This window comes from Platalea leucorodia (assembly GCF_965183815.1).
Source record: "Platalea leucorodia genome assembly, chromosome: 5".
Lineage (NCBI taxonomy): Eukaryota > Metazoa > Chordata > Aves > Pelecaniformes > Threskiornithidae > Platalea > Platalea leucorodia.
In genome coordinates this window covers 24,570,747-24,714,925 of record NC_138827.1, presented here as the reverse complement: position 1 = coordinate 24,714,925, position 144,179 = coordinate 24,570,747, and the positions used below count along the sequence as shown (strand labels likewise).

Genomic DNA, 144,179 nt, shown 5'->3' with positions numbered 1-144,179 from the left:
TTCTGCTGCAAAAAGTGCGTGCCATGCACACACATTGCTCTCGCACAAAAGCAACTTGAACCAGCCCCGCCGAAAACAAAAGTAGGTTTTTCTCTGGGTTTTCACCAGCAGCGCAGTTAAGCCCGGTGTTCCCAAGTGTGGCATCGAGGCAGCCAAACCCCAAACATCCCTGCAGGATCCAGACCAGGTTTTCCTAGAGAGCATCTCTGGGATGGTGGGGATGGGGAGCATCTTAGGGCTCAGCCCAGTTTTACAGCATTTCATTGTGGAGGTAAATCACCAGCAACAGTGGCTGTACTCCAGAAGTCGTCCTGCTTTTTACTGTGCTCTGTAACTTGTTGGTGCAATTATTAAAAGCCAGGTCAGATGCAAAGCTGATTTTTTTTTATGTGATCCTGGCCCCAGTGCAGACAAGATGACATTTAACAACACCAAATGCTCAAGCAGGGGCCCCGTGTCAGCACCCAACAGGTACAAAAAAGCCTGAGAAGTTCTTGGCTGTCGTGAACAGCTTTCTGCTTTGCAAACTATGATAGAAAGAGTGGAAATATGTTTTGTCTGCTTTTCCCTGACTCTGGGACTCCAAAGCAGGAAGATGAGAACATCCTGCACACATGTTAATTAGTCATTCCTTAAAACCAAATGTCACAGCGCTCATATTTAATTCCAAGAACAGACTGATGAATATGTACGTATAGTTATATTTCATTTACATACTCTGGGATTTGTTAAGAGACGCCTAATAAAACCATCTAAAATGAATTAGGTCTTCTCCTACCAACATTTATTTTTAATACACATATATCAGGGGAACACACACAATACTGTAACCGGAGATTTTCGCAGAAACAAAATTCGTATATTACATTTCATAAATGCAGATAGTGAGTTAAAGCAGCCACCCTCTAAATGGGATTTGATTCTTGATGTAGCAAACACACAAAAAAGGAGCTTGAGAGGCAGGGGGGAGGCAGTGATTGAGTTTATAGGAGTCCAAAAAGGCCAAAGCTCGGCACCCAGAAGGCTCTAAGAAAGTGTCCACATAAGAAAGATGTTAAAGGAACTGAATTATCTCCTCAAACCCAGCAGGAAAAGAAAATCCCTTTGAGACTTTTGCATCCTCTTATTTTCAATTTCCCAGTTCTTCATCTAATGCCATTTTTCTAAAAATATATTTTTTCCTTTGCTTGGGGCCCCCACCCCTGGAGCAGGGTGGCATCCAGGTAGCTGCACTCAAAAAAAACCCTTCCAGCCCGAGAGGCCTTTCAGGGATTTTTTTTTTTTTCAAAAAAGTCCAGATTATAGGAAAAACACTGTGGGTTTGGTTTTCTATTTCCACCCCCACCCCCCCACCCCCCCCCCAACTTCCCTGCAACCCACGAGCTCTCGGGGGGCATGAAAGCGTGGCTGCTCATCCTGGCGGGCACATCATCCGTTCGGCAGGTCCTGCCGCGGGAGTTCAGCTCACACTCCCGCTGCTGTGTGAGTCTGGAACAAATCTGGCTCACTCGCCCCGCGTTGGCTGGCCTCTGTAGGCCTAAGAGGAGTGGAAAGCAGTAAAATCTCCTTTCAGTCTATAAAAATCTGCAGAGATATTTGGAATGTGCAGAGGGAGCAGATCTCCCGAGTAAACCAGAACGATGATTAAAATAGTCACTTTTCTGACCATAACCGCAATTTAAATACTGCGGCTTTTGTTTGCAGAATAGCTATGGTTTATATTCTAGTGACAGTCACACAACTCCAGGGGTTGTTTTCAGAGTTAGTGGCAAAAACATGTGGTTTGAATTTAAAGTCTTAAAGTTAGAGGATCAACATTACCCCAGCAAAGATATTGCCAGTGTCTCTGCGAGTCATAATTTTAAATCATCAGGAACCTGAACACTCCTCATTAAATGATTAAAGGGAACAGTAATGAAAAAGCTAAAAGAAAGGATAAATATACAGCCATATAAGCAGGAACATCTATTTTTCAAAGCAGAAAAAAATATTGCCATCCTGACAAAGGGCAATAAACATATCAAACTAACTCACTTTTTTTTCGGCCGAGAATGTAATCTTAATAAAGCAACAAATTTTAGATGGCAGGGTAAGATTACAGCTCTTCTAGACTAGGACTAGAGTTTTCCCATGAACAGGTTATTGCTATGGGTTCCGGTCACAATTAACTCTGTATTTATGTCCCACTTTCTGAGAATGAAATGATCCCTGAGAAGAAGTGCTTTGATGGTGAAGTTTTCCATTGGGGTATCAACGTCGTTTCCTTACTGTGAGCTCCGCATTCACATTTTCCCTAATAACAACAGCCTCAACTCAGCCTTCCCAGACCTGAGCCCATTCCCTTCTCCCTTCCCAAAACAGGCAGTAGGACATGCACTTCAGAGCTGGGCTGGGTTTTGCAGAGCATTGTAAGTATACAAGGGAGAGGAGCAAAGATACCTTCCTTCCCAGCCCTGGTTGCATTGCTTTTGTCACCCGTTTGCTCTCTCTCTGTGTAAGAACATACCTCAGCTGAGCTGCTTTTCCTTCCTCAAAGGCAGACAGGTCATGGGCTGCCCAGTACTCCAGGGCCATTCTGACCAGTTTCAGTAAGTCCTGAAATGGGAAGGATCATGGTTACCAAAGACGTCGCTAGTCAAACCCTTGGTACATTGTGTTTACAGGAATTGCATTGGGTGGGTTGCAGTTTTGGTCTTTCAGTGCCCGTTTGGGAGAAAAAATGTGAAAAAATCAAAATAAACAAATGATAAAAAAATGGGTAAATGTATTGACTGAGGCATTACGTAGTATATATAAATATAAATACATGAGGCTTGCTGCAGGAGGGAGAGACTGACTGTATCGATATATTGGCAAGAATGCAATGGTTATATTTGAAATGTAGAAAATAATCCAGTGAGTCATCTTCCACACGCTTTGGCTTGCGATCCTCTCCCATTTTCGCTTTGACCCAGGAGGGCACAGCACACAGCCTGAAAATAGGCAGCAAGATGATGTGGCGTAGCTGCACCACTCTGCTCCTTGCAGGGAAATGCACCAATCCCTTCCACAGGCATTCATGAGGGATGCTCAGAAAAAGTCTGAAAAATGCTGCTATCAGTCATAGGCATTGTCATGCTTTTCTTTAAAGCATATTCCACCACCTAACAGAAATGAGCAGATTAGAAGAATACCCCCCAAAAGAAGCGATGATAATAATAATAATAATAAAAACACCAATGGCACATAAAACCACAATACCCAAAGCCACTGTGTTTCTAGTCCATGGGTAAAGCAGCTGTGTGTTACCTTGGATTACAAACTGAATCAAGAACAAAATCAGAACAAGAAACTGGAAGCACATGTATTAAATATGGAAATGAAATTTCAGATTGTAACATTTGCAAATGTAAAATAAGATAGTCAGTCTTAGGCTTGGTTACAGATGACCTGTCCATGGCATCTTGTGCAAACTGAATCAGTTACCTCCCCAAAATGGCTTTTTTCTAGCAGACTTCCAGGGCCAGGTCATTGCTTCCAAAACAAGGTTGCTGTGGTCTGCCCTGGAAGTATCTTAATGCAAACAGCCAAGGTGGGCACCTGAAGGCTGGGTCACCAACCTCTCTTCCAGAAGACTTTCTAGGGCTCTGCTCTCCCAGCTGCATTAACAAGCTGTTTTTAGAGGAGACCAGGACTGCCCACAGCATCCTATGGTCACCAAGGGGTGTGGTGGTGATGCACTGCTCCCCAAATCAGGTTCTGGGCACTTAACACCTCTGCAGTGACCCTGTGCAATTTGGCTGGAGACACCCTCCACTCCCCGATGTCCCTACATAGGAAATGCAATCCCCAGGAGAGAGCCTGCACTCGTGTTTTTGTATTAATCTGCTGCCTTCCTGGAGATGGAGTCTGACAGTCTTGATTCACCCTGTTCTGCTCCTCCACTATTGAGCACCAAATCCCTGACTCTCACCAGCACAGGCAACTGGTGGTCAGGTTAAAGGAAATTTGAACTTATATATATATGTACACACATATGCATACACACACACACACACACATGCATGTACATGTAGATACACAAGATTGTAAGCAGAAGTTAGCTAAACCTCTGTGATACTACAAAGCAATTCCTCATCTGGATTTCATATCTAAGCGCCCAAGGCATGACCTAGATAGAGGATTTTAATGAGCACAACACCTGGGCTATATAAGGGTAATTTTCTCTTCATCCCACCAGTCTCCTGTCCTTACCCAAGCTTGACTACCTCATGTAAGCCATAGGGCCCTTCATGAATTACCAACATACTATGTTCCTATTTAGGATATCAATTACACTCACTTTTTATGCAGCTTGTGATCCCCTGTGTGTTACCAGTCCTATAGCATCCATACATGGGGCCTTAAAAACACAGGTGGTTGGCCAGTGTATGTTTGCAAGAGCAAGCTTTCTCCCCCAGCCTGCCATCTCTCATCTTGCCAGCTTTCATTTTGCTTCATGGGTTTTTCCATCAAAAGGAACAAGTGGTTTTTTTAAAAAAGAATTGATTGAAGTCTTAAGACCTATATATTAAGATACTTTTTTTTCTCTTTTGCACATTGGAATGAGTTATCTCAGAGACGTGTCAAATCTGGCTGTTTCTTAATTTATCTTCTCAATCCAACAGCCACTCAGTCACGCATGGGCCACCACAACCAGAGGGCTTGGGCTCAGCCTCAGCTTTACGTAGAAGAACATTCCCTTTTTACTCTGCATCCATACGCACATGAATTATACGCATCGTATAGATGCCTGTTAAACAGTAGCAAGGGCTTCAGCACGTTCACTAAAGAGGTTGTTTATTAATAATTCCTCCCCTTTGGTGTGCTACCACATGCTTCTCTTGGACAATTTGTATTACAGAGAAGCTACGAAGAGGCAATATATTTGGAACTGTTGATTAGAGGAATATTGCTCATATAGGCAAAACACAACATTTTTAATCCCATCTTCATTTCATTTTTAAGAAAAATAAATGATCTCTGTATCTTGGCATGTGCATCATGTTGAAATGGAGCCATTACTCTGGACAGCTTTTTCACAATGGCTCGCATAATATGGTATGAAAATCATGTACAGCTCCTGCATTTGTATCTCAGAAGGAAAATAAAAGGCAGTTAAATTATAATGCAAGACCTAAGCTATGAATGGATGTTGCGTTCAAGGAGTCCAATGCTTAAGAGGGGGAAATGACAAGATTATTTTTTTTTGCCATTCTAGATATTTTATCCTCGCAACTAGCTCAACTGTCAAATGTTTTGAGAGAGGTCAAAACTAGTCTATCTGTCTTTTTTATGCAAGTTTGTGAAAGGAATCTCTCCTCGTGGAGTTGTACAGGAATTGACACGATAAACCTAAATGGCTCCTTTACAACTGTTAGGGTTTTCTGTAAACACATGCTGTCCTGCCAGCCAACCAGCTTCAAAGCCGGGTGCTGAGCACAGCAGATGGTCTATCCTGCCAATACACACGCTACTAATTCATATTTCAATACACAGCTTTGCTGCCTAAATGAAGACACTGCATCTTATAAAGTTTTAAAACTTCCAATAACTGGTGATTTTGTGGGGTTAAATATGATAGCATGGGAAGGCTGCAAAGAGAAGGCGGCCAGCTCTAATAGGAATGGACATTTTGGAGGTGGTTGTTGCACTGTGATGTGTTGTAAACGTGAGTCCTGCCACGCAGTGCCTCCTGCCAAAGGGAAACCATGGCACGGCTGTGCCGTATTAACAGAGGAATAAATTAAAACAGAGAAATCAGCCCTGCACCACCCACAAGCCACTGTCCTGCAAGGTGGGTAGAACAGAAAAGGTAAGTGGTGATGAAAAATAAGGCTACTTGCAGCAATCGCGGTCATAACATTTTGCCATCAGCGTGGCCATGTCAGACAATAAGGATTTTCATGGGGAAAGCAGGTTTTCAGGAGGGATACAGGATAATGCAGTATCTCAAACAGCTGCCTTGACCCTTCCCTGCACCAGCTCTGCTACTGCTGCTGTGTGCAAGAATACATTTTGGCATCAACACTTCATTAGAAAAACCCTTCTCCCTTAGCTAAATCAGATCCCATCCTCATCTCCTGCAGCATCCAGTTATTGCCTAACAGGTTTGGGTAAGATAGCACAGTGCAAGATTATAATTTTTCCACTGGGCTGCCAGAGCAAGATGTGAGGGAGAAATTTTTACTACACCTTGAAAAAGAAAGGAGCACGGGAAAATGAGGCTCTTGGGTTTTTTCTGACTTTATGAAACAGGGAACGCAGGGTAGCAGGCTTATGATGTTGAAGGTACAGTGAATGTCACAGTGCACAGACCCCCAGGCATGTCAGCCCAGGGCTCATGGCTGCGCTTTGCCAAACCTGCCTGGAGCCAGCCGTGCTGTCACCGTGTCCTGTGGCCAGGGCATTTCGGTGTCACCAACGGGTGGCTCCAAGGGTGAAGCCGGGAGCAGCCACTGGTCAGCCCTGGAGTCCTGCTGCGGCTCCTGCTGGAGGAGGACACAGAGACACGCGACTGGCACCCTAAACACCTCCACAAGACCGAGATATATCGTGCATTTCCCCCGAAGTTCCCACACTGCTGTATTAACTTCTCTCCTCCTCCATCACTGACAACTGCTTACACGAGAAACACAAAAAAAAAGAGCTAAAGAACGGAAAGAGTAGCAATCCTCTGCACAAATAACCCCCCTCCTTGCGAGGGGATTGCTTCTTGAATTTCTCTTGTTATGGTTTTATCAAATGTCACGCCTCCTCCACTGAGCCGTGATAAGTTGGGCAACTTCATCAAATTCAACACTAAGTAGGAGCAGAACCTCCTTCTTAAATTCATTAAATCTTTCTCCCAAAGGAGAAATGTGAATTAATATTCACTTTTTCTTTTTATTTCAATTTACTTACTTTCTCTTCCAGAGACTAAGCTACAGAGATATTTCCAAATCCACAGTTTATTTCTCTGGCCATAATAGAGCGTGAACAGTTCTGATAAATTTGTTAAAGGGAAAACAGAACCAAAGTGGCCCTAACAAAGGGAAAGCAGCCCTTGTTTTCATACACCATTTTGGCTTTCCTTGGTTAAAGAGTCTCAGATGTGTAGTTGGGTTTATTCTTTAAAAAAAAAAAAAAAAAAATTGGAGGTCTCGTGTATTATTAAAGGACAGAAAACTAAAATCAGGAATTGCTGCAGAAGTCACTCACAGTGCAGCTAAAGGGAACATAAATCAGCAGAGAGACTTGTAACAGAGTCTTACAACTTAAACACTAATTAAAAAATACTAGTATGCAATTAAGGAGTGTCTTTTGATAAGCATGCTGTAGTACATGAATTAGCTCTACGCAGACACATACACAGCATTGCAATAGTATAGCATTTTTATACCCTAGGCATAAATGCATGGGGTGTGTGTGTGCATATTATATTGATGCAAGGTAATGCACAGGACTCTATGTGTTGCCATTTCAAATGAAAAATCTACTTACTGTAAATCAGATAAATCCATTTCATTTAGATTTAAAACTTCTCCCTAGCACACCTGCTGCCAAGCAGGGGGAGAAAGGCACGGGGAGCATTTCCAGAGGGAAAAGTGGAAGCTAATGAGAAACAGCCACGTATCTGTGCCTTTTCCCTGGCCCCGCTGTCGCAGTGCAGGGCTCTGCAGGATGCCCGGTCCGTGGGATAAGGAAATATTGCAATGGGCAGGGGCATAATTTCTGATGTATCAGGGCATCTTGTCTTTCAGACTTCCTTTTGGTCACCTAATCCACTTTCAAAGTGTTTTAAACAAAACTTATTGTCATGTCACACATCCAATTGCAAACCAAATTCTGCCACTTGCAGCTCAAAAAGCATTTCCCCACATCCAACTGCTTCTCTTCGTGCCTACAACTGAAAGCAGTCATTGGCAAACAAAGCATTATTCACATTTTGGGTTACTGTGGCCACAGTACTCAACACCATGGGTGCCAGGAACCACGTGGCTGAAGAAGACCTAGAGCAGAGCAGGTGAATGATAGTAAGATGGATTGACCAGACAAAAGCTGAACGGCAAAGCAACACAAGCTCACCACACAATTCCTCACAGCTTGTCTCGTTTCTCCTGTAGCCAGGGTGTTTAACACAGGAATATATTTTCTAATTCTAAAATTCTCCTCCTTTCTTACTTTCTGGAAAATCCTTCCAGAAAGTCTTGGCTCCCTGCAAGCCCCGGGTGGGTCTTAGGGTGCTGCTCAGGTGGACACGTGGCTGCGCTCCCGCCTGGAGGCAGAAACCACAGCAGCAAAAAAACAGATTTCAGGGGAAGAGCAGGGGAGGGAGGGAATGAACAAAAAACTGGAAATGTGTTAGTTAACTTCGTGTGGTTGTTCGAGCCACTTCCTGACACCCGAGCGAGTCATCTGAATTTAACACATTTCTCTTTTGCATTTTGCAGCTCACCTTTAAGAGAGCACAAGGCGGAGGAGGTGGGAATATATGGACTTCAGCCCTTCCCATCAGTTTCCCCCTGTTACTTTCAAAGATTTTCTATTTAGAAAGGAAGGCTTTTTTTTTTTTTTCCTGCTGTTCATACATTACACATACTTCCCAGCCAAAATATCTTGCTTGTATATTTTTTTAATTTAGCCTACATTACTCAAAATTGCTCTACGAATAATTAAAGAGAATCACTTTCCTTGTCTCTTTGATTTACCTGACTTTTTATTTCTGAAGAGTGTTTTAAGAAATAACCATTAAAAAAACCCAGAGAGATCAACAATTAAAGAAAAAAATAGCCCCATATCCTCCTCCTTGTCTGAATCTAATGAAAATGTTTAAACTGCATGGATATTTATCCTTATGAAAAACATATGAACAAAACAAAACCCCCAGTATTCTGGTGAGATTCTGTAAACAGGACAAAACGTTAACTGCGGAAATATATCATTTAAGACCTTTATTTCCTTCTAGCTCTTTCCAGGCACCAAACGAGCTTTGCATGCAGATTTCGTTTCAGCTGGGTGGAATCGTTCTCATAACTATTCTCCAAAGCCCGAGGTCAGCCCTGATCCTTCTGCAACGGGATAAATATTAACAAGTGTGACTAACCCATTCCTTGCGCCCTTCTTAAATGTTCCAGAGTGTGTCAGCAAGCATGAAAGCCAGAGATCAAAAAACGCAAGGGTTTTATTGTTGGAACCGGATGGGAAGAAGGATGCAATATAAGCAAAGTCCCAGCACCTCAGAGAAGCTGGTCTATAACACCACCAATAAAAAATGAGGGAATTACTGGACTGCAAGAAAATTACCTTGCCCTCCTGCTCAAAAATGAGTACATTTTCACTTGCCCCCTACAATAACATTTTACAAGTGCTGGACCAGTGCCCCAAGAGCAAACTTGGACTTTCACTGTGGGTCCCAAAGGACCCAGGAGAGGACAGAGGTGGTGAGGAAGGTGTGTAATACAGCTCGGTGCCTCCTGGGCAGAGGCTACGGGGCTGCGATGGCCTCGAGGGCCCATGCTCGGTCCTGTTTTTCTCTTCACAGCTGCTGCTTATGAAGTTTCATGGTGTCATGGATAATCTTCCCATGCAACGCATCCTTCTGTGAACTAAACTGCCCTCCATGCTGGAGTTTGTAAGAAGACCAACACAGGTCTGGTTATATCACCCAGATATTTCTAGGGGGGAAGTCTCAGTCTAACAAATCTGGTATTAAATAAAGCACCTAGAGATGCTTATCACTATTGCAGTTTTATATCTCTCTGTGCAGCAGCAGTGATGCAGAGCCCAGTTTGGAGCGGCATTAGGACACACAAGCCAAGCAGCTTTGTCCATACTCCATCGAGGGATGAGAAAGCTGTAGATTGCATTTCTGGTGAGCAGGGCATTGAGAAGGGAGTGAAAGAAAATAAGGAGAGTTGTGAATATAATAAGCGGCTATCACACAGCTTTCTCAAATTGGACCAGTCCTGTGGACATGGGGAGAGCAAGGGGCCTCCGTACACCCTGCTTGTACCAAAAGTTTGTCAAAACCAGATTATAGCCTTGAGAATATTTCTGTCCAAGGTCAGGTCTAGTCCCAACAAAGCCAAGGAAAATTCAAAGCCAACTGAAAAAAAACCCAGAAATGATGAACAGAAGTATTTAAGCCTGAAAGAGGTTTTACTCATGTGATCAGCCAAAACCTGGGCTCATATGATTCAAAGCTGTTCACTTGTAATGCACAGGCCTCCTTCTTTCCACAATGTGTTTAATTCTCCTACACATTCTCTCAAATGAAAGGTATGCCCCGGATTTCAGCACCTCCATTATGTCTACTCCACTGACCCCACAAGAAATCATCTCACTCAGTTTGTTTCCACACCTGGCTTTCTTCTCCTGCAGGATGTCAAACTGCAGAGCAGAATATACTCAAGAACGTATATTTTTCTCCTTCCATCTTTTGAAGCACTTTAGCTCTAAACCCAGCAAATGGGTGTGCATTTTTTGGGTCACTGGGTTTACAGATTATAAGAGTTGAAAAAGAAGATGCATGAATTGTGGTCCTGACCTGCACAGTTCCTGTTCCGCAGCCTTGTTCTACCCTGGCACAGTGATCATCAGAGCTTCTGAAAGCATGAAGGGAACTTGGGATGAAGAGAAAGGAGGAGGAAGAGGTAGCATTTATTGACCCCTTTGTGGCTTATAGTCTGTGACATCTGCCATGACTTTCCAGACTATGTGAAAAACTCCCTGCCACCTGCACCACAGAGATGGACCTGTTCAGAGATGACACATATGAAAACAAGGCTTGTCCAAAACCCATATCGAAAGCCCTTATGTTTTTCCAGCCTGGGAAACATTTGTATTTGGATTTGGGTTTCTTTACTCTATATCTCCTGATCTCCTAAAAATTCCTATGTGTAAATTCCAGATACCGAGCTGAGTCCACATAGAGTCAAGAAGGAGACACCTGCAAACCAGTGTTAAATGCTCTGCAGAGCTCACCATCTCCATTGCACAGCAGCGAGATTCTCAGCAGCAATGCAAAAGGAGCTGTGTGGGAGAGGCCATAAGGAAAAGTCCCAGGAAACCTCTTGTAACTTGCATAATTTTTAAACTTTGCCCAGTTAAACTGTGGTTCCATTAAACTTTCCTTTGGCTGGCAAAGGACTGGCTGAGTTATTGTGGAGAACAGCCCTGAGCAATTAAAAGCAAGAGCAACATCAGAAGTCTAAGATTTGGTAGACAAAAATCTTTTGCAGAAGACACAGCCCTACAGAGTTATAGCCTACCCCAAATGGGGAGAACCAAATTAAATGAAAAAACATATTGTGTATTATCTTAATTTATATATGAGATTTTAGACAGTTCCAGATTTCTGGATTAAATACAATACCATGTGGCTCCATTAAGCCTCACTGGCCTTTTACAATATTATTGAAAGAAATAATATATAACAGTTTGAAAGGTTTTTGGATGCTTGGTGGCATCATTATGCAATTTATTAATATGTGGGCAGAGTGACTAATGCCTCTGAGGATATATTTTTAGTTTCAAAAAAATAAATATAAAAAAGAAAAGCGTGCTGGGGAGGCCAAGAAGGAAAACCAGCTACTAATGGGTTTGTGCTAGCGGCATGTGATGGCATGCATCATTCTGTCTGTCCCTCCATAAGCCCAGCGCCCAGAATAGAGCACTTCTCCTTTCACTTACAGCATTTCCAAAGGGGCCCAGAGGCCCTAGCAATTACAATTTTGTAGAATTTGGGTATCTAGCTCCTTTTCTGGCATCTTTCCTCCATTTTTAAGGTTGAAAGGGACAATTCAGATCATCTAGTTTAACGCTCAATATAAATCCCCAAGAAAATAATTTCACACATTCACCAGCTAATTGAGCCTACTACTGTATGTTTCACCAAAGTCATCTGGGCTAGCCTCCAGTTCTGATTTCAAGATGCAAAAGGATGACAAATCCCCAGCCCCCTTCAACAGTCTGTCCCAGCAGTCAGCCCCCTCTCCCTTCCCAATGTCTCGATTTTGCCTGTCTTAAATTTCCAGCCATTGCATCTCGTTATGTTTTCCCCCATTAGACTATAAAGCCCTTTTGTACACGGCATTTTTTCCTCCAAAGGCATTTACTGCACAGAGTCAGGTCGCTGCGTGATCTGCTTTTTTGCTAAGTTCACCAAATTGAGCTCCTTAAGCCTCTCTCCACAAGATTTCCTTTTCCAACCCTCAAATCGTCCTTGTAAAACCGAACCATAGGCTGAGAGTTTACAGCCTCTATCATGAATTCAAGTCCCTGAATCTCAGGTTAATAAAGTCTCTATTTTTTAATAAGGCTTCTGTGAAATGACTAGAAATAGTCCCGCAGGATGTGTTATTTGGAGGTAACTATTTCCACATGGGCTGGAGGTACGGCTCTGCGAGCAGAGTGTGGGGAGAGTGGTGGGAGGGCTCTTCCCTCCTCTCCTTACCCTTTTCTGTAGCCTTTTTTAGTGCTCTCCCAAGTTGTATTTCTAAAAACCAGCATTTTTCTTGGAGGGTCCATCCCAGTGGACATTTCCTAGACCTCTAGGAAGAAGCAGCATGATTTCACCTCCCCATGCACATGCAGAAACCAGCTCCCAAGGAAGCTGCCTCCCCCCAGCACAAAACCTGCCCTACGCCCGCCAGGGCCAGGAGCCCCATCTCTGGTGGGAGCAGAGGCACTGACAGGGTCTTGGCATATCTTGCTCAGCAAACCACTCCTTCCCCGGGACCAAAAAGACATCTATAAAATCTTTCAAAGCTCAGCAGAGCGCCTACTTCCTACCAGATTAATAGGATTAAAGACAAACCCCAGGGTTTTTCTTCCCTGTCCTTTTCCAGTGGCAGTGTCCACACTTCAGAGTTGTTTCTTGCCATTATTAATTGGTTTATTTGCTGTTTGTTAAATGACAGTGGAGGTTCACAGGAGGCTTCGCTCTAGATCTTTAAAGAAAACAGCCCGATATTGCCAAAAATTCAGGAAAATGACGTGACATGGTGAGTTCTAGACAGTCTCCTCAGGCGCTGGAGCTACAGTTCACTGCTCCACAGCTTCTGGATGGGTTACTATCCTGCCTTTTCATCGGTCGCATTTGATTTGTTTGTGAGGCTATGTACCAGATGAGGAGTTTAAAAGATATGCCAGCTCTGTTTCCATTCAGCCTGGCCTTTACATACACCCTAGGGACAAACTTGCTGTCCCAAACTGAAACGAAAAATTTCAGAGACAATCGCGACTGATAAAATATTTGAGTGAGTGAGGTCATCGCCAGCCCAACCACTTTTAAACTTTTTTTCCTTGTTTGATTTGTTTGATTTTCTGTTAGTTATCTTTGCTCCCAACATTTGTGATCCAAATCCTTTGAGATACATCATTCACTTCAGGCCACTTTCCATCACCCAAAGATGCCTACACATGTCATGAAACCTTCCTGTAACTTATGAGATCCCCTAACCTATCTTCACTATTTGGCTTCAAAAAAACCTTTTATTTCCCTCTCTGATGAAAGACCACCAGTTCAAAAGCAAGCATGAATAGGTGATAATTACAGTAAAGGACTTAATGAAGTGACCCTCCTTTCTAGCTGTGAGTTGTCCACAAAGAACACATAGAACGTATGGATTAGAAGAACTTGCCATTGGTTAGTGACTCAGCATCCCAGTACTGGCGTTACACCCAAAAGGTAATGTAGACTTGTGTAAGCAGCCTGCAAAGTCTATTTGATGAATAGGAAATTTTGCAGTCAGGTATAAAATGTAAAATTTCCACGTGGCAAGCACAATTGTTCTAGTATTCTTAATAGATATAGATATAGATATTTATCTGTGCTAGGTGAAGCTAAGAGCTTGGTTGTTTGGTGGAAGCAGGCAGGAAAGGGTAAAAAATGCACATACATTTGCATGGAAAGCAGATAAAAATAATCTTTGAAGGGAAAGAATATTAGTGAATGTTTCCTAATGGTCACCATTCACACTGTTCATTCTTTGCACTCCACTTGCCAAAGGCATAAGGTTTTAATTCTGTTCATGGTCAATGTAATGTTAAGAGTTTCATCTACTTGAACGATTCTTCGGGGACTGGCTGCAATAGCTACATTTTGGGTTTAAATTGCATTTTTTTTAAAACTACAACTGAATCTTACCAAGGAGTGAAACTGGAAAGGATAAAATTAGATTCCTGAACCTTCATCCCTTTTTAGAACCAGACATGAAAAAACTGTATCCAGTTTTGTTAAATATTTTTTCCACATCTGGTGTTCAGTCAAAACCATAAGAAAAGTGCTGGAAATCTCACAAGAAGTCTCGTACTCTTGTGATTTCCAGTCCAATTTTTGCAGCCACAGGAGATCTGTATAGTTCAGATAAGAATCTGAAGCAGAAGCCAAACCCAAACTGTGAACCTCCTGAGGCTCACCCCACCCACAACAGCTTATGTCTTTACCCATCATTTGCAGCAGATGTTCTCCCAATCCTCCAGTGAGATAAATTCCATTAAAAGTTTCAGGAGAAAGATTATAAGATACATACAATATACAAAATAAAAGTGTCCAAAGCAGCTCATCATGGCCCATTAAGCTATTGTTAAAGACCTTCACACAGCAGTGTCTATTGATTAGAGCAGTTTGCTTCTCCTTACTACTCATTTTTCCACGCTGGGCTTTGGGGGCTTTTTGATCTAAAGGCCACTGACGTCAATGAGAGTATTTCCATTGTCTTCAGTGGGCTTCGGATCAAGCCCTTGACAAACTGGTTCTCCCATAGGTCAGTCTGCAGAGTGTGGGCTTCTGCCAGTAGATTGTCCCTAGAACATTTCACTGTAGATTTACAGTCTTTATAAAATTTTTAAATGAAGTTCTATAGTTAGATTCATATGGTATATCATAAATTACAGCAGAGTCTGCAAGCTTGGGTTTGAGGGTTGGTTGTTTTTTTTTTCATTTGGCTCTCGGGGAACATATAGTTTTTTTCCATAGGAACTTTTCTCCAAATGCTAATTTTACCCGCTTTCTGCTATTTTGCAACAGAATGTGTGTATTTCTCACGGCCAAAGCTCTCCGAGGAAGGTTGTGCCTGTGGCAGTGGTGGCGATGTGAGCAAGCAGGCACCCACCATCCGCCACCTCGATGTTAGTTGGTAGGGCAGGCTGTGGTTTTGGGCTCTCCTTGGTACTAGTCAGACTAGTGAAAAAGAAAAGCAAGCCAAAAGTTTCAGATTCCTTTTCTTCCTTAAGGTGTAGTTAAAGCTGAAAGTTGATTTTTGCCTATCGGAGGAGCATCTTGTGTCCAACTGCCATCAGACCCTTGAGGGACAAACTCCTGGGGCAAGGGATGATCTTCGTGCAGAGCCTTGCACACACAAACACCAGTCTTCACTGGAACCTCTACAGTCTTGACACTTCCTGTGGTGGCCAGGCAGTGTGACAGCAGGAGACAAGGGACAGCCCTCAGACACCCGAGTCCTAATTCAGATTCCCCATCACCAGAGCCTAAATTTAAGAATTCAAGCAGCATTACCATGCCCATCTGCAAAGTGGGAGCAATAATCCCACAATACCTTCTCAGAAATGCTGTGAGGCCATGAACTCTGTCTACACAGAGTAGTACTGTTCAGTAGTAAATTAGATCTGTTTTCACTTCCAAGGCTATGGCATAAATTACTACAGGCAGAAATCCAGCCTAGCAGGCAATGAACTGGATGGGGCCCACTCAGTTCCTTCCATCTTTAGCTTTGATTTTCATTGTTCTGTTTCATTAACAGAATTTCCATGTCTTTTTTCTCCCCCCACCGCGTTGTAATTTTTCTAAGCTGTTAATTTGCCAGCAGAGAGAATGGCCTCATAATTGTATACCAGCTCCTCCAAAGCACCCACAAGAATCTGAACAGTTTTTAGCAGACTCAGCATTTCCCTCTTTACTTCTCAGCCCTCATATATCTAGAAAAAGAGGCTGAAGAAAGTCTGTTGCTGTCTTCCCACTGGGGGACCATAATCTGGCCACTTGTTTTCTGCTCAAAATGAGCAGATACTGTCCTTAAAATCAGTACGAGTCGCCCCAAGTCAATGGGGCTATGGCAATTGGCACCACTGGTTTTGAAGGACATAAAAATCACCCCAAACCAGGCATTGGCTGAGAACGTCGTGATTCACTCAGTTCTCTCTTTTGTTCTCTTTTTGTTTTTAAGGAAGGATATTGATTCTGCTCGGGACACCTCTGCATGAAGGAGAACGAAGAGATGCTCAGGAAAACCATAAGGGATAGCAATATGGTTCAAGTGATTTTTCCAGCTCTCCCCTTTGCCCTCCCATGTTCCCACTCCCTAAACCCTGCCAGGGACCAGATCCACTCTTGGCCTCTTCCCTGATCACCTGTGTCAGAGGCTGCTTTTATGCTGTGCATGAGCAGACGTTTCACCACTGCTAGCTGCCCCCTCTGAGTCATGATTCATTTGAAAGAAATTAACAGCAATAAATTTGATTCAAATCCTATTTTTTCCCCAGTAGCAGAGTTTGTGAGTGCGTACGAGCGCTCCCACTGGATAGTGAACTGGAAAGATAAAAATAGATGAGATGAATGAGAGATTACAGGATAAAGTGATGGCCACTTACCAGCCAAACAGGATTCACTGCTGAAGGCTGACAAAGTCTCTGCTGACTTTGGGGTTTAGCAGCGCAGAATCTGCTCCATAATTTGTGTTCACCCAAGCTCTCTTGGAAGTAACACCTGGCCATCTAGTATTTCCTTGGGGCCCTGGAAGAGAGGACATTCAATGCCAGCCTCTGCAGGAATGGCACTGTACAAGCTCAACCTGGGCGCTGGGGTCTGTGGGGCTGGATGACCCAGGTTTTAGGGAGTAAGGTGAGAACGGTCACATGGAAACCAGCACCTAATGCATCCCCTGCCTTACCTGCCTCCTCCCAGGCATCACAAAATCCTCCCCCAGGAGGTTCCTGTGGGGAATCAGGAAAGGGTACATAGCAGGACATTATTTGCCCATAGCTGAACATGGGATTCCCACCTCAGTTTGGCTTTGCCTGTCATGAAGACCCTGTTTAATCTCCACTTTTGAGATACAAATACTCAGGCACAGAAAGGTTAAGAAATTATCGCGAATCTCAGAGCCAGAAATAAAGCTCATTAGTCCTTCATCCACAGGGAACCCTTTGCTTCCGTCCCATCTGAACTGCCATATGACAATCGTCGTCAAAGGCATCTCAAAAGAGGAGATCAGTTTTATAGCGGTTTTACTCTTTGAAAGCACAAACAGGCTCTCCATTAGGAACTATAATTTATCTGACTGTGATCACTGATTACAGGTCTATGAAATATATCTAAATGGATTGCACGGAGCCAGAAAAACTCAACCCAAGTATATATGGCACACACATAACAAAGCTCTGCAAATCTGAAAATGCAGAGTATCAGCAAGTGCTCTGGTTTTCCGGACTGATTTGGGAGGTAGGTAGGCTTAGCTGAAGGCTGAGGTTTCTAAATTGGACATGGTTACCTAAAACTATTGGAAATTTGAATTGCATGTCAGATGTCTGGAATAAAAGGACTCGGGAGATGTAAGAAAAAACATGTGGCCCAGTATTTTTCTCTTTTTTAATGTCTTTTGGAAACTGTTTAGATGTCATCTGGGGCTTGTATAGTTTCTTTGTTTAGTAATTCTGAATTGAAATTCTTTATAAAGCTTTGTTAATTAAAAGGTAAAAACTTGATCGTTGCACACGGAGCCCTTCATCCTGAAAGATGCCTGTACACTTTCCAAAAGTATACTCTACTTTCCAAAAAAGTAAATGATCCTTTGAAAACTAGGCAGTGCAGTTATTTTATTTACCTCAAATCAACCAAATTTAAATTCCAAAATGGACCGTTATGGCCTGACCCTGTTTCTGAGTCTGCCAATAGCTGTTGTAGCTGAGCTGTTGCACAGCAAGCGGCGAAGCTTCCTCCTGCGCCCCTGGTGCCAGGCTGACTTGAGGCTACACATCTTTAGCAAGACCATCCAATACAATGATGAAGATTACAAGCAATAAATTTCCTGTGATTTGCAGCCATCTCTGGGGTGAACTATATCACCTTCTCCATGGCACACAGCCGTATTGTCCCACTGTGCAGTAAGACCAAAAAGGATACCCAAAGGCACCTTTCTGTCAGCAGAGTGGCCTAATCTGAACTGAGGCGGCAGGACTTGGGATGAAATAATTTCCACCAAGACATGGTCTTGGCTCTTAAAAGAGAAGAGGGAATTTTCCAGCTTTGCCACATCTTGGAGATGGTACACAGCTTTCTGTGCTCATGTTGGGGTCCCTAACCCCCATCGTCCACAGGCAAGTAGCATTGCCACAACCTTCATCATTTTCTTGGTGAAGTCAACCCAACCAACCAATCAACCAACCTGCTCTTCAGCCACCAGCGGGTTCTTGCCCCACACTCCTTAACTGGTGGATCTTCCCACTTCTGCTGTTCTTTAGGAAGTTCCCAGGACAATGCAGATTTTTTAAAGGTTTTCTACATTTTTTTCCCCGGTGCCTTCTGAGCACTTCTGATGCTTGCTCAGGTGCAGCCTCCTAATTTTAAAGCATAGAGTACAACACATGGTAGGTCATGAGTATGGTTGGAAAAATACCACCCCCTCCTCAATTTTTTTGACCTAATACTCTTCTACAGAGTCCCAGAGACTGGACTAAGAAACCTGATCTCTTTCTTTTCATCTCACAAGGATGCATGCTCAGGCCTAGATTGCTGGAAATGGCATAAGGGCATAGACACCTCTTCCAGATTTTGCATACAGTGGAAAAGGCACAGCATCTTGGTGGGTTGTCCAGGCAAACCCTGCAACTCATCTCAGCAAAAATATATGGTAGTTGGTGCAGCTGAAGTTATATTTTCTAAACCCCCTAAACTATACCAGCTAAAGCAGAGTTAATGGCAGCATATAAATGTCACTGGGAAAAATTATTGCCTTTATATTTGCTTCTTTTGCGGGTATTAAGGAATCTCCATCCTGTCTTTGCTTTTGGAGATATAGGTATATATATAGGTCTGTGCAGACTTGGCAGGGTTAAACTGCGAGGGGTAAGAAAGGACATAAACTCTTGGAAAGATTTCGACACCCCCCTCTTTCCCACTCCTAGCACTCAGGCATGCCAAAACGTTATGGTTTCTTTTAGACCCGCATAATTAAATGAGTGATGAGGAATTTCTCACCAATATAAAACTGAATTATTTGTTGCTTAAAATAGAGCTGTACCCTCTCCAGGTCATCAGCTGGTGTCAATCAGCCTGTTCTGGGACACCAGATTTTGCTCCTTGGGAATAACACCAAGAACATCAGGACTGGATGGTGCAACCCCAAAGGGTCCAGGATTGGGAAGGGGCCATCACGGTAACCAGAAGAGAAGCAGTCCTTATAATAGTCTTTTTTTTTTTTTTTTTGAGGAGTTTTCATGTTCGTGCAGGAATCCTCACCCCGGGGGGTGGCTGGGGGAGCTGCGGAGGACAAGGAGGGCGTGGGGGTGGCGGCGGGGAAACCCACGCAGTTTCTCTCCCGGTTTAACAGACAGCCTGGGTTCATACTTGCCAAATTTTGCGAGCAGCCGGTAGATTTACGAGCCCCGGGAGCGCACCCGGCTCCAGCTGCTGAGCTGCGCGGCGGAGGAGCCGGGGTGAGTCGCGACGGGGAGCGACAGCGGGGGCGCTGCCGGGGCCGGGAGCGGCGGGCCGTCGCTGGGCTGCACGGATGAAACCAAGTATAAAAAGGGGAAAAAGCAAAAAAGAACAAAAGGGGGGACGGGATTTGGGGGCCCTCTCCTCAGCCCCTCACTTTTAAGGGGTTGAGAAACCCTGGTCCCTGCGCACCGCGGGCTTGAAGCGGCAACCCCTGCGCAAGCTGGGTGCTTGAGGAGGGTTGTGCAAGCAAAGTGGGGGCAGGGGGATAAAGCCAGAGGGAGGGAAAAAACAAAACAAAACAAAAAACCAGCAGGGGAGAAATCCTGGAGGAGATACGACAAAGAGTAACTTGTCCACAGGGTGTCACTCTTGACCCACATTTGGGCCAGCACCCAGCCTTGTCTGTGGCCGCAGGAAATTGGAGATTTTTTAGCTCCCCACTCTCCAAAAAGGCAGTAGCCTCCAAAAAAGGCAGGCTGGCTCCTCTGGGTGTGCTGGCCTGGGCACCCACCCGCCCAGCTACTCCCAGCCCTGATTACCCACCCAGCCACCCTCCTCGCCCAGCATTGCACCTTGCCTTGCCCTGTCTGGAGGATGGGGTTTGCACCGGGGTCCTCCTTGGGCCAAGCTTACAGCACACCATGGAAAAAGGGATGGAGAGTGGAAGAAAACACTCTTCCTCAGCAGCCGAACTCTTTCTCACCATTCCGCCCCAAACTTCTGCCACCCCCCCTCAATGTTTCAGAAGTACTTTAGTTTACTGTGAAATTCCCCTATCATCCCATACTGTAAGCCTGCCCCTTCACTCTGGGAAACCTCCTGTTTCCCTGGCAGTGGCTCATGGAAGGTGCTACATGACAGCTTTACAGTGAGTCCTGAACCAGGTTAAATTAGGTGCTGATAATCCTTTGCTTTTGGTAGCTGTTACTCAGCAGAGATTGGAGGGGTTCTTCAGCTAAGGAGAAGCCCTATGAATTACCACCTTGTTTTCTGTGTCAGGCTGTAGGCTTCTGCAGTCAGGAGGGCAAAGCTGGGGTCAAACCAGCTCTGGGTGTATCCTGAAAGCAGAGAGAGTCCTGACCTTTTGTCTGATGCTGTGCTGAGCCCAGGCAAGGCAGGACTGCCTGCCTGCACTGCCTGTGCCAGCCGGAGGGCTAGCTGACACATTAGGCTTCCCAGGATAGGCAGAGGGGGGATGCGGTCAGCCGCCAGGCTCAGAGGGGCCGGTGGGTGACATGGATGCTGGGGTCAGCAGCACAGCAGCCAAGGTACAGGCTGCAACTTTTATAAAGCATCAGCAGAGCATGAATTATGGTGTGTCCTCCTGGCAAGGTTCCTGGAGCAGAGGACACACCGGCAAGAATGCTATCTCCTTTCCCAGGGCTGGTTGGGACAGGATTTGTGTGTAGTGTGTATAGCACATAATTCATCAGGCTATCATTTACATAGCATGAGCTCAGCACTGCAGCACTCTCTGACATTTTGAAATATTCTGCTAGGGGCTCAGGAGCTTACTGGGAGCATCGCACGAGATACATCCCAAAAGGGATGCTGTCTCTTTGCACAACTCAACCCTCCACTTGGAGGAGGTGCTCCCAAAAAGCCTACAACCATCAATCTTACCTGTCTGTGACTCCCTTGTTTCTGCAATGACTTCACTCTTTTGCCCCAGGACAGTGTTTTGAGGTGTGCTCGGTACAATTTTAAACACTTCTTGGTTTTCTTTCAGGCCATCCTCTTAATGTGGCTATCCCAAGCTTTTATGGAAACACCTGCAATATGTAAACGCAAATGTATAAATCTCTGTAATGTGAAAAACTAGCTTCATGAAGCTGTACAAGAATGCAGCCATGTGACTGCAAAACTTCATTTACAAGTATCTAAATATAGATCATAGCAAGCAGCAAACCCAGACTTCAATTTTAAAAGCGAGGGCATAGGGGAGAGTGCAGAGTCAGCACATCTTAAATAAGAAGTTCTTCTTGTACTAATTCATTTTCAGCAGCATCTTCTTTTGACACAGCAAATTTGCATCACCGAATCCTGATCACAGAGACATAAAGATTTTTATGGGAGTCGGAAATAGCCTCCATGCAGGCACTGCTGTGGAAGCACTGCACCACCTCCCACCTCTGCACCCAGACAAGGGCACGCTGCAGCTTGCACTAAGGGAGCTGCGCAGGCTTTACTTCTCTGTGTGCTTTTATCACATCCCGTTACAATTCCCTGGTTCCAGTTTGCCCAAGTTGCTTCCCAGCACCAGCAGCCGTGAGTGCTGCCCATGGTCCTAGGGAGCACAACAGACTGCTAAGCACCATACAAGGGGTGCACAGGCCATGCAGGCTGAGCGGTGAATACTGGATACATCTTCCATTCCACCTGCCTACACCTGCATCTCAGCTTTTTAGGATGCTGGAGATATCCCACGCACCATTGTATGTCTGTCTATTGCCATTTTTCTGGCTGCCATTAGGTATTATATTAAACTTTCTCAAATCATTCTTCTAGCCTCACAGTTTCCATAGAAATACATTTTAAATTTAGGAAAAGTCAACTGTCCTTTGAAAATCACTGAAAACACTGCATAGAGATAGTAGCAAGTGTCCTACCCAACATACTCTGGTCAAATGGTGGAGCAGTTCTTCAGGAATCAGTGATACTCCAGATTTGCACAAGGAGTAAACTCACACTAGGCAGCCACAAACTCACCTGCCAGGGTTTGAGCAGAGAGCAGAAGGGGGGAACCAAGGCTTTGAAAGCCAAAACTCTAACAGCCTGAAATTAGCCTTGTTCTGGGTTTACAGGAACCACCTCCTAAACCATGAGGGCTGTGCCCAACTCACAGCCAAGACTGGATCCAGCTGCAGGGAACAGGAGATGCCTGGGGAAACGACTCCCTCCCCCTGGACATCCATCCCACTGCAGGACAAGTGGTGAGAAAGGCTTGAAACAGACCTAACAGGGAGGCACTTTGCCAACCTGAATCCTCACCTGGGAAAGCACTGCTATTTAGGAACAGGATTTAGGTTTTACAACATCAGCGGGACCTAAGAAGATGCTTGAGTGAATCCCTAAATCTCAACCCACCACAGAGACTGCTCTATGAATTCCTAAACATTTTCCACTGGAATAATCAGAAGATCACACGTTTTCTAAATATTGCATAAGTTGGCTAGTTGCTTGAATTTCAAATTTTGGGGCAAAGATCTATGTTATTATCAACAAAACCCCAAATTATTAAAGAGTATTTTTCACACTCTCATTCTTATTCACTGATTTCCTATTTAATAGACATAAAGAACATTAACGGGCATTTATTTTCAGCCAAATGCTGAAATACTGCTTTTTTTTTTTTTTTTTTTTTTAAACAGAAGAAAAATCAAGTCAAAACTGTTTATGTTTGATAGGACATACAATAGGGCACCATGATGTTCTCAGCTCAGGGCATCCAGCTGAGGCTGCTGGACTTTGGCACATCAGTGTGATCCCAAACCAACCCAGAACACAGCACTGCGTTTTGATTGCCCCCATCAGATTTTCCGGTAGCAAACCTGAGATTTTCATGTGGAAAATATAAGTTTGCACAACAATTTCATTTTCCTTCAATAAAAAAACCAAAATAACAAAAAACAAAAAACCCAAACAATCTGCTCTACTCATCATGCACAAAGCAGAAGAGTCAGCACATGACCAAAGAAGACCCACTGCATCCATTCTGCATTTAGTCTTTAAAAAATACTGCTGTGTTAGCAGCAGTTTTCTGTGCTCATACCTGTCTTCCCTAATGCTGCCTAATGTGTTAAGAGCACTTTCTGCCATGGTGTTTGGCTAAAATCCCTGCAGGACAACCAGAAATGCTTCAGCCACACAGACATGGGGCAGGCAAGAAGCAAAGATGACATCAGATGGGAGGAGGCAACAGACGTGTGCCAAGAACTGCCCAGAGCACCATGGCCAAAAGGCAGGGGACAAAGCAATGCTTTCTCCCAACCAAGAAGGATGAGCAGATGCTCTTACCCCTCCTAAAACACCAGCAATGGAGGAAACTGCAGCTACTTCATGCTCCAAAGCCCAGCTTCTCCCAGCCACCCAGCACACAGCAGCAACATGTTAATCATATATATATATATATCTCTCTCTCCAAGAATGACCTGGTAACTGTAAAAAAAGTCACTACATAATTATACTTTACTACTGCTTTTGTTGGACTCACTCTGTAATTACAAAGTAGTTGCTAAGGAAAACCAACTTATTGGTTTGGCCATGAGCAATTAATGCAGATTACCAACATGCTGGTTATGCAGGGACAATGATAACATTGGCACCCAACCATGTTATTCACCTATCGGCTGTGGCTCCCCAATAATGAGTGCTCTGCCTCACATTACACATCCACAAGCATGAGAAACAAACTGCATCAAAAACTCAGCTGTGCTACTGAAAGGAAAACCCAAGGAACATATACCCATCGTGTGTTACGGTTCCTTTCCCTTGATTTCTGTTTTTGGCAAAGGGGCAGAGGTGGCTCTCCTCTTGCTCCACAGGGCAGGTTTGTGGATGAGTACCTCTGCCACCCATGGGTCTCATGTACACCTCACTTTCCCCATCCCTTGGAATGTTGTTTTCTTATCGCTGCTCCTCTCCAGCCACTACCTGACTGCAGAGCTGCAATGATCCTGCGTGCCACAAGAGCTGGAGCAAGAGTCCACTGGCAATAATAATACCTTTGGTATACATTTTAAGCAGCAGGATTTCATCCATGGCACGTTTACCTTTACACCATAGACCCCAGCTTTAATAACTCTCCATGTCGTTTTTTCATCATTGTGTCTCAAGCCACTGCCCAGCTGGCTACTGGCAGGTTTGGTGCCCCATCCAAATCCCTCTTCATCTAACTCACTTTTGTGGTAGATAGATAGATAAACAGCTGTCTCCATGGGGGCATCTCTTTCTTTGTCATGGGACTGTCTGCCTCAGTGATCTCTTCCATCTGACCCACCCATTTCTGATCTACAGAAAACACAAGCTGTGGTTGTTTACAAGACTAGAAATGATGGGGTAGCTCATGGGTCACTTGGTCCTCATTTGTGGCACAGAAAACACAGTCAAAAGCTCCTTAGTGTTCACATTGGCTCTGCTATTCATGTTAAAAACACCATCAGAAAATCATATTTAACACTGTGTTATTTTCTCAGGCTAGGAGAAGGGCAAAAAATAGTGACAATGGATTTGTGAAATCTAAAACACATTCAAAACAGGGCTAGAAACTACAGCAGGAGGATCAGCCCTTTCCACTCTTTCCCAGCACGTTTGGTGTGGGGATTCACACCTCCTCCCACTGGGGCAATCACCATGGCAAGAAGCACGGTCATGAGGCCAGGACGAAGAGGCAGGTGAATATAGGAGCACCAGGGCCAGCAGTGGTCCCCAGGGAACTGGTTTGGCAGTGGTGAGAAACAGAAATCAGTCTGTAGCCCCAGTCAGCCCAGAGGATAACAAACATTTTTTTTCCAGGAGGTTTCTCTTCCACCCTGCTCAAGGACATAGGAATAGGAGCAATATTTGCATTATATCTCCTATCCTGGGTTATAAAAGCACAGCTAAGGACTCCAAAATTGCAGGCCACTTCTTAAAATTACAGCCTTCATGGTGCCAGTGTTAGGGGTGGTTGTCCATTGTCCTTGCCCGGAAAAGTGGCCGTGCTCCCCTGCCTCTTCTGCTTTCTCCATGCTGGGAGACGCTAACACCTGTCCAGATAGGGATACTTATCCAAAACACTCAGCAAGGCTGGATCCTAATGGGAAACAATGGGTAAAGGCTGGTGCTAGGTCACCTGCACTGTTTTATGGTGGAAGGAACAGGCAACGTGGTCTCATTCCAACATGGGAGCAGCATGGACATATTTCTGCCTTTTCATTCCTCCATGGCTGTGATTGGCATTCGTAATGAGAAGCATCATGGAGGAAGCTCCCCAGGGATCTACAGCCTCAGGAATGTCTGTGGAGAAGAGCCTTCCCCTGGCCCTGTTCGTGCGCAGGGGCAGAGGACGTACAGAACTCTCCTCCAAAATGTATTCAGTATGTGCCTTTTTAAAATGACGGCTGAAAGAGCCATAATGAAACAGAATAAAATCATTGTAGCACCAGGATCCACCTGCACTAAACTGTAGTCCTGCAGGTGAACCTTAGCCAGCTCTAGCTGAAACTTCTTGGCCCTTAAAAACAAAGCAAGACTCATTAGTCTGAATTAGATGCATCAACCAGACATTTAGGCTTCATATCATTAAGAGGTGCTAATGGCAGCCTGCAGGCATCCTCCACCCAAACCTCTTTCATATCCTACCTTGATGCTGGTGTGAATGATGGCTCCACACTCTTACCTGTCTTTGCCACCTATGCCAGCATTTTCACGAGCATGATAAAAAGTTTTGTGAAATTCAGTTCTGGACCATTTTAGTTCAAGTCGCAAAAAAAAATCAAAACAAAAGGGATCTTCAGCTACTAAAATAACATTTTTTGCTACAGCTGAGGCAGCTTCTGCCCATCGCTGCCTCCTGCCGTGCCACAGACATGTCCCATCCTCTGAGCCACCAAGCAGAGGACACCTACCCCAAAGACACCGCACAACCATGAGAGTGCACCAAAGCCATGTTCCTCTAGTTCAGGTTAGAATTACAGATTTAACTGTATCCCGTAATTTACCATACTTGATTCTTCAACATCCAATCTTTTCCTTATTTTCAGCATCCCCACATTTTTCATTTTCTTTCCCCATCACATATTCATCGGATGCTGTACAAACAAGTGTAGATTTAAAGTGTCCCCATAACATTTTACTTATTCTGTCACTTAATAATAAAAAGAGCACTGAATAGAAAGGCTAGAGTTCAATTTCTGGGCTCTATTGACATTTGCAAGCTGCACTCTCCCACAGCTCCTCGCTTGAAATACAGCCACCCATTCAGCTTTATGCTAGCTCTGGAGCAATAAAACTGCACTTTGCCAGAGGAATTTTAAATCGTTCTACACCAATGCAGAGATCTTTAAAAAACAAATTTAAAAACGTAAAAAATGAGGGTCAAAGTGAAACTTTTGGATTTTACCAAGTGGGTCTGCAAATTCTCCATATTTATAAAGAAAATTTTCATTTGCTTTCAGAAGTGAAAAGGGACATTTTTTTGGATGAAAATTTTTATTTAATTTGCCTAAAGGCCCCAGAAATATAAAACTTGGTGAACAAGAATTTAAAAACAAAATCTACCATACGTGGAAATCTCCATCATATTGATGCATTTAACAAGTTAGACTACAGGAGCCTATAACCCAAACTCTGTTCCTGGGGCTGGGTCAATGTGGGATGGCTGGGCAGCTCTTGAGAACACTCACCATGGCCAACGGGCAGCAGGATGCAACCCTCTGCTCCGCACTGAGGGGAAAAACATCAGTTCTGTGCATCTCGCTGGGTGGAGGAGGTTTATTATTTGAAAGGTGTCACAGTGCACTGCGCAGGGCACGGAGGGGGCATCTCCCATGTCCTGTTGCGTGTGGCTTGGCACTTCTCTGCCAGGTGCCTGTTTTTCTCCATGTTTTCTTTGTCTGCCTTGGATTGAGACTCCCTGGAGGAGAGCCCACTTCTGTGCAGTGCAAAGCGCCACAGAGGCCTGGCTGCACCTGGGTTTCTAGGAGTGAAATTAAGCAATTACAAATTGTTACTCTCATTTTTTGGCAATTTCATGCTGAAGTTCTGTTTTTCTTCAAAGCTAAAGGTCAATGATTAATTCAAAACTTATATTTTCCCCAGAATTATGGGCTGTGGAAATAATGTAGAGGCAGTGAGCCTAATTCTGCCCTCCATTATACTTTTGTAAACCTGAAATAGCTCACTCAGTTTGCACCAAGTCTCTGCCTTCTGATTTCTTCTGGCTTTTTCCAGGGCTGTCACAGGGGCCGCAGCTGCAGCACTGGTTTTCTATAGACCCAGGTCCTCCCAAGGACCCGTGCATGCATTGCCCTCCCACTTGGACTGGCTGAACTGCACATCAGCACTCACAGCCCTGGAAGCGTCTTCTCTGGGATTCAAAGTTACCTGCAGTCCTTTGAACGGGATTGATGGTGTATCAGATGATGTGCTGATTTAAATATCCCTAGGTGAAGGCGTTGCGGACACAGCTACCTGTGAGAGACCGCATACGTTTTAGCAGAGTACAGATTTTACAATCTGTTATGGTCATTGCTGTGTTTTTATTATTAATGTGTCTTGAAAAATAAGATGTTTAGCTAAGCTTACTAATTCCTTGAAACTCAAATCATTTAAGCTGTCTAACCTTGTTCAGGATAATTATTTCTATCCATTATCCATCATGCTAAAAAATGACAGCTCTGGGACAAGGAGGCTTTTCAAGCAAATGTTTTAAGACAGTGTTTTAGGTTGCAGGCATTGGCAAATGTTAATTAAATTAGATAAACAATGACTCAGAGTAGCTGTGCTATACTGGAAAGAAAGACGGGAGGTAATGGGGGAAGGAATTTGGCAGCTCAAAGGTCGAAGCAGCTTTTTTGGAACTGAGAATCTGTCCCTTGAGCAAGTACCTTGCCTGAATTCAACAGGATCAAAAGAACCGTTGTCCTTTTACTTTTACGCCTCCAGACAGCATTTGCGTGGGTTTGCTGAGTGCGTTTCTGCCAGGGCACGTGGTGCACACTACCTGTCCAAGGCATCCTTCAAGACTATCCATCAGCCTTGGCCACACAATCGTGGGAGGACCATCGTCTTCCATCAGCATCCCTTTCCTCAGGTAGCGCCAGTCCTGAAACTGCTGATCCAGGCTGAATGTTGAATTGTCCCATTTGGTGGAAGTTGTCCACTGCACTGAATTAAGAAGTTACAAAAGTAAGGCTCCAAAAGTGACCTCCAGGTCTCAAAATGCATCTTCTGATAGTTCCTGTGCCATAGCTATCCTTGATCTGTACAACAGTACAGATTAAAATTACTTATTCATACTTAATACAACAGTTCTTATCATCTTGTGCAACTGCTCCTACAGTGTGCAGTAACATTCTGAAAATCAAAGCACTAAAAAGATTTCCTACTGAGGACTCATTGCACTAAAGATCCCAAGTCAAATACCTGGTTTTGAGTTTTCCATCTACCCAAAGAGAGGAGGCTCAGGATGAGATCCTAATCTTTGCTGTGAAAGTGAGTGACTTGCTGATGTGAAGGGGTTTCTGGCATCCCAGGCTGACCCTCTCTCAGGTCCTGCAGGGTGGTGGGGCTCTCCCTTAGGAGGAGTTTTGGAGAGGATTTGGTATGCTTTCACACCTATGGAGTTTGTATACGGAGGCAAAACTCCACAGCAGGGGTGCACCTGTATAGGAGTGGGATGAAGGGAAGAGACAAGAAAGTCACAGAGCACTCTTAAAACAACTTAAATTGTGTTAAAGGAGTATATGGGCCACCTAAAGAAGTTTATAAACTTTATTCTTTTACATCTTTTACCTCACAACAGAGGCTCTTATGTTTGTTCCAGAGGTCTGAGGGTCCCTTACTGCTGCCTTTTGTCCCCAGGTGTGTAGCAGGAGCTGACAGACCCTCTGCTCTGCTGGCTCAATGACCATCACCTACCTGTGATGGCAGGCATGTCTGGTGCCTACAGGGAATAACCAACACCAACCCTTACAGTGGCTGGGGAGCAAAGGCTTCAGGAGTGAGTAACAAGCCATCCATGAGCAAGCCAGCCAGCTACAGGTCTCCCGAATGAAACCCAGAAGCTGCTCAACTATTCTAATTCCTGCACACCTCAGGTTGTGTTCCTTCAAGCGTTCAGCTGACTTGCATTTCTTTCTAGAAACACTGGTCCCTCGCCATGCACAGTCCCTGATGGAGGACCCGTGGTGCCCTCACCCTCGGCATCCCTGTGATTCAGCCAAGCGTTGGGTTTTATACTATGGAGATACTGATCTGCCCAAACTTTCTTCACCTGCTCTGATCATTTCCGCTCCTTGGGGACACACACCTCCATGCCACTGTCCAACTAATTAGTTGCTTCACTGGCTGCATTCTGCAATTCTTCAGTGATGGGTCCCCATCTGACATCTTATGACAACTGATTAGTAAAGTAGGCCACGAGTTTAAGAAATATGTAACTTGGGCACCACTTACTATTAACTGTTTGCATGCCCTTTTTTGTTTTGTTGTTTGTTTTAAAGAAATTTCTACTCTTCAATGTAAATACCAAAGGATGAGAAAAAGTTTATGAACTGGCAATTTTACAAAGCCAGATGCAGTAAATCTTAAGATCCCTTCAATAACAAGCCCTGAAGAGGCAAGAAGGGAATATATGTCCTTACTGCAACGCTATATATTACAGAAGTCTAGATACCAAGGCAACATCCAAAATTGCTAGTCTGTCCCGTAGTCTTGGGCCAGAACCATACGCAAGCTAATTAATTAATTAGAATTAAGTCAAAACAACCTGTCTTCACCCCAGGTTCCCCCTGCCAACAGAGCAGAAAAGAAACAATAAATAAAACTTGAAGGTTTAAACACAATGAACACTCTTCTCCAGGTTAAAAGGATGTCAGCAAGCTACAGCACCACAGCAGTTAAATGTCGTTGAAGATTTGACTGCCTTTGGTTTGGGATTTGCTCTTGCTTGAGAGCTGGTCAAACCAATCTTTCCAAAACACTGACTTCTGAACTTTTGCCAGAGGTGCCTCTCTCTGGTGACCAGGCAGGCGACATGTTAAACCTGTCAGTTCAGAATAAGCAGAAAAGTGTGCACATGCTGTGGGGAGGGCGTTTAAAGGCACAGGGTTTCTTACGGTGGGTGAGATAGAGAGCTTGCCTGTGTACCAGGAGGATAACAAACGTTTGGGGAGAGTGTGGGACCCCATTGCTAGCAGGCTGGTATGTATCCCACTGGGGTGGAGCGAGCTACTCCAGCTTAAAATCTGTCCTTTCTAAAAGACAGAGCTCTTCTGTCTGGAAGAAGACACCTGGAATACTGTGTACAGTTCTGGTCCCCGCTATACAAAAAAGATGTGGACAGGCTGGAGGGGGTCCAGAGAAGGGCCACCAAGATGATCAAAGGTCTGGGAAGCCTGCCATATGAGGACAGGCTGAGAGAACTGGGTTTGTTCAGCCTTGAGAAAAGGAGGCTTAGAGGTGATCTCATCACCATGTACCAGTACTTAAAGGGTAGTTACAAAGAAGATGGAGACTCCCTTTTTACAAGAAGTCACATGGTGAGGACAAGGGTTAACGGGTACAAGTTACTCTTAGGGAGATTCCAATTGGACATGAGAGGAAAATTTTTCACAATGAGAACAGTCAACCATTGGAATAATCTCCCCAGGGAAGTGGTTGACTCCGCTACACTGGACACTTTTAAGACTCAGCTGGACAGGGTGCCAGGCCATCTCGTCTAGCCTGTGCTCTTGCCTAGAAAGGTTGGACCAGATGATCCTTGAGGTCCCTTCCAACCTGGTATTCTATGATTCTATGATTCTTCTCTTGCAGGATGGTGTACAATCTGGTTTTAGGGAAGTCTGAAAGATAAAGGGGGAGAAAGAATAAAAACTAAGTTGCTACTAGAGGGAAATGAGAGACAAAACCTTACAGATTTTGTGTTCATACACAGGCCACCCCTGGCTAAGGCTCTCAGGTAATTTCTGATCTAAGCCACTCCTGACTGTATGTTCAACCCTCCTGCTAATTTTGCGGACACTGCAACCACCGGTAATACAGGCTGTGATCACATTACTGCAGTGGCTACTCCAAAGTTTTATAAGGGATGAGCAGTCAACAGGAGCCACCAACAATCCTGATTTTAACATCACAGTTTGGAGGAAGAGTCACAAACAACTGGTGCTCCTCTTGAACCAAACAGTCACAGTGTAGTACAGGAAAGGAGTGTTTATTTGCTTCTTCAGAGAACAGTACAACCACCTCTGAAGAAGTCCCCTCTACATACCTTAGTAAACTAATATCCATCATCAACCTCTGATGTCTGATCAGGATAATTAGATTGCCCTAACTGGGAAGCTAAATGTTTGTTTTGCTGTGACCTATGGTCCAGCCTAGCACAAACTGGACTCACACCAGACCCAGAGCTGAACTGGCTCTGCTGCCACCAACCCAAGGTCCCCTCCCATCAATGGAGAGGAAGATGATCCACTCTCATGCTTCCAGGTCTCTCAGCATTTACACACCACCACTTACAACACCACTGCCATCTCACCTGCAAGAAGCAACATGAGTCCAGAGCAAAGTCTGAGCCTGTATCTTTACCCTGGGGTATCAAATCAGCCAAGACATATCTCCAGCTCTTTCAATATTTATATACAACCAAGGGTAAGTGCTCTCAGTGCTGGCAAAGCACAGAAAACAAATATCTCTATTTTTCACCGTACGCAATCATGCTAATACCAGGGTGAGGCCCCAATGCTGAGTCAAGATAAGATGAGAGATACACAACAGGTAGGTGAAGTTGAACCCAAGTGAGACAGGAGATGTCAGGATGCAGAGGAGAGAATTTAGAAGAGTCTGTGGTTAAAGCACACATTCACGATTGAGCTCCTATTTAAAAAAATAGGAGAAGAATCCACAAGTAAATTCAGCTCTCTCATAGCAGCAATTATCACTTCCAGCCATCCCCAGTTGGCTGGGAGACTGCATCCCATCCTGGCAGATACTGACCTGGCCTTAGTTTTTCACACCTTGGTCACTTGGCTGTATTACAGCAAACTGATACACCTGGGCATGAAGCCTGCAACACTTAGGAAACTCCAAATAGTTCAAAACGTTACAGAAAACCTCTTCAGTGACACTCACTGCCACAAATACATCACATCTATCCTCAACTGTCTACAGTTGCTTCACAATTTTAATTTGGAGACATGTTCAAGTTTCTGACCCTTTTCTTTCTGATGCTCCTTGGCCTGAAGCTAGGATATCTGAAATACTGCATGAAACTATTGGATAAAAACCATGGCCAAGAAACATGCTTCTCTGGCGCAGTAGAAGTCTTCATAGCAGGAGTAAAGCTTGTCTATGTGAGAGACTGAAGTTTTGCATGAGCATGATATGAACTTGCTTAATCATAGATGATTGTGTGTGCTGTAAACAGGAGTCATCCCCCTCTCTCAGCCAAGAGCACTTGTAATTGCTTGATGAATATGTAGCATAAAAATAAATAAATCAGAAAAACTTTGGAGGAAGCCACTGAGCTCTCCTCCAGTGTGAATTTGGTTGCAGGTACTCCTCTTGTTGGCATTCATTGCTCATACAGACCCTCCCCTCATTCAAAAGAGATGCAAGTAAGCAAAAAAAAGAGCTGCAAGCTGACAAGACAGTCAGCAAGATGCACTAAAAGGGTGTTCCCAAATGATCTGTTTTCTGAATCTCCTATTTGTAACCAGAGTTTACAGCAAGTCAATTTTTAGTTATTTCAGATGAATAACAGCTAGACCACTACATTTGTTTAAACCTGCTAGGGGTGGTTACATCTCACCAAATTCAGATCTCTCTCCTTCCAGATCTGAGGATTTTGAGCAAAGACCAGACAATCCTGTGTGTAATGTCAGGAAAACTATAGATACTAGCGAGCTGTAGGTGAATCATAAAAACCCCTTTGTATTTACACTTGAATTCTTGTTTTGTCTGAATAATGCCAGTAAAAAAGAGAAGCCTTCATCTTAGATTTCCAATACCTGGCTGACAAAAAGAGCAGGTGAGTACTTTTTTCTAATAAGCTTGGCAGACTCATAAAGAGGACTCCCTCAGAGATACCATAAAGTGCAAATTTTCAAAGAAATTTGTTTTTGTGAGCTATAAATGTGTGTTTGGTCAGAGTTTTGGCAAACAACTCCAGCTAGTTTTTGCACTATGTAAGCCTTTTACGTCATGCCCTAGAAACAACAACAGCTGTTAATTATTTATCAGCTGATGAACATTGGCCTGTTAATTGCAAAACATTATAAAATAGATTAGGCAGCAAAGCTCGATATGTATGCAAGCAGGGTTTTTTTGCTCTGTTTTGTATGTGACTTGATTAACTAAGCAATTTTAGGTCTTTGCTTAGTTTACAGGAACTACCTTCACCAGAGATTTGATCTCAGAAACTGTAATGGGCCCACAATCTTTAGATAAGTTTACTAAAACTTGGAAGTTTTTCAGACTTCAAGTTTTGAGTCCCTATCACGACTCTAATCTGTCATGAAGATGAGCTCTCTAGTATCTCGAGTATATCATATTTTGAACCAAAACAATTAGAGCTCCTTCAGAAGGGGAAGCACTAATGAGCAATTAGAAGACCACAGGATTCAAGACACTGCTCTCTCCGACCTTCTCACTGCTAAGTCTTAGCCTTTACATGATATTCTTGTCCTTCAGTACTATTTGGTGGAGCATCAGAAGACCACTGCAGACAGTTAGTGACTCACCTGCATTACAGGTCCTACTGGCTCCTTTCTTGGTCTGTTGTCAAGAAAACCATGATTGACTCCATATAAATGAAATAAAAGTTTCCAATTTTGCCAGCACGCTCCTTGTGCCAGTGGAGTATTTGCATCCTATTAAATCGGACCCAATGTATGACAGTCTCTTTCACATACAAATGGCTATACCAGGGTGAGGAGAAAATATACATTGGTTTTGTGAGAGACTGTGCAGGGCTACCTGGTGAAGGAGCTCTGGGCAAGATTCCCATGCCATTGTCCACATGCAGGCATTCTGATATGGGTGAGCATGAGTCGTCTGTTATCAGCATTGAAATAACGTGCTCCAGTTGCCCATGTTTATCTGCTTGCCCATTACCCAACACGTTGGCCCCGTTCTCTTGTTGGCCTTCTAACATCATTGATTTGGGGGGCTGACCAGGAGAATCTTGTTCTTACACACTGATCTCTGATGCATGTTCTCTTTCTTTCACTTTTTAAGAAAGAAGGTGATTTTTCAGGGCAAACTCAGACATCCGAAGGGGCCAGCACTTATCAACTGACACACAGTAAGGTGGATTTTAAACCAGTGCACATTTGAGTAGGTTGATTGAATTAAATGGAGCCTTGCTGATTCACACCAGCTGAGAAGACCACTAGAGGAATGGATTTGAGAGGATTTAGGAGCTGTTCCAACTGCAAAACCTTTTAAAGTTTGGTTCACAGACCTGCATAGTAGGGAACAGACCGGCACTATGTGCACACAGATCAAAAACAGTCCCAAAGGTGGTGAGATGCTTCCATCAGAACTTCATCTTATTTGCTGGACTCATTGTGCCAGTTACAAATCACTGCATATTCCAGCAGTCAAACAGCTGGAAAGGGCATGAGACCGTGGGGTCTGACCAGCTTCCTGCAGTTTCTACCTGCACTGCTTGCTGGACCACCTTCCCTCACTTCCATTGCATTTTTGGTACTGCAACACTTTGGGTCAGCAACCTCCAAAGAAAAACTTACAAGCTTTTCAGAAAGTCATACCAAGTCATGCCTGTCCCCAAAGGAAACAAGAAAAACCCAAATGAGATGCATGCAGGCTTGGTTTTAAGAAACAGGGAAGGGTGGGAACAGTGTGCTTGTTGCTTTTTACTCTAAATAGCATCAGGAAGTCCTACCGTCCCTGAATTAAAAAGGAAATAAACTTTCAGTGCAGGTTGTGGGACCAATAGTTTATACACTAAAGCAATATGCACATTTAATAATTTGAAAATGAGACAGCTCTGCACTGCACAGCCAGCCACTCAGAAAATAAACAAAACCCTTGGAGCAATCCTCCTAGAAGGTTTCAGCTCCAATTCAGACCAACATTTGAGTGTACGATGAAGGTGTGACTGCAGGGAGGCTGATGGTCCTCCAGCTGGGACCCAAGGGCTGGGTAAGAGGGGCCAAGCCCAGCCCTCTCGCCACCAAGCCGAGGTCAGCCTCGCCTGAACAAAGGTTGCTGGAAGGGGGCCATAATTCACAAAGTCATTTAAATAGTTAAATGGGCTACACATGTGGCGTAGTGCTCCTGGAGTGACGAATTTAGAGTGCTGTATTCTGTTTAAATAATAAATGTTGTTGTTTGGTTTTGTTTTGTTTTGTTTTTTTTTTACAGGGCTTGTACAGCCTGTAAAGTGTCTTCAAGTATAGAAAATCCCCAATTGCTCTAAATCTACAATCATCCTGACCACTGGGCTTTGGCCACCTAAACCAGAGCAGAACTGGGGCAAAAATGAAAGCATAATTATAAAAATATCCACCATGTGAGATACCCCTAAACTGTTTCCTAACAGCATCTGATCCAAGAGGGGCTTGAACTCTGATTTTCGTAGGTACTGCTTAGATCTCTGAATGCTCCTCATGTTCTTAATCACGTCTGCTCCAGAGATGAGGCTATGAATAATTAACTGTGCCTCCAACATTACAGTCATAGATTATGGTGGTGGTGACTTGTGGACTGCCATGCGCAGCATAAACCATTTAGGAAACTCTGTTATCCACTTTCCCTTTATATTTGTCTTGCAATCACTTACCGCTTAAAAGGGTAAATCTTTCATAGCTTTAATTAAAGCATTTAAAATAATTTACACTGAAATTGTATGTGCTTGGGTCTGTCAAAATTGATGCTTTAATAACATGTCATCCCTTTTTTCGATTGCCCTGAAATCTGTTAAAATTACCACTAATCTAATTGGGAACAAAGTTGTCAAATGCATGCAGCTCTGACAGTTTGTCTTTCTGCAAACTGCCGACAGATTGCAAGTTACGCATGTGTTGAGCAGATGGGTAAGTTAAAAGGAACACAAAAAAAAGCAATTTATTAAATCACCTGGAACCAGCAGCTCCATTCCAAAAATAGTGAGAATGAAATATAGCAAGAGCTAGGAGAGTTGGCACTGGAATATGCCAGAAGGTACCAGTTACAAAACAAGATAAACATTTTGAGAAGCCTCAGCTGTGTTGCAGAATAATGAGGCGTTATTTAACCCGATATAGATTACCAGCAGAAATTAATTTAGGGTGCAGGGTTTTGTGAGAGTGTGTGAGTGTGTGTGTGTGTGTACGAGTGTGGGGGTTTTTTTAGGATTTTTTTAATCCCTATGTTTTAACTCCTTCATGTCTGAAAGACAAGTCCTCCGTCTCACTCCCTCAACTCCAGCCCTTCCCTGCAGAGCTGCTGGACCCACTTTACATCCGCGTAGCGTGGTTGCCCTCTCCTTCGGCTTCCTCCCACACCCTCCCTTTCATGGGCATCTCCCTCACATTTGAGAGAGGCCAAGGTTGCAGGTTCCTCAGAGACAACTTGGCCACTGACCTCCTTGGGCTAGGCAGTCTCATATCTGCCCATAAATACTTCTTTTGGAAGGAAATGTGAAGAGGAGGGAGGCAGAGGTGGCACCCTGCAGGGACAACTGGCCCATCCGCTCCAGTTCTGCCATTTGCAATCCCTTCCTTGGACCTCCAGCTCACTCCCCATTGGCCCTGCTGCTGCTCCTCTGCTCCCTGCCCATCCTCCATGTCCCCCATCTCTCTGTTCCCCACAAGCTGCAGGAAACAGAGTTGAGCTCTGTGGCCATCACATGGGTCCATTCCTCCCTGCACAAGTCCATCTGCCTCAGGGACACGTACTCGGCTGTGTTTATACAGCACTTAGGGAAAAACAGCTTTCATTCTTGGTTGCTCTATAAGCACTACTCTGTTCAGCACCATTTATTATTAAAGAGCAAGACCAAGATTAAAAACCAGTGCAATAGCACTAGCTAAGCATGATTCACCCATGGAGGCCACCACGGAGGACACCCCGGGGTGAAGATGCTCGTGTGCTTCCCCTGGTTCAGTGCCAGCTCGGAGGGAGGGATGAAGGCATGAGGCTTCACTGGTTCATGTTCATTTTTGGAGAAAGCCCTGAAGTGTCTGCTCTTGCCAATGGTCAGGCGTGTTGTGGGCAGGGAGAGACTGCTGTGCCTTGTGGCCCTCTGATCTTATGCATAGCTTTGCCAAAAGACCCGCACCAAATCCTGTCCACAGCAGCCAGGTGGGCAAAAGAGAGGGAAGACAAACAGGTCCTGAGACACAACATCACCTTGAATCGATGGGATACTCCCCAGTCCCACAAAAAAAGAGATGAGCTCCCATGACCACAAAGTGCATTAAGAAAGAGACTCTCTCAGCAACTTTATGAACTAACTTTATAAGCCACAGTTTAACTGGCTATGGCATCATTTCAGCAAATGGAGATATACTGATTTAAACCAGCTGACAATCTTTGGCCTATAACACAAGGTAATAGGTACCCCTTCCCAGCGAGCAGGGAGCTGGTGCCATTTCATACATGTGTTCAGGGAGGAGAAAAGATCATAAAAAGAATTGCAAATGGGAGGTTACAAGCAGAATTGCTTCTCCCCTCCTTTTTTTTTTTTTTCTTTTGACTAAGGAATAACCATGTTGACCCATTCTTTCCCATAGAAAACTTGAGGAGGAAAGTCTGCCTAATTTTCCACAGTTTAAAGATGTCTTTACATACTGGCATAAAGATGGATGAGCCATTCTCCTGCAAAAGTGATGCCATTCCTTGTGTAAAATTTAGATTTATAAGTCTCAACAAACAAGAAAGATGAAAATCTAGCCCTAGGTAACATTACGGCACTCAGTGTGCCATCAGGCAAAGTATGATCCTTAATGCAAGACTGAAAGGATATAACGGAAACCAGCTAAGGAGCATGGTGAGCCTGATTCTGAAATCGTCTCCAAGTAGTTTAAACTGTGACTAACCCTATGAAAGCCAACAGGAAAAAATAAACATCAAAGCAGAGTGAAAATATTTCAGGTATTTCAAGTGAGGTTGGGTCAGCCCCTGCATTCCTGAGCTCCTGTGCAGAGCAGGGATGGAGGCAGAAGGTGTTATTAAACAACATTTATGCCTCCACGTCCAAAAGCCAGAGCTTTTCTGATCCCTGCTTGGCTGCCTCCCCGCAGCTGGGCTGTAGCAACCAATGCAGGGAAACCACATCTCTCCTCTCTGCCTTGTCCCGGGATCCTTCCCCGAAGCTCCTTCCCTCTCCCGTGCCCCCCTCCTTGCGCAGCGTGGCGGGGGGGCCACAGATGCTGGCCCACACTTTTTCCTTTCACTGCAATTTAAATGGACATTCCCGTCCCCTCCCCCCCACCTCCAAGCAGGTCATCATTTAGAGTCCGTGATTTATTTAATGGTGGTTTTAACCCCACTTAGAAATAGGCTGCTTTCATGATTTATTGATTCCTTCTTCCCCTTGTTAATTTGACTCATTTCTTAGGAAATTATTCATAGTTAATCATGGTAAGAATAAAATTAGTTATAATGCCCACTTTGCTGCAAAGGGAGCGTAAATAACTTTTAAAGCAAATCGGAAAGAAAAACATGTTAAAGCAAAAAAAAGAAAAAAAGAAAAAAGAAAAAGCCGGAAGAATAGATATAAAATGATGATAATCCAAAGGGGGCAGTAAATTAAGCCTCTCCACTGTTACTGGTTAGAGGAAGGCACAAATTTACATTCCACGGGAGCATGGCTTTTACAGCAGGCTCTCCTCAATTGAATTTGCCATATCTTCTGGGAAACGCACCATTTGGAAGATAAAATCTCCCACCACTCCACCACCACTGCCACCATTCAGAAGATTAAAAAACCCCGCCAACTCTGTTGTGTGCCTTTTGTGCCCACTAGAGGAATGTAAAACCATTATATTTAAGTATCATAATGGCCAACATATGCTTTTTCTTAGAAATGACACCACCATCTGGATTAAGTTCTCCTGATCATTTCAGACAATGTTACAATTATTTTTTTTTTCCCCTTCAGGAGAACGAACTGCCCAGAAAGCAACAACAGTCGGAGATGGGAATTTCTGCTTTTCCTTTTCCGCTGCTGGCAACCTTGAGAAACGTGGTAAACCCTTTATATGTACCTAAATCATTCGATTTCACTTGCTAATTGATCACGAAAGCCTACCTGGGTATACCCCAATATTAAGCCTGTGAGACTCCTATTGCCTTTGGCCGTACAGCTTCACTATTATAGTTAATAAAGTATGTAATTGCCATAATGATAAAATTACATCGTGTGACTGTTTGCAGCAGTCTCTTTCCCACAACCATATCAGTCGTTAAATATTGCACTGACTGGTACTGGGAGAAAGAGAGGCAAGCTTAACTCTTCGCTCGCTGAGGGCTTTTCAGCACATTGGTGTACAAAGGGGAGGTCTTCTCACCTGAGTGACTTCTTACCAGCCCCATGGCTATTGTCGTGGACGTCGGAGACCTTCTGGGCCACCACATCCAACTGGCTGTAACTGGAAATGGGCACGCCGCGATAATTGATGTGCTCAATCTGACCATGCACAGGTGGCAGGGAGACAGCATACAGCAGCTTCTCGGGTTTGCTAGTGCCATCTGTTGCCACAGGAACATCTGTCGTCAAGGTCACCCTGTCACCCTCTGTTAAAGTTACAGGTTTGGTGAGTAGAACAATGTCACCTAAAAAAATGAAATGAGTAAAAGGGGAAACCAACAAGAGAGAAATTAAAAAGGGGAATATTCCTTATTACATCCCAGACCAGAGGGAGAGAATAGGATAAAAGTCAGCCCTTCAGTTCAGGGAAAGGAGAAGAATTTCATCAAAATAGCTTGGGAAAATATTCTTGCTTTAGGTTTTAGAGGCAGGCAGGACATTTACAACAGAAAAAGCTGCAGAGCTATCTCATTTATTTTCAAATACACCCCACAGTGAGTCTCACTTCAAGGCTGATGCTAAGTGGAATCACAACATTTTTATCTAATCTCAGCCTGGGTGAGTTTATGGAGGAGCACGTGTATTTATCTGGCTGGGCGATTTGTCCAAAATATTGAAGCCAGCTTTGATTTTCTGTTTGGGGAGAGAGAATGACCCAGTTGTTTAGAAAGAACAATTATGTTAATAGATCCAAATGGGCCAATGGACAGAACGTGTTAATGAACTAAGCATTAAGCACAAACGCTGTGTTTTAAGCCAATAGTGATGCTGTAACCTCAGCAACAGAGGTTCTGGCTCCATTAGATTTATTTATGAAGAGCTCCACTGTATCGCCCAAGGGCCAGGGCAATTTTCACATTTACAAAGGAGTAGCCCCAGAAAATTAAGGCTGCTGGAAAATTGAACAAATCATCTTCTCAGAAGAGGAGTAGCAATGATTTACCTAGTCATAACCACTTCATCCTTTTCTATCATAACTCTCCTTGTTTTTAAAAACATATCTGAATCAGAGTGGCAGCACAACAGTTGACCTGCCAAAGGCAGAAGCAGAGACAAGTTTTTATCTGAGGATGTTGCAAAAACAAGAGAATAACGTCAATCAGCTTCCATTGCTGTCAGTCAACCTGCTGATGACAATATACAATAGCGGCATTTCTAGCCTGGACTCTGCAGGAGCTTTTTTTCTGTTTCCTGCCTTCTTATTATGTTGCCAACCGACTTTCAGAAACAACAGGTTCCTATTAAATGGAGAAGGCTGCCAGCAACATCTGAGAATAGTGGCTGTCAGGGCTTGGGGGTTTTAAAAATTTATTTCCACAACAAAATCTGCACCAATTTCCATGCTTTCCACCCCATTTGATGGCCCACCTTTGCTATTAACCCTTTTAACACCACTCCTCCACTGCAGCTAGCATGGCAAGTGAAAACCGTGAATGAGACTTGATGCATTCAAGAAGTGACTATTATCTGAGGAAATTAGTCTAAGGACATCGTAGTCATTCAAAATATAAATACAATTAGTTTGCCTTCATATAGCAAAAATTTTAATTGTGTTTGAGAAAAAACATCAAAAAGGAAAATAAGCAGCCCCTTCCCCAGTGCAATGAACATTATCAAAACTCACCAGTCTTGGAGCATTTGGCATGAGACAAATCATTTGTGCTGTGTTAGAGAAGAAGTTGGGTGCTTCTTAATTTTTGGTTGCATCTTTGAAGGAGACTAAATTTGTATGAGATCTCACTAAACAGGGTTTCCTTTTCAGACTGTTTCCAAAAGTGATCTGAGATCAAGGAGGAGCGCAGAGGAGAGAGGACCTAGAAAGGCAAAGGATGGGACAACACTGAAGGAAGCAGCCATGGACACAGGACATCAACCTGCTGTACACTTTGCTCCAGGGTTAGAGAAATCCACAGTCAAGCCCAAGCTGATTAAGTAGATGCACTGCTCATGTTCACTCATTTTCTTTACAAGAAATCCAAACAAATAAGATAAAATAAGGAGGCAACAGCAAAACAGGCAAGTGCAGTTAACCCAACTTCATTTTTGCCCATGTGGAAAAAAAGGCCACTTGGAAGTCTTTTGATACTCCCATTTTTTAGATGCTCAGCAGGGGACAGTGATGGTCACCTGGGTTGTCCCTTTTCGAAAAGCTTTCTGTTACTGTCTGCCACCCTGCTGCGTTGCCTCATTAATGACATCTGTGAACAGCAGTCTGCAAAACTTAAAAACACCAAGAGCCTTTCAAGAATCAGAGCCCAACCTTTGCTAACCCCATCAGATCTGCTCCAGAGAGATGCAATGATGGGAAATTGCCCCAAACCCCATTGATTACTCCTTTGAGCAGCAGGTTACCCATTCCCATTGCTTAATGCTGGAGGAAAAAATCGGGCTCCTTGTGTCCCTAATTATGAGCCCAAGGATCAAGGTTTCAAGCCCATATTTAAGCCACACTGATCTGAGTCCGCTGCTGAACTGGGATGTCAGCCATCAACCAGTACAGTTTGGTTACCATGAAGCAGGTATTACTTAAAATAACTTACCTAAAAAGTCTCCAGGTTTATACCGATAATCAAAAGAATAAATAAATAGACATCTGGTCTTCTAGGCAGCCTGATTCACTACTTACTTTCTTTTTTTCAGCCTGATACCCATAGTGGTCAGGGTACACACCACTAAGCGTATGCAACGTACAACAAGAAGACACGTACATCTGAAGTTGTTCATCTAGCAGCAACATTTGGCCTTAATATGTTCATTTTATTTTTTTTAGATTCTAGAAAAAGAAAAGCACTTTCAGATTTAAAGGAAAAAACAGACTCCAACTGCTAGGATGGGTGAAACGCTTCGACCGGCTGCACCTCGGCAGCTCGAGGGGTCGCCAGCATCCCCCGCGTGCTCCCTGGGGCCGTGCCGTCTCCCTGCCTGGCGAGGCTGGCAAAGCCACTTGGATTTTTTTGATTCACTTGCTTAAATGTCGTGGGCTTGAAAGTTTGACTTGAAATATAACATTAGTGGGTTTGTGGTAAAAGCAGCAGAGAGGATAGGATGACAGGCGGGGCAGAGGGGACTGATTGAAAGCAGGTGTGGAGGAGGAAGATGGGAGGAGGAGAAAGAGGAAAACATGACTGAGTAAGTAAATTCAACATTATTATACATATTGAAAAAGAGCACCCATATATAGAGCACCCACCTGTGCTCACTTCTTTTCAACATTTTTTTTTTTAATATATAACAAGAGATAGGCTTTAAAATTGAGCTACCGAAACAAGGCACAGCGTGGCATGCGCTGCTCCCCCAGAAGTGGCTGTGGGAGGAGGAATACAGGACAGATGTTCTCCACAGTGTTTAACTCACCACTGGGAGGTACTGGGGTTCTATGGGAAAGATTGTACAGGAGAGGACTGAGGTGTGAGAGCCCATATAGACTTCAAGGTGGGCTTGGTTTCTGGCTACAGGGGGGATTTTGTATTTATATCTGTATACACACAGGCAGAGAGATCAAAATATAGCGGAGACCAATGTTTCAGCTAGTCTGGCCTCCTGAGGGTCCTCATCATGTTCATTTGACTCCTGCACAGAATACAGCCTTCTTCACTTAACTGGTAAAATACCTCCTCAAGCAAAGAAGCACTCCCTGTTGTAAGGGGAAGGAAATGCCCAGGAAGGTAAATCAAAAATTACGGGACATTATTGACCGTATGAGGCTGCTTTAGGGAGGCTGATGAACTGCTCCCTCCCTCCACACATCCGCACACCTTCACACCATCCGAATTCCATACGGCTTTGCCTAGTTTTTTACTACATTTTTACTTGATTGTACATATTATTGTCTCATTAACTGCAAAGCCTTCCAGGGCACTGAAAAGGAGAGAGCATTAAAATACGCTGAAAAGTCCTGGAGCTCAATTAACACACACCAGGGGGTTCAAGGGGTGGGAAAGGGGGGGGGGGGGGGTTCAGCTCCAATTATAAAAGGCAAACTTATCTTCGGGGTTTTTTTTCTTTTTTTTTGGTAATATCAGCTAATTAGACTTTGACAACCAATTAGCAGATTTTTAGCTTTGCTGAGAATCAAGTTAGCGCTGAGAAAGGAGGAGGCAAGTAAACCAAACATGCAAAATGCTCCTCTTGTACCACAAACAGGCTGTCCTTAAAAAAAATATCCACAGGGCCAGATCCTGCTCTGGGATTTATAGCCCTTTCAGCTGGCTGCCACATCAGTTACTCGCAGGTGTAAATTGAGCGTAGGACTTGGCCTGCAAACTTAAGCTCGCCATAACTCATGCAAACTCACAGTGGCGAAGCGCTCTCCAGCCTCCTTGCAAGGTTACATTTTAACTTTTAATAACCTTTCTTGCTTTTTTTTTTTCCTACCAACCATGAAGTACCCAGATGATTATTTAGGATTAATGGATTATCAAAAGTGCCAGTTGGCACACTCCTAGTAAAGAGAAAAAAAAAAAAAAAGGGAAAAAAAGTGTAACAAATGCAGCTGTTTACTAATAAATAAAGCCTCAGCTGTAACAGAAATAAATTAGATGCATTTAATTGGTCGACTGCAAACCTCCTCTCTTTATTACAATGCTGCTTCTTGTTATTTTATGATGTCAGGGTAGATGGCAGACTGACAGAGTGTTTATGAATCACAGTTTGCAGATGGCACTCCTGGTTTTTCGGCAGTTATGAGCACAAGTAGCATGAGGACTCAATAGAGGGTTTTTGCCAGGGAGGACCCCCTGAGAATTAGCCGCCTTCATTTCTCTGGTGCCAATCTCCCCCTGACAGGAGCACTATTTCACAAAACCTACATTCAATAAATTATACCCGCCTGGCAAGAACTTGGAAATATTTAACACTCGGAGGACACCAGCGTCTCAATTTGATTTCTATTCATTTCCAGAGGACGCCAGGCACTACTTGGAACAGCCCTCATTTGTGTGCATGTGCATGAGTTTCCCCCTCCCAGATAAAAAAAAAAAAAAAAAATTATAATGGTCTTTGCAGCCAGGAATATCTCTCCCTGCCTTCAAAATGACTTCAAGTCTCCCGAGGACAGTTTACGGTCTCGTGCCCTGGTCCTCCTGAGTTGCCCTGCCTAATGACAGCTTTGTAATCCAGTTGGGAAATAATCTCACATGGCTGCACTCGGAGCTTGTGAGCTGTAAAACTTCTGGATTGAACTCCTTCGCCTGGTCACTTCAGTGAGCTACAAGCAAATGCAATGAGGGATGTGGTCATAATTGTCAACAGATTTGTAAATTTGTATCATTAGTTATGCGCATAATGGATTTTATTCTAATGAGCTTGTTCATAAGAATGCCAGGAGGACTTGGCCCCTTTGGAGGAAATAAACTACGAACTTTGCCCATGCATTTTAAAACACATCAGTGCCACATAAAGGGAAAAAAAAGAAATGTTTCCTCTCCTTTCAGTGCACTGCAGTTTTCACTTAGATGAACCTGATGCAATAAGCTATGGCTCCTTTTACTGCTGTAAACTCATTCCCTACCTTTGCTGGGATTTCTCACGGATACATAGACATTTTCAGATGGGGACATGTTTTTTTCCATCCATTGAGTAAAACTGGAAACCATCATGACTCTTTGAGCTCAAGTTACTGCTGTGGAAATACCAAAGGCAGCCCTTGTCCATACCCTCCCGACTGAAATTTATTCCAGGACACAATGCTGTCAAAGCTGCCACAGTCTGAGAACCAGAGCACTCCCCCCTCCAAATCCAGCTAGAAACCCTGTGGTGCTCAGGGGGTCAGTCAGCAGGACCTGGTTCACATGGAAGAACAATAAAACTAGTTATTATTAAATCAGGTTTTTATTATATCTATTACTATTAAATGTATTCTTATTAAATCTAGTTATAGCATTAGATTTGTTCTCCAGAGACAAAGAATGAGGCTTCTAAGCTTGCTCTTTGGGGAAATCTACTCCTTCTTTTCTTAGAAACAACCTGGATATTTTTATTGAATGCATGAGCTGAGCGAAGAAGCAGACAAGCCCATGGAAACCTACTGGCACCTTTGCCAAAATGATGTTCTCCGCGTGCCCAGCGGAGCCCTCTTCCCCTGCTCTCCCTCCTCTCTCTCTCTGATCCTGCTTTTCAGCCAACCACATATAAAAATCTTCGGCATGTGCCAAGTACTACAGATGGGTCCATTGTAGCACACCCTAATGTTCATAGCTGACACCCAGGTGTTACAGTTTGTACTTGCTCGCTAGCCAGACGGTGGCTGTATGCCAAGGGGAAGGCACAAAGCACTCAGATACCATGCTGAAAAGCTATATAAGAGAGACTTTAAGAGACAGAAGAGCAGGTAAGACACTATGCAAAAGCAAGAGAAGACTGGTCCACCAGCAACCGCCTCCCTCTGCCGTCCATCCAGCCTCCCGTCCCATCCCCATAAAGCTCTGATTTATTATCGGATTACATCCGAGCATCTCCATTCCCCTGACCTTATCCACAATCAGACCGGCTTGTTTCAAACCTACTGCTGATCTGCAAGTTATTTCAGGTCTGGCTAGCAATAAAGCGACTTATTTAAAAGACATGGGCAGAGGGAGAATGAGCTGCCCGTTTCTGATGTGCTCATCACACCTGGGCAACGGACACTGCCTGCATGGGGTCTGAGCACGTAAGGAGCAGAACTCCTGAAATAACACCAACTCACTATCTACATGTATTCGAGTGGCCTTGAGAGCATTTAAGAGCCCTTCCTATTTCAGTAGCTGGAAAGGGTTAACACCAGTATCCTATTTTCTCTTCCATTTTCCCCTCCCAGGAGCCTACTCCCCTTGCAGCCTAATTTCCTTCAGTTTAATTAATTTTCAGTAATCACAAGTCTAGACACCACAAGCAGCAGCTTCACACCCCAGGTGACATAGTAATGTTCGCAGTGGACGGGCAAAGGGACGTGGTGCGGTTTCACGCACCAACCCCTCCCCCCCCCCCCCCCCCAAGCTAGAGCTGCCCACGTCTCGGCTAAACCCTTTTTGGAGAACAAACAATTTTTTGGAGAACAAATGCTTTTAAGGATTCAGGTGCAGGGAGCTTTTCAACCATCTGGCTGGCAGGGGCTTCCCAGCTGTCTGCAGCGGGTGCGTTCAGAGCAGCACGTACGAGCAGGGTCCAACGCTTCAGAGACATGCCAAACCTGCGGCACATGTGGAGAGCAACTGTGCAGCACTGGCTCACTCCAGAAAGCCTTGGATCAGTGGTGCATGGGCTATAAAGCCGTGCACCATACATATGCTGTGGCCCACATAGGATTTCTGGAGGGTTAGCAGCCCTTGCTGACATTATCAGAGGTGCTGGTCCCACACACACCTGCAATGTGGCCCCATACCTTGCTGCTCTGGACAAATCCAGAAGTTCTCACTTCTTAGATAAAATTTCAGGAAGGAAAAAGAGAAAAGGGCAAGAGCAGCTCTGATGGCCCTAAGCAAGTCGCCCTTTATTGACCATTTTTATTTGCCACCCACAGCAAGATAAGAAAAATTAGGAGGCATCAGGAGGTCAAGTTAGAAAATAGTAGTGATCTCTTGGAAGTACATAGTGAGGGATCACTTGAGACATACGCAAGGAGAGTAGGACTGCAGTACCCCAAGGAGAACAGGAGTTTGGTGTTATCACTAGAGCATGGAGGAGCTGAAGTGGGCAGGACATCACTTACCGCATTAAAAACTGCATCTTTTCCAACCAGAGCCACTTATAACCCACCAGGCTGAAGCACCTTCTAGGGCTGCCACCGTATCTGTTGGTTTTTTGGATACGTACTTCCATGCATTAATATTGATTATTTTGCATCCCAACGCTAGCTGTCACTGATGGCTCTCATGCTATTCCCCGCTTGTCAGCACTGATGAGCTCCAGAAAAGCTCGGTGGTGTTCGAGGGACTTGCACATATTTGGTATGAATATCCCACAGCACACGAAAATCAACTGGGGATCCAAAGTGAGAGCTAACAGCCACCAGCCCTAGTAGCTGCTGCTTACACAGAGGCTCCGGACCAATTTTTAGCCCTATAAAAAGCACTCATTTTAAAACACATAAAATTGGACCAACTGATAGCCAGCCAACTTTCGATATAATCTCTCTTTCAGTCTAACTCCAGTACAGAGAGAAAAAGAATACTAATGAAGGCGCTTGACAGAAAGGACAGTTAGTTCATGCATGCATTAGTGAACAGTTATGGTGTGTGAAAAAAAAGCCTTCCTCTCCTTTGGTTGCAGAATATCACTGCTAAAATGTTTCCCCCCTGCCTTTGCCCCAGTCTGAGATTTAGTACTGGTATTTACTGAGCGCAGTCTGCAGGGTTCTCTTCCCACCCCATTCTGCTATGCTTCCACCTTCACTAGGACCAAGCAGGACGAAAAGGCAACTGTCCATCGCCTCCCATGCCCAGCTCTGCGTGTAAAGCCTGGTCCTTATTACAGATTATTGCTCATGAATGTGAGCTTGCTTACAGCGGGGAAGCGGTTTGCTGTGTCCCCAGCCCTCACAGCTCGTATTTAACTCCCACACAACCTGCGTATTCAGGTCGGTAGCACAAAGCCTCCCTTAGAGGATCGCTTCCTTCCTCTTCCGAAATGAATGACTCCACAGATCTGTTGGTTGGGTACTTACATTCCTACGGTGAGAAAGTAAATATTTAGCACCGGAAATAGGTCACCCTGTTTGTGAAGATTGAGAATAATACCATGGGCTTCGCCGAGCTGAGATCAGCAGTGTCCGAGACACTCACAGCACTGTATCATGACCCAGGATGAATAACGCCATCCCCACCCACCCCATAATATTTTCCAGCTTCTGATTATTGCGTTTTATTTACCGAAACAAGACCACTTGACTCCTGAAAGTTTTTGTGTGTGTGTTCCCAGCAAGCAAAGCAAAACAAAATAAATTAAATCCACGGGACAAAGCACATTAAAGTCTATTTGGGTGTTATGAGCTAGATTTCCTAATGCACTCAGGATGCCCAAAAAAATGGAAGTTCACTTTTAGAGTTGCCTTCCTCTCCTCTCGTGCTCTCCCCCCTCCCCTCCACTTCAGTAAATTAAGTGAGACTCATTACTTTTTATAGCTCTGAACAAAAAACATAATCTTACCGTTTCTTACTAATATTAGGCAATGACATAATGCCATTTGCAGAGGTGTTGCGCAAAGAGGCTGACTTTTACTGGCTTCTGATGGCAGGGCTCTCCACTTTATATTCTGTTTTATGTAAGTCTCCTCAGAATTTATTGACCTCAAAGGATTTCTTGAGTTGCTTAATTATAAAAGGAAGAAGACAGCACAGTGGCTTAGCAAACCAATATAAAAGTCAGCTAAAATGTGTCATTATGGAGAGGGATGGTGGAGGGAGATGTGTAGCAAAAAGTAGTTTCTAGGGTCTGAGCTCAAGAGGCAAAGCTTTTCCTCTGAGTTATTCCCCGACAGGGCTGGGATGCTGCAGGGCGATGCCGGAGGATGGCTTCTAGCTTGCCTTGGTGTTACATAGGTGTGTTGTGTTGGCTCCGGATGGGATAGGGGCAGAGGCTATGAGCATCTCTGAAGCAGAGACAAGGAGGAACTAAGAAAGAAATCCTGCAGGGGACCTACCAGAGCCACCTAAACACAGGAGAAAATTTCAAATAAAACCCTATGTTTGGTCTTGCTGCTTACCCTATCAACCAAGTCAATTAATGAACTAAACCATTTCCAGAACAAGTCTGCTGCTGCAGGAGCTTGCTGGGGATTTCACTCGCTCCCAGGAAAAGGGAGAAATATAAGCCCTGAAGCCACTGCTGCCTTCGTCTGCAGACCTGGGCACACGGGGACAGTTCAGCCAAGCTCATCCCCTAGAGCATCTTTGGTGTCTGCTTCTGACCCAGCACTGGAAATAGCTTTTCTCAGCTGCTTCAACTTCCAAACCCATACTTCTGGGGAGAAAAAATTTAAAAAAAGAAACAGGAAGGGAGACACTGGTGAAAAAACAAACCAGTGGCAGTCGCTGCCCATTTAGTGAGGGGGGTTAACGATTCAAGCCAGACTTCCTCGATCTCAGCGTGTCTCCACGTTGCACAGAGGTTACTCACTTCACACACTCTCTTGTCCAAACTTAAAGCATAATTTATGTCCCAGTGCCTCCAGCATCACCCTTGCTCCTCAAGATGGAAGTTGAAGTGCCTGAGAACTGAGGGACTTCTTCAGGCTGGTCTTGGAAAAGCAGCTGTACTAAGGAGAGAGGCTGGGCAAAAATTAGCTAAGATAACAAAGCTGGGTAAGGATATGCATGTGCTGCAAGAAAGGCCATGGGCTTTTCTGCATGACCTGCAGCAGGAACAGCATTGATGTGTTGGTAGAGCACCTAGCACAGGGTGACGGGCAGCTGCTCCTCCTGAGGCTCCTTATTTCTTAGTTACTTCTAATTTCAAAGTGGTGGAAGAGGGAGCTCAGACGATTGCTTAAAGATGTTATTTTGGTCTCTCTTACACCGCTTGGTACGCGGCCCATGATTGTGTCCAAAAGAGGCAGATCTGGCTGGAAAGACTGAATGCTGCTTAGTATTTTCCCTGTTATATTTTCACATCTCAGGGAAAACTGTGGTAGCGAGGGATCTGTACCTAAGCTTTTCTAATTCATGTGACCATCACTTACTCGGCATGACACCATAGGTCTCACTTCTCTTGGCAGCAGTACAGGGCTCGCGCTTTCATATGGATGAAGTATTTTTGAGCAATTTCTCCAATTTATTAAGCATGAACAGGCTCCTCAGCATTGAGCAGATAGAATTTTTTAAAAACATTTCAACAAATCTGCTCCTGTGGGACTGGGACAGAAAGCTTTGCCACATATGCACACACGATTTTTTTCTTATGTTGTCCTTCAGCCTCATGGGTTTTGGTGAAACTACGAGTCAGATTCATGGCTCTGAGCAGAAGAACACACTCCCAGCTCCATGGCTTGGTGGAAAATGGTGATACTGGCACATTTCTTTCCCTTTGCTCAATTTGCTCCATGGAGTGGGAACACATAAATGAGATTTGAGATATGAAGCTCGCCTCTGATGGACTAGAAAATAACATGGAAATTATAAGATTAAATAAGGGGTGTCTCCATGGGGTTGCTCACACTAGGAAGGAGTGAACATACGGATCCAGCAAAGCCATTTTACATGCATGAAAACAGAAATAGCAGCAAGGATAGATAGACAACGAGAGGGAAATTGCAAGAAATGGAGGAAAGCAAGGAAAGACATGCAGCGGAAGAAAACCAGACCAAGGGAACAGGCAGAGAAGAGTAGGATGATGGAGAAGACACAGTAGCAGACCCAAGCCTTGCATGGAGAGGACCTGGCTGGAGAGGGAAAGGGGAGACTGGCAGCGTTCCCCCCGAGCAAAGGGCATCAATGGCTCTGCGCCTGCCAGCCCCTAAGGAAATGCTAGTAGGAAGTAGGGACACGTGTCCATTTTGTAACTTCTCGATGTTTACTACTTCTGTGAAAATTTTCAAAATACACACGTGACACTCTGGGAATGGAGCCAAAGCCGTTTCGAGCATCGATGCCCCCCTGCACACACCACAGGCTGCTGCTCTGCTCCAGAGAGGGGCAACTGCACTGGATTTTTCTGCTTTCCCCTGCAAAAAGGACCTCAGCAAAGGGGCCCCAGGCACCCAGGCAGAACAACATGGGATTTCATATTTGTGCTGATTTATGCCTCAAAAAGAAAGCTTGCGCTTATCTTTGCAACTAAGAGTTCACCAGGTATTTTGTGATCAAACAGGTTTATCATGCCCTGAAAATGGGGATTCAAACCCTGCTAGTGGGAAGAGCCGGACCTGGATACAAGTTTGTGCTTGAATTTCTTCTCTCTTTGAAACAAAAGTTTTATTTTTCAAGTCACTAAAGTTCTTGTGAGATGAGAATAGAAATTATTTGTAGCTCTACAAAGTAGTTTTGTGAGTCAAGAAAATGTCGTCACCATCACCATGCAGAGAAGGCACTGAAGTATTAGCCTCGCTGATGCTTTTTCCCCTCTGGCCCATGGAGATCTTTTAAAGGGTCTACATAAGGCAAAAAGCAAAATCAATATTATAATCTTATTTTTTAGACTGGATCTGGCATTTCTGGAGGGATTCAGCGGGTCCACAGGATTTTTTTTTTCAACTTGTGAATTCTTAAGAGTAGAAACTCTAATTAGGCCAAAACACGTGTGACGGTCATGAAGTGAGTGAAAACACATCTCCCACATCCCAGTCTCACAACATGCCACCAGGCCAGGTTTCTTCCTGTGTTCCTCAAACCCGTAAACAAGAGCACATACCTGCATGTTCATGACAGGGTTTAGACTTGCCATGCCATTCAAAAACCTTATGATAGACTATTTTATGTCAAAAAGATGTCAGAAGGACTTTACTGCTTGTGAACAGAGACAATTAATTAATTTACTCTCCGTGTAGATCCCTTCTCTTTGATTGAAGCCTTATTCCCAGAGGTGGCCCTCTGGCTCTCTTGAAAGGAACATGAGCATTAACACTGCCTTCAACTGGCTTTGGACCTTAAATATTAACAAAACCCCACACCATGTTCTTCCCAATAAGATTCACTGTTAAAAATAGATTAAAGGGAATGGAGAGAACATACATACAGAAGGGAATAAAGGAAGCAGGAGAGAGTTGTAGAGTGTGAAAAAGAAGCAACTCTGGCCTAATTGAAGACAACCAGAATTTTGCCACTAACTTAAATACAAACAAGCCTCCGCCTGGAGACCACAAACTAGCTATTTCTGCATGAATGGTTTTTGCCGGATAGTATTGTGTGGCTTGTCATGGTCCTGCGCCAGGCAGCAGCATGCACAGCCTTGCCATGAACCAGCTTTCAGGGATAACGTACAATGAAAGCAAGATCTTCTCTGTACTGTGGGTGGGCTTGGAGACACTGGTGGGGAGATGGGTTTCTTCCATTTCTTTCTTTTTTTTTTCTTTCTAAGTCTTTATGCACTGAATGTCACTTAGATAGCTAACCTGGAAAGATGAGGGATTTCATCGTTGACTGGCATGATGTAGATGTAAAGTGTCCCTTGGAGTGTGCGCTTGCCATCTGTCAGCTGCATGGTAAAACTATCCTCTAGGCTTTCTGTGTCATCATGCATGTACAGCACCATCAGTCCTACAGGAAAGAGGGGGAAATTAAAATGAAAACCCCCAATTTTCTAAAAACTTAAAACATAGCAATCATTTCCATAAAAGCACCCCAACTCCCTGGAATTTAAGACATCAGTTGTGATCTTTAAATACTACAGATTCAGTTTCCCAGAAAGTGCGTCCTGCTTCCATTCAAAAAAAGTCCTTGTTGCTGCTGCGATGCCGATGCCCAGTCCTGCAGTGGGACCTGCCTGGTGAGGCCATGTGCAAATCCGTACAACTCACAGCCCAATGCCAGCACCCAAACTGGGTGCTGCCCCCTCTCACAGTGTCTCCTCACTGCTGCTCTCTCCCACAGCCGCCTTTTCCTAGGGAGAGGGCTTTGATATTTCTCTTCTGTGGTCTCCCACCTTGCAGTGACTTCTAGCTCGGACCCCTCCCAAGGGGTTAACTCCGTGTTTAGCAGCCCTCGGTGGATCCTTTATTCTTGCTGTGATTCCTGCAAATGCAAGAGCAGAAGCAGCACAGCGGGGCTCTGGAAGTCATTCCCTGGCTAACTTACTGAGCAGAGAGCGAGCCAAGCTCGGCATGCTTTGGAGCAGTTCCCATGGGAGGCCTCAATTGCTAGTGAGATACTGGCAATTTCTTCAGTAAATTTTGGGGGCACTTAAAAGAGACTCATACACGATGTGTTCTTCAACACATCTGCTTTGCAGGGCTAGAGCTCTCCCTAGATGTCATGCTCCGTGGGCACAAACATAGCCCTTGTCACTATGGCATCCAAGTGCTTCACACTTGATCAGTGGCCCCAGCTTGCCAAACCCTTGATGTGGTAGGAAAACACAGGCGGGCACAAGCCAAATTTAACAAGTAACCTAGAAAGTCAGTGACCGCAGGAAGATTTGAAACAATGCTCCTGGAGAGCTGGTGCAGCTTCCTACTCACACACAGCTCTTTTGGAGCAAGGTAATGGGGAAATACGGGATCAAGCTGTTCATGGAAAGGGCTTAACTGGCACTGGTGTAGTCATCAGCTTGAGTGCATGCAGGTAAATACATCCAGAATTTGCTAAACTTTAGGTACTTGAATGCACTGGGAAAAAAAAGATTTGAATGGTTTTTGAATTGCAAAGATTGCATTAAAGAAAAACCATTCCTCAAAATAATTAGTTTAATCCACTAAAAGTCACCCTGAGCAACTAACGAGATACAGACACAAAATCTTTACCACTTTCTTGTTCTCCAAAGATTTTTAAGATGCCATGTAAAAGCAGCCCACCCCACAGTTTCCCTTAGATTTCCCTCCCCAAAAGCACATTGCCAGTGGCAGGCAGTGTCATCTACTGAAGCCATCAGACACCCACCAGTTTAAGAGTGAAGCTTAAGCCCAGTCCTCCCAGCCTCACCCACTGCATTGCTATTCACCAGCACACAGTCTTTGCAGTGAAGAGAAAAAAACTCACATCCAGCCATGCCTGCAAAGGTGTTTCAGCTCACAGTCCAGAAGCTGAATAAACCTCTGGCTCTTGAAAGAAGAAAGAAACAAGGAGTGATGGATTAGTCTTCATGGCCTTGGTGCAAAAAAATTCCTCTCAAATTTGAGGGCACGGAAGGTTTTCTCCTAATAAAACAGTAGCAGAGAGACAATTCCTATTTGGTTAAGATTTTGAAAATTGAAAAACACATCCTGTCCCAGTCCTGCTGCCCACTGGGCAGCAGAGTGGGCACGGGGAGTGCAGAAAGGCCCTGCAAACAGCCCCAGGAGCACTCACACCCACAGCAAGATGGCAGCCTCAGACACCCATGCTCAGAGCTGACCCAGGCCGCCGCCAGCCCAAATACCTCCATAACCTCACCGACGTGAGAGGGATTAGATCAGTCCCTAACTAGACACACCAGCCCCCACAGGCATTTTTGGGGGGTTTCTGCTGAAAAAAAAGTATTTATGGAAAAGTGCATTTACATAACTGAAAAGATCCATTCAGCTTTTAAGTCTTTGTTGGGAAGAGCAAATCACAGTAATTGACAGCAAACTTTCCAGAGGTTTCTAACACCTGCTTTATATCTTGCTTCAAGCAGCTTGTATAGGCTTGAACATTAAACAAGCAAGGGGGTTGTTAGCTGTATGAGCCGACCATCGGTGCTGAACAGTCCCAGGACACCTTCAACACCTCCTGAAATAGATAAGGGGGGGGGGGGGGGGGGCTCCTCCTTGCAACCACACCCCACGTAGCCTGTACGCAGACCCCCCCACCCCAAAAGGTCCCCTTTCTTAGAAGGATTTCGACTCTGCTGAACTCAGCCTGAAAAATCGACCGGTTGGCTTTTTTTTTTTTAATTTCAACAGCGGCTTTTCAAATTTCAAAAAACACACACTTTACATTAACGCGTGTCCCTTGTTTCTCAGCTCAAACCCAAACCGTTTGTGGGCTGCGGGGGTGCCAAATAGCCCCCAGCCCGCAGCCGCTTCCTCTCCCCCTGCTCCCGCGCCGCTTGGCACGTGTGCCGCACAGATGCCAAGCCACGGAAGGGATTATTTTTTTTCTTTTTTCTTTTTTTTTTCCTCCTCCATCCTCCCCCCCCCCCCCCCCCCCGCTGCATCTGGTTCCTCAGCAGAGTCTGCAGGCAGTTGTGCTGGCAGCCTGGCAGATGCCTTTGGGTGGCTGCCTGCCTTCCTTCGGCTGGGCCGGGGCGTGAGGGCAACGAAAGCGGGCGGCTTCACGGAGCAGCGGCTCGGCGTGAGGGAAGTAAAAGCCAAGGGAGGTTTTGCACAGAGGTTTGTGCACAAACCACCGTGCAAGGCGCTGCCCCGGCCTCACCTCTCCCTCCCGGAGGTAAATCCCGGCTCGTTGGGCACAGCCGGCCCCCGGGCTCGGGGGGAGGCGCGGCGGGGGCTGCAGTGAGCGGCGGCTCCCAGCAGAGGCCATCCGCATCCCGCGCATCCCGCCCGCCCCGCCGCGCGCCGCTGCCTGCCGCCCCGCTCGGCGCGCGCTGCGCCTCCTGCGCGCGGCCCCGCCGGGCTGCAGCGATCCCAAACCTCGTGACGGGGTGCGAGCACCCCGCACCGGCGAGCCCGCTTCCCTCCCGCGCCGCCGTCTATCATCCCCAGAGCCCTGATGCAGCGAAAAGCAGCTAAACAATAAAAGGCAGCGGAGGAAAGCCAAAGTGCCATTACTCAGACCTTGCTTGAGTTCAGCCGGGGAAAAAGCTGTGAATCTGCGCGTCCTGACGAAGCACTGCTGAGCTCAGCAGCTCGTGCCACCAGCACCTCCAGCACACAGTCCATTTAATATCAGCCCACGAGCTGGCTGGCGGGAGGGTAATGATGGAGATGCTCAGCGCGCCCGTGAGGCCGGCAAGGTCTTCAGCATTCAGCGTGGTTAGTCCTGTAACACACGGGGCACCTTCCCGTACCTGCTGCAAGGAAAAAGTCAAGGGAGAGGAAACACAGCCAGGCCAATTGTCAAGATTTCTCAAAAGGTTAAACAAGAACTTTTAAAACCAGAATGATGGGACGTGGGAGACATTTGGCCAAAAATATTTCCCGGCAGACCCTCTGCCTTTCTGACTGATAGAAATATTAAAACTTCTGGTGGAAGCAAGTGCTTGCCTATTGTTTGCAAAAACTGGTTTCTGGAGGCCAGATGCACAGAGAAGGACTCAGTCTGCATCCAAACTGCCGGAGCCTGGCAAACATGCATTTACAGGGAGGCCCGAGGGGAGGCTAAGAGGGAAGAGCAGATCCTATTGGTGCCTTCGGTACATCCCTGCACATGCCTTCTCCACATGGGTACAAGCCTGTGAAGTCTACAAGTGCTCCCAGATTTGCTTTCTCTTCCTTTACCCTGGGACCGCCACATATCATCGCTAATGAAACCTCCGTTTACATTATACGGTCCTTTCCCACTCGCAGCATATGCTCACTGGAAAAAAAAAATTACTGCTTGTAGCCCCATTGCAGGATCTTTTTTTTTTTTTTGCACTTCAAACTAGTCTATAATATACGATAGAGCGCCAACGCTTTCATTGACATATAGCTTGTTCACTTGGATGTCATGAGATAGCAAACAAGTGAATCTAAACAACGCAGCTAGCTAGTTATATGGCTAATCTGGTGGGTTGCTTTGATTTCATAAATAAATTAGTCTCCTGAACAGGGAGAGAAACACAAACCAGTGATCTCAACAGCTCTGCTGCCCTTCATTACGAGGACGGCCTTGCTCGATTAGAAATGCCATTTGTTTTGATTACAAGGTTTTATGTGAGTAGAACCAAATTTTACCCAAATACATAGATGGAGTAAGGACTTGTATGAAGAACCACAGCCAGAGAGGTTTTCCAATTGAAACACTGGACACAGGCTGTATGTTAAGGGGTGTAGGTAAGGTACTGAGGGCTGGGAGCACAGATGGGAGTGCAGACCAGCACCCCCCAAGGGTGTCCTGTGTGCAGGCTGTGTTAGCACTAATTGCTGTTACCTTACAGCCGCCAGCTCGCTGCTGACGGTGTACCAGACACCAGCATGAGTTTTGCTTGGGAAGGAACTGCAGGATTCCCGCCCCCCCCCCCCCCCCCCTTCTGGATAGAAATAGCTCATTAAATATTTAATTTTTCAATTAAAGAGTCACTTTGAAAAAACAAAAGTTATTATTCATCCTTTTAACATGTGGTGGGTTCAGAGCAGCCATGCTCTTTGCACACATCAGAACCAGAGCTCAGACATGAGCAGAAACTGCTTAAAATGCATCTGAACTGCATGATGTGTGAAAAAGAAAAAAAAGCAGTGCTTCAATCAAAATAAATACAAATCCCCCAAAACCTGAAAAAAGTAGTGTATGAAATAGTAGTATTAAAAAAAATGTTTAAATTAAAGTATTTTTGATGTTATATGAAATCATACTTAAACTAAAAGCTTCATAAAATCATTAGGCAAGATGGCAAATGAAATCTTTAGATTCCACAGAAACATTTTTGCCTTTAATTTCAGTTAGCCAGAGAGTGGCAAAAGATTTTCAGTCTGATTTTACAAAAACTCCTTCAAATTTTCACTGTCGCCATGCAGCCCATTTGGTCTATGGCAGAAGGATGAGCTAATGATGAGCCCGGTGCTTTGAAATTTTGACTTCAATGTACCATCCCTGAGACAGTTCACACAATTAACCTCTTTGCATCCCACTTCTTTCTCTGTAAATGGAGGTGGTGGCACTTCTCTTCCTACCACCTGTTGGGAGGACAAATGAAGACTCTAATGCAGAGGTAACAGGATCACACAGGCTTTTTAAATATACCAAAGCAGCCCCATGAGCTGGTTTTGTGGTCCCACTCTCTGTGGAACTGGAATTACAAAATTAAACTGCCCTGTATATGTGCAGGTTTAAATTCCAGAGGAGTTTTGCTGCACGGCTTTTGTGGAGCCAGGTTGATAGATGCACTAGAGGCAGACCCTTCCACCTGGGTAAGTCGTTTCCTTGGGTCATAACATTCCTATTTATGGAACCTATTTTAGTACTTCCTTAAAAATTGCCTACAATTAATGCTGCTAAAATTGCGTGTTCAGCAGAAGGGAAAGCCATGCCTTGACATAGCTTGGTAGAACTAGAGCCAGCTGAAAGAAATATCATCTCACCTTGAACTTTAGGCAAAATGAAGAAACTTCTAGTGACAGAAAAGTTCATTGGAAAAAGCTGATATGAGTGGCAGAGAGGTGGGTGGACTTGTTAGCAGGGACAAGTGTACTTTGAAGCACCATAGGTTTTTGAGATCTCTCAGCTAAGATAGTCAGACCCCTGCATGGACATAACGTACAGAATTTCCCCCGATCATTGCTCTGTTGAGTGTGTTAACCTATATTTCACTAAGGCAAGTAAAACATCCAATCCCAAAATGAAAGCTTAAAAAAAATAAATCCAATGCACACTGCTTCTATTGCATCCCATGCTTATCAATTTTCGCAGATAGAAGTGTGCCTTATTTGGCCCAATTCATGTATGATGTGTTTCAAGGAACATGATGCCCCTGCTCACATTTTTCATGATCCTTCAAGCACAACTGAAGTGCAATTTAGTCTAAACCAGCTAGATTCTGCACTCAGCATTCAGGATATTGAGAGCATGATCCCACAGCACCAAAGTCAACTTATTTTATGGCACTGGCATCAGTGTAAGCAGAAGCAGGCATTAATCTGTGTCACTCATGTACTAATCAGGAAAAAGCTGTTCCAGCCTCTAAAAAAAACAAAGTTTCATGGGCATTTGGAGTACAGTGCAATGGAAAAGGAGGTACCTAGTCTATATACACTCATAGATGAAAGGTGATTGAGGATCTGGACACAGCAAGTTGGGCAAATACCACTCACTAAGATTCATAGAGTATTTGGCTGAATTTTAAAAAGTGGCTCAGCAGAGTTTTATTATATGGACAGTTGCATGGAGGAACCGATTTCAAGTATCCTTTTTCTAGTGTCATCCCTGTTGAAATCAGGGTGCCCTGCCAACATGCTTACTCCAGTTGTGTTATGGCTCCTGTTTGACATGCCAATGGGAATGTGCTCCCAAAGTTTTGGCAAAGATGACTCAAAGAATTGGACAATGCACAGATCATGCTCTTCATAATCATGGACCATTTGTCCTCAAAATCATCCTATAAACAAAACCAGCATGGGTACAGAAGAGAAAAAACAGTCAAATTTCTATTTGTTCTTATGTATATGGCAGTAGTACCTAGGTGACTGGGACAGAGGGGCATGCCAGAGAGGGAAGCTCTCTATAGAAACAGATACTCTGACTTACAGCTTTCACGTTTTACTTCTCTCCTGCTCCAGCCTGAGCTGTTGTTGTCCAAGCCCCAGTGGCTCCCTCCAGCCACGTTGTGGAGTATGAGACATAAGATATCCATCGAGGGAAGGGAAACACAACCTTTTGTGCAAAAAATCAACAAGGAAAACAGTTTAAATTTTGACCATAAGGCAATGAACCTTTACAATTGCCCATAACTAAACTACAGATTTTATATATTAAAAAAACTGTGCCAAATCAATTCAAAGAAAAGAGTGAGTTGAGAGTTCCTGGCTCCTGGCCCCATTCTTGGTCCACTACTCCAGTTCCAGTTGTCCTTGTGATAAATGCAAATAAGTAAACTGTTGCAAAAATAACATCAGGCTTAAAAATTCTCAGTCAAGTTCCCTCAGTATGCTGCGGCAAGGTCGAATCCATGCGGTAACGTATTTTCATTACCTCTTTTGGTGGTGCCCTCTGTTGCAGCAAAGCACTCCAGCATTCTTCCCAATGCCGAGCACTGGCATTTCAAAGGACACAGCTTGTTCGGGATCAAAATACATGGCAGTTGTTGCCCTTTCTATTTAGGCCCTAAGCCTTGAATCAACAGTAAGAATCCTGGACATGGGAAAATACAGTGCTGACAAATACGTAATTCAATTAAATAGTCTGACATTGTTTAAGAAATAGCCCTTTCCTCTGATCCATCTCTTTCAGAACTCTTTGTTTTAATATTATGGCCTACTTGAAACACTTGAGCTCATGAATGGATTAAAGAGGGTTTCATTTGTTTTATTTATTATTTTTACTGCTTTGCTTGGCTTTTTGCAAACAGGGGAGGCACAGCTCTCATTTAGAATTCACTGTAACATGCACATTCTTCCCTCCTCCTCTGCCGAGAGGAGAAGGGGGAAAAAAACAACAACAAAAAGATCACAACTGTTCCAAAAGTACCAAAACTCTTGGGTAATTCATCATCAACGTTGACTGATTAACAAAAGTGGCTTTAGAGCACAATCATTTCAAAACCTGGATAGGATACACATTTACTGCAACAGTAAGTTGCCAGATTTTAAAAAAAGGGGAAGTATTTTACCCAATTACTTTTTGTTCAAAATTATGTTAGAGAGTCAATATTGCATATTTGCCTTTTTAGCTTGCATTCTGCTTAAATTCAGTCTTTGATTTTAAAGGGCGAGTCCTCACACTCTCCCAAATGTGATCTCAGTATTGTACTATCTCACTGTGATAGTTGTGTATCCCTTGAAATGCATCAATGATGCATTGTATCAACAAGGACTCAAGATTCCATTTATCTTCAAATACTTTCACAATCCACTGCAGTATATTCTCAGTTGCAATTTTTTCTTTCAAGTTTGGCCACCATGTGTGTAGCATTAATTTCTCTGTTCACATGTAATTCATTCAGGGACTTACACCAGCTGAGAACCACATATGGAGGCCCAGATTTACAGAGCTTTTATTTTGTGCCATGGAAGCCTACAAGAAACAATTTTCTATTTGAATATTGAGTGTTTACAGAGGTCTTGTTGTTCACTAGAGACAGCGGATTATGAAATCATATTCTGCAAGAATCCTATCCAAAAAACCTGACTGTAACATTTATTAACTCCTCTTTGTTCAAGTGCTCTCTGGGTTCTTACAGGGCAATTCAACATTGCTTCTCCTCTCTCAGGGTTTGTTGTTCATTGTTTTCATTTACTGCTTTTTAAAAATTGTTGGTCCAGCTTCAGCCAGTTTCTCTTGTGTCTGCCATTACCACAACTCTGGAGTGACCAAGTCCTGGAAGCAGACATAGATGAGGAGTGGGACGTGGGATGTGGGTCTCAATCAGACCAGCACATGTGCTCTAAAGCTTAGCACAGCTTTGCTACTACTTTTTTCTGGAGCTGAAAATATGCATGGGGATCTTTTTTGATGATAAGAAGTCAAGAAATTGTATGAAGGGTATTCACACCGTACAACTCACTAAGGTCCCCAGCGCAGGTACCTGTACCAGGCAACTAATATTTGGAGTTGAGAATACGCTTCTGTTTTATCACATTTGAGTCAGCTCCAAATGCAGATCTCCAAGACCCTTCTGTGGTGCTCATTTAGGCTTGTTTTGAGAAAATAATGACACATATTGAGTGACTAATGTCCCACATAATCAATCCTGTAGCTCCTTATTTATCAAGATTTCAAGGGAAATGGAGCATTTTGATGGAGAGCAAGAAATCTGAAGCAAAACCTAACACTGACAATAATCCTTGGAGGGATGCTTCAGGGTTAAGCCTACCTGTGTCAGAGACCTGGAGGAGACACTGCGTACTCCTGATCATTTGGGAGGAGAGCTGGGGTGGAGGTTAAGCATCCCCAGCCTCCCACAGGCTTCTCCCCCCGTCCCCTGGGGTCACCCCCTGCCAATCACTACCAGAGGTAGCAGAGCTGGGTGGACATGGGGTCTGGTCCTGGGGAGCCCTGATAGCCTCCCTGGTGAAGGACAGAAAGTGTAAATTGGCTTTAATTAGGGATCACCCATGTGGCCTCCAGTGTATCAGTTTAAATCAAACATTAGCAACTGTCAATTTCTTCTTTCACCCAGGACCTAAATCCTGTAAACACAAGGACTGTAACAAATCCCTGAAGCAGGCTTTAGCGCACATATATGGAAAACATACTAAACTATAAATACTGTATACCATATGGCATCAAGATTATCTAATTTCACTTCATAACTGGTGATAAAATGACCAATCAACTGACGTGCAGAATGAAATGCCAAGCCAACGATTCAGCTAGCCTTAAGATGGCTCTGAGGTTTCATTGTATTCCATCACATCCCTAAAAATAAGCACATAACCCATTTCACTGACACAAGAATGTGGACACGGTGGGAATCTGTGCAAGACTAGACCAGCCTTCAGAGCCAGAATTTGTCCTCATTACTTTGCAGCTATATTAAAGGTGAGGAAGCCAGTTTAGGTGGACACCAGTAGTGCCAGAGGAGAAATTTTGAACTCTCATTTTTTTTTTATTTATATGAAAAAGGTATTTGGGGCAGGTACCACTCATTCCTCAGCTTTTGCTGAGACCAGTGGTTCTTCACTAAGGCTCCTAAGCTCTACTGCAATACAAACAACAGAAGAATTTAACTGTGTACTTGCTACTACAACACCATCCATTTTTTCCCCTCGCTACTAAAATCGTTTAATCATTGCACAGACCACAGCTCTACTGTTCTGCTCCCCAGAATTGTAAAGGGCTCCTACTCCAGCAGTGAGCCATCAGCCCTCAGAAATGGCAGATCAGAAAAATCAAAGTTACTGATATATTCCTGAGTTGAAGAAAAGGGATTTAATCATTTGCTGAATTCATGGTAACAAAGAGAGGAACCACCAGAGAACTGTTGAAGGTTGTCTCTAATAGAAATCACAAAGCAATCTGCAAAGATGCCTGAACGTTCACATGCTTGGAGAGAATATAGTGGATATAACCTTCTTGGAGGCACTGGAAGTTGAATGAATCTTGGAGCAATGCAAGAGATTAAAACCACAGAAAGCTTTAAAAATTAGTCTAAATCCAAAATCAGCTTGTTTCAAAGTTAGACATCAATGGCATCAGCCCTGATTTTTTGGGGGGCTTAGCCCCAGAAGCAGAGAATTCGATCAGTCCACAGATCCATTTCCCAGGAGAGTGCTGGAAAATGGCTTTGTTGGCTCATTTAAAATTAGCTTGGGTACAGCAGTTATGAATATACTGTGCAGAAAATTGTGCACTGAATGATAAACAAATAGGTTGCTATGATTTGATGCTATTTTAATAGCTGGTGATTAACCAAATGAATGCCATTTGGTCTGGCCTGATTTGCCAAATGGTTCCTCTCTCCTACCATCCAGGCAGTTGTAAAGTAGCGCCCCATACAACCATGCACTATTACCACATTAAACTCTGATAAAATATTTTTTAGAGGAATAGCAACATATTGTAGGGTATATACTCACTTGTATCAATCCTAGCATTGATCTTCTCATAGCCAGCTGAGGGAAGAGCATTTTCTAGCAAGCCATACTGAGGGTTTGTCTTTAATGTGAAGTTAAGGTCCTTGGGGGTCTTCTTCAACAGAAACATTGAGATATTTCAAACGAATACATGCTTAAGATCTCCCATTCACCCCAAAAGCATCTACTGAGACAAACCCAGATTAACATGACTCTAACTAGTCTGGACAAACTGCCTCCTTGCCTCAGTTATCAAGAACGGGTCTTCTGATGAAGTCATTCTCCCATAACAGCTTGAATTTCTATGCAGTGGTTTTCAGCTTGAGGACTGTAGCGAAGTGGGGGTCAGTCTCTTCTCCCTAGTAACAAGCGATAGGACAAGAGGAAACGGCCTCAAGCTGCACCAGGGGAAGTTTAGGTTGGATATTAGAAAAAACTTCTTCACTGAAAGGGTAGTCAGGCATTGGAACAGGCTGCCCAGGGAAGCGGTTGAGTCTCCATCCCTGGAGGTATTTAAAAGAAGGGTAGATGTGGTGCTCGAGGACATAGTTTAGTGGTGGACTTGGCAGCGATAGGTTAACGGTTGGACTCGATGATCTTAAGGGTCTTTTCCAACCTTAATGATTCTATGATTTTATGATTATATGGCTGCTGAGTGTTTGGTGATTTTTATTACTGAATTCATTGAGACTGAAAGCTTGCAAAGGACAATGTACTACTAATATTAATCCAGGAGCAGAACAGGAATCAAATCCTTTCCTGGTTTCTTGTCCAGTCTGAAACAGGTTTATTTTCTGTCCACCATCAGCGTAGGCAGAGATCCTTTCCCAGATACCCCCATGCTAGCTGCAGAGGTGGTGGCCCTGAGACATTCATCCTTGCCCTCCACTGGAGTTTTCCCCGAGATGATGGGTGGGAGTTCTGTCAGCTCTCAGCCCAGGCAGGGTGAGCGAGGTTACCAAAGATGCTGCTGCCCAGCCCAGGAACGAAGCTTCTGCATTTCAGTAGCAGCAACTACAGCAGAGCTCGTCCTGCCCTGTATTAATGAACTAGAGAGATGCATTACCGAGTCCACTTTATTATTTTATGTCTAAATCTTGTTTTATCTATATTACTTGGAATTTTGCCTTTTTTACTGTTTTAACATGGGTTATTTTTATAAGAGAATGCTCTAATTGGCACCTCGGCACCAACAGAAGTATGTCTCAGGTGTACAGCGCCAATGCCTTGTTGCGTCCCCTCAGGGAGCATTAATTAGCACTACTGCACTGGCTCATATCGCTGCCCAGTTCTAGCTAATGCCAGAGGTTAAACTGTCCCCTGACTGTGTCACCAATTTAAACTCAGAACAGCTCTTCATATGCACAATGCATGCTAGTATTTCTCTTATCAGGGTGCTGATACTGAACAAACAAATTTCTGAGTGATATCTCAAAGGTTTGCCTTTGCTCCAGCATTAGTTTGCTTTTACTTTACTATTTTTTAACTAGTCATTTACTCTGTACCACACCTGAACAAAAAAGATAAAGAAAAATATTAGCACTTAATGTAAAAATTTCCAATTCCTTGGAAAATGGATTTAAAAAAAAGAAAAAAAAAGAATAGCTAAAAGAGTTTCTTACTCAGTAATTTTAATGATCCTCACTTAAACTTCTCCAGGTCCTTTACAAATTACTCAGACCCAATGTTACAAAATGCTTTAGCATGTACATTGCTCTGTGCAGACAGTTGGGTATTTGCTTGTGTACTTTAAAAAAAAGTGCAGGTTGAAGTGATTTTCTGAATTGCACAAAATGGAAGAGTAATTTTTGCCCCTATTCTATGAAAGATTAAATGGGGACACGGGAGAGTTTAATGTCAATGTTATCAGAAGACTCCACAAATTGTGGTTTCTTCCACCTTTTGGGACTGACTGTCAGAGGCACCGGGAAACACCACCTTCTTCTGCTCCTGTGACCAGACAATGCTTCCTTCTTCCCCAGACAAGCACCATTCCTGCCTTATCGGAGAAATTTGCATTTCATTTCTTCATTACATGAGATAGCTGCGTTGTGTGGCTGCACAAGAGGGGCTTTGTCTCCTAACCAAAGGCAGGCAAATAACTAGCTATTGAAATTTAAAAGGAAAGGAATAATGTGACAAAATGCCATGTTGCTGGAATGCTTCTGCTCACAAGTGTGCCTGCACAGATGGAGCAAAGCCTTGTCACCAGTGACCTTGTTCGCTCTTCCGCACCAGCTGCATTTTCCAAGTTCCTTACTCCTACTGGAGCTCCGGACCTTCCCTTCTCTGCGGTATTGCAACTTGCCAGCACACATCTCTGAAAGGGAAGTCTTGAGCAAATCATTTAAAAGGAAAAAAAAATATCACAGAGGAAAGTTATATCACGTTGATGTGCCAAATCAAGCTATCTCTGTGTTGTTGTAGCCTGATTGTATCACCTGTCCTTCAATGACTGGCAATTTCAGGCTATCTCATCATCACAGACAGATGCTCCAGTGCTACCAGACCACAATATTACTGGTCCTATCCAGCAGTTCAAAATCAGCCATTCATTTTTTTTAATGCAATTTTTGTAAGAAATCGAGATAACTATTTTGTAATTTTTGAATCATTAACTACAGTAAACATGAATCCAAACAGCAAACCGAATCATACAACACCCAGCATGTTGGGAGTTTCTTGACATCTCCCAAAACTTCAGGGGCAGCAGCTAAACGAGCTGTTGTGACTTGCACTGGCAGAAGAGACACAGCAGCATGAGCTACCAAAGGTATAGGACTACTGAGGATCTCTTGATATATTTTCTGCTTATTAGCTTGTACTGATGCTTATGCTACCTCAGTGTTATCTATGATGACATTTGCAACTACACTTGCCTCATACTAGTATAACACGTTAGTGCTTGCACTGATAAATCCATTTGGTTCATTTCTATTCTCATATATGCTTTCTCCCTTCTCTTCCACCCTGCTCAGTGCCTGGGATCTGTGTTTGGCAATTACAGTAAGCCTAGATTACATTTCTTCCTGTTGGGTTGCAGCAGGGGAAGGGTGTGATGCTATCACAGAGGGGTTTGTGACAAGTCCTCAACTATGAGCGTATTGTGCAGAGGATGGGAATGTAGCCCACAACCCCATCAGCACAGGCACGCTCCAGTGCTACTGAACTACCGTGCATAGTCACCTGTGCTCATCAGGGCACTTCAAGGGCTGCTCTACATCCCTCCGCTGTGCCTCACCTCTGGCAGGTAGCAATGAATACAAACAGCTACGAATGCATGGACTCGAACAGACTTACAGCAGGAGAGCATCTGCACGGGGAGCTCAGCGCTCAGTCCACCTTGTGCCCTGCCCAATGCAAGACACCACATCAGGTCCCCAGTTGTCGTGGTTTAACCCCAGCCAGCAACTAAGCACTACACAGCCTCTCACTCACTCCCCCGCACTGGGATGGGGGAGAGAATCTGAAGAGTAAAAGTGAGAAAACTTATGGGTTGAGATAAAAACAGTTTAACAGGTAAAGCTGCACACGCAAGCAAAGCAAAGCAAGGAATTCATTCACTACTTCCCATCAGCAGGCAGGTGTTCAGCCATCTCCAGGAAAGCAGGGCTCCATAATGCATAACGGTTACTTGGGAAGACAAAACGCCATAACTCCAAATGTCCCCCCTTCCTTCTTCTTCCCCCAGCTTTATATGCTGAGCATGATGTCATATGGTCTGGAATAGCCCTTTGGTCAGCTGGGGTCAGCTGTCCCAGCTGTGTCCCCTCCTAACTTCTTGTGCACCCCCAGACTACTCGCTGGTGGGGTGGTGTGAGAATCAGAAAAGGCCTTCACTCTGTGTAAGCGCTGCTCAGCTGTAACTAAAACATCCCTGTATTATCAACACTGTTGCCAGCATAAATCCAGTACATAACCCCATACTAGCTACTATGAAGAAAATTAACTCTACCCTACCCAAAACCAGCACACCAGTATTCTCCATTTTTGCTCTAAGAGCTTCTTTAAAAGTCAGATTAAAAAGCATCAAACCAGGAAAATTATTCTCAAACACTGAGCCCAGTTTTAACCAGGTAAACTCCTTCAGCTTGCAGCATAAGCAAAGACTGCGGGATCACACAAATTGTAATTAACTTGCTAAAGTAGGTCAGAACTGTGTGTATTGCAGTGCAGGGGTACTCTGGCTTTAATGATTTCAAATATTTTGAGAAGTAAACTGAAAACACTTAGTCAAATTAAATGTTTTCTTTAAGCTGTCAGCATTGCAAGCATTGCCAAGATGAACAGGATAAATTGGATTAGATGCAGTCTATATGCTTCAAATCCTAATGGCAAAGCATCCAAAATGTGAAGTAGTGCACAAAGGCAAAGCAAATATTATATATTGTCTGTAAAGCGGCAGATCTCAGTTTACTGATTAGCCAAATAGTTGGAAATAGCATGACTCATCTCCAGAGAAGCAGAGTGTTGCTGCTCGCTCCCATGCAACCTGGTTTGTGAGAGTGCGACGGTCTCCACCTGCTAAATGATGGGGTTTACAGCTGGGGAAAACAGCCTGATTTTGATTCAATGCAGGATAAGTCCTGGCACCGCAGTCTGGCTCAAAACAATTCAGGCTTAAATACAGACTTAAAAAAATATATGCAGGTGGTAATTTAGGTTAAACATGAAAGTGAAATCATGTTACACAAGGTGCCCACATGAATCTTGGGCCACTGGTTATCAGTGGGCAGGGATGCAGCATGTATAAACTGGGAGAACAGTATGAGGTGGTAGAGGTTGATGAAAAGCTTCATCAAAACAGCAACATGTCACTGCACTTGTCCCCCCATCAGAGACAGAGCGAAGGTGTCTGCACGAGGATGGTGCCCTAGGGAGGAGCAGAGAGCACCAGTCCAGAAATCACACTCAAAAGGAACACATAAACCAATTCAAGAGCTGGAAACAGAGCAGGAAACTTGTGGGGAGTTCACTGGTGGTGGGAGGGATAATCACAGCTAAAGCTTTGAAGGAAGCACCCAGAGAGCTGACCGTCACCTTCTGTCCCCTCCAATCATCAATAGTCAGGACATAAAGCCCCTTTCACAGACAGACTATGTCTGTGAATTTTGAAGTTTCTTGCCTCCATTTGAGAGCTGCTAAGAATCTTTTTCCTTTAGTGGATAGAAACCATGCTTTAATTGCCTGAATTTTCTCATGGCGGTTTAAGTCTGTTTGGTTTTGTTCCAATATTGCCTGTTAGCCTAAACAGTTTAGGTTTTATTTACCCCCTCTGTTTATTCCCTCAAGATACTTGGAGGCAACTCTACCTCCCTCTCAGGCTTTGTTTTGCTGAGTTCAGTAAGTCAAACTCTTAATCCTGTCTAATGATAGACCCTCCATTCTTCTGATCATGCCGTTAGTTTTTCTCTATGCCTGTTTTGGTTTGACTTTGTGTTTCTGGTTCTTGCATGGCCAGGTGATGCCTGCCCAGTGCTCTGCAACAGCTAATATTTAATTCATGCTGAAAATTTATGACTGATTGGAGATATGAGCACTAAGCATCTCAGAGTTAAGGCTAAAGGGTCTCCGAGTTGCCTTGCTCACCCCACCCCTTTACCCTCATCCACCAGCTCCTAAAACAAAGCACAAAAAATTGGCCAATGTCTTGGAAAATTAAAGCCAATGGCAAAATCAGGAATAAACCCCAAATAAGCCAGTTACTTCAGCAACATGAATACAAATATCAAACAAGAGTATCTAAAACATCAACAAATTATGATAAGTAGCTAAAACACAGAAGTTGTCATCACCATGTCTGGACAGAATTTTGACAAGTCCTCAGATAAATCTCCTCCGTCTCCTTTTTCCACAGATAGTTGATATTTTGAACAGAAATTCTCAAGTCAAAAGATATACATCAATTTTTAGTTCTGGCAAAAAAAAAAAAGTAGACATACAAAGCAGATGCTTTTCACTAAAGCTTTTTTACATAAAAACCTATTCTTTCTTCATGAAGTTAGTTCAAAAATTTTCCAAACAGTTCTAAACAGTAGCGATAAATATGGTTCCCAGTGGAGACAGACTACAGGTGCATGTTAGCATCTGTTCATCTGACAGTGTACAAATCCTTTAAAAATAATAAAAAGCTTCTGTTTAGTTAGGGAGTGCCACCAAGCATTATAGAGGGATCAGCTTCAAAGTTCAGCTTTAAAAATGTACTGTATTAAAATAAGAAATATCAGTTATGTAAGGGAAGATGTTTGCATGTACCATTCAATCCTATAAATTGAGCAGGTCTCAATGCTGTACCAAAGTGATGCATTGTCATGCCCAAAATCAACTGTATCTATCTTTGAGAAAATGAAAAAAAAAAATAGCCCTAAGAAAACTAAAGGGATCTCATGGAATATGTTTTAGACGATCCAAGAGGCAGACTCAACTTCCACAAATGCTCGATGCAGCCAATCTCGAGGCAGATATATATATTATTTAACAGCAACTAGGAGGCATCTACTAACAGAAGAAACACCCACCAGGAGCGGTATTCAGATAGGCAGTACACCACTAGCAGTGATTAGAAAGTCCACTCTGCCTATGGGATGAGTAACTGTACTACTGGGAGAAAGAGCGGAGCAGCAAGGAAAGCTCTTTCCTAGCTCAGAAGATGCTGCCATCACACGTGGGGAAAAAAAATGTAAAAGCAGGTGGAGAAGGAGAGAAGCAGGTTTTGGACTTGAAAGGAAGATTAATGTGTTGAAGTAGAGCTCTTCTTCATGCCAGTGGCTTAAACAATAATCTAAGTTTGATAATAAGTTCGATATCTGTACTACAGTATAGTAGTTGCTGTTGTAGAGAACTGAATGATAACAGGTCATAGAATCATAGAATCATTGAATCATAGAATTGTTAAGGTTGGAAAAGACCCTTAAGATCATCGAGTCCAACCATTAACCTATCTCTGCCAAGTCCACCACTAAACTATGTCCTTGAGCACTACGTCTACCCTTCTTTTAAATACCTCCAGGGATGGAGACTCAACCGCTTCCCTGGGCAGCCTGTTCCAGTGCCTGACTACCCTTTCGGTGAAGAAGTTTTTTCTAATATCCAACCTAAACCTCCCCTGGTGCAGCTTGAGGCCATTTCCTCTTGTCCTATCACTTGTTACTTGGGAGAAGAGACCGACCCCCACCTCGCTACAACCTCCTTTCAGGACAATACATCTCCAAAATAACAACAAACAAGTTGTTTCTTTTTTCTCCCTTGTATAATGAATGCATTGTACAAGATGACTGTCTTTTAATGCTCTTTCATTTCTCCAAGTATACATGAGAGGAGGAGCAGGGAGAAACTGTGTCATGTTCTTTTGCGTATTTAAGTGCAGTTTCAAAGCAAAGTCAGGAAAGGTGCATGGCAAATAAATTGCCCAGAAAAATATAACATTTAAATAACGACTCCACATAAGACAACAATGATAATAGAGCAACCTGAGTTGAAGGAATTTATTCCAGGTAATTTAGTGCAGCAGCCAGAAGGGCGTAGGGTGCAGTCCTGGAAATCTAAATAGTCTGAAATCACTCCCGAAAACAGACTATTTAGTATTTGTTTAGGATGCCTGTGCAGTAAGTTATACTGTTATGTCATTGCACAGTTGTGCATGCAAGTCCAGCAAAACCAAGGTGAGTAAATGCAACCATCTGACCGCCAGACAGGAGCACTTCTGCAGCACAAACTACTGAGTTACAAGTCTCAAAATAATAAAATACTCATTTTATTTGTAAATTACTCTGTAAGACTACTAAATTCTGTGTTTGTGATAATGAGCAAGGAAGAAATAGGAGCAATATTTTAAAAGAGTAGCTTGTATCTTGATTTTTCTTTCTGAATGTGTGCCAAAAGTCACATCTGAAATTAAGACAACCTTTCACTAAACCTACTTTAATAAATTTTAAAAAATAGTATTAAAGCAGTACCTTTAGGCCAAGCTTTTATAGAAAGTCCAGCTATTGAATAGGATGATGTGGCCCAAAATACTGGTCTTTGAAGGATAAAAATCAGGTTTTGACAACTACATCTGCTTCTGCAGCTGCAGGGAGAACATTTTCTTCATGTCAATTTATATTTCATTTCCTTCAGCTCAATAGCTGATTCATTCAAGTTCAGATGCTGACGAGGAGCTGAGAAGCAGGAATGTTTGTTTTCACTGTCCCAAATGATGAGAGCAGACCAGCATTAAAGCATGATCCACTACTTCTAAATCCTTGAGGGTGAATGGTGACAAAACCATCAGATTGATTAACTCGGGGCATTTTTCCTTCGTCAATAATATATCAATTTTTAAAATACATGATATTTACCTTTATTTTGTGATACATCTAGCAACACAGCTTGAGTTAGCAAATAAAAATGCCTTCATAAAGCTAGTGGTCTCTGATTTTGCTTGAATTACAATTTTCATCCAAAAGCATTTTGTCACAAATTACAAATGAAAAAAATCATCACAGTAATTGGAAAGATCAAGCAATATATCCTAAGATGATGCAGGGCAAACAGGGACAGGTAGAAGTCCCAATGTCAATGGGGAGACAACAGAGGTTCTGCAGCTTTCACGGGTCCAAGTGATTTACATTACACCCACTTGCTTGCTTGCTCAGTCCTCTTTGGTTGAGCTGGAGTTTAAGCCTTTTACAGCAAAGTATGAGATGATTTATTAAAATGGATCTATTGCCTCCTAGTATCTTCTCTACAGACCTAGATAGTTTCTTAATGTGTATTAAGTTACGTTATTTACATGTATAGGCAATGTATTACCTGCCTGTTCCTCATGAACAAGTACCAAGTGTCCTGTCCTGCTGGTGAACAGTGAGACTGAACCTCTCCTAGGGAACATAACTCCCTGCTACAAATGCAGAACAAGTTCTAAAACATTATTTAAATCAAAACTAAGAAGCCTGACAATTTAAATCACTTTTTATTTAATTAATTCTCATAAATAAGGAGAAAAAAAAGAGAGAAGGAAGGTTCAAACATTGCCAGAAAGATGAAAAGTTTGTCCTACCAGTGTGCATATAGGAGATGGATCTCCAGATTGCATTCAACTGGGAAACTGGATCCACCATGACTCTCATCCATTGTATCACCCCACATGCTTGAGCCTGGGCAGCCGCGTACATCAGCTCTGTGCCAACACCTTCAGTATCCATTGCACAGAGATGCCCAGAGGTGATCCTGGCTGATCCTCCCTCCAGACACCCATCCCTGCCTGCAGTCCCTGCTGCAGCTCTGCAGCTCGCTGCTCACCCATATGATCTGGACAGAATAGGAAGGGAAGATAAGGGAGAGATTATTTCCAAGTGTAAGTGAAAATTAAGCAAAAATACTATTTGTCTTCATATTCCAGCAACAAGCTGCCACCCCACCCTCATCCCTGACAGCAATGTGAGAACCTGTGTTACAGAGAAGTCATCTTGACTGATACCCTTAAAAAGACACCATATTTAGGCTCATTTATACTCACAGAACCTTATTTGATTATCATAGTCAATTGATCAGTACCTGTTTGTATCTCTCTGGGATACAAATGCCTGTCAGAAAGTAGACAGCACACTAATTTTGCATTATTAAGCATGTTCACCTGTGGTTTCCAGTCATGCTCAATTTTATTTCCAGTCATGTTGAATTTTATTACCTGATCTTTTTTTCCCATCAGCCAAGATAAAGATATTGTACCATCAAGTGAGAGCAAACTTTCCAGAGAGAATTCCAGTTTTTCATTACATTTTCAGGGTCCATAGATAGCTAGAAAGCTAAATAGTTCAGCAAAAGACCAAAGCATTCAGCCAAAGTACTTAAAATTTACGTATTGAAGGCTTATGTTGTTGTTTACAAGCCTGATCAGTCCATCGTCATCACGGCACACCATGGCTATGGACTCCCACCAGAGAAGGGAAAGCTTGTAAGGAAATCAATAGAGATGCAGCATCACCAGATGCCCGAACCCACAGAGAAGAATGTGAATGCAAACCATCCACAGAAACATATTCAAAAGAATAATGTTTCTGTTTTCACCAAAAATCACATTTTAGATTCCTGCTGTAAAATAGATGAAGATTTTCCCTGTTTGAGCTGGAATTGGGCCCGACAGCACTCCCCACTCCCTGCATCCCCAGGTGGCACACCGGAGCACAGGCCACTTTCTGATCCTACAAATGAAATCCTAGTTATAAATAGCATTAATTAAAAGATCAGAGTCATGGTATGCAACCAGGAATCACTGATTGCCCTGGTTCTGCATGGCCTGCTCAGAGCAAAAACTCTCCTGAATTACCCAGGCTTCAAATACAACCTCTAGGAAGAGGCACATGTAAAGAACAATAAGATGACAGGGTTTATGGAAATAGCAGCAGTCGTTTCTCTGTATGCAGATAATTTCAAAAGGTCTGTAGTTAGAGAAAATAATAAGGAATGGCAAAAACCCCAGCCTTTCCCAGTTTTGTCTACATGCTAACTCCCAGTCCTGCAAAGGCTTAGACTCATTGTTCATGCCTATAAACAGGGCTTTTCAAATTGCCTGGGTTCTGCCCCAAATCCTGCAGCCAGTCATTCCTGTTGGAGGGTTTCCAGCAGCCCCCAAGTTCAGAGGGGGTCTCGGTTTTACTACTGACTAGTCACCAGCTGAAACTTAGGCCATATGAATGGGACCCCATCTGACAGCGTTATTAACACAAATTATTTTTATTCTGCATGTCTGGGTAAGCCATGGGCACATGCCTGCAAGATCAAGGCCTTAGTCATTAATAACTTCGGCAATCGTTTCACCTAGAAGCCATACTCTGTCTACACAGAAATCTTTCCGGGAATCTGGTAAAAAGATTGATGAAAATTAAACATCTACTTAGTGAAGCTGAAGTAACCAATATATGATTAATACTTTCCAATTATATTTCAGTACAGTACATTGCTGAGTTTGTTATTACCTGCACTCTTAACACTCCATCTGCAGTGTTAAATCCATCTGTTGCTGAAAATATGACTATATCTTCAAGGGTTTCTGAATCATCATGCTGGTACCTTTTAACATAATTATAATGAAGAGCGATATTCATTATCCAGCGGAAATTAGAAACCTATAAATATGAGGGGAGGGGAGGGGAGCAAGGGAAGAACTGAGGTCCAGCATTGCCCACTTTCTCAATTGATCATGTTGGCTGCTCCTACTTAAAATATTGCTCTGGACTCTGGATTTCACACCATCAGTCCCACTGGTTTCACTGGTGTTTTGCTAACGCCTGCCACGGGGACCTGGTTCCTCAGCTTTATTCTGACAGATGGAGGTGGACAAGAAAAATGGCTTCGTGACCAGCATTGACATCAGGGTATGGAGAGAGCAAAAACCTAAAGAGTATACACCAAAGCTTCTGGTGGGGCAGGATATCAAACCTTGGGAAATCCTCATCTGTATGAGGAGGAATGGCTGTGCTGAACCAGGTCTTCTTACCACTCTTCTTGTCACTCAGCTGAGATGGCAAGAGAAAAGCTCCAGCCATTTCTACCTTTGAGAAGTATTTAAAGTAGAGGGTGCTGTTTCTAAACACTTGGTTAAATTGACAGAATAAATGTATCATATTTTTATGCATATATCTTAGATGTTAAAAAAACCCCACCTTTTTTAATACAGCAACTGCTGGTTTAAATGTGCCTGCAGGTAATAGAACGGAAAGCTTGTGCCACAGTCTTCCCTGATCTCTGCTCCCCTCCACCTCCTTCCCTCTGCCCTGTTAGGATTCCTCCTCACAAAATCAGAGGGCTCCTTTTTAAAGCAGTTCTTAAAAAAATACACATTATCAGACACAATTACACAGTTATGCACAAGATCTAGGCTTCACTTTCCCCCCCAAATCCCACAGCAGAGTGTCTGTTTTTGAAATTCTGGGTAGCAATCAGTGATGGAAAAGGCAGAACCTAAATTCAGCAGCTGGTTTTAAAAGCCTGCAAACAAAGCTCTTTCCACCATGGCAAGTCCATGCAGATCAACGAACCCAGACAGAGGAGGTTTCTTAATTAGAAAAAACTTTCAGATCCTCATGGGAGCACACAGCAGGGTTTTACTTTACTGCAGCCAGAGGGACCCTACCAGGATCCGAGCACTCCACCAGCAAACCTGCCTGCTGGCTGGGGCTAGAAGAGGTCCTCTGATGCTAAGCAAGTGTGCCTGTGCTTTTGGAATAGGACTCTTCCTCCCACAGGTTCTGCCCTGCAGATTTAAAAGCTTGAAATGCATGTCAGCAGATCCAAAGGCTCTGCTAGTCCCTGTTTTAGAGCTTAACAGGACTGCCTGGAGTGTAACTGGCACAAGTAGCCATTTTCAGTCCTCTGATGAAAAGCTTGTACTTAAAAGCATGAGGAATCCAACTTGCAAGACTAAAATTTGATGAAAGATCATTCAAACTACCAGGTGAGCCATAACATTTTTGACCTGCCACCATGAATCAAAGTGGGAAGTAGAAAAACTTGCTTAATGATATATTTCTTCCCATCATACTACTGATAAAATACAGCCCACTCCATTGAGTAAATTGTAAGCAGATATCGTGCCCTGTAGTTCATCTCTCGTGGCCTCTAACTTCAGTGGGAATTAAAAGCTTTCTTAATCTGCCTGCCCGAGAAAGGTTTTATGCCTCTACATCCCTGTACTGCCATCCTCTATCAGATAAGCGTGGGGCCCTTAGGAAACCACAGACTATCCACAGGGCATAAGCTTATAAAGAAAGTTATCTCTTTCTTAGGCAAAATTCCTGCCTTCTGGTTTGAAAGATGGACAAAAAAAATCAACAAGGAAAAGGCTACCTGCTTCTGTCCAAGGCTGTTGAGTCAGAAGTGAAGCTGCTGTGACTCCTCAGCAATACAAGAGCACAAAGATGCTTTTCTCTTTGACGTTACAAATGGGGGGTGAGTGGGGTCTTACCCACTGCGGTGGTTTTTGAGGCTTATGGATTACTGGAAACAAGCTTTCTCATATCTAAAAGAAATCCACAGGGTTAATAGCCAGAGGCGCACAGCTAAAATGTGAGTTTGAGAAAGAGAAGAACAAGACCAAGCAAAAAAGCATTGTGGATGAATTGCAATACTTGTACAGAAGAGAAAATGGGCTCAGAGTCTTAAACAAATCCTCCAAAAAAAGCATAGCAATTAAAGCTACTGAGCTCACTAAAGAAGCTTCAGTATTGCTTTCCCCTTACCAAGCTTTTATTGTTATTCTTTGGAATATAATTGGTGATCATTTTCTACTTGGAGTCTGACACAAATCTTACAAGTTACTAGAGCTACTTGAAAAAAAAACGAATAGGTTTAGCTTTATTTCTCCCCATAAACAATTTGCTATTGGAAGCAATGAAGTCTCTTGAATGCCTCCAAGACTTCAACTGCCTATTATAATTTCCCAAATAATCCTCTCATATGGTTGTGTGTTCTTCACTACAAGTATACTCTCACTTCTTTTCTACTTTCCTACTGCTCTGGACAAATTGGTCTTAGGGCAGAGTTTAACCATTTAGCTGAAGAATATAGCCTTAAGCATTATAGGCTTTACACAGTGTACTTAAAATTCACTCTCCACAAATACTCATTTAATACTGGCATGAATTTTGCTGATCCCCTTAACATACCTGGGATTTTAGTATTTGCTAAAACACTTAGCAAAGAATACATGCACACATGCAAACCCCAGATGGAATAAATTCGATGAATAATTTGCATTTGTGTAGAAAATGCTTGCCTGGCTACTTTCAAGGAATGCAAGCATCTTAAACAAGCTTTATGCTCTGACTTTGGCAGGGACTTGCTTACCAAACAGTAAACCATAAGAACATTTCAAAACTAGAAGAAGTAGTCAGGCAATAAGTGTGTGGAACAAGCTGCATAGTTTATTATACAGCAAAGGAATTGGCAAACCTGGATTCTTCAAGCAACATCATGAAAAGATCTCACTAAGGTAGAAAACACTTCATACAGTGAACTTTCCTGCCAGATGTGTCAAAGTGCTGGCAGGGAACAGAAACAACAGCATCATGTACAGCTCACCATTTTCATTTTCTAGTGAATGATGTGAGATGTGGGGTTTGACTGGTTTGGCACAGAAACTGCAAATCTCTTACTCTACAGAGAGTCGGGAGTGAGCACAACTGTTGCTGCCTACCATGGTGAACATGCACCCAGGAGCTTATGCAGGTCTTTGAAATATATAGCTTGTCCATTATCAAAAAGAAAAATGCTTACATTGCTGGAAAGCACTGGTGTCCACACAGGACAAATTTCAGTGAAACACCAAGAAAATCAGTGATTTTGGCCCCCTTTTGCAAGGATCATAGAGAAGATCTCAACTATATTCACTGTTGGGGAATGTTGTTCTCTGCAGTGAAGCTGCACGATGTTCAACTCGCCCTTAAAACTGTCTGAAGAGGAATTGAGAAGGTGATGCCAGACTTTTGTCCAGGCCTAAGTTTCTACTTTTGTGCTTTTGTTTGGTGTACTGTAATGTAAAAATTTAGATCCCAATGAGCATTTGTTCTTAAGCCTCTCCCAACATCTGTTCATGGAAGCAGAGATTTTTTAAAAAATGTAATAATAATTGCAAATTATGTTAGATGCTCTTGTTGTTTACCTGAAAGGTGTCAGTTCAGAAGTAGTAAGACTTGTCTAGTTTGGTTGGATTTTAGGCTGTAAAAATTAGCTTCCCCACACTGTAAAAATCTGTAAAAGGGAAAAATAGATGTTAGATCTTTTCCCTGTCACCTTATAAGGTGTAATTCAGCTTGACAGTTTCATATGTACGCGGGAGAAGTGTGAGAGAAACAACGTAGTTGCAGTGTATGGAAGTTAATTGTCTGGAGACTGAGTGTCTGGAAAGTGGAGGTGAGGCCTTGTGATAGTGCTACTTTCTTTCACAACAGGTTGTGTAGTTCCAGGCTTCCTCTGGCTCGTGTAACATGAGGTATCATCAGTCTCGAAGATGGCTGAAAAATGTGGAGATCCAGCATATGGGGTGTCTGACCACTGACTAATCCCACTCTGCTGCTACCAGCTCAGCTCCCAGCTCATCAATTAATAAAAATTATCTTTCAATCTTGACATTTCTATTCATTTTCTATATTTGTTTAAGTGTTCCAAAGAAACAAATTGAATCAGCATACTTAAAGAAAAGAAAAAAAAAATCAATTGGTCTTTCACCTCCACAGACTGCAACACCCTGCCTGGCCCATCTGCAATGGATTCCTGGATAACCTCTCTGGCACTTGTTCGCTCAATTATTTTAGAGAGAGTATAATCATCACTTGAATAAAAATCAGAAAACATCAACAAAGGTGTTTCAGTAGGAACCATCTCTCTCCTTCTGCAAGCTTGAAGATGACCCTGCTCACCAGGAATGGTAAGCTGTCATCTTTGGGTAGGATGGTAATGGGAAACTTGTGCCTAATGCTTTGCCTTCCATCAAATATTCTTAAAACAGCCTAATCGTTGGTTGTGTCACTGTCATCATGCTGGTAGTAGACAAATGCATTCTTGATGGTTTTGAACTGCGCACTTGAAGCTTTTGCCTCTTGTTATATAAATGCAGGAAGAAAGTTACCATGTGCTCCTTCTATCAACATAAATTACCAATAACATTTTCACATTTAAGCAGATGAGACACACGTCTTCTGTTCACCGTGTAAAGGCTGGATCCACTTAAAACCAACAGGAGCCTTTTCATTCACTTCAGTGAACTTTAGATCATGTTCCAAAGAAATGACACGATTATTTTTGCACCCTCAGATATACACTGGGCTGTTCTTAGTAACCAGCCTGAAGTCTGCATACTCTCGCTGCAGAAATTGCAAAACATATAAAAATCTTTTGTTTTTCTAAGGAACTTCTGTTATTTTTTCTAGAATACATGCAAAAGAATCAAACGTTGCTTAGGAAAATTATAAGGATAAGTTTTACAAGAGAAATCATGCTTGTATTTTGTAGGCATTGCATTGCATCGCATAGTTTAACTCACATCTGATACAACATACCCCACACTGTGATCCATCCATGTTGGGGACCTTCCATCACCGAGAGCTGGACAGAATTCAGGCTGTCGTTGTTAGCAGTCTGTAGAGTATCCTACATAATAGGACACGACCGTCCTTCTACAAAGCCCAACCCTATGATACACATACATATTACAACTGAAGACTGATCATAAGGATTTGTATTATTTTTCACAAAGAGGTACACAGCAAAATACAAAATGCTAAACCCTCTCTCACATCCAATTTAAGCAGCTGATTTGGGGAAGGGAGGTTTTATAACGTTTATTTGAGCCTGGAGGAACTATCCTGTTACCACACCAATAAATGTTGAGCCTAATACCACAACACCTCCCTGTATCAAGGGAATCATCATGGCACTCGTGTCTGCAGCAGGCAAGGGAGAGCGACAGCTTTCCCCACTTAGCCAGCCTGCTGCTGCATGCCAGGTCTGCAGGAGCCTTGGGTCCTTCCAGACCGATATGTTAACCAGGTGATTTGACCTTTAGAGTAGAAACATAATTCAAAGACAGAAAGAAACAAAAAAATGTGTGCAACCAGACCCCAAACTGGTGGATTTCAAAACATATATATTTTTTTCATTTCTGCCTTTTTAATCATCTTCACTGTGACGAAGAAAAGGTGCAAGATTAGGGTAACAGTAAAAGAGAGGAAAAATTCTAAAAAATTACAAGCCAGAAAATAGAAAAGCACTGAACTATTCCCCTTCCCTCCCCACCCCAAACCTTCTCCAAGTAAACTTCCGCCTTAAATTTAAGCAGAGGCTATATATTTTCATCAAAAATACAATTTAAAAAAAATATACTGCTGTGTGTATTACTACCTTTGGAGTACTCTTAGCAGAACAGATTTTAAGTAAAAGATTTCTTCTCATCAAAAGTTTCCAGGGGAAGTATGTACACATGAAACATCTACTGGATTTGTGTTATCCTGACATAATAAAAAATCATAGTAGACTGACTGCCCAGTCACATTCTTTTAGACTACGTAAGCAGACCCTAAGATCACAGTGCATCCTTCTGTTCTCACCCCAGATACTAAAATTCTCTTGACTTGTGGAAATGCTGCTAGATTTTATTTTGCAAGTCAACAAATAGCACTGAGTGTCTTCAAAACAGCAAAAGTCAAGAAAAATGCCTCCTATTTAGAGGTCCTACACACCTGGGAGTCTCCAGAATCACACCTGAATTTTCCACATCCTAAAAGGTACTTGAGTATCTAAATTCCTTTTTGCTTGGAGGAACTAAATGCAAAAGTACTTTGAAGGATGTGGCTTTAAGTGCCTGTGAGAACTATAACTCCAGTGATACAGCTGGATGGAGCAGTGACACTGCAGGTACAAGTAGGAACAAGCCAGACACATTGTCATTTATCTCTGAAAATTCCAGGCATTTCAATAATAAAAAAACTGTGGGCAATAAAGTGTTTATCTTATCTAATCCTCAGAAGCTTTCAGAGTTTATCCTTCAGCATTTTGAAAGATATGACTATTACTATTAAACAAATGTACATCTCATTTGCAGTAACTCCACTAGCAGAATTAGAGCCAACAGAGAAGGACCATGTCCAAGGTATATTTTTAAAAACACTCATCAGACTTCAAAGAGCCATAACTCCGCTGTCCCAAACGTACCTGCACAGACATATTAACATGCACTTGAAGGCACTGTAAGCTCACACATTGAAGCAAGATCATATATAACCCTTCACACCCATGTTCCACCCAGCCTTAGGAGCATCGGTCTTCACACTTCTTTTTGAAAAATGGACTGCAACAGAAGAACTGCTCATGAACACAGTATCAGTTGCTTGAAACTCAGCCTAGCAAAACAAGCAAAACAAACGCTCCCCGAAAGATTAATGCAGCATTTGCTGACTGGCAAGCTTGCTTTGGATATAGTACAGCAGTCCTGACTGCAGACAGCCAGGCTCCATTACTTCATAGACCTGTCTCCCCGCATGAGACACGTCGGGTGGCAGGTAGCAATTCTCATATCATACAAATCCTGCCGAGTGAAGGATGTAATGGTCTGTGTATGGTTCTCCAAATGGGTGAGGTATCCCTGCAGTGGAGGGTTAGCAACATGCAACGTTACGTTGTCCTTCGGTGTTTCTACATCTCCAGTGTCTTGAAGTAAAGTGCACAAGGATGAACTGATCAGCTTCTAAGATGAATGTAGTCATAAATGCAGCTTGATGTTGTGTTTATAATAGCTCCCTTTATCAGGACATAAGTCCAAACATTTTCTGTTTACAAATAAGAAAACCCTAGTACATACTAGCAGGAGCATGTGAATTCCCAAAGGCAAGTGTGTGCACATGTGTGGGTGTGTATAGATAGACATCAAGCAACTCTTAGATGCATCAACAAGTTACTGGAATAATGCTATAGAATTAACAGTTAAACACAACAATTATCTTCTAAGCTTTGCCTCAGACAGTCAATAATCATGTCCCAGTTGATGTTGCTGGCAAAATTCCCATTCAAAAGGACAGGATTCTCCCTTAACCTCTTGAACAACTGCACAAAGAAGGTTGATACATAGGTTAGCATAGACACACAATCTAACCACTAATTTGCCAGATTTTGACACTTGTTTTTTATTAGTTATGTATGTCAGTTAAGTGTAGGAAGACATGGCATTAATGATAAGCCCTTGAAAACTTCAAAAGCCCATAAAAACTTCAAAAGCCCAGTTTAGACTCACTCATCCAGACAACTTGAATTCTGAATGGGAAAGATGCATACACCCTCCACAGGGGCGATGACCCACAGGGCTTTCAAAATTCACAAAAGTGATCTTGTTTGTGTGCAAAGTGGCCATAGCTACTTCCGATCAAGATCTAGCTAGCAGGCAAAAAAAATATTGGCAAGCTACCCCCCCTCTACTTTTTATAAATAACATCCATTCAGGCAAGCAATCTCAGGTACTTTGCATAGCTAACAATGAACAGTGATTGTGATAGACCACTATTTCCTTTTTATGTCATTTAGTTATGGGAAAGCACTTCAGACTGCTGATCATAAAAAGACGTGATGAGTCCACATACCAGGAAGACACAACATCCCAACTCATGCCCAGCAGTCCAACATTGGCCAATAAATCAGTACAGCTTAGGTGCAGCTGGCAAGACCTTGCTAGTTTTCTAGAGAATCATTAAATAGACGTCAAACAGCCAATATCTGCTCTCACCTGTGATTTCTAATGGGGCTGTCATCCATCTTAGGTGATGGGGGGCTTTGGTATCGGTGTCACAGACCCATACCCAGGAAATCTTCACTTTCTATTACATGTTTCTTTAGACCCTGGATGGCAGGCCCTGTTACTAGGGCAATGTAGTTTGGTTTGACTAACTAAAGAAAACAATTCACAGAGGGCTTTATTTCACATTTTAAGAAGCTACATCTCAACTACTGCTAAAGCATCTTGTGATGGACCACTGTGATATGAACCTCTTGTTTAGATGATTAGCAGTTCTGGATAACCCTCCCTAATAGAAGGAGGAGGAGAGGCAATATATGTCTAAATACAAACTGAAGTATGAAAATAAGTTTATGCATCAGCATCCTACAGAGAGTCTTTGGAAGTGTGTGGATGTGTACCTTCAGGCACATGCTTAGCGTTTCTGGCAAGCTGTACCATTAGCAGTGCAAGGTGAGCAATTCTACAGAAAAAAAAATGGAAGAAGTTAATCTTTGAAGTTAAAATATTTTATCCTGAAATAAAAGTATTCCTCTTAGGAAATATTACCTCACAAGACTGTATTTTTCACCTGTCACTGTTTCTCTGCCCTTTGCAAGGAAGATATGCAGCACGGGAGTCCTTGGTGAAGATGGTTTTGATTTGAAAAATTTCAGCCAGTATACCATAGGGGACATCCACAGTGATGTACATGAGATAAGCAGATCCCCCTGCTACAATACTTTAAAGTGTTCATTTTGACTGAGATTAGATTTGAGCACTGCCAATCCCATGAATCAGTGCTATACATTATTGAAGAAAGAATTAAGATCCCCTCAAGAAACCTAGAGAGAGTGAAAAATTCTGGTCTTTACTTTCAGTGTAGTCTTCCTTGTACAGATTTCTCCAATATCTTTGGGTTATAAGCAACCTTAGAAAATGTTGCTTTTAAACAATTCTTATGTGAGTATTACTACTTGGATGGCTGGCAAAAGACTCTTCTGTCTAAGAAGAATTCTGTACTTCTTTCATGACCCAAAAATCCCTTTCACATCAGTTTTGCTCTAAGGGTTTACCACTGTTCTGTAGAGAAACCTGCCAGATGCAAAACAAGACTAGATGAATTGCAAACTAAGATGAACCCTTGTTAAAAATCTAGGCAATGTTTCTATAACAAATGGTTTGAAATCCAGAAATAAGCTTATTCCAACACGTACTGGTTGTTTTCAAATCAGTCACCTTTCCTTCTGCTTGCTTTTTTCAGATATTCAGGTAAATGCCCCTTCTCCTCTGCCACTATTTGACCTAAAGCAGTGAGCAATGTCTCCAAAGACATGATCCACACAGGAAGACCGTATTTAGCTCAACTCCACTGTAAACGAAGGCTGAGATGCTTCTGTCTGCTCTGCCAGATGTGCCAAGCAAGTCATGGACTTCCAGAGGCATTTGTCCAATGCGAGTAATGCTTGACTCCAGCTTCCTGAGCTGTATGTGAGGAACAAGTATTTCTATGATAGTCTCCAGCTCAATAAACCTAAAAGCAGAGGATTTATTACATACAAGATCAAGAAGCCTCTCCTTTGATCACTTATACAGTGGTCTATGAATGAATGCATTCAGAGCCCAGCTTCAGCACATTTTGAAATATTCATGGATGCAGCCAAGAACAATACATCGAACGGTCGTTAGAGACCAGATCCTCTGCTGGAGTACATCACAAGGCAACTTTGTTGACTTCAGTGGGAAAACAACAGTTTACACAAGCTAAGAATTTAACCTTTTTGCACGTTGAGCTCTTCTTTGTAAACAGTACTTTAATGCACATCTATGAGCCAGATAATAAACAATTTAGATAAATCACTGGAAGGTTTAGAGAGCTCTATGCACTCACACAGGCTTTCAGTTGTAGAGCAGAGGCCAGAAGTCAGCACTGATTACATCTCAGTAGCAACTAGCTGTTATAAATATCAAAGTCACACATATTTGAACAATTTCTTTAAGCTCTCTCTTGTATTTCTGAAGAGCTCTCTTAAGACCTCTGCATATTTTTTTCTGTGGTACTGGGATGGATACTTACGCCCCATGCTTGAGTAGGGCTGGATATACCCACTGAGGCTTGAAACATCAAATAGGACTGCCAGAACACTTCTTTCTCCTGTAAATCAAATGAACAGCTACACGATGCTGCTTCCCCACAGCAAGGTTTCCCCATGATCCTTCCCTTCATTCAGCCATGGCTTGTCCGAGAACTAGGACAGCACCTGCAAGTTATTGGCACTTTGAAAGGAATCATTCATACAGCCTAAGCACTTGTGGTTTTAAGTTGTATGAAAATACCAGTCAACTGGAGCTACCCAAGCACATCAATGTTTATTGGGGAGTTTTCTTTGACTGTTGGCTAAGGTGTAGTTCTGGAGTGCTCTTCTCATAATAGCTACCACAATTAAGAGCTGAGATTTTTCAGAAGGACATAAAAATTGAGGTAGTGGACAACTTCCAACAGGCAAGCTTTTGAAAAACCTAGGTAACAACAAAGGCAAGGGCAATAATCACCTCCAACTCAGTATTAAAACACAAAAGGAGGGACTCCCTTAAAAATGATTTTTTTATTGATCCAACATAATTTACTGGGCTTAAAATGTAAGTCACATTATCACAACTGAGATCCCACCTGTAAGTACTCAGCCTCACACTGCCTTCTTCCAAAAATGGTCAGCCATTGTCAATATACTTAACTTTGCCAGACAAGAAGTGGCAATCAAACTTTTGTTAAGATAATGGTACTAACAAGCTGGTAAAGAAAAAAACACCATTATTTTACCAGCCAAATCCTACAGTGTTGACTCAGGATGCACCTGAAATTTTGCTTACGTAAGTGCTTTAGGCTTGAGCTCATGCTAAAACAATCTCAACAACATTTTAAGTTTTAATATAATAACTTTCATGTTATAACTTTATTCAATCATTTACACAGTAATAATTTAAGATAGAAATAAAGAGGAAAAATTGCCTTGTACAAGTTATTCTACTAAGGACTGGAATATTAATGTTATTGGGTACATGAAACCTTGTGCAACCATGGAAACCATTGCACAGGATCCATTCAGCCTCCAAATCTGAGATGTGCCCTATGGTTGCTATGAGAGGATATAGCTCACACCCCTCAGCAGTTCCTATTAGAAACTGATATTTAGGTTCTATTGTGTATTTGTCTACACTTCATCTCAGCATAAAGCTATTTGTGGAAGGGAGGTTAAGGAGAGGGTTTTGAAATCTGAAAGCATACCTTTCAGATTAATCTAGGAAATCAGATGTTGTTTCACAACAGTTTAGGGTTCATTTGTGACAATTGAAATGATGTCTTCCCTTGTTCTGAAAAGATAAAAAAAGGGTATCATGAATGCGACTTGGAGAAGTTAGGGATTCATTTATATTCCAGGAGCATATAAGTATCCTTTTCAAGCTCATCCTCAGCCCAGACTAGCTGCAGACAGCCTACAGGAATCAGTGATAAAGAAACACTCCCCCTAGATTCTGGGTTTTTAAAAAATTCTTTTAAATTGCAAAATTTAAAGGAAAAATATAAATTAAAATCTTCTGCAACTTGGTAAACTCAAAGCTGTAACTATCATTTAATCTATGTTCTTTTCCAATTACAAAAACAATTACACTAGGAACAATTACATGGCAAATGAAAACATCTTGACGTACCATAGTAGGGCCTGAAAATCAAACAGAATATTTCTGAAAGGTTTATGAATGCATAATTCAGGGAATGTCATCCGCTAGCAGAGCAGGTTGGGAAAAAACCTTCCCCATGAAAAACATGGAACTTACCCAAACCAACCAACACCTGCACTTGTGTTTAAAATGGCTTATTAAGTCTTCAAAGCCGGATATGGTCTCTCCTCCAGCTCCTCTCAAGTCCACTGGAGCTGAGCCCTCCAGAGAACAGCTCTCCCCACACCGATTTCCCACGCCCAAGGCGCTGTCCTTGGCAGCTTAGCAGGGCAGAGAACCACGTTGTCCCTCACGGCATCTGTACCGAAGGCATTAATTTTCCATCTTTCTGTGTCACCGGCTCATTTAAAACTGCTCCTACCCTGCGGGAACTGCTCTCTTTGGGAACATCAAACCATAGCTTGGTCTCAGGAACGTACACCATCTGTCCCCTCTCCATGCTGATGCCTCTATTCCCTGAGTCAAGTTTTGCTGCTTCTACATATTCAAGATGCACCAGAAATACCAGAATATCCAACTTGAGAAAACCTAGCAGAGCTTCGATCTTTTGAGTCCAGGTGCCTCCTTTAATGTGGTTGAAGTGTTCAGCGGATGACAGGCTAACGTTTCAATGTTCATTTCTGGGAATTAACAGTCAAGAGCAGCCTTTTTTCTGCTTAAGAAAGGCTTGAAATTGCTTCCAGCTTTACTGCTATCAGAAGGAATTTTGATTCATATTTTATTTTAAAGTCTATAAAAAAGTGACCCAGTTTCTTCCAAGCTATTGCGGGTCCTTCTTGTTCCATGTCGCTCAGTGGCCCGGTGGCCACGGTTGAGCAGCTCACAGGTGTTACAGGGAGTTAGATCAGTGTAGGTCAGTAGTTCATCTGACAAGTGTTTAACAGATGGAGATCGCTCCCCTGGCATGCAGACAGGCTAAGGTCACTCTGTATGGAGAGGAACATGCTACAGAGGAACAATGCAACAGTCCTCAACTGTTTACCTGAATATGTTCAAAACCATACATACAGCACTGAAAATTATTAATTAGTAAATTATTAACTTACATAGTAGATGGCAGAGCATCCTTCTTCCCTCAGTTTCATTTAGTAGCACTGTTATTTTGGAAGAACCAAGCTCCATCCTCCAAGGACAGTTTACTGCTCTGAGCAATATTTGTACATCCAGCACGAGAGGCCAAAGTGATCCAAATCTCCTTTGCACCAGAAAGGACTTTACACCAAGCCTGATTTGCTGAGAGTGGTGCCACAGCCATGAAGGATGTTGTGCCTCCTTAGGAAAATGTTCTGTAAAATTCAGCAGTGCCTCCTTTTCCACATATGATTTTTCCAAATGTGATTGTGGTGCCTGCATCCTACTCCTGCATCATGCTTTGCTCTTATCAAGTGAAGCTAATAGTGCTTATAAGCTTTCATAAAAGTACATTTGGAAAAGTCTACATAAGAAGTATTAGGTAAATGCTCAGCTCCTGATTTACAAATGGTAGCAAACCCCTCAGCCTGGGCACTTGCCTTTAATTTACAAAATAAAAGTTCTTAGAAAAAGCAGAAGTTGTGAATGTGCAGAATAAGGCAGAGAGATGGTCAACGTTGGTACCTTGGTTCAAACATCAGTACAGTCATGAACCACTGCAGAAACCATGGGCCCTGTTTTGGTCGGACCTCTGTTGTCATCTCAAAGGATCCAGATTAAAGGGCTGCCAGAAATGATGAGTCCAGCTGACCACCATTGGTTTACCAGATCTTTTAGCTTTGGGATAACCCACACCATAAACATCACTTTAAGGCTAACAAAGAAACAGACAGGTATCTTGTGGATGGTAAGGGCCACCAAGGATCACTCTGCTCATTCAGGACCGGTGCAATTTATGAGACAGCTCAGCTGAAGCTTCTGTTTGCAGCACGTTACCAGATATAGCCTTAAGGTTTCAGAGTGTGAATTACTGTGGTGACATGCTGAAGCAGAGAAAAATGGCAGTGACCTGCAAGCTACTGCTTATAATTATGTTAACCCGTTCATACCCACAGCGATGAGCATTTCTCATGACTAAAATCATACCATACAGGTCAGCAGGTGCCCTGCTTTAAGTCTTTGAAATATTGGTCCGTTGAGACATACAAAGAAAAATACTTTCAAGCCATAAAAATCAGGAACATTGACTTTAAACCAAGGGCTATTTTCAATATTCATATATTTTTACTAATAGAGCCTTTCTCCTACTTTCTACCCAAATCACATATCACAAAAAACTGAGTAGCTTTCAAAAGCTGCATTTACGTACATTGCAGCTACACATATTTTCACCAAGACGAGACCAGCAAAACAAAAAAATTGACAGAGGAACTCCCATGCTTAGAGGCAGAACAAGCCTTAGCACTTCCATGTTAGTGCTTAAGCAATATGGGGACCTTTCTTGGCTTTCTGATTTACCCACTAAAAATCATCAGACTTCCTCATAGCAGTAAGTAAATCTCCATTCTGGATGGCAAGATCTCCACTTTACTGAAGTAAAACTTTTCCCTATTAGATACAGATTAAATGAGGATTTCATCTGCTTCCAGCATTAGGCTTTTGGGTCTAGTTGGGATTTGGTCATTGTCGTGGTTTAACACCAGGCATCAACCAAGCACCACATAGCCACTCGCTCACCCCCCCCCCCCCTCCCTGGGGGATGGGGGAGAGAATCAGAAGGGCAAAAGTAAGAAAACTCATGGATTGAGATAAGAACAGATAAATAATTGAAATAAAATAATAATGATAATTATAACAATAATAAATTGTAGTGAAAAGGAAAACAATAAAAAAGAGTGAGAGGAACAAAACCCAAGCAGCAATCGCTGCCCCCCAGCCAACTCCCCTCAGTTTATATACTGGGCACGGCATCATATGGCGTGGAATAGCCCTTGGGCCACTTTGGGTCAGCTGTCCTGGCTGTGCCCCCTCCCAGCTTCTTGCGCCCCTGGCAGAGCATGGGGAGCTGAAAAGTCCTTGACTGGTGTAAGCACTACTTAACAACAACTAAAAGATCAGTGTGTTATCAACATTATTCTCATCCTAAATCCAAAACACAGCACTTTACCAGCTACTAGGAAGAAAATTAACTGTATCCCAGACAAAACCAGGACAGTCATGCGTTTATATTTTAATGTCTAAGTTCCAACACTCTTGGAAATCACATGTGTTCCAAACTGCAAATCAATATGTAGGTATTGCAATTGCTGTATCTGACCTAGGTTCAGGTACGCCAAACTCTTATGCCTACTATGTCTTATGCATATCTTTAGGCCCTCACAGCTACGTAGGTAATGAGGAATATTAGTCACAGTAACTTAGAATTTAGGCCAACAAAATGTTGGCCTATAGAGAATCTTATAAATGTGATATATTTACATGTGATAGATTGATGTAATATATAAAACGCATTAGCTCTTACTGTATTTAATAAATGCTGAAAGCTAGCAATATCAAGATAGATTTATGATTTCCCCCATCCTTTGTTTTACTGGTGATAAGCAAAAAGGACTGCTTGATTTAGATAATTTAACTGACTTTTTTGTTCGTTTTGCAGTTAATGTATATTTTAGTATATTTTTTCTTACTTTTAGCAAAATTGTATAGGTGCAGACACACACACAAATCATAAAGTTGCCTGACTGCTTATTGCATCTTTTTAGGAACATGTTGGTATATCTCTATTCTGGAGAACATTTCACAGTTCAGTGATGGAAAATAGTTTGCACTTCATTTGTGCATGTACTAATTTTAGATTAAACAGGACCACATAAATCCTGCTGAAAAATGATGCAATTAAGCCAGCCCTATTTGTAAAAAGGACAACATGTGGCTGTAATTATAATGGCTAAGCATTCGTGACTTATTAGTGTGCTAAGAGGAGTTTGTGCAACATGCTGAGTAAGTCTTTACAGGAATAAATCTTAATATTCCCCCAAAAGCCATTAAAAAGAATCCTCTGTTGCATTTCTGATCAACTTCCACAGTGATCTGCTTTTTCAAAATGGGCACTTTTGTTGTAAGCGTAGCACTAAGCATGCTCTGTGCCTACTGCTATGGTGTGTAGTAGCTGTAGTTAGTCAATTGGCTTTATTTCAGAGCAAAACTATTGTCCAAGAATGACTGAATGACTGGCATATGCACCAAAGCTCTCAAGTATATATGTTTGAAGTGACCAATAATCTGTAAAGATTTACAGTGCTCGTACTTCACAATGCTGCGGCAGTTTATATGAGGTTTTAGATACCTCAGCATATTTCTAAAGCCTTGGCAGCCACATAGAGCTATCACAGTCTTCATCAAAACAACTTATGATAAAAACTGGCTACCAGCGCACATGCATTCCTGTGTACCTATCCATGACCACAAAGACTATGTCCACAGTAACCCTATGATGCCAAGTAAGGGAACAAGCTAAGTTTAAAATAATTTTTTGCTCTTTATAGCCAAACTCAATTCGCCATCTATACCTCAGCTGTAGAAATCCATCCCTGCTTTATGCTGCCCATAGGTCATCCTTTCCCTTGTGGTGACTGATATATGGGAAGGATTTTGCACTCTTGAGACATACCTGTCAGGACAGGCAGGACAGAGTGAAGCATCCTAGGAAGGTGAAATGGGCCAGCCCATCTAGGATGTTCGCATGGGGTATGGACCTGCAGTGATGCAAGCTCTAGTTTTCACGTATAGCAAAAGCCACTGCAAACTCAGTTCCACAGTGTGGACTGAAGGTGAGTTTGGGCTCAAATATAGGCTCAGGTCCATATTCAAAGTGCAATACATACGTACTAAATTCTCTATACAGTGCTATTCAGACAGCAGGCCTTCTACCACCTCCCTCACATTCAAATATTCATGTGCAGTGGGTACAAAAGGAGATGTGAGGACCTCAGGACCTGATGCCATCAGGTAGACCAGTGATGGTAAAGCTCTTTACAGCCCAGCCATGGAAGCCTGGCTGCCACATACAACAAGGATTTCATTTATTTTTAGTCTTTCACTCTCAATTTTTTCTTAAGGATGCTGTGGATGATAACCTGGGAGAATGATACAGCATTGCCAATTATCTGTGGACCATTTAAAGGTAAAAACAAAACTAAATATGATTTTTTTTTTTTGCCTTTCAATCCCCAGTCCTTCTGATTCACTGCTTTATTCTCCAACATAACAGGAAAAGCTTATTTTCATAGTTGCATGCCTTTCACTGAACTAGATCAGCAAATCCCTCTCATCTCCAAAGGGCTCATTTCCTTCAGAATTAAGACACTGAGTCAGTTGTTTCTTCAGTTCCAGTGACCTTTCTTCCCCTACTAGCTGGGGGGCTTGTTTTTTTCACAGGAGAACATGTAATATAAACATAATCAGCCTTTTCACATCATGTGGCTCTTCGCTTCAGCAGGAGCTTCCTTACTTTGAGATTTTTTTTTCTGATTTGCTCCCACTAAAGTAAGATCAATCCATAGGAAGGAAAAAAAAAAATATGAATGGACCATAAACGCTAACACACATTCAAATGCCACTAAAAGTGCATCTGTGTCTTGTCATTTCAAAATTAATATAAGGCAAGGTATGTGATCCCTTTTGCTAATTAACACAGCCCTCTTGGATTCCCCTTTCCCCTCACACTAATTAGCACAGAAAAAATCTCACGCAGACAAACAGACAAAATAGCCACAGGATTCCCTTGTTGAGCAAAGCGCTTTCAGGAGGAGAAGGGGCAAAGCTCTGCGTCAGTAATTTTAAACACCTGATTGCCTAAAGCATGCAGGTGTGGGAGAAATGTTGCCGAAGTGATGCAAGCCTTTAAAAATGCCATCACAGTTTGCCTGAAAATTCAAAATCCTCATTAGTCATATGAATAATTTATCAGCTGCCCCACAAGGCAGGGAAGGGACACTTTTGTTGTCTACTTGACTAGCAATGAGGTCGGTTACCACCAAAAAGGGGAGGGAGGAGCAAAAAGTTTCTGAAAAATGGAAATTTGCTCTCAAAGTATGGTCATTTCTTGCCAGAACTTTTACAGAGATATCATAAAGAGACCAGTCATGGAGGCACAGGGTATTCCTTCCAAAGGAGGGAAAGGACTGCTCAAAGCAGTTAATGCACTTTAAAGAATTGCACTGACTTTAATCCACCTCTTATTTGGTTTGAATAACAGGTACGGTGTGTGCAGAATTAAAAAAAAAATTGAAAATCCAGTATTAGTAGTTAAACATTCTCTAAAATGGATTTTAAATTAACTTGAGGAAGTTTGAAAGTACTGTAAGGAATAAATGTTGCTTTTAATCTTTCAAAGCACAAACTGTAGCATTACTGTTATCTTCTCCTGCCAAGTGTAAGAAGCGTCCCAGTCTTTAGGCACCCAGCAGTGTTTCTTGGAAGGGCAATGAAAGAGTGAATGGTGAAAGCCTGCCAAAAGGAAAATCAAAGCCATACCTGCAAGCTGCAATACAGTTCTAGGAATCCCTTCAGACTTTTCCTTTTCATGTGTTTGAAACTGAAACTTTTCAAAATGCTGGCATGGTTCCTTAAAATAATTTTTACTTCTTAAACCTGAACAACTTAGAGGGAAGGGGGAAAGGAAGAAAGGGAGAGAAAAGATGGGGTTAAACAACAAAAAAATAAAAGAAAAATGAAAGAAGCAGCATTAAATGCAATTGAATTGTCCCAAAGCAGTCTCTTCAGAGGAAAAGAGCCTTAAAATGCAGGAAATCTGTCTAACCCTCTAACTATTCCCACTCAAGCTGCCCCGCAGTCACAGATGTTACTGATTCAGTTAGATAGCAATTCCAAGCTCCCAAAACAGATTCCAAGTGAGAAAATAGGAAAAGTCCTTGGTTGCTATTAGATACGCATTCTGAAGTAAAAAGAAGTATGGGCAGGGAGGAATTTGTGGCCTGGATTAGAGGTTCCACGGTAATTAAAGAGCAATGACAAATGGCGTCTTGACTGACCTATTGAACGCAAAGCCACAAGGTTAGGAGCTCAGGCTGCAGTGAAAATTTCTAGGGAAATGTGTCAGGTTTTTTTCCTGCTGTGATTTACCGATACGTTTAACAGGAATGAAACCCATACAGGTCTCTGAAAATGTAACAACGGCCTACAGAGATTAGATGAAAAACTGGAGAATTTAGCAGGGCATGCTAAAAGCCTTGTAAATGATGTATTTAACAGTGCAATTAAATTCTATGACGGGGTGATAATTTATTGCATCATTGCTAAAAAGCTGGAGGAAAGTTATCACTTCCTAAGAGAGAGAGAGTAGGACATATCCCTCAGACATGCCCAGAAGCTTTCATACATTTAACAATTGCACTAGCAATATGGGAAGAAAAAAAGGCACCACCTATAACCTGTAAGAATAACAGTAAAAATAAATAGAAGTATAAGTCCTGCCACAGTGTGCTTCTAATGAGTGAACGAGTAGGTCCCCAGGTTGATGATGCACCAGGTGATGCAAAGCCTTCTTGTCCTGGGCATCAGAAGTAGTCCCCACCCCACACGGCTCGTCCCCAGGAGAGCAGGCAGACAAGGAAGAGATGCTGAACAAGGCCAGACAGACCGGGTGTTGGAAGAGCTGATGGCAAAATCTGGGACGCCGGCATCCCAGCCCTAGGACCTACCTGCTGGGCTGCACAGAGCTTGTGCTAATGCTGGATGGACAGCAGGACCTGGGGAGTGGCCCCATCCCTCCAGCTGCTCCCGTCTCTGCTTCTCTCCCCTCCCTGCCAGGTAAATTACTGAACTGCTCTGCCATCCTCCTCCTTTGGGAAGCAGATGAAGAGGAGGGGGATCTCTGGTCTCGGGCTGCTGTCTACTCATGCAGAGACAAGAATACCAAAGATGAGCATCCTCTCTGGATACAGCCCTGAGACAAGTCTTACTTGTGCATCGAGGGCAAAAGCTCCGCTTCAGCACATGCTGCTGCGTCCACAATCCCAGCCAGTGCTAAATTCTTGTTCCACTTTGTGCTTTCCAATCAAGAGCTAAAGAGGGTTGTTTTGCAAGATGCTTCATGTTGTTTTGTACATTTAGATTAAGTTTGTGTTTTGTTTTCATAAAAGGTTATTCACAAGCTCTAGGTGCCCTAGCAATTAGCTAGATTCACAATCCAATTGGAATAAACACCTGGCAAGATAATGATCCTCCTGCACAACAAAGCAAATTAATCGGACCAGCCAATAAATCAAGTGGCAGAATATAGCCCCTTCCACCCAGCTCCAAATCCCATGCCATCAGGCCTCCTCCAAAGCTGTTGCATACAGATGGTTTTTTACATCATGCCCGGAAGGGTCAGTAATATTTGGGCTGTTTCACACCGATGGGGCTGGGGACAGGCTCCAGAGCCAGCAGGCGTCTGCGAAATGTGCTGTTGGCAGCTCTTGCCCTTCTCCAGTCAGGGTCTTTTAACTGGAGTAAGCCCAGTCCTGCAGCATCGCACTGCGATGCAGGCACTCGCAGCTCATTCAAAGTGATGGAAAGTGGCTTCATAAAAGTTGGAGAGGCATGAGTATGCACTCACAAACCCACGCAGTCTTCCAACTTCAGTACCTCTTTAGCCATCTTTAAGCTGGTTTAACTTTACCTAATTATTTCTCAGGTATATCTGAAATGGAAAATCAAAATTTTGCATATAAATAGTTCCCTGAGTGCCGAAACCAGTTACACTTCACTCCTTGTGAATATTCTCACCAGATAAAGTTTGGTCTGCAAAAAATGTTAGCACAAGACAACTGCATTTCTATGAATAACGCCAGCATTTGCAATATTGCCGTATCAGTAACAGAACACTAATAGCTTAACCACTGCAAAAAACAATACATACATGTACAGTAACAGCTTAGAATAATGATGACATTAATCAAAATTATGTATAGTGAACAAAAAGGCTCCAAACATTTTTAGATAGTTGTGGTCGGAAGGCTTAGCTGAACTCCTTTCAGGAGAAACTAGGGCTGAATTGACTGTGTGCCGCACTACCGAGGCAGCAGGCTGGTATCTGCACACTGGGACTCAAAGGAAGAAATTTCCGTGTGACCGATACTGCTGCAGATAAGAGGTAATTCCCTTAACAAATAAAGGGTTAACTTTGCTTAGGAAAAATAGGTTGGATTACAGATAGGTAGCAGCTGAGTTTCAGGCTACATCATCAGGAGAAGAACAACAGCATCAGAGCTAAATAACCTGGTGTATGCTTCCTAAGGGCAAAGCAGCCTCTCTACAATATACTGTTTCCTTGAAAGCAGCAAAGCTGAGGCAACGAAAGGAAGAAAAATGGATGGAAAATGAAGTAAATATCCCCGACTAATGAAAGACACGAGGGTTGGCTGACTTCAAATGATTCAAAGTTGGGGATGTGAAAGCCCACCCAATATTCACATGTATTTTTAAAAAATTGTTGCCAAAGTATCCCCTGTGCTTGAATCAAGTCTTGTGCTACCAGTATCTCTCATCAAATTCACAGTTTTCTAGTGAGGGGCTGCAAAGACAGGCCTTCCAGCAGGAGCCTGCCATCCCACGTGCACACGACTTGATGGTTATGGGAAGCAATTTTATCCTAACGCCAGGTGAGTTTCTTCCCTTGTCATTAGGCATACCAGAGCAGATCCCTGACAACTCCTGAAGTATCAATAACACTTTTTTAAAAATTGATGTGCAGTAAGAGTTGGATTTCTGGAGGGGAAAACACTGCCAGAATAATCAGTTTGAATCCTGCTAATTGAAAGCTCAATGCAAAATTCAAGCAGATGCAAGCAGAGTACACAGCGCATGGCCCCCCATTAACGTAATGAGGAGGAAACACGAAGGCCTCAGAGGATAGCAAGAGAACATATTCTGGACCTGAGATACATTGAGAGCATACATCTATGGAGCCGTCCTCCACTGGTGAAGGGGAAATTCACTTTAATAATTACATGTGGCTTTAGCAAGCACCCATAAATTTAGTGTGCTTTCCAAATTTGCAGTTGTGCCTCCCAAAGCTCAGTGTACCCAGAGTCAGATTGAAGCAGTTGGTCAAATCCTGAAGCGGGGAAATGTAAGATGTCACCAGGATGTCCCAGAGCAAACTGGGATCTGCGATGCCTTCTACAGGCGCAGTGGGATGGCACGAAGTGGCTCATCCCTTTGGGTGAAGAAACAAACTGTGCAGTGAAGCAACACGACACCAAGTCTTTCCCAACAATTAAGGAGCGAATCAACATCTACCCACATGCAGGGAAAATGCAATTTTCTGAGGATGGAGCTTGAAACTGGACATGATTTTTGTCCCCTTTTGCCAAAAATAAACAGGCTGACTCAAGTCATGAGTCAGGCATTGTTAATTCAAGAAATATTACTGGATTAATTTTATATAAATTTAATAGCTTATTAATAACTATTGGGTGACTTGTCATAAATCAGTTAGCACTGCCCCAGAAGATGGTTTGGGATGTACAGGGTGATTTACATAACAGATCATGTCATGTCTCTGTCTTCTCTGCTTCTTTTCATTTATTCATGTGTAGAGCCAGGCAGATAATGGAAAAAGTAATTAGTAGATTTGGCTTGAAAAATGTTTTTATATTAGTGTATATTTTATTAATACAAACTATCTGTCCAACTCCAGGAGCTGGATGAATAATGGGCAGAAAATACTTCACTTACTGGAGATATTGCATGAAATTTATTGCATCAATCTTCTGACAGATGCCTTTTAGCCAGTTTTAGCAAGGTGGGTAAACCAAATGAAATACAGGAGAAAGAATGAGAAAGAAGGCAATTGTGCCTGACTACTCGCTCTTTTAAAAAGACCAGACTGATACTGGAAAGCCCAGTTCTCAGCTGGAGAATGATCCCTGGCTGGGAACCAGGTCAGCCACACAGATATGCATGAGATGAGACACAGTAATGCTGGCTGGAAGTTCCCTTACAGCAGTGGTGATTTACCTGCAGTCTCGCAGGTATTGGGGACAGCCCGAGGCATCAGTTCCACGCAGACCTGTACAGGCATCAGCAGGAAGAGCTGGCTGTGGCTTGTGCCTTTCCAACCAGGTAATTTTTCCTGTGGCACAAATAGACTCAGAATATAGCATGAGAGAATAAATAGGAGGAAGCTGACACTGTTAGTGGTTATTTATTACCTATTTACTAGCAGGTAATGGCTGACCTGCAGGCTATACTAACGAAACATACTCAGCTAACTCCTAAATTACCAAGTGTTTTGACTCCTGCTACTGAGCTTCAGAAATCTCAGCCTTGAGAGATTTTGGTCAGTCTGGCAACCAGATTAGCTTCTTTGCTGCTGCTGAGGAAGTCACCGCATCGGATGAGAATGAGTTATGAAATCAGAAAGCGCATCAATAGTATATGAACATCAAAGCTGCCTGAGCATCTCAACTGCCTACCCCACGTAGCTGGGGCTCAGGTACCCAGTGAAAAAAAGACACACATCAGCTATTCCAGAATAATACTTGAAAACAAAGTAATGATCATCTGAACGCTTCAAATTTATAGGAATACCAAAAATACAGTAGTCTTTGAAGAGCCCCAGGTGGGCTTGCAGCTGATGGTAAATGTTCCTGCTCAGAAACATTTGGATTTTTCCTTGCAACCCGACGAAAGGGCTGGTGAGGTGCCTCCAGTCCCGGTTACATCCCCTTCACTCTAGCCCCCTTGTGACTGCCAAATCTCTTCTCCCCCTGCCTTTCCAAAACTGGCTTTCTCCAAGTGAATTTGTGTTTTTTGAGGCTCCAGGCTTTTTTTCCTGGGCTCTTCCTATATCCTAAGCTATATGAACAGAAAGCATAGAAGAACTCATTTGATCAAAACCAGAGCACAAGAGAGCGTGACACACAAAAAGCAGGACAAGAGGCAGACTGTGAAACCAAAGCAAATAAAATAAGATCACATAGCTGCATAATTGAGCTGGTCCCTGTTTCCAAATCTTATCAAGGGCCTACTTTCAAATGTAATTACATGGAATTATAGCTAGTGATGCCAACCTACACACCACTGCTTATAGGCATAGCAGCAGCTTGGTCATGGACAGACCCCTGGAAGAGAAGAGGGAGGTGGCTAGAGGATTTCTGGGAACTTGTAGGACCCAGGCTTTAAAGTGCCCTATGAATCTTGTATCTGGTCTAATAACTAAAATAGAGTTGGATAAGGTCTGCAGGGTCGTGTCGACAGGGCACCATCCTGCAAACTCTTCAGATCCCAGCTTTTCAGTGGTTCTGCACATACTAATGCAGATGCTGTTCAGGGGAAAAAAAAAAGGAAGAGGTGGTCTGCAGGTATTTTCTCCACCCAAAAGCACAGTAGATGAACCCTGGGAGGAGTATCTACACAGACAGCATGAGACAGGTCAAATTCTGCTGATAAATGATCACAACAAATAATAGGATTGTTTTTCATTATAACACAGGCTGTTTTGCGAGGGGAAAGGCCTTTTGAGATCTGTTGCAGAACTTCACAGAGCAACTTATCTGTTCTTATTGGAGTGATTCAATTTGTTGCAGTGTGCCGCTGATTCAAGGCCAGAACTTTGCTACCCTAAGTGTTGTATGATTAATAACCTCTTACTCCAACAAATTGCTGGTTTGCACTCTTCAACAAGCCCCTCCTCTTTGCGAAACTTGGTGTAATGTTTACTGCAAAGCTTCGTATTTTGCATAGGATTCTGCTTCAGGGAAATTGGGTTTCCAGTTTCTATACCGTTTCAACGCAACCAAAAGAGAAAATCTGATTTTCTTTTAATTCAAGGTAGATCACATTTCAAGTATCACCGAGAAAGAAATGTCCTGCAACTCATTTTGTGATTTATGACTACCCCTTTCAGAACAATTACTATTTATACATTCATTTATCGTGTCTCTTGGTGTCATATTTTTGGCAAAGTCACCGGACAATGTAGTGTGTCCCAATTCTCCCTCCATCAGAAAACATTTAGCAGAACTGCCTTTTAATAACGATACTGCCTTTTAATTTTCCAAAATGAGAATGTGGATTGTACCACTTTACTCAGCTTTTCCTTTGATTAATGGGAATGCACTTCTGCATACAGAGGACGGAGCTGCAAGCATTCTGGCCTGAAACAATTCCAATATAAGGTTTCAAGTATAAAAAAGCCAGGGAACTTGGAATGCATTGTTTTAAGGTAGATTTAGGGTGAATTGAAAGATAAGACAGTGGAAAGGTGGAGGAAGAGATTCTGTTGGAAACAAGGCTGTTTATGAGAACCAAGTCAGCGCCTGGACATATGTACTGCTTGGATAAGAAGAGAAGAAGAAAAGAAACACTCTGCTGATAATGATAATAGATGATTCAGCTTCACTGCTGTCTTCCATCATCAACAAATGGCATAGGCCAACAGTTAAACATCATCTGTTTTAATTAGTATGTAAAGCATTTAGTTATCTATGTACTGAGTAACTGCAACAAAACTTTGTCAGGCTGGAATGCAAAGGGGGGAGTTTTGCAAGGAAAAAGCAATCTGATCTGTGCTCAGTGTTGTGGCCTCCCTTTAGATACCTAAACACTTACGTGCTAAATTCCAGCTGACATTTTAAAAGAAAAAAAAAAATGAATGGAGAACAAAATAACTGATATGAAGAAACGAACTCTTTGGTCCTCAACTTTTCAATGATACATATGTGAGCCAGACAGACCTGCACACTGGCACAAAGGCTATCACTGCACAACTGCTCTGGTCAAGCAATGCATGAACTGATTGCTAAATGCTTAGAAACTTCTCCAGCGTATTCATTATTTGAAGTGTGAGCTATCAGGCACTTATTTTTTAAACCATTGCCTACTGGTGAAGTATTTGTTAAAGTCATCAGTATGTAGTATTCTAATTAGGGGGTTTTTGAGGGTAGTATAGGATTATGTTGACCTCTTCCTGCATGAGCTTAACTTTGTCATAAATGTTTGCAATACCAAATCTGATGTTGATGAAAAGCACTAGTATGAAATAAGCCCTGCTTGAAAACAATACAACCGTCAATTCACTATAGTTTGCGCTTAATGGGGAGGGGGCTTTTGGCCCAAAATATTCCCTAATAGTCATGGTTTGGAAAATGAGCCCAATGCACTGCATGGTGGTGGGGGCTGATTAACACAGGGCAATTCTTAAGACCACAAGTTTACTATTTCCTGGAAACTGCACCCATAATCTCAAGGAACTGAGACTTTTGATTAACAACTGAACTAGAAGGTCAGCTGGACTTCGTGAAGCAAACATGAAATCTTAGTACAACCAAGAGGGAGCTCACCAGTTGTGACCACTGGTACAGGGTTCATCTCCACAGTCTGCCTAAGGAAAGATATCCAATGGCATTTATAGTCTCCTCATCCTCAGTCTCCCTGGGATCCAGGCAAACAACTGTGTGCATGGCTCAGATGAGTAAATAGGAACAGGATCCTGTGGCATTTCCTATGGAAATCAAAGAAAATCAAAAAGATCAGACGGATTTTTGCTCTCCAAAAGCAAAAATGTGACAATTAATGGTATGTTATAATTAATGCTATTTCCTCAATTTTAGAAGACTAGGACATGAAAATGCACCTGGGGGTTAAGGATGCCCATTTTGCTGTCTGTTCTGGGGGAGCACATATGGCCCTCTTTCTAGGGGCAGGGTACATGCTAAGGAGAAAGTGGTCTAGGGACACTCAGCTGTGGCATTGCCCTTTTCCACTGAAGCACTGCTTCCACTGTATCTTCTGGGCGATGGATGGGAACAACAGCCAAGCACAGACTCCATCTTCCCCCTCCTCCAGGCTCCCCCAGACCAGGCACACTCCTTTCCTTGAAGAGAAAGCTCCCAGAATGCTTGCAACACCAACAACACGCAGGGAGGCATCCAGTGTGCTCCCAGGAATCAGCATCCTCTTCCTCGCACTGACTGCTCTGAGTCTGGACACATAGCCCTGCATACCTCACACTTGGGACTCCAGTGGGAGGTAACAGTGGTCCCAGCGCTGCCCCGCAGCTCTGGCAGCCCCGGCAGGACCACTGCGGAGGACTGCCTTTACGGATTGATGATTCAATTTTGACCAGATTGCTTAACTCTGCCTTTCATGGTGAGCTTCCCTAACTAATGGCCACGTTTTCAACAAGCCTGGAAAAACGTTGAACTACACTTCTGAGTGCAAACCTGCTCTGAACAGCTTGCCCGGTTGTAGAGTTATTGAAAATGTTTACACATGTAATTTTATTGCAAGAATACACACAACTGTGTCTTTATTGATTGCTTTCCCAGTTATGGAAGTGTTTCACTGCTTTAAACCCCGCAGCTCACCCTGTAACCTCCCCAGCTCTATCATGCACCATTTAATGCTGTTCTAATATTAGCAAACCTTTGTTTCCACAACCTGGATTTTCCGTATTTTCATCCATGCGACCAGCAGAAAGCTCATCGCCAAATAACAATGAGCTCATCTCAAATGCTTATGCAGCCAGTGCCAGGTGAACAAATTGTCTATTATTAGACTTTTTCATGCACTAAGAGCTTTTGTTCCCTACTTGCCTGTCTTAACACCTGCTGTTGCAATGTATATCAACTTTCAGAACATCATTTCCACTAACAACAGAATATAAAATGTATTAAGGGATTGCTCATACAGAAAGTGATTAAGTTTTGTAAAGGGAGCTTTGTTGAGCAAAAAGGAAAAAATAAGGCGAGTGGTGATGGGACTGCAGTAATTATGAATATAAATCAAAAATCTTCACTGAATCAACACAACAAAAAGTTAGACATTCAACTGCAGTAAATTCATTCAGTGCCATCCAGGAAAATACTAATAGTTGTGAGAAATGAATTTGTATTAGTAGTAGTAGTAATAGGAATTTTTTTCCTTCAGTGAGTTTCACACAAATATAGAGTGTTTGACTGGTGTGTGAAAGTGTTGATGGGATTGTGTGGGTTGGGCATATGGAAAAGGTGTAACCCAAACCCAGCAGCTTAAAAAACACATATATAGATATTTAAAAATATTTAGTAGTGTGATCCAAGTGTTAGAGAAGGAAATTATAATTAACAGGTTATAAGGTATGTTATGAGGAGGTCTGGCTTTTACTGGGACAAGAACAGTCATCGCTCGCGTTACAGAAATGGACTGCTGTTCTTGTGTGAGGTGGCTTTTTTTTTTGCTTTTTACATTTTTCTTCTGTTCAGAAAATCATACTTCAATACTCATTGCTTTTGCAGCCATGACATAGAGGGCTGGAGAGCAGAGCATGATGTGTCAGTGGAGGCTCACCAGCCACCCAGAGTGGGCAAATTCCTGCCTACAGCTGAATCACTTCCCCCTCTCACTAATTCAGATGTCCATTTATGATAAAAGAAAATTTTCCACTATGCACTTCTCACCTGCCACATCTATTTGGATTGTAAATGTTTCAGGCCAGGAACTGTCTCTCACCATGTGTTCATACAATGCATAGCACGTGGGGACTCCAGGCTCGATCGGGCTGTCGCGGCAGTGTGCTGCACACAGTAAACAGCAGAGACATCCCTGAGCAGCGAAACCCAAAAGCATTTGTTACCTCTTTTTACCATGCAATAAATTCTGCTCTTGGTTTAGTATCACTATCAGAAACTGCTAAAGCCCGGTTCCTGGAAAACCACAGTCCAGGGTTAGATTACTTATTAAATATTCAAATAGCAAGTAAGCTTTTCTAACCAAAAACCCAAAAAATAGTCCCTATACATAAGTCAGTTTTCCTAACAAACCTTTCTTTACTCTTCCTCTTTCTTCCCAAATCACATACTACAAGGTACCACGCATTGCATCTACTTCTGCACAGGACACAGTCACATACCATTGTACGTCTACAGAAAGTCTTGTGTGATTCTGGCTGCATTTGGATTTTATCATTCTCAAATCAGAATTGAAGGGAGGGAAGATTCATTACTGACTTTTCTTGTTGCTTATTTTAAAAATATGACCTGGCTCCACCAGTCAAAAATTATGAAAAAATATTACTTACAAGAAACATGAGGATACAGAGCACTCTTTGCTAAAGAAGGAGTTACCTGCAGAAGTAGTTAGTCCAAATGCATCTGCTAAAACAGGGAAAAAACCCCACAAAGTTACTTAGATATGTACACCACATTTAAATTCAGGGAAAAAAAGTAATTCTTGGACTGTAACTAAGCTTCTTTTAGGCTGCTAATAAAGAATAAGAAATCTGAAGGCAGAAAGTCAAATGTTCCTCAGAGTTGTTTAAACTTACTCTCTGTTACCTACAGCTATTGCTGGGCACGTGCCTTGGCTGCCCCTCCTGTCTCTGGCCAGACCTCTGGTGCCACAGCAGGAGAGGCACATCCACCGCAGCAACCAGCCGTACGGGACTCTCACGTAGTATTCTCTGCTTTAAGTTATTTAAGGTGCCTTTGCACCAACTTTGTCCTGTCAAGAAATAAAAAACAGTTGTGGGGGTAAAAGGGGGGTGTCCACAAATAAATCACCAACTAGGACCTCCAGCAGAAAACTGCTTTGCTCTCACAAAAGTCTACACAAAATGTTTGTTGTATGTTACCTTCGATAAAGATGCGTATTTGTAACCCCTCCTTCCACCAGGAGCAGCTGCAGATCTTAACAAAGGCAAACATTAAAACACAAAAAAAATCCCAATTAATGAAAAAGCAAAAAACTAAAGAGCTAAGTAAGAAAGTAGAGCTCTAACAGGGGAAAAGCAAAAGGAAGAAGTTTCACTTAGGTGGCCCAGGGTCTTCCTGAGCTATGATGTTTGATAGCTCACACAATATGAAAAAAAGTTTGGAAAAAACAATCACCCATACAAAAATCTGGTGAGTGCACGACATGAAGTCTTGCTGTTAGACATAATAATCCCTATTTCATGTGCGAGATTTATTCCAAGCATTTGTTATTACACCTCCGAACATAAACATAAAACACATATGAAAGCTAACAGGCAGGACAATTCACTCATATAGATCATCCAAAACAGATTTGACATGGTCCCTTGTATCAGATGGCCAAGCACATCTTTCTTGTAAGATCTTTTAACACGCCGTATATCCATCAGCATAAAAGAGACGTTTCTGCCTCTGGTGTTGCACACTGGTATCACATGGCCGCTGTAAAATAGGTTCAAGGGGCTCATGAATCTGCCTTAGCCACCAAAGATAAACAAATCTGGAACTCATTAGTCTTCACACGGCAGTGTTTTGGCACACAGAGGAAAAGGAGTTATCAAGACTAAATTCAGAAAGGTTGATATATGTATCTACATCTCAAAATGTCTGTTAAACTGCCAACATGCTTCACATAGTCCCTGTGAGGTTTGTATTTTTTCCTGCATTGTTTAAGCTGTCAAATGTTAATGTGTTTCTGGCTTAATTTATTACACTGATATGACAAGTTATGAGCAAATGTATTCTTGTTTACTACTGTTAATATTTTGGTTATACTCATTAAGAGCAGTTTTAAGATTAGTCTTTTTTGTTATTTTGCATAGCGGAAAAGAAGCAAAAGTCTTTAGTGAGGACTGCATCCCACTTCAGCTTGCAGCACAGGCTTTCAAAATGGAGTTGTCCAATTAACTATTAAAGCATCACCATGGATCAGGACAAATCCTAATGAAGGGGTGTCCCACAGCCTGCCTGATGAATGAACTGATCCACTGCTTGTGGGATCTCACTAGGATATGAGAGATGGACACTTCCACTAAGTTAAATTCCAGAATGTGGTCTAAACAGGCAGAGTGGCTTTCTTTGCTAGCAGAAACCTGAGATGCATATAATTTGTTTTAATGCTAGCAGGATCATCCTCTCCAACCTCAGGAATGGCACAAAGTATTTCCCAGTAATCCCTCTGCAGCGTCCAGTAGCTTTCTGTCATATTTAGGCCTCTTGAGCCTCCTAAGAGAGAGCCCGTTTCATCAAAAAGGTGACGGAGCAGTCATGATGCAAATGGCATGCTCTGGTCAAAGTGTGAAAATCTCATGAAACAGTATGCAGCATCGCCTGGGGTACACAATGCATGGTCAATATATTCCCCAGAAACACCTGGAGATGTTCATGCAGCTCACCACAGAGTCTTGCAAAGCCTGCCTTAATTTCAAATGACGCTGCCCGTTTGTCATTTGCTACAAACTCATGGTCAAAGGTAATCAGAAGCTCTTTAGCAGCCCATTTCATCATCAGATCAGAGATGCCCAGTGTGGAGCTGATTGCACCTGCCAGCTCAGATGTCTCCAGGAAGATGTTTGTGTGGATCATGCATACCAGCCATCTAAGTAAAAATACACCACGATCACCATCAGATTTTAGCTCTTACAAGCACCACAACAATAGTAGGCTGTTGGAAAATTAATTCACTGCCTTGCCCCTGCTACTGCTTCTGTGGTTTAGCAAATATACATTTTCCTAAACGACCATGTCTGTCTGTTGGCAGAACTTAGAACATCTTTATACATATACAGCACTGTGATGAGCACTTATAATGTCAGGCTGTCATTCACACAGCATGATGCAACATGACATAACTCAGTCACAAACCCTATTGTGACACAAATTTAGAAGTAGAGTTGGATGAAGATATGTAATTCTGGCACAGGAATTATTTTAATATTCTGAAGTTTGTTTTCATTCTGATTTGGAAGGAAGAGAAGGAAGTCTAGAAGGTTTGAAAAATTATCAAAAAATTTGGATAAGTTTCTAATTAAAATTCCACTTGGCTGCATAATATGGAGACAGGAACTTGGAAGTCCTGGACGAATGGGAGTCTCGGGGCTCAGGAGCCAATGCCCCTGGGCGCCTGGCTTCCCATATGTACATAAAGCCCAGAGCTGCAGCAACCTGCCCAACATGCTGTCAAGTTGCCCATCAGCTTAGACTCCTATGACTCTTCCACTTTACATTCAACCAGCTACCAAGCCTGCTCAGATCCTCACAAAACAAAGTGTCCAGGTAACTTTCTGGGAAATCAGCATCTGTCTGGGCAGGAGCAAGACTCTTGACATATATTACCTCCTTAACCTGAGAGCATCCCTGTTTATGTCCAGAAGGAGAACTACACAATTTTGTGATAACTGTGTGTGTGATCCAAAGTGCATCCAAGACAATGGGGGAATTCCTGTTACCTTCAGTTGCCTTTGGGCCAGCAGGCTACATCTACAACACCTTGCAGTAATTACTACATATTGCAGAATTGATTGCAATAGTGATAAATTGTCTACGAAGCCTTAGCTCAGAAGTATTTACTTATCATCTGGCAGGGTTTCTTAGTAGTCAAGTTGAGATTTTTCTCCTCCAGTAGCTGAATGAGGCAGATGGTTTGATTCAGTGTGGCTACAGAAAGAGCCAAGGCAATTCTGGGGCCATGTGTGCAAAGACTTCACGCCAGGGCTCAAGAACAGAGTTGCTCTCCCCTTGCTGTAACGTTCAACAGCTGTCTCTGCTTGAAGAGCACTGATAAAATGATGGAGAATGTAGCAAAGAACAAACATCAAGCAATTATTGGGATGACTTCTACAGAGGCAGGTCACCTGGACTTAATGGCCTGGTAGGCTCTTTCCATCTGTAGCTCACGCGGTTCATGGGGGCGCAGGGGAGGGTTTTTGTTAACCTGGCCACTTATTCCTTTGCATTATCAGGAATGTGTTTTATGCATGTGTACTTTAATAAACATGAAATGCCTTATGGTCATTTCCCTCCAAAGTATCTCTGAACATACTTGTCCCAAGGACACCAAGAAAGGCAGGTAATGGTTAAGGCATAGCAGGCCTTTTTTATAGTACTTCCTCAGGTAAAGAATAGCAGATGAACTCCAGGTCTTGCTTCTGTCCACATATGATACATGAATAATGCGGATATAGTTTTGATTGAAGGGACTTATTTTTCCACAGGCATCCCCTTTCGGAATCACACAAACAAGAACTCCATTCGTATCTATCACTACGATACTACATCATCCATTGAGTATTATAGCACTGCCTATGTTTCATTATATTTCACATAGATCAGCAATCCTAGGTGTACCCTTCCTATCACTTACCAGACCCATTTTTTTTTTTTTTTTTTCAGTTCTCTAGCATGCAGTCTGAAACAGGACCAAACTCCTTGTTTCTACAGGCCAGTCCAGCCACCTTGAGAAAACATGCCAGTTCACAGAGGTCATTTTTATATAGTTTGTCATGGATATGCAAATTTGATCTATATTTCGGTTATTTTTACCTGTAAGCAGAGGTATCTCGACATCCAGGTAACCCAGATTTCCAGATTAGGATGATGAGGCAATCAGGCTACAGACCTTTGCTTTCTTAACTGCGAGAGGCACCACTCTCTTCTCAGTGGTTTACAGTACATCGTTGGTACAGCTTTCATTCACCTTCACCGCCATTGTGTGAATTGGCCTACAATGCTGACATTCCTTCTGCGTAAACCTGCTTTCCCCCTTTATTTTCTTTGTTATGCTTCCTGACATTTTTATTTGCTGGGTCACACCCCACTCTACTGCATATTTTGAGCAAAGCAATTAAAGTACTTACATAAAACCCCTGCAAGAAATGGACCCATTGCTTTCATCAGTGAGCTCTTCTGATGTTCGTTTGTTCAGTTCTGAATAGCTGGAATACGTTTTAAGGCGTAAAAGCGCATTGTTTCATATGCTTAGGGAAGTCAGTGATGATGGGTAGATCTCAGCCTGCGTTGGAAATACAGTACCTCTCTAACAAGTTGTCAATCTCAATTAAGACATCAACATGTCAAATTAAGAAGGTACTGCTGCACAGCCTATTGTTGAACTGCATGTCAGGTGAAATAAGCACTAATTATACACTTAGCCAAATACGTCTATTCAATATTACTTCAAAACTAAGGTCACTGAGTTATTGTGAAGTGGTAGTTTACACTATTTTGGATCCCACCAAATGGCAGGTGGCCATACAAATATGCAACTCAGCATGTTCTGCTTGGTCCCCACAGCTGTGCTGCCAATCAGTTAAGGATGGCTGCAAGTAAATGCTAATTAGCTTCTGTTGATCTGCATATTCCAGCAGCCTCCCAGGATTCCCATTTTGATATGCAAGATTGCCAGTTGGGTATGTGATTGAATTAAGAACCAGAAAAGATTTTATCTTCCATGCAGGAAAATGTGGGTCTGAATCCCCAGCAGAGGCTGTTATCACTCTGATTTATGTTTGGCAGTGCCTGTCATTGGAGTGGTAGCAAACGCTCAGTGCTAGAGGGTGCTACCTCCCTTCTTTTGAAGGAGAAAGAGCCTCCTTGTTAAGAGCAAACACTCACCATCTGGGGTCTGACCCACTCCTGGCTTTTACATTTGCAAGGCTTCCGCATGTCTGCTTCTCCACTCAGGGTCCAGCAGATGCTCCTCTGTAAGCTGACTGGTCCTCAAAAAATAAAATATGAGGAAAAAAGAAAAGAGAGAAGGAAAATTAAAGAGCAGAAAGATTTGGAGTTGATGGGGGCGGGGAGGGAGGGAGGAGGGTTTGCATTGGTAGAGTTGCAAGAGAAGGGTTTGCATTGGTAGATTTGCAAGAGGCACAAAAAAAAAAAAAAAAAAAGATTTACCAAAGTTGTCAATAGCTCATTAATAGTTGGCTGATTAAGCTTGCAAGGACTGCTTAAGAAAGAAATGGCTGGAAAGTTGCACTTCTGGGAGTAGAGTGTTTAGATTTTGCACCTGTACTTCATAAGGGAAAAAATATGATCTCATTATGTAAACATTACAATAACAATTTTCAGAAATTTTGCTTGGCTCTGCTATTAGTGAGCGCTGGTTCCCTGTAGTGAGGAAACAATATTTCTCAGAAACTGCTCACTGCATATGATAGCAAAATAAAATTTGTCTCATTTTTGTGATTTTTCTCTTTACAGCTTGATCAGACATTGGAAGGAAAATGATTATTTAATTATCCTGCCAAGTTTCTGTAGGTTGTTATCATATTGTTTCTTGATTTGAAAATAAGTCAAATAAAGGTTGGCTTCAGACTGATGGAACATTGTATGCTGCCTTAAAATGCTGGGAAACTGTTGTTCCTTAGGGATTTCAAGTCATTTTCTTTTTTTAAATGATGCCATTCTCCCATTCATAAAGCTTGTCAGCACTCTGCTGTAAATGAGACACCTAAGTACATGAGCAATAGTCCAGTTCAGTGAAGTTTATAGGAGAAATTAATAGGTAAGATTTCACTGCAAATTTCAGTAGCATATTTAACGTACAAAAGCCTGAAAACAGGATTACAATCACTGTTTTAAAAGATACTTGTGTAGTCTAGTACAGCTGAAGTTGAAAACACCATCCTCTTCTAAAGGACATCAAAAATAAATGGATGGATTAAGATGCAACACTTAAATGTGTCCCAAATATTTTAAAAATTGCTCTATTTACGTAGTTGTAATGAATAAAATGAAAAAATGGGAGAAATGTATTTAAAAGTAAGAAATGATTGCCAAGAATTCTAAGTCAAACAAGATTTGCTATCCCCTGTATTCCATGTACAATTATAAATTCAAAAGGAGTCTTGGGCCTAATTGTGGGAATAACCTACAAATATATATATACATTATATAAATATACATATATATATTTATATATATATGTCTGTGGAATGAAAACCAAGATTCAGTACAGGGAGAAACAATCTTATGTATGATTCCATCAGCTGAGAATTTATCCTAGGGCCAAAAAAAAAAATTATGCTTCTGTGTGTTAAAGGGATACTTTTAAGAAAGTGGAATTGTTTATAAATGAAACTGAGCACTGTTAAAGCCTAGTAAGCCCATGCTTTTAGCCAGGTCAGTTTTTAATAGGGTATGCATCATCGCTATATCTATGGCCCCAATTCAACAAGGCAACGAAGCACATGGTTAACTTTAAGCATCCTTGAAGTCAATGAGACATATGCTTTGTTGAATTAGGGCCTTAGGCTTCTCGAGGTATTAAAAGAATATATCCTATTTCTCTTTATTATGCAAACTGCAGGGACCAGACAGTCTGGGAGGTGTTTCATTTTAACTTTTTGCAATGACATTGTAAGTGTCAGAGTCAAGAGCAGGATTAAATTTTGCCCTGCAGATGCTGAAGGTCAGAGCTGCTCCATGCTATCCTGGGAATGTCAGACTTTCTGCAAAATGGGTTACTTTAGCATGAGTATTTTCATGTGGTAGTACACTGGAGCAGCATGTTTGAAACAGAAAACACGAAAACACATGCTCTGCTCATGAAGTACTTAAAATATGTATCTTTGTCCTCAAATACATATGGGCAAGAGTACCTTCATGCCCTGACATATTGCACAAGCCCCAAGAAACTCAGAAACTAACACTGAGAAAGTATAAGTCAGAAAATGTCACTAAAAGTGCAGTTTAATCTATTTTTATACTTTTATTATCATTTTACCGTTGACACATTTCATGAGAAGGTTTTGACGTGCTCTGTGGCCCCTGTTTGTCAGATCACATAGAGTTACGTCACTTGTCCAAGCTTGGCCAAAACAGACAAGGACTTTGCAGTCTGCGAAGGAGGCTGGGAGAGAGGAATAAATATTGAACTGCATAAAATCTAAACCAATGCAAAAAAAGAAGAAATAGCCAAACACACTTTTCATTTCTCACAAGACTGCAGTTAAAGGCACCTAAAGAAGTTATCAGGCAGCTAGTTTAAAAGAAAGAAAATAAAATGCCCTTTTTTTTTTTTTTTAATATATATATGTGATAGATGAGGTAGAGATGATAAAAGCTAATAAAAAGTACTTGGGGTGGACATGTTATAAAACTCATGAAAATTCTTTGTTGTTAAACAACACTAAATCTATGCAAAGAGACAAGCTTAGGCAATTATATTTTGGAATAAATGATCTATTCATCCATTCTTTTATAGCAAGTGAACTGCTGAAACAGTGGTGAATACTGCTTTGCAGAAGGACTTAACAGAGAAAAAGATGTATTTGAACAATATACCAATGTATCATTCCTTACATCAAAATAATAAAAGTTGTTTGTCCACATATCTCTAACATTCACACTGTCTGTAAATGAGTGGATTCCCCTAACAAGGTAGAGTCTGATTTTCACTCTTGTTAGCTAACTCCACAAAAATAAATCCCAGAAAGTGACAGTTAGGGTAAATATCAAGAAAAAAATTCCCTATGATAAGAATTATTAACTCTGGGACCTGTCTTCCATAGGAAATAACAGCTTCTTCTTTTGAGTTCTTACAGTACTGTTAGTTTAACTGTAAGACAAAATCTTGCTTCAGCGGCAAGGAGAGAATGGAGGACAAAGACTTCTGTGTATGAGCAGTCTTTGTGGTGGAAACATTGACAACTGAGAACAGAAGAACCACTAGAAGGGAAAAGCCTTAAAATGGCAGCATAAATCTGAATAATCTCAACCAAACCATATTAAAGCTAAAACCTATTCAAATTAATTTCTCAGGAGGTTGGACTAGACAACCTTCAAGCAGGAACCTGCTTCATTTTATGGATATGAAGTAATATGATTCCTTTTCCTGGTTCCAAGGTGACTGAACTAAAAGATGGAGCTGCAAAGCCATTGGGATACTCTTCCTGAGGTGGCTTCAGTATCTCAAGAGCTCTACACAGGCAATACATGACATTTGACCAGAAATTGGTCATTTGATAGCAAGCCAAATAAATAAATACTCTGATTTGCACCCAAATATATGTTCCAATCTTTCTTACTTTTTTTAATTTTACCTTTTTCATGGGCATCGGCCTTTAAACTGACCAGCTGAGACCTGGTCAACTAACCAGCTGAGACCTCAACTTCTCTGAGCTTTGAAAGCTTGTAGGAAGCTTAGTCCACAGCCACACATCTCTCAATGAGAACAATGAGGGAGGACACTCAGCTTGACAGCTAGGGCGTAAAACTCCCATTCTTTCCTTAAACACAAAAATGATGAAAACATTTATTATGAAACATATTTTCCATTACTGTATTGTAGAATGTAAACAAGTTCTCATGACATATGGGGCCATGTGTTTCCTTAAAGAGGTGTTATGTATGTCAGAAGCAGCATATGTACCGTGTGATACAGCTACCACCATGGTAAGCATTTGTTATTGCCTAGTGAACAGGTGCATAAAATCCCCATGTAAACAGATGTCATAGCTGCACTGACATCTCTTACTCATGTCTACTCCTGCAGGAAAATTAGGGGGTTTGTTTCCCCCTCTTGGGTGTTTAATGTGGATGGCCTAGACTTGCATATTTGCATCTTCCCGCTTTCACGTATGTATCTATCGCCTTCTTGATTGCACAGCGGCTTTTAGAAGGAAAAATCACCCAAAGCAGAACTGTTTTCTCTAAGAGACTCCACGATAATGCTCTTTCCAGAAGTCTCCATTCAGACACTGTTGACATACACATCCAATTTCATAAAGAAACTAACTCCATACAGCGAGTCCTGAAAGGCACAACCAGATTTTCTCTTTATTTGTCTCTTAGCCTCTGGAAGACAACCTTTCCCCAAGAAAAGAGAAAAGAAAAAAAAAAAAAAAAAAAAGGGGCAATTCAAGTGTAGCCCATTAGAAAAACTCAAAACATATGGAAACACTGGGAGGATGTCTGACCACCACTTTTTAAGGTCTCAGTTTGCAAGGTGATGCTCACAGGTGGACTAGCGTGACCAGGCGGGACACAACAGATCTTAGTGGGAGTCTTTGCATGGCCAAGTGTCCCTGTAGATGGAGCCAATCCAAACTCCCTCTGCTCATGTGAGAAAATTATCTTTCCCCACTAAAGTTCTTGGGGTTACCTGCTAGTCACATGAGCTCCCAGTGCCATTACATTACTTACAAAGTGCGACCCATAATTACCAGGTTGCCTTGGCGAGAATGACACAGAAGCATGCAGAACCATTTGTACTAATTCCCTGAACTCTTTAAAAGACCCCTGAGTAACATAAGGAGTAAATATAAATATAAATATGGTATTTCCTATTATCAAACATATGCATTCAAATCAGGCAAAAAGTCTTAAAAGCAAAGTGTGGTTTAGCTTCACGCAAACATGTAGGAGCTTATGTGGCAGATCTGGCTCTTTCCTTCTCTCACTCCGTCTTTAAACAGAGATATTTGCCAGAACTTTTCAATCTTAGCCAAGGCTGTGGCTCTCTGCTGTTCTCAGACGTGGTCAGATTTGTGCTTGTCCTTGCCTGGTACATATTAAAATAATAATTATTCCTCCCTTTCACCCTTCCAGAGCAAAGTAGTCTGTTTTTGCTCACATACTAAATTTTTAATGCATTTTTCATTTTAAATTCCTTTAGCACAGTTTCTGTGGTTCTCTCTGCCTTCCTTTCTTCCCCACTCCCCTTAGCTATGGTTTGTTTCACAAAAGAAAAAGCCATTCTCACAAAATTATGAAAAAAGACAGTATATTATCATCAGGAATCTGGGCCTGATCCAAAGCCCACTGACGACAAGGCTATTCTTTGCATTTATTTCAACAGGCTTTGGATCAGTCACTCCCTCAACAAAAGTCTCTCAGCATATATCATTTAAGTTATTAACCACAGCAGGCTTCTTTCCAGTGAAACCCAGTATGGGTGGCACCAGCTATCCCATTGCAGAGACACTGCAAAAAATGTCTATGGTAAATCTGAGCATGCTCAGCACCTTATTTATGGCAATTTCTGAGAGAGCAGCCACACTAACCGATGTCCATAAATTCTGGCCAAAGCGTGTGGACTGGTTACAAAAGCACCAGCCTGCAGGAGCTGGTGCATGCACCAGAAACAGCACGGGTGCAACACATGGCCCCCTTCAGATGACCTGGCTGAAGATTTACCATTTTTTAGCTTCCTCAGGGTTTCTATGGATTAATAATGACAAACCACAGTGGAGGAGGAGCCCGTCCTTTATAGAAAACGTCCTGCCAGCCCCATCCTGCTGGCAGAGATGAGCTGATGCAGTGAAAAGAGCAGAGCACAAGTCAAGGAGATGGAAGGTAAATCTGCTGGGGACCACCTGGGAGAAATGAGCTGAGAGGGGTAACTTGTCCTTCCATGAAGAGACACACGTATAGGAAGGAAGGAAAAAAAGGTGGAGTCTGAACATAACCAGAGGGAGGGATTGAAAGAACTCCCTTTATCCAGAAACAAGGATGCCTCTTGCCCCACTGCGTCTTTGAGCAAAACGACCTAACACCTTCACAAATCCTAGCTAAAATGCTCATGTCTGAAACAGGGAACACCTGAGGCTCAAGGCACGTCAGAGCAGCAGAGAGCACACTTTCCTGATGCTTTCAACGGCCCACACAGAAGGCATCAAAACTTAATCAACTCAGTCATCAGACATGCCAGGAATTAACAAGTTGCTCCGTGCCAGTGCAGAGGCATTAACTGACAGCACATGTATTAGCACCCCACACCCCATCATCTGCAGAAACCTCAGTGGGATCCTGTAATGCACCCATACGGGCAAGAGGCATTGCTCTGCCAGCTGCTGTCAGCTTGGGGCTTAAACTGTACTAAGCAGGTGAAGGGGATGGTGGTAGCCTCGGTCAGGCACAGACTTCAGGCTTTGCAACAATCCTCCCAACTCTAGCAAGTCCTGCATCTCCTACATTAACACGGCCCAGGCGGCCGTGTCAGCCAGCCCAGAGCACTCTCAGCTCTCCAGGCAAGCGTGATAAAATCCTCTCTTTTTCATTTTATACTCATACACAGTCATAGTGCTGAAAAAAAATAAAATTAAAATCTTGCCTTCTTGCAAAAAGATGTGCAGGATTTATGAAAACTGAATTGAAGGGACTCAAAACACATAGATCAAAAGACTGCCCTTTTCAGAGCAGTAGCTCAGGATATAGAAGACAGAGTTTCATGTTTTTGCACTGCTAGAAATGTTCTTACCTGGTCCTGATGAAGATATTTCATCATATCACTCCCAATCTGTAAAGTAGAGCAACTTCTAAGGGGTAGTGCATGGTGCTGCATGGTTAGCATCATCAGCTCCACAGCCTGCAAGGAAGCATTGCTGGTTTGGTTGCAGGTGTGGTGCTAGAGGTGGCAGAAAGGTCTCTTCCCTGGCTGGGGAGTCTGATCCAGCCCCAGCTGACTACCTTCAGTCACCTCTCATTTCTGGAAACATCTCCAATTTATTTTTTTTTTCCAGGAACATCTCTCAGCCAATGACTGACCTGATCTGACACGGCTGAACTGGAGATCAGATGAGATCACAACCTAGAGCCAAGTGGTACAGCTGAAGGCTGTAGCAGGATCCGTAGTACACCCTGGGATTGGGGAAATCTCCTCCTTTCTCCCCCGTTTCCTTGCGTTGCCTTTCCAACATACTAAGCACTGCTGCGGCAGAGAGAAAACACAGTCTGCTGGGTTACAATGATATTTACATTTCAATTATTTAAATACCATTAAGAGATGCTCTACAGCCATTTCCCAAGGAAGTATTTCACGGTCCTTATTTCTGAGCAAAGGAGCAAGTTACTTTTCAAGTCTGAGCCCAAATGAGAAAAATAACCATCATATCCATACAGACCCATCTTTCTCCTCACTCCCTGATCACTTCATTAAGTGTGAACAAAATCATCTTTAACTGATACCAGGAAATTCATACCAGAGTCTTTTAAGTCAGTACTTTTTAGATTCAGATCAAACCTGAATGCTATATCTAAAATTAATATTAAAAATTCCCCTCTGTGCTGCCTCATTGAATTTGCATATCCTTCCTGAGCTGTCCTGGTCTCTCTGGGAACATTTTCATTGTGAAAAACAGATTCCTCCATTTTTCGTTGTGGCAGGAAAAATCTTTGGAAAATCAGTGGCTGAAAAAAACGAAGGGTTTCATCCCAAGATCAGTTCTGCTTTCCATCCCTTCTCTCAACCAGTAATGAGGAGCAGGGTTGCAACAGGCGGATGCAGAGCATAAGGGTCTTTTAACTCAATATTCAGTTAGGTACTAAGGCAGCACAAAGGAGAGAAGACATTCTTTCAGAAAGGAGTGAAATAACTTCGGGTCACAGCACTGACTCAGGTTTTCCACTTTAAGACAGTGATAATGTAATTGCAAACTTCTATTAGAGTTATTAAAGAAAAATGGCTAAATGAATGCTAGGCACCTTGAAATTTGGATCCTAGAAATTGGATCCTAGAATGGGAACGTTTAGGACAGAGGTTTTGTTTGCATTGGTTACATGTACTTCTGATCTCCTCTTAGGGTCTTTGGGCAAGGCACAGTAAAAATCATAGCAAAAATACAGATGAACCAGAAAGCAGATTATCCGCAAACTGTTTTGCTATCATAAAGCAAAAAATAAACGGGGTAAATAGCAGAATGCTTAGATACTGTAAAATTAATAAACTACAAATTATTGGGGAAGACGGAAGGATGGAAAATCAAGTAGTCCCCCTATTATCTAAAAGATGGCTTTATAGGGGAATGAAAGTATTACGATATATGCTGAACTGTGTTGTATCACCCAAGGTCTATTAAAATGTAGTTCTAGGGACCAGATTTTATCTTCCCCAATTGTTGCTAGTGTTTGTTTTCGTAGAGCCTTGGCTTGCTACATAATGCCACTACTGATCAGGGTCCCTTAAGAAAGTTGAGTCCTCTATTTTATTTTTATAGTTTTCTCTGGTGATTAATTTCTGAAAACATATTTCAGCCTTTCAGTTTGTAGCACATACCGCGTTTCACATGGCATGGGAAGCAAAAATGTATTAGTTTTTTTGGGGGGGGGGGGGGGGGGGGGGGGAGGGAGGGCTCTTATTTCCCCTCCTCCCCCACCTCCCGTATTTGACTAAATCATTTCTTTTTCAGCCAAGCAACATTGCAGCGAGGTTTTGCTGTGTTGCCACAGTTTCTAGCCTGGTAAGGCTGAGACCACAGGCCAGACTGCCAACAGCTTCACTGACCATGGCAGGACTTCACTGTGCTTCTCCCAAACAATGAATGATCCCATATCCCAATATTTCACCAATGTTACCCAATTAGCCTCGACTGGGGTACGTTGACAGAAAACTGAGAAAGTGTGTTCTTACTTGAATTTTTTGATGGTTGATTTGCACCCCATGCTGTGCTGAAGTGCTGGATGCTGATATGCATCAAATCAAACGGCGCAGAGGTAAAGCTGCATGACAGCTTAAAAAAAAAAAGTAGGAGAAATAAAAGAGAAGTAAGTGATCCTTCATTTCCAAGGACTTCCGTGTCTTATCTTTCCAGAAGATTGCTACAGCTAGCTCAATTATTACTTTCCTGGGATGTCTTGTTTGCTTCCACCAGACGGAAGTAATATAAAATTATGTAAATCAGCTTTCTTGAAGTAAAGAATCATGGACCAGTCAATAATGTTTATGCATTAAGAAAGGGCAGCTCCTCCTGGAAGAAATAACACAGGGAGCCGATCGTAAGTAAACATTTCTAAACAGACAAAGGGCTGGTCCCTGCAGCACAATATATTATCATATTTCCACATAATTAGTTTGTTTTCCACTTGAAATCAGGAAACGATTCGACATTGCATTCTGCGCCTCAGGATGGTGCATACAGTACAATTCTCATGTGCAGGTTCATATGTTGAATAATTAGTAAGAATTAATCTGTTGAAATTAAAGTTTGGAATATTATAGAACTCATGAATAGTGCATGGAACAATCAAGTAAATTAAACCAGAAACAGAATTTAAGAAGCCAGACAATAGCAGATGACTGCTGGCAATCTGTTTTTTAATCAGTGAGTTACAAGCCAGAGGGATGAATATTGTTACTGGCTTTGGAAAATAGTGTAAAACGTTAGCAGGCACAATAAAGAAGATTTACTAAGTAAGCACATTTTTATTATATTTGTTAAAGAAGGGCACTTCAAAAGGACCTGCTAACTTAGATGTATATCTGGGTTTCAGGATACTCAGTTCGGAAAAGACTGGACTTACAAAGGGTCCTGTACTTCAGATCTGCACAGCAAGTGCACTAAGGACTTCGGAGAGCTCCATCTCTGTCCAGTTTAAAGTTGTATTTGCCTATCTGGAGCCAAAAATGTGTAAGTTTCTTTTTAGTTTCTTTAAAAGTAACAATTGAGTTGCTATACATCTCAGGCAGCATGAGTCCAGCGTAGTGACTTCTCATTTTAAGAATTCAGAACAGTTATCCCTTAGTTCAATTTTATTTTAAATCCATCTAACTGTTATAAAGGTGGTTTTTTTTTTTTGCTTGCTTTACTGTGAAGAAAACACTGGTCATGAATTAAAAAAAATTAGAGCAGTCAGAAATCCTGTGAAGACTAAGCCGATTCAGGCTGAAACGTATGTATTCCTTCCCTTGAAGAGAAGAGCTTTAAATCTACATGCACACTTGACTTTTTCTGTTCTATATGATCCTGTTAAATTGGAAGAGGTTTCCAGATCTATTTGAAAAATGGCCACTACAGTTAGCTGAAACTTCAATCTTGAAAATGAATGAATGGAGCTGGTCCAGTACATTGGCTCTGGACCAGTCTTTAAAATACAGCAGAACAATGAATAACTGAATTCACAGCCAGCTGGTATCATAGTTGGGCAGTGAAAGTGTCAAAATATTAGTGACTTTTTTACATTTGTCAAAATCATTGCCAATATGGGAAGCATGGGCAGCTTGCAAATGTGAATCTTACACCAAAATAGTTTTAAAATCTTGCCTTAAGAATGTGAGTGCAGTTCCTGGTTTTAGATCACCCACCACGGGAAAGGCGGAAGAGAATAAAATATCTTTTACTTAGAAGATAAAAGCTATTATTGATTTATCATCAAACATCAACTGCTAATGTGGTTGAGTGGTGCTATATGCCCTGCAGTAATAATGGATCAACCAGCATTTCTGTGCCTTATTTTCTGGAGTCTAATAAGTCCATTCAGTCATTTCTAGAATGTAGCATGTAAGGTCTTCAGGTAGAGTAAGAATAAAATTTATATCTGTATACACATACGCACACATACTCACACAAAGTAAAGGAGAAGGAAACAGAGTTTGGCCATGTTTCAGTTATAGGAGAGAAAAAGAAAAATAAACATATGTTAGTGGTGTCTGACACATCTTTCTGCTCCAATAATTCAAAAAATGTTTGTTTTATTTTTAAAACAATATTTTGCTGGCATTCACTGGATGCTGCAGTTGAGATACTTTCACTCTTTTTGAAAGAAAAAAAAAAAACCCTACATGACCGATTTACTCCACTGCAGCACAACAAAAGTCACTGTACTTGTGCACTGAGTTTATTCTCCAGCAAGATGCTCTTCGGGATTTTTAGTGCCTACTCTCTGCTTGCTGTGTACTTCCTTACCCTCACTGACACAGATCTGTTCTGGTATCAGGACTTCAAAGGGGCTACGTAAATTATCCTTCCTGTGGTGGTGTACATGGCAGCCTAGGACCACTCAATCCAAGACCTGTCTGTCATTGAGCATAATGGATTTTCACAGAGAGTTTTGGAGACCTGAATCCACTGACAATTTATTGATGATCTCTAAAGGCCTGATGTGCAAAATGTGTGAACAATTAACTCTTCTGACCAGTTATATTAGCATCTATGGGAGCAACCATTGAGCTAATGAACTTATGAACTGCAGCACTCCATCACGGTCAGACAGATTTGTGGAAAGACAGTGCAAAACTCCCACTGACACATTTGAGCCACAAATCAAAATGCAACTTTTAAAAGAACAGGACATACCTCCTATTTTTTTCATTAAAAAAAGACACATTTCAAAAGCAAACATATCTACATGTGGAGGTATACGTTGTACAGGCAAACTCATTGCACACATTAAGAAAAGCTTTTTGCTCTCTCTGCACCCTAATCTATTCTTTTTTTTTTTTTTCCTTTCGAATTCATTAGTTAAGTGAATGATCTCTTTGTGTTCCTTTATTAGTTTTATACTGAAAAACAGGAACCTCTGCTATTTTCCCCTGCTCCTCTGCAATGTTCTGTTTTCAGCAAAGTAAGGTTTGAGCTGGAAAGTTTCCCTAAGAAGATTTTCATTTCTCATCTTGTCTAATGCAAAGTAAAGAGTATGCCAAGTGCCACTGACCTTAACTCTCCTGAATCAAAAATATCTGATGTGATATATAGAAAACTTTGATGTGTAGATATGCTAATCAGCAGAGAAATGTCAAATTTGCATACATTTCAAGTGACCCAACAATATTTACCTTAGAGCTAAGTTTCATATTTTTCTGACAATTGCAGCATTGAACAAGTGACTCATTTAGCATATCTAAGCAGCATTATGTCACAGGGATTTACCTCAGAGTTGTTTGAAAGCATCAAAAAGATGAACATCACTGTCTGAAATTAACAACAAGCCTAATTTGATTTGACAAATGATGTTGATTTAGATAGGGTCACTAGCTATTGAAGATGCGGAGGACAAATACTGCCTTGAAGCCTTGATAAAACTGAATATTTAAACAGTTCATTATGCAAATTTGCCCTCTACCTGTCAGTAGTGACTAAAGTATAGGGTTAGAGTGCTGGAGAGGCTCTGTGCTAAGGAGACAACTAGTATACATGTACCTGGCTCTTCCTAAAAAAACAACTCCTTAGACATTTACTAAGTGAATGTGTATCAGCATTGTCCTCCCTAGGTTTGACAGTGACGAAATAGACAAGGGCTTGATTCCTAAAACTCTCAGCATCAGTGCAGCAAACTTAACTTTACTAAGAGAGCAGGTAGTCATAGATGTTTGCCTGTTGTATATTCAAGGCCTCATTCTCCAACCCTTTCTCACAAGTTACACATCCTGGGAGCCCAGTGGACTTCAGTGGAGTTACCTGCGTAAACGTTGCTGCTGCTTAGGAGAGGAGCCCTGTGGTGTAACCAGACTTAAAGACAGGCTCCCATCCATAACAGCCTGGGAACCACAAAGGTCCTGATCGCTTTACAACTGTGTACAACACCTACACATATGCCTTTACCATCGCTCTCAACGTCACTTGGACAACTGGTATCCATTAGGAGGAATATCAGCAGAAGGAGAAAATCTTGTCCAAGATAAGCCCTTGGCTTTTGAAAAAATACCTGGAGATATTTTTGCCCATTCAGACTAGAGGGCTTTAACTCTTGAGGATTCGTTCTCAAAAATTAAACATACTTAACTGCATCAACCTTGTGTAGTTTTAGAGAGCTGAGAACACAAGTTGCACCGAAGGAATGAAATACGTAGCAATGCAGAATTTGAACTCGAAGTGGATATTTAAGTGTTCAGGAATAGTTAACAATATTTACATGCTCTAAATCTGATGTGCTAATAAATACTAATTCCGAAAGCAAGTGTTACAGAGTACTTATCTATACAACAGTGACTCTTTAAAGGGTATTCTCATCTTTTTTTTTGTTATATACACACACGCTATGGTTTTAGACATTTAATATACTAGTATACTTCAATTTACTAGTGCACTGCATGACCATGGGTCAGCAGTTTTTAAGATACCACATAGTACAGTATGTCTGGTTATGTTATGTTTTACAAGATAACTTTTTGTAAGACACTTTCCACTGTGTTTTTCTCAGAGCTCAGAAAAGCCCATTGGTGTAAGTCAGGCTGAATTTTGATGCAGTGTGTTTAGAGAAGTGTATGAGAATGTCAGTTTAAGTATTGGCAAGTAGATAATATTGGAACAGCAGACAAACTATTTAATTAAAGAAGTATGGGAGAAGAACAGTAATACAGAGAGCAGATAGAAGAATATCTACTCATAAACTACATGTCAGGAAAGCCTTGCACATAGTAAGCTCTGCCACTCATGGGGCAGAGTGCCTGTGCAGCAGATCACCTATGCTATAACTGCAGAGAGGGTTGCACTCGCACTGACCCTATAACCAGAAGCCCTGGCAATATCAGTGCAGAGGCCAGCAAAGCCAGACCTGACTCAGGAGCGACATTGCTCTTGCTCACAGCCCTGTACAGGAACACAGAGTCCCCACTGAGAAATGGGATTTCTTAGGGCCATGGAACGAGAGAAATGTTTATACCATACGTGGTAGACTTGGGCTAAGGTATACAGCAGTGCACTGTGTAGACTTCCTATCTCAGGAGCTCATTAGCACCCATGAATCTAAGCCAAAAGCATCATAAACATTTCCCTTTTATGCCTTTATCATACAATCTTATTGACTCATTTACATGTGTTTTGTAGTATCTGTGTTTTCTTTATCCAGGTTATCCCATCTGCCCCTTGCTGGTCAGACTAATTGAGAGATGACTGTATTTAACATTTCACCGGATCTGAGAAAACATGCCTTGTGAGCAACCTTGATTTGTTTATAAACTACTCCCCTAACTCTGCTGAGCTTGTAAGTTCTTGGCTAATTGCTCTCATGTCCATGAAATGGGAGAAACCCAAGTCTGAGATACATGGAAACAATTAGGGCAGCAAAACAAAAAAAGGCTTTCCCTGTAAACAGATGTCCATGCCAAGATACCCTACCTAGAGCAACTGGCACGTGGTATGTTTGCAGATGGATCCACAGTAGGATGTAGCCACTTATATTTAGCACGCAGTGTTATTTGTTTTAGCTAGCCAGCTAGCAATAGGCAGCAGTTGGAAGGGGGAACCCATCATTTTTGCACAGAAGTGCACCAGTATCAACACCCCTCTCATACCAATCACATACCTTAACCCTTAATTATTACAAATGCACCAGCCGTTACAAGAATATCCACTTTTTCCCCTCACAATTAGAAACACAGGGAAAGTTGTCTTAGAAGAGCATAGGTAATATCATCTGTAATGTGTTATCTTGTTACATAGTTCTTTTGACATTTTGTTCACATGTGGAAAAATAAGAAGAAATACAGCAAAGTGTTACAGACTGTTTAAGTATGTTGGTAATTTCCACTGCACACATTTACTGTAAACTATGGTTAACATGCATGAAGTAATTCAGCAGTCTGAAGGCCAGGAGGGATCATTTGTGCATTAGTCAGATCCTCCTCCATAACCCATGCCACAGAATTTCCCTATGTTAGTCCACTATCTGCACTCATGCCTTCTTACTGAGCTAAAAATGATCTCAAATCTTGACTTGAATCCTACAGGTGATGAGAAAATCTATCCCTTTCCTAGATAAGCTCTTCAGAGATCAAAATTAGTCACTGTAGTTCCTATTTTTTCCCCATTCGAATGCATTGATTACAAAATCAGAACTGTCTCTGGACTGGACATAATTGTAAAACGATGCAGTACTCCTGAAGCAAAAAGCTATTATTTTCTATGAGAAGAAAAATCACTTGCAGAGAGTAAGAGCACTGAAACATCAGACAGACTTGGTCATTGGGCTTACATCCAAAAGGAATGGCTGAATTTCTATGACCCACAAAGCAGGGCTAGATGGTCATATTGATCCTTTCTGCCCTAAAATAACCCACAGGTTTACAAGCTGTCACCTTGGAATTGTTCCTTTAACAAAGTGCTATTCAGTGTCAGAATGGGTACAAGTATTTGATCCCTACCAGTTTGCATATGATAGCCTTAATATTAAGGTTTCTTTCTGATGATCTCCAAGGTATTTTTGCCTTTATAAAACCAAAAGTCAAAATACCTTCTCCCGTAGAAGGGTGGCGATTGAAGCAACTGTTATGATGGAAAAACTAAAACCCTAGTCAGTTATTTATATATTTGGATGCAGAGTTCATCTTCACATCCTGCTGAACAAGCACCTCTGCAATCTCTGTATGAAAATGAAAAGACTGCTTTAAAACATTTCAAGATCCCTGAGTTATTGCAAATGCCATAATCCAGCAATCAATAATTGAAACAACTTCAAGGAGTGCAAATTTTGTGAAGACCGAACTCCCTTTTTCCAAGCATTATTCAAATGTCAATTTTGTGACTGAAAGTAACTGCATGGGTTTATTTTTGTAAATCCTAATATCTTCAAAGTAGATGAATTCTTTTCGACTCCTCTTTTGCCATAGGCCAGATTCTCCAAGTCATGAATACTGGGTATGTCTAGCATGAGTGCACATACTACCTTTCCAGTTATTTCTGAAACATTTCAGGGTACTTTATGCTGCAGTTGCTCTAATAGTTTGGTGTTACATCTCCAAGCATAGGCAGGGTAGGCAAATGTCCAGTTACTTAGACTCCAGTAGCATCAGAAAAATGTGATCCTTTCTTTGCCATTTCTGGAGCTCACCACATGATAAAGTTTTTCTCTATAGAAATGCAAGTAGTAGTAGCTCATCTGAGTATTTCCTAAGCCATGAAGATTGAAATACATAATCATACTCTGACGTTACAGCCTACTTCAAACTTGCTTTCTGAAGTTTAAAGAACTGTGATGGCTTGTGAATAAATACAGATAAATAGCTTTTGTCATTAGAATTTAGGTATTCTTACTAGAGCAAGCTGAAACAACATATAATTTTTAAATAAAAAAAAAAAAAAAAGAGGTCCCAATTGTAAAGAGAAGAACAAGCAACTGAAGAATACCAGGAGGATGAACAGCAAGCAGTGGCCTTAAAAATATTCCTGGAATGAATATCATTCTAGTGACTGGATTTCTGCCAAGACTTTTTATTCTGTGTTTTTAAAAATGCATAGACTAGAAGAATCATAAAAGAATGTTTTGTCTCTGGAATATGCTGGAACAAAAGCCAGATATGATTAGACTTTGACATGGACATTCATCATGTCCCAGGCTGAATCAGTTATTAATTCTGAAAGTCTTAAATATGAAATGGGTTGAGTGTCTAACAAGTCTGCAATATTATTCAATTATAACTAAAATGTTAGACTGATTGAATTTTCAGAAACATCCTCCTGTATATTAAGTTGTGTGAACTCAACCAAGCAACACCCCCAGTCCTACTCTTAGAGGAACAAACTCCATGGGGACCTCCACCAATTTGCCTAAACAAGATGAAGCTGAAGAGCCAGGATTATTTTAATTGGCATGGAAAGGGCTTCCACACAGAGAGCACAAGATCCACATAGAATTCATAGAAACTTCTCTTTTTGGAAGCATGCTATGCACTGGCTCCTGCCTCCTGAGCAAACTGACATCTTCCTTTGAAGACTGATGTAGTCAGATGGCTGGAATGTCGTCACATCTTTTTTTGCTGTGATCTGGTAGTAGGAGGATAAAGTTTCTCCTCTCTAGTCCTTCAGACAACCTTTGGGGGCTCACACATGCAATTATTTCTGCTATTTAGTTATATTTTTCAGCATCTCCCTTCAGGAAGTTACTAGCTCCCACGTACTAACTCATGTAGATGCTAGCATTATTATATTTTACAGCTCTTCAAAACTTGCCAATATTTTAATGGTAGTGTGAGCAGCAGTGCTATGAAATTTTGAAGTTGTAGCATCAAGCCACTTCCACAAAGTCTGTATGTAAGTGCCATTTCAGTTTTCATTGCAACATTTCTGGTGTATTAAAGAGAAAAGTGGGAAAACACTCCTCCAGCTGTTGATTAACACCATTGCTTATCACACCAAGAGGAGCTTCTTGGGAGGAGAAAGACTACAGCTATAGCTCATGGAGGTACAAGAATTCTTAAGGATATTCACTGTCCTAACATAAGACTTCAATATTTTTTGCTCTAAAACTAAGCAAAATCCTTATATTCAGGAGGACAACACACCTTTATAGGCTAAAAAACTGTTAAATGTGGGTTCAGGCACGCCAGTTTTCAACATAAATGCATATTCCACAAAAACGGTTGCTATACCTACAGCTGTCCATTCTCTGTTTTCTTAAATTCCTAACTTAGATCATCTTCAGAAACAGAAGCTAAAAAACCCACAAATCAGGTTGGGTCTTGATTAAGAGTTGATCAGGAGTCTCTGGTAGGCTCTCTCAGAACATTCCTCTCCATTTTATAATCAACTTAAGTGATGGCAGTAGCTGTAGTAATAAATATTCATATTATTGGTGAGCAAAGTCACCAGTGGAAACAATTGCACTGTGCGCTACAGGAGCGGAGAAGACAGTTCTTGTGCAGCAGGGCTTCCACTCTAAAGCCACAACTAAGCAAAGGGATTGCAAAGCATATAAAGTAAAAATAAAACTGGGAAAGTGCCCAGTCCACCATCCTGTGGGCATCCCAGGCTCTGACTTGATTTTTAAGGAGTACAAGGCCTCCTGTATTGCTTCATATTCCTTACTTGGAGGGAAATCTGCACACTAGAGAAGTGTCCTCCTCCTTCCCACCTTCCTCCTGCCAGAAGTATTTTCTCAGAATGGGAAAAGCCATACATATTAACACTGCCTTGGACTCCATTACCAGAGGAAAGTGCCTTTTGAACCATGAATTCCTGATACTGAAGATCATCCATGGGAAAAAGCCTTCAGCTTTACCTCTGACATTCAAAGCTTTTGTGTAAGCATGCATGTAATTTTTAACTCACAAAAATAGAAGACAAATGTTTTCTTATGCCTACACAATGTAATGAAGTAGATGGGAGAGGATAAAAGGATATTTGTGCTGTTCTGTGTTAAACTGAGCCAAGAGGTTCTGCACTTGGACTTGTGCAAAGTATTTGATGCTGTCCCGCACAGCATCCTTACCTCTAAATTGGAGAGACATGGATTTGGCAGACAGACCACTCAGTGGATAGGAAATTGGCTGGATGGTCACACTCAAAGAGTTGTGATCAACAGCTCGATGTCCAAGTGGAGACCAGCAACAAGTGGCATTCCTCAGGGGTCAGTATTGGGACTGCCATTGTTCAACTTCTTTGTCAGTGACATGGACAGTGGGATTGAGTGCACCCTCAGCAAGTTTGCTGATGACACCAAGCTGTGTGGTGCAGTCGACACACTGGAGGGAAGGAATGCCATCCAGAGGGACCTTGACAGGCTTGAGAGGTGGGCCCGTGCAAATCTCATGAAGTTTAACGAGGCCAAGTGCAAGGTCCTGCACATGGGTCGGGGCAATCCTGAGCACAAATACAGGCCTGGCAGATAATGGATTGAGAGCAGCCCTGAGGAGAAGGATGTGGTGTTGGTTGATGAGAAGCTCAACATGACCCGGCAAGGTGCGCTTGCAGCCCAGAAAGCCAACTATATCCTGGGCTGCATAAAAAGAAGCGTGACCAGCAGGTCGAGGGAGGTGATTCTGCCTCTCTACTCTGCTCTCATGAGGCGCCACCTCGACTATTGCTTCAGCTTTGGGGCCCCCAACGTAAGAAGGACATGGACCTATTGGAGCAAGTCCAGAGGAGGGCCGCAAGATGATCAGAGGGCTGGAGCGTCTCTCCTATGAAGACAGGCTGAGTAAGCTGTTCAGCCTGGAGAAGGCTCTGAGGAGACCTTATAGCAGCCTTCTAGTACCTGAAGGGGGCCTACAAGAAAGCTGGAGTGGGACTTTTTACAAGGGCATGTAGTGATAGGACAAGGATTTAGATTAGATAAAAGGAAGAAATTCTTCACTACAAGGGTGGTGAGGCACTGGAACAAGTTGCCCAGAGAAGTTGTGGATGCCCCATCCCTGGAAGTGTTCAAAGCCAGGTTGGATGGGGCTTTGAGCAACCTGATCTAGAAGAATGTATCCCTGCCCATGGCAGGGGGGTTGGACTAGATAGTCTTTAAGATCCCTTCCAACCCAAACCATTCTATGATTCTATGATATTTTCTCTCAGTTTTAACACTGTGATAGTAATAACATGGCTGAAGTCTCAGTATTTCTCCTGTCTTCAGTTTTAGGCAGTGGCTGCACACAATCTATAGCATTTTAGCTACAGTGATGTTCAAAACCAGTTTGATTAAATACTTGCTGGTTCTGTGTACTGCCCCTCATTTGTATGATGAAAAGCTTGGTTTAGTTAACCCAGTAGATACCAGATCTGTTCAGCCCAGGTAGTGCTATGCATGAAGAGGGAATCCTTACACAATTTCTGCACAGCCTCTAGTTTGTTAAAGTCAGAATAGGCTGAAATAAGTCACCCTGAAGCCAGATATGAGCAAGTACATACAAATAAGCAATACTCTAACCAAACTAGGTTAAAATCACTCTTTATCAAACCAGTGCAAGTTTGCTTCTAGACAAGGCCTACTAAAATTTGCTACGCTGTTTTAAACTATTTTTTAATACTTTTGGGCAAGCAGCTTATACACCCACTGTGTGGCTAATATTAATGGCAGAGCTGTAAATCCCTCACAAGGGACTTTGTGGAAATGCTGATATATCCATTCCCACCACAGGAAAGTGCTGCTGGGCTCTTCTGTAATTACAGCTTCTTCAAAGGAAAAGTACATCATTTGGTCTGCAGAGAGAAGCAGCAAAAGCCAACATGAGTGCAGAGTGGCCGATTTGTCAGAAGTCTTGGTGCCAAGGGCATGAGCAAGTTGGCACCCAGACATCCTCATCCGGGTCCCACAGCAGCAGAGAAGAGCAACCACCCCTTCTTACCTTCTCCACCACTTTCCTGGTCCTCTTCCTTATTTGTTACACCCACTTGTTCTTTTGTAACCCATGTTTCCCGAACACCCATCAACACAACAGTCATGCCTTCCCTCTATATAGAATTTCCATCTGTAACTCTCAAAGCATTTTACAAAAGGCAATAAACAAGCTGCTTCCTCTGCCCAAGGTCATCCATAAGATCAGTGCTGAGTCCAGGAATTGAACCCAACCTCTCAAGACCTGCACCAAGGATGGGACATGCTATACCACTCACAGCCACCTGTTAGGGAACACCACAGCCCAAGTAATATCTGAGCTCTTACAGGGTGCTTGACACTACTCCAAATCAAGTAAAAATAATGAAAACTATTTTCTGTCCATTTGAGGCACTTGCAAATTACCATTCACTGTCATATCTAAGTGCCAAACACTATCAGACATACTGACAGGCTTTGAAGGCTTCCAAGATGAGGCAGTAATAATACAAGCCTGCCTCACTACAGTATTACAAGAATTACACAATGGATACTTAAACCTTTGACCCTGTAAGTACAATCTGATTCCTTGCAATCAGTAATAACAAAGCCTTGATATGCAGCAAGACAGCTGTGAAAGGGTCATTCAGCTCAGCACCATCACATCCTTATATGATCATCCAACAAGAGCGCAACATAAGGACGCTGTGCTCATGTCCCGCAACACAAGGGCTGTGGGTGGTACCACACAACATCCCCAGGAATAGATGGCTACTCCTGAATAAGTCTGTCAGGCTTTCTGTTGACAAGAAGTTCAGCTGGATCTTGGTTATGGTGAAGGCTATATTACAGACCTGCTAAAAACATTGTTATTGGCCTGTCTACCTCTGGTCTTGTCTCTGCATTGCAAATCACCAAGGAAGAAAAACTGCCTGATTCACATGCATGGACAAATGGCCTCCTGCAGCCCTGTTCACTGTCCCAGAGTACCAGGATTAATCAAAACACAAAGTCTCTAACTCTGCAGGCAGACATCAAGGGATAATCAATACAGAGGATGGGAACTGGGACCTGCAATGACGATGTGTATCACTGCTGCATAATGGCATCTGAAAGAAACTTGCACTTGTGTGTGGCCAAGGAGAGTCCTTTATTCAGAGAGGCATTGGTATGAAAGAAAAAAATCCACCTTTTGCCATCTTTTTTACTCATACTCAGGTCCTGAATCCGTGTTCATATAGTACTGAGGCTTAAGAAGATTCAAGGAGCTTGGACTCATTTTGAGCACCTAACACTTGCTTTCATGCAAGACTTTGAACATTTTCAACTATCTCAGACATAACCAGCTACTGTTGGAGGACAACTACTTTGGACCAAAACATAGGAGTAAGAAACGCTATTTTAGTTTCTCATCAGAATAAGGTTAGCAAAACTCAGGTTATAAGTAGGTCAAGGTCTTTGCATTTTTTACTGACTTGTTCGCTGAATAAATTAAATGATTTCCTGCTCAAAGGGTACGTGATTCTTTTTGTAGTTTGTGAGAAAATTCTATCAGCAAGAAAGCAGGGGCAAAAATCTTCTAGACGTTGTCAGTTATTACATATTTAGCCCTGTGACTGCTGTAGAGATAAGTCACTACACATCAGAAAGGCTTCTTTATGAAAGTTGAACATGTGTGTAATATAAGTTAAATGCAAGTACATTTTCTTTATTGTTTGAGAAGTATTTAATCTTTTTCACCAGGCTTAAATCATCACAAGACCTGTTCTATCTCAAAGAGAAACTCCGAACTACACTTTATTTTCAGAAGAGTCACAATGGGAGATATTATGCTTCATGAAAGATTTCATTATTTGCTTCATTTATTCAGAGTAAAAGCTAAGCCCCAAAATTTGTGTTGTCCAAGAAAAATACTTTCCAAACTAGATCAAAATATTCCAAGAGATTATTCCATTTGTATTTTGACTTAAGGTTCATTGTATAAGTAATGAATTAAGAAGCCCTTTGAAAATTAAAATGCTTAAAATTAAGTCTCCAAATGGAACAGTGACATTGCTAGAATATTCCTTCTTCCTTCATGAAAAGGAATATACAAATGAGTGAAATTTGACTAAAATCAACTTCAGAAATTTTTCCCTTCTGACAGAATTGCATTTTCTAGGGAAAAATAATTCAAAAATTGAGCTACTCGGTGCTTACCCACCCCCTCCCCCAACAGTATCTGGTCAGACATCCTACTTAACTACATCATCTGTAGCATTTCTAATTTTCTTTCCATTTCAAAGACACAGATCAGAAGTGCTTTTTCCAGTAGTATTTGGAGCAACATATAGGTCTAAAAAGCATAAACCTGTGGCCCTACTACAACACGCAGATCCCTAAAAAGATGCAGAGTAGGTGAAAAACATCACCAGCACAGTGTAGTTATATTTCTACAGTATTTCAGAGAAGTTACTTAGCAGAGGATGAAAGGCAGAGCATCAGCACACTCTCTCCCACCTGATTCAGATCCTAATTAAAAATCGGCAAAGGAATTTTTATTTTTTTTGTTTTCTTTTTACCTTTCATTTAAGCCAGAAAGCCATCTTTCAATTCAGACATGGTCAAACTAATACTTTAAGACACAGAAGATCTAATGAAGTTAAACAGGACAGTGAATTTCTACTTAGTCCTTAGTGGACACCTCTGTCCAAGATCAGCATCACTATTTGCACTACTTAACATTTCAGGCAGATTAAGCAAGGATTGAACAGAATGTCATGCAATTCCACACTACCAAAAATGCTCTTGGGACAGTGCTTAAGTCTCAGTTGCTCCAGTACTGCTTTTGGCCCCTTTTATTTTCTACCTATGAACTTGGGTCAGAGGATGGTAGCCGTCTGGGTTTCAGAGACTAAAAGCAAAGCATATCCACATTGGGCAGTTGCAGCTAATTCTGCTTGTGACTCTCCCTGAAGATTACTCACAAGCTTCAGTTTGTCAACGTTTTGACAGAGCAGAGCAGCATGAGCAAGTTACTCCTCATGATCTGCGAGCTGATCTGCTGTTTGCTGCTGGGTGTCATCTACCAATAAAGCCTTGCACAGGCTGGAGCAGAGCTTTGTTATGGATCACTTCTCTCCCTGTGCACCATTGCAATGCTCAGGCTCAGAATTAAATGCCTCTGATGGCAATCCACTGACTGCACACTTATGGAATGAAGGCTGGTGCTTTAAGCAAGGGGTCACCAGATGGCTATTCCTTGCTGGCAGACTAGCTTAGCTCGACCTTCAGAGAGCACTGTTGTGTCCTACGCAGCACAGCATTGCTGAGCTCCAAGGCAGAGCGTAAGATGCATTACTAGGTCAAACACTTACTTGGCTGAAGACCACTGTGGAACTATTTATTATGGCCAATTGGGGCAGATTGCACTGGGCAGGGACATACTATTACAAGCACATTAACGCTAAGTGTCACATGCCAAGACCTGACAAAAAGGGTTGAAGAACATCAGTTAATACTTCACTCATTTTTTTTTTTCCTGGGTAACTGCACAAGAGGCTTAGAGAGCTTCTGCCCATACTACATCCAACCTGCTGAAAATCAGAAACCTCAATTTCCCAGCCTGAAACACTAGCCAAATCCACCCAACCTGATTCAGTTGCAGTCAGAAAAAAATCCTGACTGAACTACACAGGGTTAAGCACTGGCCAAAATATCAGCAGAAGCAGGAGGCTTGGGTGCTTTGAAACTCTGTTCAACATATGTCTGAAGGATTTTTGGGACTGCACAAAACTGTAGTAAAAGAAAAGATTGGCAAGGCAGATGTTCATTGTTTACTGACCCCTGATGAAACCTGCCCTTTCCTTTACCCATTTGAGATGTTCAATAGATACGTTGGTGCTGATTTTTAAACCATGTGCTGCCAAAAATCTGGTGTATTTCTACGTCCCTGAGAGTTTGAAAACAAGAAGTACACTAGACTAGTGTGAAAACACACTTCCTTATGGCAGGTTTATAAGCCGATCACTGGAAATGAATTTCTTGCAAAGTAACATGTTGAAAACCATGACAGGCTCATTGACAACAAGCAAAGCCCTCACATTTCTATCTCAGGAAGAGGGTCAGTTTGCAGAGCAGGCACCAAGCGATTGTTTATTGGAGCTTTTGCAGAAAAAAAAAAGAAATTTTGCCTTCCGGGTATTTATGTGGAAAAAGCTGATACTGTCGCAAACACAAACAACACAACAACAGGACTGTGAGAACTCCCAACTACACTCAAGCTTTCCTTTCCACGCCATTTTTCTATATGGCTAACATGGCAACATTAGAGCCCCAGCCAACATGGTAACACTTCCGTCTTTGGAAGAGGCCAGCGTTTTGCTTTGCTTGATTTTTTTCCCCACCTGTCAAGCATGTCTTGTCCAAGAATATTTCCCAAGCAGCTGAAGAGATGGAGGTGCAGACATGACAAACACAGACTAATGAAGCTGCTTTCCAGAGCAGCTTCTTAGAATTGCTGGGGCAGCAGCTAGCAATAACCCTCAGGACTCTCATTCATAGGAAGCCAACATTGTGGTGGTCCCACATGGAGTAACTCAGCATTCATTAAGTCACAGGCACCATTTCTATCACATATTCACCCCCTGCTTCCAAAGTCACACTTATCTTAGCTTCCACCTAAAAAATTTCCAGGCCTTGTCACTGCAAGAATGAAGAAACACCCCACACAAGTAGCGTTGTAAAGCTATTGCAAATGAGGGACAACTTAAGATCTAAAACCTTACAGAGCCAAATGGCATTAAGTAGCATCCTGACATCCCAATAGAGAAGCCACCAACATCACACATACACTGGGACCAATCTACTTATCTGAGTACACATATCAACAACTCTGGGCTTGTGCTATGGGATGTGCAAGGTTCCCAGTTTCAGTATACAAATAAGTGTCTGAGTAGCATATCAAGCTCTACAAAGGACCATTGTTAAACATGACACACAGGGTTCAATTTTAAGCTGTGCATGCTGCAGACAGATTAGCTTTCTTCAATAATACTAACCAGATTAAATTAACTATCATTCCATATACTATGGAACAGCAGAAACTGATGAAGAGTGGCTTTTGAAATCCAAGCTAACTTATTTTACCTCCAACAAACTCTTCATGAGGGGAAGCTGCCTCTTCTCCAGATAGCTGAATGGCCAGCACAGGGCCAGGCTGAACGCAAGGACCGCACCCATGGGGCACGCAGCAGAGATCCTGCATCCCACGGCCACTCCCGCTCTTAAATCCCTGCTCGTTATTGCATGGCCCGTTCTCCTCTCTTAGCAGGAAGGTGAAACAAGGGAGGCTGCAGGGAGATCAAAACAAGTTGTTAAGCAGAGTTTTGAACAAATAAGGGGAAAGGATGCATGGAATACTGAAAAGAGTAGAGGAAATGTGATAGTTGGAGTCCCTGACCTGGCAAAACGGTGGGGTGAGAATGGAAGCAGGAGTTCAGAAAAGCAGTTTGTCAGCTGCCATCACTGTTAATACATCATGCAGTCTTCACAAAATGCTAAGCTTTGCCATATTCTTAACAGAGTACATGTGTCATTAATACTCCATGTTCAATAATGTGAAATATTGCAGATCTGTGAAAGGGTACTAAAGTGTGCTGAGCTGACTGGGAAGAGAGGAGCCAAGGAAAGCCTTCACATGTAACAGAGCCCAGGGGAATTCAATACAGCAGAGACAATTTTGCATACCAGAAGTAAATATTCCTACAACAGGGGTTGCTACTGCATCTTCATTAGCAAACTCTCAACCTGTCTCTTCATGAACACCAGAGAGAAACACGGCTTTAGTAAGAATCAAGAATCCTGATTTCAAATCATAGGATGGAGTCACTCCTCTTCAAGAATAAATCCTTGATTTGCCTAAGATGGCCTGTTTCCTCCAGGATCACAACCTCCAGCAAGTTTCTCTTCCCATCGAGACACACTAACAAAGGCAAGTTGCAGGCACCCCAAGATGCTGAGCACAGACCTTGGAGACCACCAAGTGCCTCAGGCAAGCCTGGCACAGGGATGGTTGTCGCAGACAAGGACCCCACACAAGGCAGCAGACTTAGCTCACAATACCAAAGAGACACCAAAATAATGCAGGACAGATGAAATTAAAGAATCTATACCAACAATAACATTTCTAGTAGTCCCATCTCAACTATACCAAGCACAACTCCCAGTAGAAAAAGGCTTTGGACAACAGCAAGAAGCACTAGGGAGCTCTTTCCCCATTCCAATCTCAACAGGTTCATCCTTCATACAAGCAGGGGAGCTACCTGGTTTTTACTGGGTTAGCAGACAGCTACAATATCCAGCCCACTGCTGTCACATACAGGAGACTTAATAGTAATTACACAAGTGAAGTTTACTGATGAACGTACCTCGGGATCTGCCATTTGGCTCATGCTTTTTCTTGCACTTTCTATTTTACAGGTAAAACTAATGAGTACAAGACTAAGCACTTGAGCAACAGATCACTGACAAAGTTCATACCAGATTTGTTGGAGAATGATATGAGGAAGTTTGGGGAATATTCCCTATTCTCTCATATCATCTTTCCATCTCTTCAACAGATATGAAGGAAACAAGTTACCAAACACCTTAAGCTGTTGTTTTCAAGTTTTATTAATGTATTCCTACTGCCATTTCCAGCTCCTAGTCAATGTCTTTGATAGCTGACACATCGTTTCTATCACATTTTATTTTGCTGAAGGCATTTTCTAACTCCCTTAAGCTTTTCCATTCCCAGCTCCAGTGCACACTTTTGTGCTAATATTAATTTAAATGACCTCTTTTCCCCTAGACCTGCTTTTTAAATTTAATGAGATCCCAGGATTATACCTGTAATTACCAACATCCACAGGGGTACAGTAGCCCCTAGACAGATTGTAAAGGCTGAAGTAACTAAGGAATGTCATAGAGGAAAGAAGTCTTACAGGAAGCATAAAACTGTACATATGCCACACTCCTTTCCCCTCTCCAGTAGCATCCAACAAGTTCTGGCTCCCTGTTTATATTTTGTCTCTCTGGCACATCTGGGAGTGGACAGAAAGGGAAAGTTACTGAGCTTGAAACCTAACCCAGCAAACAGCTCTTTTTTCTAAGTAATTTGCAGCACATTCATAGCAAGCAACAGCACAAATATACACAAAATATAGTAGTAAAAATGGGATTATTGAGAAGCAAATAAAAGTTCAGTGATAAGAGCATAGAGTGATACAAGTATCACATTAGAGTTTGTGGGTTTTTTTGGTTTTTTTTTTAATGAAACTTATCTTTTGGTGTTGGGGGGTGGTATTCAGCAGCTTTTATTCTGTTTTCCTTTTACTGAGGGCAGGAAAATATTTGGGAAAGCTCTTTCAAGCCCATTCAACTTTTCCCACCACCGTGATAGCAGTTAGCATCAGAATCACTCCCCAGTGCCTGGAAGATTACACAGCCAGCATCAGGGCCAAATATATGGTGCTCACAAATCAGAAAGTTCAGTCCCCTTCCCACTGGAGACCAGGGATGCTACACCCACCTTTTCCTCCAGCTTCCAAGCCAGCATTGGACAAGCAAAGGACCAAGCCTTCCTACCCCTCCCAGCTCCATCAGCCCTCCTTGGCAGGCTAGCCTCCTACAGCTTGCTTCTCCAACACCTCTCCACCTACTACTCCTATTCCTGCTGGGCTGCAGCCTTTTATAGCAGCTGTTTTTTGATTGGCACTTTTTCACAGATGGGGGAGGCAAATAGGTCCTTCATTAACCCTTTTCAGGTTGCTGCCAAGTGTGTGTGGGGGTTATATGTCATTTTTGTTAATGAAGTGCCTTCTGGAATTGAACCCTGAGCAACTTTTCCATAGCTTTGTAGTTTCGCACATCTAACTGGAAAGTAGAAACAATATAGATTCTTAATCTTATTTATTGTCAGTAAATGAGGCAGTGAAGTGGTTGGGTGAAAAGGCGGTATTCTGAACAAATATTTTCCTTTATCCAAGGTAAAATTTAAAGATTAGCAGACTTTTGAAAACAACATAAGTATTTTGTCTCCATAGTTCTTTTTGTTTGATTTTTATTTTGCTAAATGAGGTTTAGGATAAACAGGAAGGAAGGAAAGAAGCAGCTCCCTTCCCCACTTTTTCTTTGTATCTTTCCCTCAAAAGGAAGTCCATGGAGCTCCAGCCTGTTTGGATCTATACGGTAGCACTCAACATGTGTTTGCAGGCAAAGCCTCCCGTGTGCTGGTAGTGTGGGAGAGAGCTAAGCAGTATGTATGTGCTGCTTGTCTGGCTGACCGATGGCTTGCTTTGCTGTCTTTTTCTGTCCTTGCTTTGCACACATTCCTGGCCTAGTGCCCCACAGGAGAAAACAATTCAAGAAGGTTTATTAAAATAAAAAGTGCTCTGCCCCATGTGAGGCTTTATGGAATTTTGCTGTTTGTGAAAGATGAAAAAAGTTCTAGAGAGAAGACTTCAAATGTGACATTTAAGTGATTTAAAGCAGAAGCATCTAAAAGCATTTTTTAAATTAGTATTTACTCAGTTTTCCTATTTGTACTGTGCCTGCAACTAACCAGAGATACATAACCTATCTTCTCACCACTTCCAAGAACTCAGATCCTTTCTTCTCCATTCCTCTTCCTAATGTGGGGCTAGGGACAAAGCCAGGTGGGAAGAGGGATGGGAACAGTACAAGGTACTCTTACTACTGCTTTTGACAGTGAAAGGTGGAGCAGAAATTATCGATAGAGGCTAGAAAAAACCTTCTACCTCTTCTCAGGAGCAACCAGCTCAGGCATTCTGCAACCTTGTAAAGGGCTGATCACTTAATCTACAACTTGAACCAGATCTGTGGCTACTTCTAAGGGGATACTTGCTTAGCACTCCATGTTCAAAACTTTGCCTACCATTATAATATTCTCTGCCTTAGGTGCCACTACTTAATAGAAGTGTAAGCCATAAACAGAAGTACCATGTTGTTGAAGGTATTCATGTGAGTCATTAACATAAGTAGTCCATCCCACTCAATTTTGGAGGGAAGACACAGTTAATAGTTTAACAATTCAGCAAAAGCATCTGATAAAATGTATTTGATGTCTTCTGCATGATGATATAATACATCAAAAATCTGATTTTAAACTTTTTGACAAGTTGCCCCAGGCTTTATATCAAAATTAGCCTTGTGCTGATGCTGCTGAAAGGAAGGAGGAGGGGAGACAGCTGAATACCATGCATTAAGAAAATAAGCAAGTAAGTATACGAAAAAGGTGTTCAAAGTGGAAGTGGCCTCAGTACTCCAGTGGTTCCAGGGACTTATATGACATACTGTGAACAGACATGAGCTCAATCTGTCCACTTTCCAAGGTGGTCAAAGCCTTGTGGTTAACATCATGCCAAGCCTGAATGGGAAAGCCCTGCCAGTGACTAAAAATATTAACTTGGGCTTGATGCTGTGTTGACACAGCCACATGGAATTTGGACAAACTGGAACACAAACAGAGTGAGGCTGTTTGCTGATGATGAACTGGCAGATGAACTCTATGTTCATCCACAAGAGCAAACACAAGGTCTTCCTGCACCATGTCATTAAGGAAAACATGCAAGACACCCTTTCCAAATTTCACCATAAAACTGAATGGAACGGCTAGAACTCCCTACAAGAAAGGATATATGGGATGCACATTTGGACAGGCTTCTAAATGGCCAAAGTTGTGCTTTTTCCAGTCTGCATTTAGTGCAAACTCTGTGTACTCTGTCATAAGCACATACAAAAATGTCTCTTTCCTAGGGACATCCAGAGCTTTGCACCTTAAAGGTGAAATTACATCAGCAGCCTCCAGTGCTGACATTCCTGATGATCGCTGAAAATGTAGCAGCTGCACAGAAGGCCAGTGCTTTGAAACCAGCACTGGTTCCCTGTTAATTTTGTTTACATTTATGTTCCAAGTCCTGCTTGTTTTGATGCCTTATGCAGAATAACGAAAGAACCACTAACACACTGCCACTATACACAGTCATGCTGACTTTATAACTCTATAACCACACTTCATTTTGGAAATGAATGTTCTTTCAGTTATGTCACCCTTGCTTACACTGCTGAACCTGTGAATTGGTAGTGCTGCATTTTTTCTTAAGCCCTGCATATTGGGAATGGGAGAACGACTTGCTTTTCCAAGAACCCAAACCAGGATGCTTGTGAAGTATCAAGAAGTTGCTTGATTTCCCTCCCTTGATTTCATTTACCTCCCCAGTTTAATGCCACATTTCCTGGTTTTAATCAGGAATAGAAACACAAAAGTTGAAACAGTATTTAGAAATATTTATTTTTTGTAAAATAAACAAAACAGGAATTATCAAACATCTTGTGAGAGAGCTCATTCTCCTGAGGCTGCTCTACCTCAGCTTAGTTTATTCAAATGGGTTTGAATAAACATCTGGAACAGCTGAATGCTTTATGCCATCTTAATGTTTGACACCCATCGCTAATAGTAGAGTGGACCATAGTGGAATTAGATCCAAAAGGAATTTATCTGCATTCATGTGTGCTGCGTTCAGTGAAACTTCACATCCATAGACAAAATCCACAAATTGTCACAGTGCCCAGACAAGTTACTTGTCATTACAATGATCTGCAAGGCATCCATAGAAAGAAATCATTTTGACTGAGCTTCGTTCCTCAAGGACAACGCCAAGGTTAATTTATTTGTTTTTCACTTTCAGTTGGGGGTGGACAGTCCCTGGAAGAGTAGTAGTGTTTGCCAAACACGTTTCTGGGAGTATTTGCTCACCGACTACTCTTCTATTCCACACCTTCCCAAATGTCTCCATGAACGTAGGCTGCGTTCATAAGCTCATCTTGTTCTCAAGGCTTCGCTCCACTCAAGTGGCTCCTGGCTGCATTTTCTAGGATTTGTAATAGTGAAAACTGGGATAGCTAAATGTCAGTAATGTGTGACACTAGAAAGATACCAATAAATGGTAGATACCATATTAGAGAGACATGATAACTGTAGAGATGGGAAACAAAAAATAAATTTAAACACTAAAAACAATAGAGCCCCATTTTGTTTGGAAAGAGGAATCACACATTGACTGAAGAGGAAAGTCCTCTCTCCCTTCAAGAACTGCTCTCTGGGATAAAGGCAAAATATTTAGCCTTTCTCCGTGGCTTCTTTTGTAATGCGAGATGATAGCTCACTGTTTGAGAGTCTGCACAAGGTATTGGTGAAATTTCCTGAGGTCCCCTCATCTTTCAGGGTCTTTCTGAGCTTTCTATTTGATACAATCTTGAGGCTCCATATTGTAATTTATAGTCTGTTGTACAATCAAATTCTGTCTTATCTGAGAAGATGTTTCAAGAACTCTTCACCATATTTCTGTAAGTAACTCTTCACTATATTTTTGCTTTAGCTTCCAAAGTTCAAAGGTGTGTTCATGGGCATATAATAGCGAGCTGCAACTGTACCATTGGAAACAAGCCTTTCTTAAAGAACCATTTACACAGAAGTTTTTGGCACTCAGTAATGCCATGATAAATAACCTCAGCTCTAACAAACTATTACCAAAACAGAGAATAAAAGTGCATAGTATAAAGCCACACTTATTTAAGGGAAGTTAGGTTGTAGAAACAATGACTGCATTTTGAACACACTGTGCATTTCATGGCAAAAAGTAAAAAGCAAAGGTCCTTGTTAGTAAAATTCTATTTTCTGGGGCTGCCATTTGGCAATTAGAGACCAATCAGTGTTTGGGGGATTTTTTGGCCTTCCAGTCCTCACTCACATTCATAGGACTTAATGAAGATTGACCAATAACTTCTGGAGGATAACATAGTTCAGATATTATGTCATAGATATATCTACAGTGGCAGAAGAGGAAAACCTCAAAAAATAAAGGTAGGCAACACAATAAGTTAGGTACAAATATAAATGATCTTGTTCAAAAAACCAAGATATTTGATACAAATTTGATCAAACAAAATTTGATATTTTTACTGGGAAATGGAGCTTGTAATCCAAAATAACAATGTCAAAATTCAGCCCCACATGAGATATCCATGCCCCATGCATTTGAACAAATGTGGACTTGGACCCAAAACTGTCCTTCGGCAACTAAGCACCACACAGCCGCTTGCTCACCCTCCCCCCCTCAGTGGGATCGGGGAGAGACTTGGGAAAAAAAAGTAAAAGCTGTGTATTGAGATAAAGACAGTTTAAAAGGACAGCAGAGGAAGAGGAAATAATAATAATAACAACAACAACAACAACAACAACAACAAAAGAATGTACAAAACAAGTGATGCAAAATGCAATTGCTCACCACCCGATGCCCAGCCCGTCCCCAAGCAGCAATCGCTGCCCCCCAGCCAACTCCCCTCAGTTTATATACCGGGCATGGTGTCATATGGCATGGAATAGCCCTGGGGCCACTTTGGGTCAGCTGTCCTGGCTGTGCCCCCTCCCAGCTTCTTGTGCACCAGGCAGAGCATGGGGAGCTGAAAAGTCCTTGACTGGTGTAAGCACTACTTAACAACAACTAAAACATCAGTGTGTTATCAACATTATTCTCATCCTAAATCCAAAACACAGCACTATACCAGCTACTAGAAAGAAAATTAACTCTGTCTCAGCCGAAATCAGGACAAGTGGTAAAATGACTTGTTATTGACAATGTGTGTCCTGTCCATTTACATTCTGGCCATCCCTCCACTATTGAAAACCATATGGCTGTTGTTTTAAGCCGGCTGAACTCTTTTCAAAATCCATTATAGAAAGTGTGCTAAACACCAGCCTTCTGAAACGGAGAGTATTTTTAGCCCCATCTACATCAGGAGTTACATGTGTAGAGTGAACCCATGGCTGCTGAGGAAAGCCAAACTTGCTACCTTCATCAATAACAGCATAATTTGTCAGGCCACAAAAGGCATATTTAATACACTAAGAATGTGAAGAGTTCAGACTGAAATTTAAATTTTTCACTGTGTGCCTGTCTATTAAAAATGCTTGATTAGGAAGAAGCAAAGGGAAACATAGTGTTAGGATGGTGTTGTGATCCCAAGCTACAGAACAGGACTTGAAAGGAATACACATCCCACTGCTTGGTAAAATACATCCAGAGATGACAGCTTCATTATGGCTTGTGTCTGCATTGTCCCATTGAACAGCAATAATAATTACTATAGTTATTTATTATAATAAAACACAAATAGCTAACAGCGATACCTGATATCCGATCAAAGTCTCTCTTCCAAAGAAGAAGCTTTTCTCAGATGATAGTCTCCCTGCCCCATACATCCTTTATGTGCTGAGAGTCACACAACTTCCCAGGATATCTGAGTGGGAATACAGCACCTCGCAGCCCTCTCTGACCGTTTATTAGTATCTTTCTCGTGTCACACACCCCTGTCCCATATCTGCAAAGTGACTCTCCAAGCCACTGCTCCCAGTGTATTCTGATTGGCTGGAATAATCTTAAAAATGATCACTAAATGCTGCATCTGTCATAGGAATGTGGTATTCTGGATGCTCTCCTTAATCCTGAGGAGATAAAAGATTGGACTGACTTACAAAAGTCCTATTGATTTCAATGCCATTGCTTTGCCTAGGATGAGTGCAGAATTTAGCCAATATTAATTATTATACCATGTAAATGGCAAGATGATTCTTTTCAAGCTCTCACTCAGCATGTGGCCAGGTGACTCAGCTATTTTATTTAGTTACATCTTTCTGCGGTTAATTACAAATTGTTGGCCCCAAATCACAACCACAGAAAGAAACAAGCAGTGCAGCCGTGAAGATAGAAAAACATGTTTTACAAGGCTCCCAAAGAGCTAGAAACTCAAGTTGGTTGTCTTCAAACACTCACAGGGATAAAGAAGAAAATAAACTTGTGCAAACGAGGGAACAATGCATCTTGGGGAAGCCCTGACTTCTTGCACCCTATTACTTTGTGCAATACATTAATGTTAACCTGACACAGCACATAACTGGAGAACTCAAGTTAAATAAATGAAATCAGCTGTCTGACTTCTTTAAGATAAATGATGTTATTACAGCATAATTGTATAACCCCATATAGCTTACAGCAGCAAAAGGATGTGTATTTCACATGCCCTACTATAATTACATTCCCATTATAATTTTGCAGTTAGTTGCTATGAGCTCTGGTCATGAAAACATGCCAATTTTGTATGGGATTGAAGTCTGCCTAATTTTAGCAAATTGAGAGCTGCACAAAAGAAAAGAGATAAATACTATGTTGTTATTTTTCATTAGAGAATTGCTATATTAAGAGGCTGTGATCCAGCTGTGTTTGTTTAAATAAAAGTGTGATTTGAATACCTCCTACAGCTATGTTCCTGCCAATGAATAAAAGATAAAATGCGGCTCTCGTTGGATGTTAGTCTCTGAGTTCTAGCTGACTCAGAGATTTATTGTTTAACATAAGGAAGTGAAAAGCATGTAGAGCAGACCACACACAGGGCTCTTTTGTGTATTGTTTCAAGCCATACCACTAATAGATTTGTTCCACCAAGGCTTGCAGCAATTCAGCTGTGCTAAAATGCTCCACTTAACTGTGAAAAAAACAATAATAAAATAGTAATTATGTCTAGATGGCAAATGCAGCTTAGACCAACACCATGAGTAATGTAAACAGGAACTAGTACCATTCAAAGCTGTATGTTATCATCGTTATGTTAATGAAATTAAGCTTTTATTTCCAAAAACAAGTCCTTTAACATACTACTGAGTGCCTGTATAAACACACTGACTTCCTCTCATAGCCTGATATGACTCTGAAGTCGCTGAGCTAATATCCTTCTAACAGTATATACATATATATCTACATATAAATACATATACAAATTGTACAATGCACTCCAGTAGCCAGCCTGAAACTTATCGCAGGCAACTTGGATCTCATTGTGTGTTGGAAAAGCCTTTTACGATGCAAATAAAATGATGCATGTAAATAGTCCTCACTTTGTAGCTGCCTGTTTTGTAGGTTCCTTCATGGTAATCTTTGATTGAAGCACATCAT

At 42.3% G+C, this 144,179-nt stretch overlaps 1 pseudogene across 1 annotated transcript; it reads right to left on the bottom strand.

Moving 5' to 3' along the window:
* Window positions 1-39,201: 39,201 nt before the first annotated feature.
* LOC309591702 (FRAS1-related extracellular matrix protein 1-like) lies at window positions 39,202-129,260 on the bottom strand (annotated as a pseudogene). Its single transcript has 11 exons — window positions 129,164-129,260; window positions 81,822-82,130; window positions 80,286-80,365; window positions 79,227-79,405; window positions 75,250-75,362; window positions 74,787-74,880; window positions 63,832-63,943; window positions 52,936-53,080; window positions 44,306-44,358; window positions 39,898-40,162; window positions 39,202-39,349 (listed from the first exon to the last, which is right to left on the bottom strand). The product of its transcript is annotated as an FRAS1-related extracellular matrix protein 1-like (transcript).
* Window positions 129,261-144,179: the final 14,919 nt, after the last annotated feature.